Below are 121,896 nucleotides of genomic sequence, written 5' to 3' on the forward strand. Positions count from 1 at the left end.
GACGACGAGGGAGGAAGGAGCGTAGGTGTAGGAGCCAGGTCGACGGGTCGAGGGGGAATGAAGTGCTCTGAGGCTGGAGGCGGAATCCCAGGCTCCTCATGCCCAAGAGGAGGTGGCTCCCAGCAGTCCCGAGGTGGAACCCTACCACTGAGATGAGATGGGGAAACTGAGGGGCTGATGGGAGACTGTGACGACTGGATAGCAGGCTTGGCTGGGGACAGAGGAGGGGTTTGGAGGGTTTGGAGCGTGCTAAACAGTTCTTCAGAAAATGAAAGAGTCCCAAAAAAATCTTGAAGAGGTGGTGGGAGAGGGAGGCTGGGAGGGACCAGAGATTGTAGTTCAACAGGTTGCATATTCACCTCTTCTTTTTTTTTTTATTTTTTTATTTTTTTTATTTTGCTTTTTTGAACACAAAATAATCCAGTCTTGATTTAAACAATTGACAGTAACAGAACTGATCTAATATAACACTTAGTAATGACAGTCACAGATATAACAGTATGACAATTGGGGAAAAAAATAAATAACTAAATAATAATAATAATAATAATAAAAAAAAAAAAAAAAAAAAAAAAAAAATGACCCACCCGCCCCTCCCCAAAAATAAATTAAAATACACAAATAAAAACTGAATTAAATATATACATATTTAGGTTTTAGACATATGAGATATCCTAGACTTTACCTACACGTTTAAGGAGACAAAGCATGTTGACGTTTTACTTATCTCTTAATACCATTTTCTCACTCCATGCAAGAAAAGAACCCCATATTTTCATATACAGATCAAGGCGTCCTGAGACCCTAAATATCACACGTTCATAGCTAGCAATGTTGGACATAAGTTCCAGCCATTCATCAAACGAAGAGGGCGTGACAGATTTCCAATGTCTCAGAATGATTCTACATCCAGACACCATAGCTAGACGGCACCATTTCCTTTGTTGCCAGGAGAGGCCCGTATCTTCTGGTAAGATACCCAACATACAGAGACCAGGATTTTTGTGTAATGTTAGGCTGAAAATGTTATTAACAAAATGTACATGTTAAGGATGCTGGTGTAAAGAGGAGGCAGATCACGGATTTCCACAAACATACGATACTTTAATACAAATGAAGGCAGAGTACACCACACAAACTCTAACAAAACAGAGAACGGACGAGGAGTGAAGGGAGTGAGTGCAATATATGGGGAGTGCTGACAATAGAGTCCAGGTGCAGGTGATCTGTGATGATGAGGAGCTGACGAGGGAAGTGTGTGCAGGTGAGGAGAACAGGAGGATTCTGGGAAATGGAGTCCAGGGAAACAAGGGATCTGTAACAGTACCTCCCCCTCCCGGTAGGCGCGTCCTCGCGCCGTAGATGTAACAACCGGGAGGGGGGCGGGCGCCCTGGAGACCTCAAACCGGAGCAGGGGGATGAGTAGACTGGAGTGGAGGTCTCCAGGGCAGGCTCAAAAGCCATGGCGGGTCAGGAGCCGAAGGCAGCCATGGCGGGACAGGGGCTGAAGGCAGCCATGGCGGGTCAGGTGCAGCGGGCAGCCATGGCGGGTCAGGTGCAGCGGGCAGACATGCAGCGGGCATACATGGCGGGTCAGGTGCAGCGGGCAGCCATGGCGGGTCAGGAGCCGAAGCCTTCGAGGCGTTGAGCCCAGGCGTCGCTGAAGGACTGGCGGGTGATGGCGGAACCGAAGGCTCCGCCGACCGAAGCGCAGCCGGGACTCCAGAAGGCCGCAGTAGAAGCAGTAGAACAGCCAACAAAAAGAACACCGGGGGGAGTGAGGAGGCCAACTGAAACTGAGGGACGGAGTGACGGAGCGGAGACGGAGGAGTGTAGTCCAGAGGGAAGGGCAGGCTGACGAGTGCACAAGGTGTGAGTGGAGGCAGGATGGATACTGGTGACGCTGGTGGACTGATGGGTAACGGTGGAGCAGAGGAGGTTGGAGCCGGGGTGTAGGTAATCGCCCAGAGGTCCGAGGTGGAGATCTGGGCGAGGGGGCTTGAGGTGAAGGTTCAGTGCAAACATAACTGGATGGAGGTGGGAGAGGGAGGCAGGGAGGAAAACAGTCTTTGGGCTGGAGGGTTCAAAAACACAGTTCATAGGGGCAGTAGGTTCGGCGGCGGCGGCGGCTGGAGCGGCTGGCTCGGCGGCGGTGGCTGGAGTGGCTGGCTCGGCGGCGGCGGCTGGAGCGGCTGGCTCGGCGGCGGCGGCTGGAGCGGCTGGCTCGGCGGCGGCGGCTGGAGCGGCTGGCTCGGCGGCGGCGGCTGGAGCTGAGGGCTCGTAGGCGGCGGCTGGAGCTGAGGGCTCGTAGGCGGAGACTGGAGAACTTTGCTCGGCGGCGGAGACTGGAGAACTTTGCTCGGCGGCGGAGACTGGAGAACTTTGCTCGGCGGCGGAGACTGGAGAACTTTGCTCGGCGGCGGAGACTGGAGAACTTTGCTCGGCGGCGGAGACTGGAGAACTTTGCTCGGCGGCGGAGACTGGAGAACTTGGCTCGGAGGAGACTGGGGTTGAGGGCCATTTCATCCCCTCAAATACAATTAAAATCCCCACAGGCACTGGAGCTGGCTCTGTGGGGACTGGAGCTGGCTCTGGAGATACAGGAGCGGGCTCTGGAGATACTGGAGCGGGCTCTGGAGATACTGGAGCTGGCTCTGGAGATACTGGAGCGGGCTCTGGAGATACTGGAGCGGGCTCTGGAGATACTGGAGCGGGCTCTGGAGATACTGGAGCGGGCTCTGGAGATACTGGAGCGGGCTCTGGAGACACTGGAGCGGGCTCTGGAGATACTGGAGCGGGCTCTGGAGACACTGGAGCGGGCTCTGGAGACACTGGAGCGGGCTCTGGAGATACTGGAGCTGGCTCTGGAGACACTGGAGCGGGCTCTGGAGACATTGGGGCCGCTTTCTTCCTCCTCCTCCGCTTACTGGGCCCAGTAGCGGAATATGGGTCCAGCCTGGGGCAGGCAGGGAGTTCGCTGGAGCGGTGTGCGGAGGAAGCCGGAGGTTGACTAACTGGCCCGGCCAACCGTGTTTCTGGATGGACCGGACGACAACACTGATCCTGAACCTCTTTCACTAAGAATTTGGAGCCATTCAACCACAAAATTAAATTGATAGTTTCGCTTAAGGAGAAACAAAAAACAGGTTCATCAAAACGGATAGTGTCGTCATCCAATCCATCCAAAAACAGGGAGATCAACTGAGCGTCGGGCCAGTTAGACAAGTAAGCAAGCTCAACGAACTCCTCCACATACCTCTCCAGCGAACGTCCTACCTGCAGGAGCCCGATAATGCGTTCGCTGGCTGTTAGGGTGAGAGGCGATGGAGGAGCTGGATCCAGGGAGCTGGGGAAAGTCTCCATTTTTTTTTTTTTTTCTCTGTGGAAATCCGGTCGGTTTTGGTCCGTTCTTCTGTTAAGGATGCTGGTGTAAAGAGGAGGCAGATCACGGATTTCCACAAACATACGATACTTTAATACAAATGAAGGCAGAGTACACCACACAAACTCTAACAAAACAGAGAACGGACGAGGAGTGAAGGGAGTGAGTGCAATATATGGGGAGTGCTGACAATAGAGTCCAGGTGCAGGTGATCTGTGATGATGAGGAGCTGACGAGGGAAGTGTGTGCAGGTGAGGAGAACAGGAGGATTCTGGGAAATGGAGTCCAGGGAAACAAGGGATCTGTAACAGTACAATCTTTTCCCATAGTTCTTTAACCTTATCACATTCATACAACATATGAACCATAGTACCAATATCGGTATTACATCGCCAGCACAGATCATCATTTCTTAGTTTAAGTCTAGCCATCCTGGTTGGAGTCCAGTAACATCTGTTAAAAATTTTATAGTTTATCAGTTCAGACTGAATTTCACGGACACAAGTATGCCATTTAGATACAACCTGCTTCCACATTTCATCCTTAATTGTTTCCCCCAGATCTCTTTCCCATGCAATTTTAAGACCACTTAAATTAGGTGCATTGACATCTCTAATTAAGGCATAGAAAGTTGAACAACCTCGTTTTTTATGACTAATTGTATCAAAGACACGTTGTATATCTGTTGGTGGGTCAGGGGCATTTTTAATGGTTGCAAGAAGACAATGTCTTATTTGCAGGTATTTCCAAAAGTCATTGTTCGGCAGGTTATACTTTTGTTTCAAATGATTAAATGAGACCATATGTTCTCCTTCATAAAGATTGTCCAAGAACCATATCCCTTTATTGGCCCACTGTGTCCAGAAGAAAGGTTTCCTATCTATTCGTAGTTTAGTATTATACCAGATCGAGGCTTTAGATGTTAGCCATGGGGTTTGTTTGAAGTTTTGGTGATATAATTTCCAGCTTTCTCTAACAAATCTCAGAACAGGATTCTGGTCAGGTATTGGTCGGGCAAGTTGTGTCAAGAAAGCCTCTGTTGGAAAAGGGGCCAACATTTCCTTTTCAATATGTATCCACGTGGGAGCTACATTAGGCGCCATATTAATTTTAGTCCACTGCGAAAGTGAAAATGACCAATGATACCAATCAACTCTGGGCAGAGAGAGCCCACCCAAATTTTTAGCAGAATATAATTTAGTACGATTAAAAAGGGGTTTCTTCCCTTGCCAAATAAAGGATTCAACGTTTTTATTGTATTCCTTCAGAAGTGATAGTGGTAATGTAAGGGGGAGCATATATGACAAATAGTTAATTTTGGGAACAATTATCATTTTAACAAGATTAATTCGACCCAAAATAGAAATTGTAAGTTTGCTCCAATTCTGTAATAAATTTTGGATCTCTTGAATAACTGGTTGAAAATTAGCTTGCATAATTTTTTCTAATCCAGGTATAAGTTTGATTCCCAGGTAAACTAAACCAGATGAGACCCATTTAAATGGCCATTGTACTTCTAACATATTATTATGATTTTTAGACAGAGGCATTATTTCTGATTTACTCCAATTAATTTTATATCCTGATATTTGAGAAAAGTCATCAATTAAAGAGCACATTGTGGGTACTGTTATTTGTGGGTTACTAGAGATAAGTAAAATGTCATCAGCATACAGAAGTATTTTATGCTCCTGCTGACCAGCCACAACCCCCTTAATATTTGGGTTACTGCGTATAGCTATAGCCAATGGCTCTAAAACCAATGCAAAAATAAGGGGCGAGAGGGGGCACCCCTGTTTTGTGCCCCTATATAACTCGAATCGTGATGACGTTATGCCATTACACAGTACTGAGGCTTGGGGTCCAGTGTATAGTAATTTAATCCATTTAGTAAATACTGACCCAAAGCCAAATCTTCTAAGGGTCTCGAATAAGAAACCCCACTCAACTCTGTCAAAAGCCTTCTCCGCATCCAGGGAGAAGGCCATGACAGGGTCCGGGACATCTCTAGATTTCCACATAAGATGTAAAAGTCTTCTCATGTTATCCGCTGAAGACCTAGTCCTAATAAATCCAACTTGGTCTGGATGTATAATGGTTGGTAATATATTTTCTAATCTCTTTGTGAGTACTTTGGCCAAGATTTTCCCATCCACGTTGCCAAGTGAAATGGGCCTGTAGTTTGCACAATATTGCGGGTCTTTCCCTTTCTTGTGAATAAGAGTGATTATACTGGTTCTCATACTCTCCGGAAGTTTACCAGTTATCAAAGCATTCTGAAAGACTAAGAGTAATTTAGGTGCTAGAAATTCAGAAAAATTTTTATAAAAGTCAGAAGGGAAGCCATCTTCCCCTGGGGAACGTCCCGATTTGAGATCGCGTATGGCGTTCTTAATTTCCTCTAATGTGATGTCATTTTCAGTCCCTATCAAATGTAGATAGGCAAGGAATCTGCAGGGAAGAGAAAAATTGGTCATATTTTCCAGTGGGAACTTCCCCTTGTGATGTATATAGCTCTTGATAAAAATTTGTAAAAACCTTATTAATTTCCTTTCCATCAGTAATCAGTTTATCTTTGTCGTCAAAAATAGAAGGGATAAAGTTCTGTATGCTGAGCTGTTTGACTCTGTGTGCCAAGTATTTTCCTGCTCTCTCACCTTTTTCGTAATAGTTTTGTTTCGTACAAAAAAGGGCAAATTCAGCTTTTTTCTGTATAATATCATTTAGCTCCAATTTCAAACTGTTCAATTTATTAAAGGTTACAGGATCCGGATTACTATAATGTTGTTTTTTCAGAGACCTAATTGTTTCTTCCAATTTAATTAATTTTTCACTTTCCAAACGCTTACGTAGCGAACAGTGCTGAATAAGTCTGCCCCTCAAGAAAGCCTTAAAGGCATCCCAAGTTATACCAGGGTCAGAAACAGAGCCCTCATTATATAACCAGTATTCATCCATTGCTGTTTGTATAAAGGAACATGAGATCTCATTTTGCAATAATGAATTGTTAAAGCGCCACCTTGTGTTTTTCCTACTGTTCGCAGTCATAACGACTACATCTATTGGAGCGTGATCTGAGAGAACAATATTCCCAATTGAAGCAGACTGAACCTGACTCACCAGTTGTTTAGAGATTAAAATATAATCAATCCTTGAGTATGACTGATGAGGATGGGAGAAGAATGTGAAATCTTTCTCTAGGGGATGCAGTGTACGCCATATATCTATCAGGCCACATTCAACCATCATAGTGTCTATTGATGAGTGCAATATTGGTGTGGTCTGTTTGTTACTAGACTTATCAAGGTCTATATTTCGAACTTGATTAAAATCACCACCTAGTATTATGTTATAATTGCCAATATTTCTAATAATATTGCAGATTTCATTAAAGAAATCTGGAGACATTACATTAGGGGCGTAGATATTCATTATAGTATACTTCTGTCCTTCTATGCTAGAATCCAAAGCTATCCATCTGCCATCCTGGTCATTATATGTTTTGTGGACTTTAAAGTCTAAGCCTTTCTTGATCAAAATAGCCACACCTCTACTCCTCGTATTAAATGTGCTTGAGTATACTTGACCAATCCATCCCCGTTTAAATTTCTCAGATTCCTCAGAACTGAGGTGGGTTTCTTGCAGCATAGCTATATCAGATTTGTTTTGTTTGAGATATGTGAGAATTTTCTTACGTTTAATTACGTGGTTACAACCCGATATATTCCATGAGATGATTTTTAAGAATACCATATCTCTTAATTGGAGAGTACATAGAGATTAAACATTGTTTCCTCCCTCAGCATAATTAGGTTTGCTGTATGCAACTGTAAAGTCTAAGCCAATGCTCCCAAAATGTACCAAATGTGTAAGGCAAAATCTCACAACAAAAATGTCAAACCAACAACTAACAAAGGAAAAACTACAAAACCTAATGCCCTTCCCCCTCGAATCCTTCCCAATATAAGAAGGCTGCATCCCTTTAACACACTCCTTCCAGTATATTGATATACTCCTCAAGTTAACTCTGTTAACACTTCATTCTCCTGTGGATGTCTCCCGATTCTGATACTTCACTTGCATATCAATGAAGTTAGAAAGCATAACTAAGAAATGGTCTAAAAAAAATAAAAAAAAATAAAATTGTACAGTTCAGAAAATACTGTAATAACTTAACCATATAGCCTATAGCTATAGACAAGAGGAAAATAACAAATTCCTTGAAATACAAAAATTTGGCATATGAGTACTTCAGATATATTCTGTCCAAGTTGCCTGTAAACTGCAGGCAGGCCAAACTAAAACTGAAACGGCCTTAAAGACTCCCAGAATTCAGATATAATTGACATTAACATTCCTTCGGTTAGTAGCAATAGAGGCAATCCATATATGATCTTCATATAAAGGTTACACACATGAAAAGTTCTTGCCATTTAAATATTGCTGCTTGTATCACTTTTCTTTCTGAGTAAGCACCTGTTTCTCATAAAAGTCATTTGCGTCGTCCGGAGTCTCGAAGATGAAGCTCTCTTCCTTAAACGTGACTTTAAGCCGTGCGGGGTACAGCAGACGAAACCGAATGCCCTCCTTGTACAACGCTTGTTTTACCGGGTTAAACGCGGCACGCTTCTTAGCAAGGGCATTGCTGAGATCCGGATATATCCTTAACGAAATCCCCTTGAACTTAACCTCATGTTGCCTGGCCCATCGCAAGGTGAGCTCCCGGTCACGATAACGATGAAAACACAACACAAATGTGCGCGCGGGTTTACCTGCCGCAGGTTTAGGACCGAGAGAGCGGTGTGCCCTCTCTAAGGGTGGTGGACTTGTGAATACCTCAGGCATAACTTCAGCCAACATCTCCGAAACAAATACAGTGGGATCCTTGTCTTTTTCGCTCCCCTCCGGGACGTTCAAGATACGCAGGTTAGAACGGCGAGACCGGTTCTCCAGATCGTCCAAACGCTCCATTAACAAGCTGTTTTGAGCTTTAAGGGAGTTGATGGTAGATTCCGCCGCCACAAGACGTTCGAAGTTTTCACCAACAATAACTTCTGTTGATGTCAGTCGACTCTGGAATGAATTTACCGTGTCGCGCAAGGCATCCACCGACGTTTGCAGAGGTTTTACTGAATTCAGTATCAGGGCAGCCATGTCCTCCTTCAGTACTTCTCGTTGCTTGGCCAGTTCAGAAACAAGTTGTGTCATTGACAAGGAGTCGTCGACCAATCCCTCCTCAACTTGATTTTCTTCTTGAGACGATGCCGCCATCATGCTCGCTAATTTACTAGCTGCGCTAGCCTTTTTAGACTGCGATGCAACGTTTTTCTGTTTAGCGTTACTCATTGTGCACAGGTTAATTTGGAACCTCTTCTTTATTTGTTTAGTCGTACTTTCAATGTTTTATAACATAAAATCCACTGCAACAGGTGTATATAATGTGAAATGATCGGGAGACTATCCACTCTGCTGCCTATCCCTTACATCTTCACACCGGAAGTCCTGCATATTCACCTCTTCTAAATCAGAAAAAATATCTCCAGTGATGGCCAAAAACTCACTCTCAGTGGCAGGGGGTTGGGTGTGGCTCACTTCTCTACCCTCGTAATCCACTAAGATTCCCTCGGCGACGGATGGTACAGCCGGCTCGCACACCTGGTCAGTCCCGCGTTGCTCAGGCTCCGTGGCGATGTCCCGCTCGGTCGCTCTCGTGGGCGCTGGCTCAAACGTCGCGGCGAAGTCCTCTTCGCGGTCTGCGGTGGGCTCATGCTGCCGATCCTCGCAGTCAGGGTGTTGATGGCTGTGCACTGGAGAAGGAGTGGGACTGGCGTCGTCAGAGACATCCATGGTCATCGAAGATCCACATGACGCCAGCACTCACTCCACATAATCACGGAAGCTCCCTCGAGGTCCTTCCCCAGACAGCAGCGCTTTGGTGGCGGTGTTGAGGCCGGCATACAGGAAGTTGCAAAGGCTGCTGTCCGGGAAATGTGTAGATGGAGCTAGGAAAAATTTTTTTTCCTCGTGTGCCTCGAGGGAGCGGTCCTTCTGCTCAAGGCATACTAACAGAAATGCGGGTGTGTACATTGTGAGGGGAACGGAGAGTGAAACACGAAAAACACTGGGACGGAAAACAAAAAACACACGCCGCAAACTGTATAACTGTTTTTGTCCGGTATTCTGTTACGTTTGCTGGTAAACTAATCACACGACAAGGAGATAGAGTCACAATAATTCTTTACTAGGAGATAAACAGGAATCCGCAAGAGCATACACCAACATAGTACGAACAATACCGGACAACACAAGACTAGAAACACAGGGTATATATACACAGGATAACAAGGAGGGTGATTGGGAACAGCTGGGTGTGATGATGGTGGTGATCAGTTGCCATGGTGACTAACTGGTGGCGGGAAATGGAACAACAACAAGTCCAACAATGAGTCCAGAACAGAGTGCACATGTAACACACAGTTAATATACACAACCTTAGTGGAATACACAGATCAAGCGGTGCCTTCAGCCTCCATCCTGCTGCTGAGCAGATGTTTCTAGTGGACATCCCACAGGCCCATGATGATGAAGAAGCCATACCTTTTGTAGAGTGGGCTCGAACACCTACAGGGTATGTCACATTCAGTGAACTATAGAGCCTAAACCATCTAGTGTGGTTCACATAAACACAAACAGGGCAAAGTAGCTGCAAAAGGGAAGTGCTCCCCACAACTGATTTGCTCTGAGCAAAAGCTGAAATTATTATAACCTGGACTCTGAACGGAGTTGAGAGCACCTTAGGAACATAACCTTCTCTTGGTCTGAGGATGATCTTATAATTGTCCCGGCCATAATCCAAACACTATTTACTGACTGACAGAGAGTAAATTCACGGACGACTGCCACACACACATAAACAAAACATAATGTCAAGTTCAGGCCTGGTCCTCTCTCATCCTTCACTGTCATTGCTCCTCCTTTTATGCTAGTCGAGACTGGTGTGGCGCGCAGCTGACGCTCATTAACACTCGCGCCACCTGCCTTGCCCCGTTCTCACGGCCCACGGCACCTCCATCACCCCTCGCAGGCCAGGGTACCCACGAGACTGCGCTCAGGGGTGGGGTACTGTTCATGCCATGAGGGTGAGTAAGAGTTGGAAAAGGAGAACAGCTCTTTTTGTGAGGCTGTTTAAAAAGTGTTATAAAAACACACAAACACAACAATAATTCGTATTTCTGTTGCCCGCAACAGGCAGGGACACACAAAACAAGCACTCAGTAGGGCAACAGACTTAGGTACCGGTCCGTCCCTAACATCTAGCGGCAAACTCTTCTTCCTCTCTTGACTTTCCTGATAGGCAAGGCCCCCCTCCCATATTTTGGATATCCTTGTACGTTGACACCATTGACGGATATCAACAAGTTGGAGACATGGACACGAGCCAAATACGGGGCGTGCCACATCTTCGTCACCTCGGCATTAACCTCAGGTAAGAACAGAGCCAGCCTTTGCAGTTTTTAGAAGGAGGCCAGGATGAAGGGAACCACTCGTCCAACCTGCTGCACCCGGGTTCAACAGGGGGGACCACGCCATCAATCCAGCTCCTCAAACACCTTTGACAGCACACGTAGAAGCCTACTGTCTGTGAATTCAATGTTGCTGCTGTGGGTAGCCATCGACATGACTGGTGGACCAGCCAAATCAGAGACCACCATGGACATGGCTTTGTACTGTTCCTCACCTGGTGCTTTGAATGAAATGAGGTCGCATGAAGGGGGTGGGCACAAGCTTCAGCATATGCCACTGGTGGTGAGGAAGGGTCTGAGAAGTGGGAGGCATGCCTGCTATGAGCTGGCAAGAGCTCACCACTAAACCTGTTGTGCACCACATCAAGATGCCGTTTATTCTTCCTCGGCGGCTCGAAGGGAGCAGCTGAAGGGGGGTGCGGTGGGTTGCAGGTGAGTTGCTCATTGCACTAGAAGGCTATCCGAACCCCGAGAGTCCCGACCCTCTTGGCCTCACAGTGAGGGCAAATAAAGCTCTTCACAGCAGCTTCTGCATGGGCACAGGGAAGTTCAATAGGTACTGTGCAGACAGAACAAGGCATCAACAACATTCTTATTCACTGGAACACACAAGCGTGAACTTTGTATTCCTAAATCCATTTTTCTGTGATGACTCAACAATGAAAAGACGCCAGATGTCACAGTCTTGCATGAAGGAGAAAGATTCTGAGGAAATGGCACCCAGTGCCCCGCTATATACGGAGCGTTCCCGCCCCTGATTCACGTGCTTAAACACCATTGGATATTGTGATGCAACGTTGTTATGCCAATCAGGCTTTAGTATTGTAGGACAAAGGTGTTTCCCCATTTCCCAATCCATCATCAATGACGCAACGTTGAGAGACTGATATTGACAGGGAACTTCTTTCTCTGGGTCAGCGTCAGCGCCAGTGCAGATCTTAATGTTCCGTTGTGGTTTTGTCAAAGGTTTAATAGACACATGCAGATCATTATTATTTAGGAATAAGATTTACGTGGAATCGAGATGCAATATATATATAGAAATAAAGCAGAATATTTTAAAGAAATATAGAAGGAATTAAATTAAATACCTCTTCTCTGTTCTTCCGCTGTTTCTCCATCACTAGGAGAACATGCAGGACTCCTCTAGCCGAGCATAACAACCCTCCACTCTGACCTCTGACCTGAACACACGAAACTCTGATATTGCATTAAACATTTTTTATTTATTTATCTTTCTACTTCTATTTTCTGTCTCACTCTTCTCATTCATGAGTGTTGGTGTGATGAATGTTCACCTGTAAAATGGCTCTCTTTGTGTCCTCCAGGCTGGCGGTGATGAGAAAGACACTCTTATAGAGGGAACAGATGACGTCCACGCCGACCTCATCATCTTCATGTACACCGATGGTCTCACAAACCAAATGCAAACACTCTTCCATCCTAAAAGAGTCAAAGCATTTCATATAAGCTCAATATCATCACCACAAAGGTGTTTGAAAGAAATATACACACTACAAGCACAATCAACATAATGAAATGTGTTCTTGCTGTACATCATAATACAAATATAAAATACAAACATAACAGATAGTTCTACCTTATATAAATCCAACTTGAAAAGAGAAAGTGTCTCACCTGTTCGATGAGTTTATCTTCATGAATGATGCACGATTACAACAAAGCCACGTCTGTCGCTGAGGAAACCATTAGAGTCAGATTACAGAGGCAGCTCAGCGCTGACCGCACTCCTCTGACAAATCATGACACTCAATCAGCTACGAGATTATATATATTATATATATATATATATATATATATATATATATATATATATAAATCCTGGCTGAATCCTATGTCAGATGTTTAAACCTCATGTTAGATAGCTCTTTACATTTTTGGTTAAATTGAAACATTTAAGATTTACATTCAGTTAAAATGACATTTATGTTTTATATCAAAGTTGAAGAAATAGAACTTTGATGAAAATTATTACGACAACCAACCAAATATTGTAAGACCAAAATATATTTATGGTATCGGTTGAGCAAATATCCCATTTGTTAATTTTTATTAGAATTATATCTTTTGTTTTCTACAGTAAGTCTAAATGAAATCTTAGTAATCAAAATTGACTAGCTATTTATGTGCCATTTTTTCCTCAAAAAGTTCATATTCAAAATAGTGTAAAAAAAAGTGCAATAAGAACAAGCACAGACTGGGTGAAGGTGAGATTTGGTGTAATAACGGGACATACGGTAAATATGAGAATACATTAAATATGACATATACTGATAAATGTCAAAGCACCTGATGAATGTAACATACAAGCTCTTTTTGTGTTTCTATTTTTATATAGATTCACTGTCAGTATTGTAAATAAAATTATCAAGTGTAATAACATTGCTTATAAAGCTCTCTATTTAAAGAGAGTGAAAAAAAAATTAAATCACAACACCAGTGCAACAGCAAAAAAAGGCCAATCAAAAACAGTGCAAAAAACAAAAACTATGCAGATTTATCTTTGTCATTGTGGTTAACTCATTAACTGAAGAGGAAAAGTCCATGATCTTTTATGGCAAGCAATCATGCTAAAACAGAAACCTCATGATGATTCAAAAAAGCTTTTTCCTCGCATCTGTGGTGAAAGAAAGAGGACATTTTTCCTGAATTTGTCCAGTTGGCTCAAATATCTTCCTGTCAGTGGATGGTTAACTGATAATGTTTAGCTCCAGGTTAACACAGTGTCAGAAACACTTACAAACAGTAGCACCAATCAAACAAACAAACAAACAAACAAACTAACTAACTAACTAACTAACTAACTAACTAACTAACTAACTAACTAACTAACTAAATGCAGTATACAGTAGAGGATTGTATAAGTGGTTTGAGCTATAAAGTAAAAATTAAATGTGCGTTAAGCTCAAGCATTTTAAAGTCAATACAAAACTCCATTTGCAACTCATTGTGATCTGTTGAATTTCTGAGTGCAACAGGATATTCAATGAGAAAAATGTAGGATGGGACTTTTTATCCATCAGGAAATTATTGGATTGTGAAAAGTGGAGGCAGATGTTGGAAAGACAAGGGTTGATAAGTAAGAGGGATTTATGATGTCAGCTGAAAAGTAGCAAGTTTTGATAAAAATTACAAATATTTTTTATATGAAATAATGTGTACTAATGAATCTTAATGCAAATTTACTTGTTTTAGTTAATCAGATCTCAGGGATAATTAAAAACAAGATTCAGTGAGATTTAGACCTTGTAGACAAACAATTTGCGATTTGACTCCACAGTTTGAGGGTCTCCAAGACTGCCATGGATAATTTTAGGACATTTCTCAGGGATGATGCAGTGGGAGTTGTGTTCTACCAGTCCAGCAGGACACTGGCATCCTGGTACGCAGGGTTTAAAGCAGTGAGCCTCGATCACACCGAGTGGCACGTCTTTATTAAAACACGTCTTAGGACACGGCGGCCCACACTCATCAAACACATAACCACGGTCCAGCGGGCACCCCATGGCTGTAAGGATGGAAAAGAAAAAAGATGGTTTTGTACTAAAGCACGACAAATCAAATCACATTAATTTATATACTGTATCGCTTACAACACAAGCAAACCTCTTCACTCCTGTTAATATTTAAACAAAATCTCATAGAAACTTCAAATTTGGACCACAACTTGGTTAGACATATGGCTTTGATTTTATAGCAATTTTAAACGTAAAAATTATTTAGTAAAATGTATACAATAAAAAATGTTTAGTACAGTTCATTTGTTTTTACAGCAAACTTAAACTATAACTTTTTTACACTTTCATTTTTTGAAGTGCTTTCACTTCAACAGTAATCTGTAGTTTGCAGTTAATCTGTATAATCAGCAATAATCAATAGTCTGTATTCCTAAGCATTTATAAATTACAAACATTTAAGTTTGGATGTTTTATGCTCAAAAAGGCAGTTAACCGCATGAGTATATCTCACTCACCGCAGAGTGTCGGCGACCTCCATTGCAGGATAATCCCGGCCTCACGGCACTGGGACGAGTAAGCCTCCAACACGTCACACAAACACTCGTCTATATTGGACCCGCAGGCGCACAGATCATACACACATGAAGCAAAGAACATCTTGGGTGGCACCACCTTATGACACCGCTCAAACACGGGCGACTTCAGCACTGCGCAGCGAGTGTTTGCGGTCTTACGGGCGGAGTATCCAGCCTTCTTACATGGATTAATGTTTTTCACATCAGAACAATGAAAACTTGAATTTCCACTGCCCACCTGCAAGGAGAATATTATTTAACATTAATATTTAACATTTGAAATACATCAAGATTGTGTGGCTACTGGCTAGCATTGGTTCTTCAGACATGTTGAGCCTTGGTGTTCAAACAGAAAAAAAGATTTAAAAATGAACACATCCCAATTCCCATTCCCGCATTCTCAGCTGTCACATTTATACTTTTGCTCTCAACTACAAAAATAACATATTAATCAAAACACAAAGCATGAAGATGTTTTAGTGTTTTAACCTTCCAGTTGTTTCCGAAATCTGCTTCAGATTTGGCGATTTGTCCGTTGCGAAGTTTCATGTCGTCCAAAGGGTAGTTATTGAAGTTGCCACATAAACCGCACATGTGCTTCTTATAGGTTCCAGGAACACTAACTTCCACATGAGACCGGCCATTCCATAACACCTTAAATCACAATCATCAAATCAACAAATAAAAAGTGCTATCATAAAATGAATATAAAATATTACAAATTAATAAAAATAAATTCAGGCAATAAATCAAGATAATGTGGTGTGGGAAGAATTTCATGAGAAATGTTTGAATTCATACTGAAATCTCAGACTTTTGATATTTAGTATTTTAGCAAATCTGATCTCTAGAGGAGACACAGGTGAGATTACCAGAGTCTTTTTTTCTAAGGAGAAAAATCTAAGCAAGAAACTTTGCTCTATATTTAATCTCATTGCTATACAATAAAGAAGCACTTGATATTAAGGAGATTTTGTTTATGATGTTTCTTTCCTATAGAAAATTGAACCCAGAGTGAACACATACAGAGACTGTACCTTCAGCCCAACATTGGTGTTCAGGAGGATGGTGTTGGTCTTGCGTTCCAGGTAAACATACGGCTCTTTAAGAAATGGCAGGGAGACGGGTTGATAATCAACCTGACGGATCGAAGGAAAGGAGGAAGAAAACAAGCAAAGTTGTCAATATGTGTCTAAAGAAAAGCTGAAGATAAATTGATAATTTAGCTCAGGGTTTTCCATAATCTGGGGGGAGGGGGGTTCATGAGTTGAGGAAAAGCTGATAATTAATAAAATCATAAAAATATAAAATGAAAATAAATAATTCAAAAATAAAAACAAAATAAAACACTTGCTAAAAAACATTTGCATGTCATTTGATCATTAAACTAAATTAGAGAACTGTGAACAATGCAAATGTTTTTTTTTTTGTTTTTTTTTAAATGTTGAAATATTAAATTAAAATCTCTGGGGGTACTTCAAGTAAATATTTTAGGTCAAAGCGGGTTTAGCTGACATAAAAGTTTAAGAATCCCTGATTTAGCTTATTATATTAGCACATTAGAAATACAAACATACATGTAAGAAAGAAGATCATAAACTATTATGTAACTGTGACAACCGCATCATGACTGTCAGTTATATGTTGAATATTGAACATTCCATCATAAGTGAATTAAAAACTATAAAAAACTATAACAAAAAATACTATAAAAAAACTAAAATAAGCTGAACATTGAACACCTTGAACACCTTTCATTCATTTCCCTCAAAAACAGAGACGGCCGCCGGTGGCCAAAAATGTGTCGTGTTCAGTGAGGAGTACAGCCACAGGACTGCTCTGTTTGGTTTTTTTATTATCTAAATACTTATTTTATAGTTTGAAGATCATTTACATTATTAGTTCAGTTGAACTACTTATATTTCTCTCTCATTTTGTGTGTATTTTGTGAAAAAACATTTGCACTGTTTTTATTTTCGAAGACAATTTTCATAATTGTTTTCATTACTTACAACACTATTTTTTTTATTCATGTTCAGACTGAAAATATATTTCTCTAATAAATCACTTTTTCTTTAGTGTTCTGTTGTATAACATTTTTTTGAATTTATTTTACTCCCTGGTCTTTTTTGGATACACATTATCAATAAATAAAGTACATCTGTTTATCCCTAAAGATTAATATTGTAGTTTTATCTAGAGTAATATTGTAACACATGACTATAACTTGCTTAGAGATTGTTACATTTAGACAAAATTTCATCTGAAAGTTTAAAACATCCAAATATAACTTTTTAAAAGAAAAAATTCAAACTTCAGGAGGTTTTGTGTGAGTTTACAGTGAAAAACACCAGATTTTTGCTGCCGTTTTTTTGAAATTCTGGACATTTTATCCATTCTCAGACAAAATAAATGTAAAATTGGGACTTTAAAAGATCTAAACTGAAACTTCAAGTTGTCCTGTTTAAAATGATATATGGCACTTGATGCTGACTGCTAGAATGGGTTAGAAAACCAGAGAAAAGTGCAGGCGAGTCAGGAGCCTAAAAAGTGATCTATAGTTTATTCACTATAGTTTAAAAAAATGGTAATAAAATATGACAAGATCTCAGAGTTTAACTTTGTCAGAAAAGAATTAATTCTTTAAATCTAAATGATGTCAGATAACACTTAAGCAAAACATGGTCAGGTCAAAGTTGAATCATTTTTGGTAATAAATGTTTATCAATTTTACTGGTAGTCCACTGTATGAAGAATTTTTGGGTATAATATGTCACAGTTTACTTTATTTTGCTATCCTCACTTACATAAATGAACTATAGTGTCCTGCACCCACTAGTAAAAATATATCAAAAATGTCAGAATAATTTTTGGTTTGACTGTATTGCTCTGTATATATATAGCATTTGTTTGGTATATTATAAGTATTGTGAAAAAAGTAAGTAACACTGTAAAGGCCTGTTCAGTGTTCACACCTGTAAACAGAACATTACAGTGAATTGGTGTGGACGCTAATATATTTATCATTTTAGTATTTATTGTTTTAGTTACATTTATAGTTATCATTCTTTGTGTGAACAGGCCTAAAGGCATAATACCTTGACAATCCAGTCTTGAAACAGCTGCACAACAACATGTCCAATAAACACAGTCACTTCTTTGGTCCATGACACTCCCTTACGTCCCCGGTCCTCATTAGACACATGGACACTGGAACACACACACACACACACACACACACACACACACACACACACACACACACACACACACACACACACACACACACACACACACACACACACACACACACACACACACACACACACACACACACACACACACACACACACACACACACACACACATTAGGTTTCCATATTTTATGGGGACATTCCAAAGACATTTTACGGGGATATTCTATCCCTAACCCTAAACCTACCCCCTACTTATGTCAGATAGAGAGATTCTGGTGGTCAATAAAGAAGGAAATGGAATATTAACATTGTTGCTGTTTAATTGCAATGGCAAATCCATCATGGTGGTGAAAATTGATCGTAAATGGAGGTTAATCACAGATTAGACAACGTAACTGCAGCACAACTTGATTTAAAATAAAATCCAGATCAACAAATCCTTGATTGCTTAATTTAATTCTTATTGGTGCAACGCACAATAATTGAGATTTATCTGAGTTTAAAGTTATGGAGCAACAGGATTAAAGTTAATCTATTTTAAATACAAATTAAATCCAGGATCAAAATTATGGTTTAAATGTAAACCTGCTCATTTTTAAACAAGGTTTAAAGTTTGGTGCAACAGAATTATTAGATAAACCTTGATTTAATCTAGATTTAAGCTTAATTCTTTTTGGTGAAAGTAACCTCTTTTTTGTAATTAATGTTAAAAACAGTTGTGCTGTTTAATATTTCTGTGGACACTGTGATACAAAAAAAAAAATTTACATTATAAATATCTTTACAGTCACTTTTGAACAATTTAATCCATCCCTGCTGAGTAAAGTCAAGTTTTTACTGACTCTGGACTTTTGAAGTGTATTGTAGTGAGTGAGAGAATACTGTGAGCACCTGAAGTCTCCGCCCTCACAGTCCTGAGCCAGAACATATGTGCACGTCCCCTGGAAGTTCACCATCTTTCCATCAAATGTTCGATAGTGAGGGTCTCCAAACACAATGCAGGTGGCGGGGTGGGGAATGCAGTGAGGACAACACATTCCAGGAACCAGAGCCGGAGTTTCATCCTACAAACACACAAATACTACTATATATCCAGGTAGATTATACCTGAGAGGGGCCCAAAATGTCCTTGCCAGTCAAAAATTCTCACTAATATAGTACACTGACTTATAAGTTGGATCTTACTATTTACAGGGTATCTGCAGGGTTTTTAAAATAAAATTTGCCTTTAGAGGCTACTATAAAGAATTATATGATACAAAAAATGAGACTAATTCGCAAAACTCAAATAGGTTTTTAGATGAACTGCCTATACCTCATTTCCCAAATGAACATAAAGACCTTGAGATGAAAATTAACAAGGAAGAAATAGGGAACGCCACTGATAATATGAAGTCAGGAAAAAGGGCATGACCAGATGGTCTTCCAACAGACCTGTATAAAAAATATAAAATAAATTGTTAACTCCACTTTTGGAAATGTTTCTGGAGGTATTTCAGAAAGGAAGTTTTCCACCCTCTATGAATAGTGCTCTAATTATCTTACTGCCAAAACCAGGTAAAACCTCTAACAAATGTGAAAACAAGAGACCCATAATTTTGTTCAATTCTGACCTTAAAGTGCCCCTATTATGCCCTATTATTTAAGGTTCCTAATATTGTTTTGGGAGTCTCCTACAACAGGTTTACATGCATGCAAGGTCAAAAAACACTTTCGTTTTCTCATAATATACATTTAATTTCACATGAGTTTTCAATGTTTTGTAAACGATTCGTTAGAAGCAGTTCAAAGAATCAGTCTCTCTAAACCCCTCCTTTCCGTGAGCCTACTCTGCTCTGATTGGTCAGATGACCCAATCCTTTGTGATTGGTCTACTGCGCGCGGCCATTGCCATAACTGAATGACAGCTAATTCGCAAGACTTTGTATACAATGTATGGACAGAAAAGATATCATCGATTTTACCATATCAATTCGAGCCCGAGTCCGACGACGAAACATCTGAAGTAGTCGATCAATCAGAAACGGATTCACAATCACGACTGGAGTAGGAGGCTTCTATGTTTTGTTTTGTTTTTGTTTGTTTTTACATACGCTTTTGTAAATAAAGGTTCCAAAAGAAGGTTTTCACAGTAATGTCATTGAACAACCATGCGTGGTTCCCCAAAGAACCTTTCAGTGACCACTTCATAAAATAACTTTTTTTCTAAGGCCCGTTAACACTAATGCATTTTCGCTTTCAAATGCATAAGTTTTGCTACGGTTACGCCTGTCGTTTACACTACGCCAGCTTTTTCGAACCTCAAAAACGGAGACTTTCAAAAACGCTGCAGACCCTTGATTTAGTTTGAAAATGCCGGGTTGCATTTCAAGGGACCAAAACGGAGACTTTTGAATACGATGGCATGGCTGCCCACATTCGCTCTGTGTATCCTTGACGACCCTGTAAACCATAACATGGAAACTGAACTGCAATCTTTGCTGGCTTTGTTGTCATTTTTAGCAGCCATTGTGCAGTTAAACTCTGCATTTTTTAATACTGCAGCTGCCTACATGCGCAAGAGGCAACTGTTTACACTTTTACGCACTTGATAGCAGCGTCACTGTTATACTTTATGTAGGTGCACCTGTGGGAACTGTATCAGAATGCCAAGCGAAGCTGAAAACCTCTAACATAAGATAAACATTTAGGCCAGAAGGGTACACAGACTTTTTGTCATAACTATTAAAAAAGAAAAATAGCTATCATTGTTTGAAATTACAAAGCATCTTAACATCCTGTTACAATACAGATAGAGCTCCACTCTACTGTAATAATAAAAACGCAGAGGAAAAAAAAGAGTTTTGTATGTTGTAAACTCCCACGTTAGCAGAGCACAAACATGAATAGCTGATAATGCATTACACTTCTTAAACAAAAGTCGTGCTCCATCCTTGATCATTACTCCAAGTAATAAGACAGACAAGCTGCATTAATCGACACATTTTTAGACAATATTGGACCCACATCTGAATAGCAGAACTACAGAAATGTGAGTTAGCCGGTTAGCAGGAGACAGACTAGGGTGTACATTACATAACATAACAAACAAAACTACAAATTTTGAACAATCGCTACAAATTATAAACATCAATTATTACTCATACTTACAAGCTGAGATTCAGAGGAGCAAGCTGGTCCAAATAAACTGGGCATTGATCCATATTTTAAGACCAAGAATTTTGTGAATTCTGCGTTAAACTTCCTGAGGTTTGAGAAGCAGTCACCAGTAAAATGACGAGAACACAACAAAAGATTGTACTGCTGTGGTATTGTTGAAAAAAATTATTTTCCCTGGTGTGTGTGCGCACAACAACTGGGTGGGCAATATGCTAATGTTTCTTTGTGATGTCACAACGAAAAGGCTTGGGATTCGTTTTACAAATGACTCGTTTAATTGACTGAGAGTCGACTCTTACTTTTGAGAGACAATAACTTTATACAGTGCACTTTCAGATTTAAAACTTTGCCAGATGTTTTCATTCACTTAGAGCTATGTTACACACTACATGAAAGGTCATTTTCAATAATAGGGGTACTTTAAGACAATATGTGAACTTTTAGCAAAACGGTTACAAAAACTATTGCCAAATATTATTAATAAAGATCAAAATGGATTTATAATGGGAAGGCAGGGTTTCCACAATGTAAGGGTATTGAACATAATTCATACTAACAAAGAAATGTCCGATACAGCACTCCTATCATTAGATGCCGAAAAGGCCTTCGATAGGGTCGAATGGCCCTATCTTTTCAATGTTTTAGAAAGATTTGGAATTGGAAATAATTTCATAAAATTAGTTAAGATAATATACAAAAATTCAACTGCAGAAATCTTGACAAATAGAAATATTTCAAAACCAATAAAAATTAGTAAAGGATGCCCACTCTCTCCTTTGTTGTTCACACTATTGAACCTCTCGCAATTGGAGTACGTTTACATCAGCAATTCTGTGGAATAACAGTAGGGACGACAGAACACAGAATATCCTAGTACGCTGGTGATTTTATCTTATTCATGTCAAACTTAAGTAAAACAATTCCGGCTGAGTTACAGCTAATTAACACATTTGGTGCTATCTCGGGATATAAGGTAAATAACACAAAATCTTCTATATTACTGCTCAATTCAAATGAAAGAAAGAATCCAATTTCAGAGGTAATTCAATTCAATGTTGTAGAGAAGTTTAAATATTTGGGAGTTGCCAAGACTGGAAAACACTGTTGATGCAAACTATGAACCTTTAATGATGGAAATGAATGACTCAATTGATATATGGATGTCACTACCAGTATCTATATTTGGGAAAATTAATATTTTAAAAATGAATATATTACCCAAACTACTTTATTTCAAAATATTCTACTTCCAACACCACCATCCAAAATTATGTTTGTCAGATTCATATGGAACAATAGGAGGGCAAGACTTTGTTTGTCTTTGTTGTATTTACCATTTGACAGAGGGGGCTTAAAATGGCCAAACATATTGTGGTATTACTGGGCTGCACAGCTGAGATCTGTTATGTTTTACTTTTCAACAAATGAGTCTCCATACTGGACTGAAATGGAATCTCACAATCTAACCCTACCTCTTCCCTCATACATATATTTAGACACAGCAAAGAAACTACGGAAACAAACTAAAAACTCAATTGTAAAACATATGTTAAGAGCGGTATGATGTACAAAATATTTAAAAGAATCCCATTCATTATCTCACTATAGTCCAATATGGGGTAATCGGTTCTTTGTACCAGGAAGAGCGGATGCTACATTCAAATTGTGGCAATCGAAGGGACTTAAAATTATTCAAGATCTTTATTTGACAGATTTTGCTATTATGAGGTCTTTTGAGGAATTCAGCCTCAATAGGAAGCATTTTTTCAAATACTTCCAGATTAGAAGCTTTGTTAAAGCAAATCAAGACAATGTCCTCGCTAGACCCCCACATTCATCTTTGGGAAAAAAAAAATATGATAAAGGATCATTTGAGAAAGGGTATCATATCTGAATTTCATGGGTTGCTGACATCTTACTCATCTGAAAATTCACAGTATAAGTTGAATGCATGGAAGGAAAACTTGCAATTTGAAATTTTGGATGAGGATTGGAAAGCAGCTTGTATAAAGGCTCACGTTATGCCTATAAATACACGCCTTAAACGTATACAGTATAAATGGTTAATGCAGCACCGGTGGAATTAAATAGATATAATAAAAACATACCAGACATATGTAGAAATGTATGGAAGCTAGATGAACTTGGTAAGAGTCATAATTGAGGATCATTTCAAAACAAATTTTACTGGACTCTAAGCTTTTTCTGTTGGGCTTATACCCAGAGAAACAAAATTATAGTAGATGTGGACGAGTGTTTATAGACCTCAGCTTGCTTTATGCCAAAAAATGTGTCGCTCTGTTGTGGACAAAGATTCACAGACCAAGTACTACTCAATGGATAAAACAGATGTTGTCAAGCCTTCCATTAGAAAAGATAACTTACATATTAAAGGCTAAACAGCATGTATTTGAAAACATATGGAGCCCTTTCATTAATTATATTAAAGGTGCCCTAGAATTAAAAATTGACTTTATCTAGGCATACTTGAATAACAAGATTTCAGTACATGGAAATGACATACAGTGAGTCTCAAACAGCATTGTTTCCTCCTTCTTATATAAATCTCATTTGTTTAAAAGACCTCTGAAGAACAGGCGAATCTCAACATAACACCGACTGTTATGTAACAGTCGGGATCATTAATATGTACGCTCCCAACATTTGCATATGCCAGCCCATCTTCAAAGCATTACACAAGCTGGAGGTATTCATTCTTTATAAATCTCTCCAAGAGTGTAGCATTAGCCATTAGCCACGGAGCACAGCCTCAAACTCATTCAGAATCAAATGTAAACATCCAAATAAATACTATACTCACATGATCCGATCCATGCATGCAGTATGCATGATGAACACTTTGTAAAGATCCATTTTGAGGGTTATATTAGCTGTGTGAACTTTGTTTATGCAATGATAGAGTCGAGAGCTCGGGAGGGGGCGGAGAGCGCGAGGATTTAAAAGGGCCGCAGCATGAATCGACGCATTTCTAATTATGCCACAAAATAGGCAGTTAAAAAAATTTATTCAAAAAAATCTATGGGGTATTTTGAGCTGAAACTTCACAGACACATTCAGGGGACACCTTAGACTTATATTACATCTTGTAAAAAAACGTTTGATGGTTCCTTTAAGGATTTGAATTTAACAGATGAAGAAGTGGATGACTAATCTTTGTGGACAATGTGGTTCCGACCTTGTAGAATTGATAAATTCTTTAACATATATATTTTATTTTGCATTCATTATGACTGTAATAGTCAATTTTGAATAGATTACCATGGACTAAAACAGAGGGAGCATTCTTGTTCTGAGTGTTTTTGTTGTTTTTTTGTTGCAGCAATCTCATGGTTGTATAGAATTTGAAAGAATGTATATGAATGTAAAAGGCTGTTTTTCAAAGTGTTAAAAAGTGAAAATAAAATAAAAATATTGTGGGGAAAAAATAAATAAAATGTAAGGCTTTTTAAGTACTGCACAAATAAAATAAATACTATATAGGGGGGTTGTAGGTCATTGTTTAAGCTAAACATCTTAAAATGACTGTAAAAACAATGATTTAAACAACTTTGCAGTTCAAATAATACAAGAAAAGGGATTAGTAAGATATGATTATATATAAATATTCTAGAACCGTCTTATTCTACATTTTTGAACGCATATTCACTTTTTGTTTAGTTGTCACAATAAGCCACATCGCAATTCCAGGTTTTACATTTCACCAAATGTAAGATCTGTTGAAATGATAATTAAAAATTTTCTTATACTATTTAAGATATTCGTAACTTAAAACTAAATTTAAGACTTTTTAAGGACTCGCAGGGACCTACATTTAGAAGCCTGTCAACAGGTTTCAAACAATGTGAAGTCATCACTAATATAGGTGGACTATAGGTGCATATCGTCATCTTACCGAGGCACACGTAAGAGTTGGGCATCTCTGGGTTTGGCAGTGCACATCTCTGGACACACAGGTGCAGGACGTACACTCGTCCACCTCCCAGTGGTCATTGTGGCTGTACACCTGTCCCTCGTACACACACTGAGCACCGGTGTCTATGGATTGCACTACAGCTGTGATGCCTTTGCACTCTAAACAGCACTTCCCAGGGTTCTTCACTTTGACTGATCCATCCGGACAATCAAGCGGAGGACACTCCTGCAGATTACACTCGATGTGCCCTTGCTAAAACACACACACATGAATTACTTTAAAATGTGCTTAATACTGCATTAAACATTCAATACATGTGACTCTAGAGCTTTTGGTGCAGATGCGAGTCAACAAATAGACTTGAATTTTCAAATTTAAAAAAGCATCATAACAACAACTTCCTGATAAAAATGACATAACTTTTACAGTTTGCTTGATCAAAAATAACATAAAAGCATCAAAATAATTTTTTTGCTTAAAATTGTGTTGTTTTTTTGTTTCTCCTGAAATGGTTTCCTGATAGTTCCATTTTAGTTTCCTCACATTGCAGATGCAGGTGATACACTCGTTCTCCTTGTCTGTCCATCTCTGGCCATTTGGCACATGGGTTTGGTCGCCCTCTAATACACACTCTGAGACAAACACATATAAGTGAGCACACATACAATGTAAGAAGCGACATAGCATTATCTCTGATAGAGAAACTCTGTACTGTCACAGATGGGGCAGCAGGTATCAGGGGGTGTGTGCTGATCATCTGGAGGGCAGCTAAGAGGAGGGCAGCCCCGATGAATACACGTCCATGTCAAATCCTAAACACACACATAAACATCATCATTCCATATCAATGTACAAAACTTTACAAAAGAGTAGTGTATTTAGATACCTTGCACTGACAAGTGAAACAGGGATCATCAGTGGCCAACACTTCATTACCGATCAGGGTAGCTGTACAGTTACTGACGGGCTCTGAAATACAAACCACAACAATTAAACAATAATCCTACAAAAACATCTAGCATAGAATCAAATGAATCAACTATATGAAAAAGATTTGAAATAGTTCTTCAAAGAGACTCGTATGGTTACAGTTTGTTTAAATCGTTGCATTTGTGAAAACATTTGGAAAATAATATTCAATTAGAAATTTTACATTACTTGAACCCCTTAAAATGTATTTTTGTTAATCTCAAATCAAATTTGGCATATAATAGTCTATTTTCAATAGAATCTACAGCGCACCACTCATTATAGCAAAATAAACAGGGTTATTATCAAACGGCTCTAAAGAATACTTCATTCTGATATTAACCGACTGAATGTACAATATCCCACTCATTTAAAAAAAATAAAATAAATAAATATATATATATATATATATATATATATATATATATAAAATAAATAAATAGATAAATAGATAGATAGATAGATAGATAGATAGATAGATAGATAGATAGATAGATAGATAGATAGATAGATAGACAAATAGGCATGAAATACATACTATTATATACTTTTATAATATTCATTAATATTTTGAATTAGCTTTTTTCAGTTTTCACTTCAGTTTGTTTTAGTAATTTAGTCATGTGCTTTTGTCATTTTCATTAGTTTTTTATATTTCTATTTAGCTTTTTATTTCAGTTTTAGTTATTTTAGTACTTTAAATTACTTTTTTCAGTTAATTTCGGCTTTATTTCAATTACCAAAAACTTACAATAAGGTTCAATTCATTAACATTAGGTTCTGTATTTCGAACAATGAAATTATATAAACTAACATTAATATATTTTGAACAAACATAATTTATAAATATGCTTTTGCTCTGTTTGCTCTATGTTTTTGTAAAGCGCTACCAATTAATTTAAAGGGTTAGTTCACTCAAAAATGAAAATTCTGTCATTAATTACTCACAATCATGTCGTTCCACACCGTAAGACCTTCGTTCATCTTCTGAACACAAATTAAGATATTTTTGATAAAATCTGATGACTCAGTGAGGCCTCCATTGCCTAATTAACATTTTCAGATGCCCAGAAAGCTACTAAAGACATATTTAAAACAGTTCATAGACTACAGCGGTTCAACCTTAATGTTATGAAGCGACGAGAATACTTTTTGTGCGCCAAAAAAGCAAAAACTCCATGAAGCTTCGATGCCTTACGAATCTTTTGTTTTGAATCAGTGGTTCAGACCACGTATCAAACTGCCAAAGCCTCGCCCCCCAGTGGTGAACCATTGAAATTTCAAAACAATTATGATGTAACAAAGCCTCGTTTACTGAAATCACGTGACTTTGGCAGTTTGATACACGCTCCAAACCACTGATTCAGAAAAAAACATTCGCAAAGCTTCGAGGCTTCATGAAGCAATGTTTTGAAATCACCCATCACTAGATATTGTTGAATAAAATCGATTTGTTTTTTTTGGCACACAAAAAGTATTCTCGTCGCTTTATAACATTAAAGTTCAACCACTGTAGTCACATGAACTGTTTTAAATATGTCTTTAGTAGCTTTCTTACGGGTGTGGAACGACATGAGAGTGAGTAATTAATGACTGAATTTTCATTTTTGGGTGAACTAACCCTTTAATATGTGAGAGGAAGTAGACCATAGAGTTATACGAGAGACACGAAACTCGCACAGCAATGTAGAAAATACGTTCACAGCAGTGTTCATACTAACGTGCACAGACAGGGCAGCAGGAGTCAGAGCCGCTGTATAGGATATTGTGTTTAGGACAGTCCACCAGACTCGGGCACTGCTTCCTGTAGCAGCGCAAGTGCTGTTGCCCGTCTGGCATCACCTACAACACATACACACATCGTAAGGCAAGCAAACAAACATATGCGCACAAAATGTTGTGATGAGCCATACCTCACAAGTGCAGATCTGACAGGGGTCACCAGAAGGGTGGAAACTTTCTCCAGGGCCGTACACATGGCCTTCAAACACGCAGTCTGACAGAAGAAATACACAAATTTCAAACATTAGACTTCCAAAGAAAAACTATGCAGGCACAAAACTGTTTGAAGGGATTGTAGTTGTACCTGCACACACTGGGCAACATTCTCCCGGCACGCTGATCTGGTTTAGACAGGTGGAGAGACAGTGGACCTCTGAGCAGGTGGTCACTCCATTCACACACATACAGGACATGCAGGGACCACTGGACGGAAACCAGGTACTGCCTTCAAGGTGCTCGACGCCATCATAAAAACAGCCTGAGAGAGATACAGCTCTGCTTAGTAACACTTATTTTAAAGCCTATCAAAGTATAATCTTATTTAAAGGATAGTGAAAATTATTCCCAAAAAATCCAAATCCATCTTCAGGAACACAAATGAAGATACTTTTATCTTTCGATTTCTTTCCATTGAAAGTCTATTCACAAAAAAAAATCTGATTCATCAAAACTTTCATGAAGAGATTGTAAAATAAATACATATTAATCAAGTGCTTAAAGGTGCCCTCAAATGAAAAATTGAATTTACAGACACATTCTTAGACTTATATTACATCTTTTTAAAAAAAGTTCTAGGGCACCTTTAAATCCAAGTCTTCTGAAGAGACATGATTGCTTTATATGATGAACAGATTTAATTTAGGCTTTTATTCACATATAAACATTGATCAGTAAACACAGTTTACAGCATTTAAATTTGGTTCATTCTTGTGTGTTGCGCAATGTGTCTGAGCTTTTGCAAGAACCAATGAGGTTTGTTCTCATCAAGCAAGTACAGTTGAGCTTCTGTTATGTTTGCTTATCACTGTTTATATATATAAATAAAAGCCTAAATTAAATCTGTTTATCATATAAAGCGATCATGATTCTTCAGAAGACTTGGTTTAAACCCGTCAATTCATCTGGATTAATTTTACCATGTCTTTATGATCGTTTTGAATTTTGGGTGAATAGACTTTCAATGGAGGGACAGAAATTTCTCAGATTTCATTAAAAATATCTTCATTTGAATTAAAAAGATGAACGAAAATCTTATGGGTTTGGAACGATACAAGGGTGAGTAAGTGTTTTTGGTGAACTATCTCTTTAATTCTTATTTAATATCATAACAGATTTATGTTAATTTTTAAAGTAGTTTTTTTTTTTAATATGCTTAAACATTATATATATATATATATATATATATATATATATATATATATATATATATATATATATATATATATATATATATAAAATTTTATAATAAAATAAATAATAATAATCATAATAATATTATTTATTTTTAATAAAGTACTCATTCAAAACAAAATGGGTCATTCATTAATCTTTAAGGTATTGATGTCACAACCTCAAGCAAATTACATATGTCTGCCAAGAGTTTAGCATATCATAATAGATCATAACAGAGGTAATTTGTATATTGAAGTTTTAAAGGTACAGCAGCAAAAGCAGCATGTTTAAAGGTGCCCTAGAATTAAAAATTGAATTTACCTTGGCATAGTTAAATAACAAGAGTTTAATACATGGAAATGACATACAGTGAGTCTCAAACACCATTGTTTCCTCCTTCTTATATAAATCTCATTTGTTTAAAAGACCTCCGAAGAACAGGCGAATCTCAACATAACACCTGTTATGTCATTAATATGTACACCCCCAATATTTGCATATGCCAGCTCATGTTCAGGGCATTAGACAAGGGCAGCCAGTATTAACGTCTGGATCTGCACAGCTGAATCATCAGACTAGGTAAGCAAGGACAATAGCGAAAAATGGCAGAAGGAACAATAATAACTGACATGATCCATGATAACATGATATTTTTTGTGATATTTGTAAATTGTCTTTCTAAATGTTTCGTTAGCATGTTGCTAATGTACTGTTAAATGTGGTTAAAGTTAGCATCGTTTATTACTGTATTCACAGAGACAAGACTGCCGTTATTTTAATTTTTTAAACACTTGCAGACTGTATAATTCATAAACATAACTTCATTCTTTATAAATCTCTCCAACAGTGTGTAGTGTTAGCTTTAGCCACGGAGCACCATCAAACTCATTCAGAATCAAATGTAAACATCCAAATAAATACAATACTTACGCGATTAGACATGCTGCATGACAAACACTTCCAAAAAGATCCATTTTGAGGGTTATATTAGCTGCGTGAACTTTGTTTATGCTGTTTTACGCAAGCGCGAGCTCCGTGGGTGGGGAGCAGGAGAATTTAAAGGGGCCGCAGCCTGGATCAGCGCATATTTGATGCCCCAAAATAGGCAGTTAAAAAAATTAATAAAAAAACTCTATGGGGTATTTTGAGCTGAAACTTCACAGACACATTCAGGGGACACCTTAGAGTTATATTACATCTTTTAAAAAGACGTTCTACGGCACCTTTAACTCTAGAGGTCACAGAAAGGCTGGGAAATGTTCATAAAAAAATAAACTGATTTTATATAACTGACATTATAAGTCAATGTCAGGGAAAAAAATAAAATGCTGTATGTCCTAAAGGGATGTATCTATTCTGTACCTCTGCAACGGGGACAGCAGGAGCCGAGATCAGTGACCTGATGCATGCAGGTCAGTTTAGCGCACTGAGGACCTACACAGCTCACCTCACCACCCTGAAACACACATTTGTAAACACTGAACCATTCGATCAGTCAAATCTAATGCTTAAGTCAGCAGGATGTTGTGGATGAGATGCTAATGGCTGAATTTGTGTATTGTGTTTCTTACCACACAGGTGCAGTTTAAGCAGTGGTCAGTGGGGTGGAGGGTCAAGCTCTGTCCTTCTTCATACTCCTGACCTTGTTGAACACATACTATGAGGCCAAAGAGATCACAGGTCAAACTCAGATCAGATACCGACACAATCATCACAAAAACACAAACTCACAACTAAACAGACAAACAAGCTGAACTGATCTCTACAGAGCTTGAAGTTTGGTTTTCTTTTTATACAGTATACCGTAACAGTATGCTGTTTAAATACCATATTTATGTATTATGATATTTTCAGGGTACTCGAGAGAGAACACATGACCCTACCATGGTACCTGCCCAAAAAAAAAAACATGGTATTACAATGGCACTTTTTTGTTAATGTATTGTTGCTAGTGTAAAATCAAAATACATTAAACTGGTATCCTACTTCAAAACAATGTGTATTTTATTTTACATGTTGATGCATTTTTTATCCAAACGTGGTATCTTAGAGGCAGCACAATAATCATAGTGTTTTGTTTTGCTTCTGACCTCATGTGTGGAGTCTGTGGACACACACTGACCTCTGCACTGTGGGCAACACTGTCCCGGTGGGGTGACGGGGTTCTGGCAGGAAACCACAGGACAGGCAACCACGGTGCATGTAACAGAGCCACTATGACACGCGCAGCGCTTGCAGGGGTCCGAGGGGACGTAGAACGTCTGTGTGTTTCCGTACTTCTGCCCTTCAAACAGACAGTCACCACATACCGGACAACAGTTCCTATAGCGCACCGGATGTGTGCACTGCTGAGAACACAACTTCTTCTCACAGAACACGTCTCCACTCTGGAAAGCACAAATGCATTGCGCTAAAAATTGTTGGTAGTATGGTATGGTGATGGTATCAGATGGTAATAGCATGATATATTGATATACAGTATACAATGTAACTGTTTGATTACCATATTCATGTACAGTTAGTACTATGGTATATGCATTATACTCAAGACAGAACACATTATAGTACATAGTACATGCCAAAAAAAATTAAATACAATGGATTTTTTTACATTTTATTTTAAAATAATTTTTATTTGATATTTTGGTAACACTTTATTTTACAGTGCAGTAGTTACACATTACTACATGTACTTACTACTACAATTAATAACAGTAAATTATGCATAACTACAAGTAACTAACCCTAAACCAAACCCTAACCCTAACTGTAACTCTATAGTAAGTACATGTAGTTAGTAATATAGTAATGTAACTATGGCACTGTAAAATAAAGTGTAACCAATATTTTATTAATTTATTTGATATTCTATTTTATTGTTGAAAAAACATGGTATTTAAGGGCACTTTTTTGTTATTTCATTGTTGCTAAAAAAAAATTATCATTGTGACAATCAGAGAAGTAACTAGTGTATTTTTGTGATACTATGGTAAACGTTCACATATACATCAGTGGTCTCACCTGGCATATGCAGGTAGAGCAGCGGTCGTTGGGTGGGGTGAATGTGGCACCATTCTCATGCACCTGTCCCAGGTGTTCACATGTCCCTGTGCACACAGGACAGCACTCACCTGGAGGACGCACTGGCCGCTTGCAGGGTGCTTCCGGACAAGACACGGGTGTGCATGACACACTTCCATTCTACACACATACACAACACAGTATATGTTAAGTAAAACTACAACAGTTCAAAATGAAGATAAACTACAGGTTTGGTAACAGTGTGGTGTTTATTTGTGTACCAGGCAAATACAGCCCTGGCAGGGATCACTGGGATTAGGGAAGCGTTCTCCATTTCCACATTCGCGACCGCGGTATAGACAGCCTTCACACACATTGCATGTGCAGGGGTCCCGCCAAGGGTTAGGGCAGGAGACCTTGGAACAGCTTTTAGGACAGCACTGAACCTCACCTCTCTAAACAAAAAAAACATCCAGCCCCACCATTAATTCACATACAAACTCATATAAAACGTAATTACCTTTGATCAATTATGATCAATGACAGATAGAATGACAGAACGATGTACAGAATGATAGAGAGAATGACAGATAAAAACTGAGTTATTAAATGTTTTTACACATGTTCTAATTTGTCATACTGTTTGAAAATGAAAAAAAAAAATTAATTGTGTCATTAATTACTCACCCTCATGTCATTCCCCAATTGTAAGACCTTCATTCATCTTCGGAACACAAATTAAGATATTTTTGATAAAATCCGATGGCTCAGTGAGGCCTCTATTGCCAGCAAGACAATTAACACTTTCAGATGCCCAGAAAGCTACTAAAGACAATATCTAGTGATGGGAGATTTCAAAATACCACTTCATGAAGTTTCAAAGCTTTACGAATATTTTTTTTTTTTTTTTGGCGCACAAAAAGTATTCTCGTCACTTCATAACATTAAGGTTGAACCTCTGTAGTCACATGAACTGTTTTAAATATGTCTTTAGTAGCTTTCTGGACATTGAAAGTGTTAATTATCTTTCTGTCAATGGAGGCCTCACTGAGCCATCAGATTTTATCAAAAATATCTTAATTTGTTCCGAAGATGAACAAAGGTCTTATGGGACGACATGAGGGTGAGTAACTAATGACAGAATTTTCATTGTTGGCTGAACTAACCCTTTAAACTGTCAAATAAAGACAAGGTTATGCCAAAAACACAAAGTTCACATAAACACAGTCGGTTATATCTGTGAACATAAACAACAAGTAAAGAAATCACATGTGTAAAATAGATCTGTATATTTAAGTGAAAGCAGTGTAATATACAGGCTACTGCTACTGTTAATATGAATCAAACAGTAAAAGAAAAACACAAAATCACTCACTGCTCTTGACTGAATAAATTTAGTAGCTTTAATAAGAATACATTTCTTACTTGAATGCTGCTGTTAAATGCTGTGGACTGTGTACAGCTCACTCAGGGCAGGTCTATGCTAATAGGGCAGAGTCTGTCAGCACTTCTGGGCGGGGCCTAAGCAATGTGATGTCATATTGCATAGAAAATGCAAACGGCTTGTTCTGAGACACTATTTATGATTTATGGGGATTAAAGAAAGAGGGTGGATTTTTACCATTATAGGGTGGTTGCATACTCCCTGCTGACACAAATTTATGTTCAAACACCATGTAAAAATGAATTTTGCTTAAAAGGTCCCCTTTAAAATGTAACAAAACAAAACATGATTATCACTCTGTTTGCGTGTGTACTTACAGAGCACCTGCACTCCTCACATGATCCTGTGGGTGATTGGAATGTCTCACCATCTGCATAAACTCTTCCCTCAAACTGACAGCCTGTGCAATAAACACACACACACTCTTATCAATGTGAGGGTCATATGTTTTAGTTTATACCACAGCCATGAACCCTAATTTGCAACTTGCAAGTCACAGGTTTTATGAAGGGGAGGGGCATTCTCATTCTAAAGAGCATCTAATTGGACAAAAATCATTGTAGTGCAGGATGAGTCATCAATACTTAGTTCTCATTTTAATCAGAAGAGAATTGATTGTAAAATTTAATTTCTGCTAAAAGTGCACTTTGTCTGTAGACCAGTGGTCTCAAACTGCCGGCCCGCAGGCCATTTACGGCCCGCCCTCCCCCTCTACCCGGCCTGCAACTGATCTCAAAAATAAAACATAATCCGGCCCGCTAAATTATTATTATTATTATTATTATTATTATCTAGTTGCTACCTCTCTGATATGCAAATAAAAATTTGCCGTTCTAGGAGCATTTACATATCGCGTCACATTAAGCGGCCGCGCCGCATTCTTCTTTCCAATGCGCTTTCGCTCCAGTGGCGTCTGTCGTTGCTATGCAACCATGAGCCGCGCTCTCAACCACGTCGCTTCTATTATGAGCGCGCTTGCCTAAATTAAGTTACAGTAAAAGCACTCGACTTTAAGTCACGACTCACGAGCGTCGATTTAAATCACCGAAACGCGTCCGATGCAACCATTAAACGATACCGATGCTCAAACGGCATATTGAGTGCATATTGAAAATACTTCCACTAAATATTAAATCTAATAATGTGTAACAATGAGAGATTTTTATTTTTTGGCAAAATAAAGTTGATATATATATATATATATATATATATATATATATATATATATATATATATATATATATATATATATATATATATATATATATATAGCTCCAGTTTTTTTGTTTATTTCTGACCCCTCCACGCCACAAGTGTTGATGGTTTTATTCCTAAATTACTAATTTTTTTTATTCCATGTACCTTGTTGGATGTGAGAAATTTGCACCAGACTATTGCAATAAATAGTATTATATTAGTAGTATTATTAGTAGTATTATATTAGTAATAGTATTATATTATTATATTACACTGTAACAATGAGAGAGACACTGCTGTTTACATTTAGTATGGTAAATAAAATATTTATAGTATAATATGTTAGTAGGCCTAATGAAATTGGAAGTAAATGAGAAATATTGCAAAGGAAAGTACATTTTCTGAAATGTTGCGCTTTCTTGTGCTTGAATGTTAATATGGCCCTCCTATGAGGTGTCAATCACAGAAACGGCCCTCCGCCAATTTGAGACCCCTGCTGTAGACAGTGTAATACAGTACCATCACACACAGGACAGCACTGGCCCGGCCGAATGACGGGGTAACTACATCCCGGGTTGGGACATTGCCTCTTATTGCAGGTCACATGACCATTCCTGCACATGCAACGACCACAGTGATCAGCAGGGTCTGCAAACTCCTGACCATTCTGGTACTCCACGCCACCATATATGCAACCTGAAGAAAAAAAAAATACAACTCATAATAATAATAATAATATTGATTCAATTACATACTGTAATATATAAGACACTTAAACAGCCACTAATAATACTCAATTATTTTAATTTCCTGTACATCATGCAAATCTTCACATGAATGTGTATAAATATATGCAAACATGTACCATCGCAATGTGGGCAGCACTTGCCCTGTACAGGGAAAGGACAGGCGGTGCGCGGACATTGTTTACGGTTACATGTGACTGTCCCATCACGACAAACACATGTCCTACATTGGTCTGATGTATCCTCAAATGTATCGCCATTAGCGTGTTCCTTCCTATTATACAGACAGCCTGCATGGCCGAAATCAGACACAGACATAAATATATACTTTTCATATATATATATATATATATATATATATATATATATATATATATATATATATATATATATATATATATATATACACATACACACACATACATATATATGTGCTAACATTTTAAAGTGATATATTTTATGGTGCCGTTCAAAAGGGTCTGAACGTTTTTTTATGTTTTTGTAAGAAGTCACTTATGTACGGAAAAGGATTAGGGCCAAGCAATAATAAAAAAATAAAACCATCTCGAGATTAAAGTTGTTAAATTTCGAGAAAATAGTCGAGATAAAATGTTAAGAATAAAGTCATTAAATTATGAGAAAAAAGTCCCTCAAACTGACAGCCTGTGCAATAAACACACACACACACTCTTATCAATGTGAGGGTCATATGTTTTAGTTTATACCACAGCCATGAACCCTAATTTGCAACTTGCAAGTCACTTGCAGGTTTTATGAAGGGGAGGGGCATTCTCATTCTAAAGAGCATCTAATTGGGCAAAACTCAATGTAGTGCAGGATGAGTCATCAATACTTAGTTCTCATTTTAATCAGAAGAGAATTGATTGTAAAATTAAATTTCTGCTAAAAGTGCACTTTGTCTGTAGACAGTGTAATACAGTACCATCACACACAGGACAGCACTGGCCCGGCCGAATGACGGGGTGACTACATCCCGGGTTGGGACATTGCCTCTTACTGCAGGTCACATGACCATTCCTGCACATGCAACGACCACAGTGATCAGCAGGGTCTGCAAACTCCTGACCATTCTGGTACTCCACGTCACCATACATGCAACCTGAAGAAAAAAAAAATACAACTCATAATAATAATAATAATAATAATAATAATAATATTGATTCAATTACATACTGTAATATATAAGACACTTAAACAGCCACTAATAATACTCAATTTTTTTAATTTCCTGTACATCATGCAAATCTTCTCATAAATGTGTATAAATATATGCAAACATGTACCATCGCAATGTGGGCAGCACTTGCCCTGTACAGGGAAAGGACAGGCGGTGCGCGGACATTGTTTACGGTTACATGTGACTGTCCCATCACGACAAACACATGTCCTACATTGGTCTGATGTATCCTCAAATGTATCGCCATTAGCGTGTTCCTTCCTATTATACAGACAGCCTGCATGGCAAGAATCAGACACAGACATAAATATATACTTTTCATATATATATACATATATATATATATATATATATATATATACATACACACACATACATATATATGTGCTAACATTTTAAAGTGATATATTTTATGGTGCCGTTCAAAAGGGTCTGAACTTTTTTTATGTTTTTGTAAGAAGTCACTTATGTACGGAAAAGGATTAGGGCCAAGCAATAATAAAAAAATAAAACCATCTCGAGATTAAAGTTGTTAAATTTCGAGAAAATAGTCGAGATAAAATGTTAAGAATAAAGTCATTAAATTATGAGAAAAAAGTCCCTCAAACTGACAGCCTGTGCAATAAACACACACACACTCTTATCAATGTGAGGGTCATATGTTTTAGTTTATACCACAGCCATGAACCCTAATTTGCAACTTGCAAGTCACTTGCAGGTTTTATGAAGGGGAGGGGCATTCTCATTCTAAAGAGCATCTAATTGGGCAAAACTCAATGTAGTGCAGGATGAGTCATCAATACTTAGTTCTCATTTTAATCAGAAGAGAATTGATTGTAAAATTAAATTTCTGCTAAAAGTGCACTTTGTCTGTAGACAGTGTAATACAGTACCATCACACACAGGACAGCACTGGCCCGGCCGAATGACGGGGTGACTACATCCCGGGTTGGGACATTGCCTCTTACTGCAGGTCACATGACCATTCCTGCACATGCAACGACCACAGTGATCAGCAGGGTCTGCAAACTCCTGACCATTCTGGTACTCCATGCCACCATACATGCAACCTGAAGAAAAAAAAAATGCAACTCATAATAATAATAATAATATTGATTCAATTACATACTGTAATATATAAGACACTTAAACAGCCACTAATAATACTCAATTCTTTTAATTTCCTGTACATCATGCAAATCTTCACATAAATGTGTATAAATATATGCAAACATGTACCATCACAATGTGGGCAGCACTTGCCCTGTACAGGGAAAGGACAGGCGGTGCGCGGACATTGTTTACGATTACATGTGACTGTCCCATCACGACAAACACATGTCCTGCATGGGTCTGATGTATCCTCAAATGTAGCGCCATTAGCGTGTTCCTTCCTATTATACAGACAGCCTGCATGGCCGAAGTCAGACACAGACATAAATATATACTTTTCACACATATATATATATATATATATATATATATATATATATATATATATATATATATATATACATACACACACATACATATATATGTGCTAACATTCTAAAGTGATATATTTTATGGTGCCGTTCAAAAGGGTCTGAACGTTTTTTATGTTTTTGTAAGAAGTCACTTATGTACGGAAAAGGATTAGGGCCAAGCAATAATAAAAAAATAAAACCATCTAGAGATTAAAGTTGTTAAATTTCAAGAAAAAAGTCGAGATAAAATGTTAAGAATAAAGTAATTAAATTATGAGAAAAAAGTCCCTCAAACTGACAGCCTGTGCAATAAACACACACACACTCTTATCAATGTGAGGGTCATATGTTTTAGTTTATACCACAGCCATGAACCCTAATTTGCAACTTGCAAGTCACTTGCAGGTTTTATGAAGGGGAGGGGCATTCTCATTCTAAAGAGCATCTAATTGGGCAAAACTCAATGTAGTGCAGGATGAGTCATCAATACTTAGTTCTCATTTTAATCAGAAGAGAATTGATTGTAAAATTAAATTTCTGCTAAAAGTGCACTTTGTCTGTAGACAGTGTAATACAGTACCATCACACACAGGACAGCACTGGCCCGGCCGAATGACGGGGTGACTACATCCCGGGTTGGGACATTGCCTCTTACTGCAGGTCACATGACCATTCCTGCACATGCAACGACCACAGTGATCAGCAGGGTCTGCAAACTCCTGACCATTCTGGTACTCCACGTCACCATACATGCAACCTGAAGAAAAAAAAAATACAACTCATAATAATAATAATAATAATAATAATAATATTGATTCAATTACATACTGTAATATATAAGACACTTAAACAGCCACTAATAATACTCAATTCTTTTAATTTCCTGTACATCATGCAAATCTTCACATAAATGTGTATAAATATATGCAAACATGTACCATCGCAATGTGGGCAGCACTTGCCCTGTACAGGGAAAGGACAGGCGGTGCACGGACATTGTTTACGGTTACATGTGACTGTCCCATCACGACAAACACATGTCCTGCATGGGTCTGATGTATCCTCAAATGTAGCGCCATTAGCGTGTTCCTTCCTATTATACAGACAGCCTGCATGGCCGAAGTCAGACACAGACATAAATATATACTTTTCATACATATATATATATATATATATATATATATATATATATACATACACACACATACATATATATGTGCTAACATTCTAAAGTGATATATTTTATGGAGCCGTTCAAAAGGGTCTGAACGTTTTTTTATGTTTTTGAAAGAAGTCACTTATGTACGGAAAAGGATTAGGGCCAAGCAATAATAAAAAAATAAAACCATCTCGAGATTAAAGTTGTTAAATTTGTTGTTAAAAAAAATCTTTAAACTTTGAGAAAAAAGTTGTTAAGTTATGAGAACAAATTCGTAATTTAACGATTTTTCTCGAAATTTAACAACTTTAATCTCGAGATGGTTTTATTTTTTTATTATTGCTTGGCCCTAATCCTCTTCCGTACTTATGCTCACCAAGGCTGCATTAATTTGAACTAAATACAGTACATACAGTTTTTGGTAAATAGAAAGAACAACTTTTATTTGAAGTAGAAATCTTTTGATATAATAAATGTCTTTACTGTCACTTTTGATCAATTTAATGCACACTTGCTAAATAAAATTTCTTAAAAAGAAAAAAATCGTACTGACCCCAAACTTTTGAACGGTAGTGTACATATACATACATATATAAATAAATATAAATACTGCTCTCTACATATCAGTATTTGTTGATGAAACCTCATTAAAACTCTCACACGCTCTTTCATGGGGTTTTTATGAGGTGTCTCACCATCACATGTGCGACAGCACTCTTGAATTATGGGGTGAGAGCAGGTGGCAGAGGGGCAGGGCCTGTGCTGGCATCTCATCATCCCATTGGTGCAGGTGCATAATTGACATCTGTTAATAGGATGGTAGAACTGCTGCATGTGTCTGTAACGCTGTCCTTCAACATAGCAGTCAGCAAGGGGTGCTGTAAGGAATGAGATAAACACATTTACATCTACATACACTCAAACAAACACTTGCATACAGACTTACAGTATACAAGGGAGTGTAATGGTGTGTCCCTATGGGTGTGTCAGATCATGTTGGAATTATGGGAATTTTGAGATGCTGACTAGTAAATTGTACGTAAACAGCTTAGAGTACAATCTTTGAATTGTCAACTCGTAATTAAGGTGATTCAGACGTGACGTGATTGTGGTATAAGAGCAGCAGTGTGACCTGGACATTGGGCGCAGCACTCTCCTGGCTGAATGAACGAATCAGCACAATTCACCGCTGGACATCGCTTCATCAGACACTGGACGTTACCATTCTACAGACAAACACACACAGAGACACAACACAGATCTACAGTATGACTCTGATATGTGTGGATGTACACTACAGTTCAAAAGTTGGGGTCAATATGATTTTTTTCTTTATATTTTTATTCAGATTTTGAACTTTCTATTCATCAAAGATTCTGAAAATAAACAGTTTCCACACAAATATTAAGCAGCATAATGTTTTCAACATTGCAGCAAATCAGCATATTAGAATGATTTCTGATGGATCGTGTGAAACTTTTTACGTCCCGTGAGGTAGTTTGTACTGTTCTGGGCGCAGTCTTGTTTGTTTTTGTCTATGCGGTTTGTTGTTCCCTTTTTCTTTTCTGTGCGGGAGTTTGATTGACAAGCGATCTAACCAATCAGAACGCCGCATCCGCCATTTTGTCCGACAAAGCAGCCAGTAGTTAAAAGATTAACCTCGGTGGAGTTAAACTTGAAAAATGAGCTGTGTCCCAATTCAGGGTCCGCGCACTTCGAAGTGCATGAAAGGGGTGGGGTTTTGGAGTGGAGGGTTGCCAGGTCTGCGCAACAAAACGATCCCAAAAGTAGTGTAATCACAGCACAAGTGTAAAAGTATCCCAATCCCAGACATGGCAACAATGAGCCGAGCGTCGTTACATGGCTCGCGACTGTGTGACAGACAGCTGACAGTTGACGTTTATGTGTGCATTTTAAAGTTTTATGACTTTCTATTGGGTTTTGACATGCTTCACTTCCGGCGACGACGGGACACTGGACCAAAATATGTTTGGTTAAAATAGGTAATGTTAGGTTTATATCGTTCGCAATAGTTAACCTTGTTTGTTTTGTTTTTTTATATTAAATTATGTTAAATTTATGTTAACTGTGAAAATATATACATTCATATTTCTACATTTATTCTGTATTTAAGTCTGAATTTAAAGTACAGTACTTTAGGATTTTATTCAACTGCACTCCATCTCAGAGACAAATACTGTATTTATGAAAACCAGATATTACAGTTTGATTTAGATATTGGTCAACACGGGGCATTGCTTACATTTATGTGAATTCACACAGAACTCCTGTTGTCACTGGCGCGCAATGAATTGTGGGATAGTGTAGACCGCGAAGTGTCAAGAAATCGGCGCTTCATTCCACTGGGAAACGGAGAGGGTGCACTTGAAGTCGCTCTCGAATTACGTCATCCCTCCTCGCGTCGCCGTCGCGGTGAATCGCACTTCAAAGGATGCTTTCCCCCACTTTTCTCAAGAACAGAATACAGTGCATAAAATGGGCACATTAAAATGTGTCGATATCAATATTATTTAAATGTAACTTTGTCAATGAAACAGCCTAATTTCTGTACAGCTTATTTTTGTGATGTACAGTAAGTTAAAAATGAAATGCGTATACATTATATTTGTAAAGTAATTTATTTGTAAATTAGCCAGAGTAATTTGAAATTACTATAATTTCTGTTCGATAATTTATTTTTTTACGCATGTTCACGTCTGTAAATAAAAGAACTGTTCTGTTCATTGTTTATTTCTTTTATGCAACTTATAATTTTACATGAAACATTATACATATACAACATATACAATCATTTTTTCATCATGTAAATTAAATATTTTTACATTAAAATACATCGTTCTTTACATTACATAAAGTACCTTTGTTTACAAAGGTTAGCCTAACTGTTTACAACTGAACTTAGGTTGAACATCATAAACAACGACTGAGATGGAGTGCAGTTGAATAAAATCCTAAAGTACTTTAAATTCAGACTTAAATACAGAGTAAATGTATAAATATGAATGTATATATTTTCACAGTTAACATAAATGTAACATAATTTAACATAAAAAAAACAAACAAGGTTAACTTGCTAACGATATAAAACTAACATTACCTATTTTAACCATACATATTTTGGTCCAGTGTCCCGTCGTCGCCGGCAGTGAAGCATGTCAAAACCCAATAGAAAGTCATAAAACTTTAAAATGCACACATAAACGTCAACTGTCAGATGTCTGTCACACAGTCGCGAGCCATGTAACGACGCTCGGCTCATTGTTGCCATGTCTGGGATTGGGATACTTTTACATTTGTGCTGTGATTACACTACTTTTGGGATGGTTTTGTTGCGCAGACCTGGCAACCCTCCACTCCAAAACCCCACCCCTTTCATGCACTTTGAAGTGCGCGGACCCTGAATTGGGACACAGCTATGGTGTGTATTGACGTCTTTCCGCGTTTGAAACAACATTCATTCTCATGTTCATGGACTAATAGGAAGAGATGATCGGTTTTTATGAACAGTTGAGCTGAGGATCTACAGCAATCTGTCACGACCATGGTCACGACACATTAAAGAGCAACAAAACGGTTTTTATTGTTTGAATTTCTTTAATAACTACACGGTTTGAAAGCTGGGACTTTGTTTAATATCATAAGTTACCTGCTCTGTCTTGTCTGTCGATGTGTGGTCAGTATCCTCTTTGTTCCGCGATGTATTTTTCACTGCGTGTGGAGTGACAGCGCCACGGCTTGTCGGACAAAGCAACAGTAACTAAGGGGGGCGGGGCTCAGCGAAAGGCTAATTGCTACCCGTTTGCTGATAGCCAACTAGCATTTCACTCATTGGCTCCTCCAGGGAGGAAACCAGCTATAAAAGCCATTAAGAAGGCGAGGAGAAGAGGGAAGAAAGACAGAGACATTTCTCTCTCCACAACGACCTTTTCTGCAGCCCCAGACTATTGTTGCTAGTTTTGGTCTTAACTATCTGACACTTTACTGATGTTTTATTAAGCTTATTGTGTCCCTTTTCACTCCAAAAAAAAATCACCATAAGAGCTAAACAAGAAGTGCACATTAAAATCTCTCTCTCTGTTGCATTATCATCCACATACAGTGAATTACTCAAAACACTTATTACAACTAACAGTAAACAAATACATACAGATATTGTGCCTTTTCGGGGGATACTTAATAAACGGACAAACTTTAAATCTGCAAAATAACTCTGAAGAACTACTTCTTGTCATAACCCAAATAGCTCCGTAGACTAGAAAACCTGTCAAAATAAAAGTCCCGCCTTAGTAAAGCATAGCTCATTCATATTTAAAATACAAAAAACTATTTAAGTGTATACAAAAACAAATTAGAAGACTAATCATGATAAAGTCTGTTACAATAAAGGATTAATATGTATTTAATTTATGCAGTGAAGAATACGCAGTGCTATTTTACATTTGTTTACTTTATTTCTGTACCTGAAAACAATTAAACCTACCTAAAAAGCACTGTTTATTTTACGTATATCTTTGTTCAGTTGTATTTATGTAGGCCTGCTGAATGTTAAATGGATCCAATCCATGTTCATTAAAAATTATTTGATGATGCAGCATTAAACCTGCTAAAATAATTGAATGCAGGTGTTTTTCAACTTTGCTGATTTAAAACATGATCAAAATACTATCTATTTTGATGACAAATTTTCAAAACAGGAATTAACAAATATCGGTATCGGCCAATAATTGTTTGTTAAAATCGTAATCTGTCCCAAAAAATCCTATCGGTGGATCCCTAGTCATAATGGATAGTCACTGCATGTATCAGAATTACCTATTTGCAGTAATGACGAATGAAATTGGCTAATTATTTGACCAAACGTGGCAATACACAAATGTATTTAAACTGACTCGTGTCTTTATTCTGATGTAGATTCTGTTTAGTTTGTTATTCCTCCAGAAGCCTTTTTGTGTTCCAGTTACCATTCCTTTACATAATAAATTAAATTTGCAGTTGATTTTGGTGGTTGGCGGTGTTCTTTAGTGCTGGGGCTGTGAATGAGAAGCTCTTCTCTGAAACTGGGATCATAACACACTGAAGACTGGAGTAATGATGCTAAAATTCAGCTTTGAATAAATTACATTTGAAAATATATTAACATAGAAAGCAGTTGTTTAAAATGAATGTATAATATTTAAATAAATGAATAATGTAATAATATTTGATAAAATAAATGCAGACTTGATGATAAGAGATTTCTTTCTCACCAACCCCAAACATTTGAGCGGTAGCGTATGAGAAAGAGAAACTTACGGTGCAATGGCACATCCTGCATTTGTCTACTGGATGTGGAAATTCCATTCCATTTGGATACTCATTACCTGCATATCTACATCCTGAACGAAAGGGAGAGAAGCTTTAAGTGACTGGTTTGCATATACATACAGGAAAGGGTTTTCAAAAAAAAAAATAAAAAATCATATAGTATACAGTGGTCTGAATAAGTGTTTGCAAAATCCAAATCCACATGGCCCAGTGTGAAAAAGTGCTTGCCCCCTAAACCTAATAACTGGTTGGGCCACCCCTAGCAGCAACAACTGCAATCAAGCGTTTGCGATAACTTGCAATGAGTCTGTTACAGCACTGTGGAGGAATTTTGGCCATTCGGAGGTGGACTTGCTGGTGTGTTTTGGATCATTGTCCTGCTGCAGAACCCAAGTTCGCTTCAGCTTGGGGTCATGAACAGATGGCCGGATATTGTCCTTCAGGATTTTTTGGCAGACAGCAGAATTCATGGTTTCATTTATCACAGCAAGTCTTCCGGGTCCTGAAGCAGCAAAACAGCCCCAGATCATCACACTACTAGCACCATATTTTACAGTTGGAATGATGTTCTTTTTCTGAAATGCTGTGTTACTTTTACACCAGACCATAATGGGACACACAACTTTTGTCTCGTCAGCCACACAGAGTATTTTCCCAAAAGTCTTGGGGATCATCAAGATGTTTTCTGGCAAAAAAGAGCCTTTATGTTCTTTTTGCTCAGCAGCGATTTTCATCTTTGAACTCTGCCATGCAGGCCATTTTTGCCGAGTGTCTTTCTTATGGTGGAGTCATGAACACTGACTTTAACTGAGGCAAGTGAGGCCTGCAGTTCTTTGGATGTTGTTGTGTGGTCTTTTGTGACCTCTTGGATGAGTCGTCGCTGCGCTCTTGGGGTAATTTTGGTTGGCTGGCCACTCCTGGGAAGGTTCACCACTGTTCCATGTTTTCTTCATTTGTGGATAATGGCTCTCACTGTGGTTCGCTGGAGTCCCAAAGCTTTAGAAATGGCCTTATAACCTTTTCCAGACTGATAGATCTCAATTAATTTCTTTCTCGTTTGTTCCTGAATTTCTTTGGATCTCAACATGATGTGTAGCTTTTGAGGATCTTTTGGTCTACTTCACTTTGTCAGGCAGGTCCAATTTAAGTGATTTCTTGACTGCAAACAGGTGTGGCAGTAATTAGGCCTGGGTGTGGCTAGAGAAACTGAACTCAGGTGTGATAAACCACAGTTATGTTTTTTCACACTGGGCCATGTGGGTTTGGATTTTGTTTTCCCTTCATATTAAAAACCTTAATTTAAAAACTGTATGTTGTGTTTATTTGTGTTATCTTTGATTAATATTTAAATTTGTTTGATGATCTGAAACATTAAAGTGTGACAAACATGCAAAAAAAAAAAAAAAAAAAAATCAGGAAGGGGGCAAACACTTTTTCACACCACTGTATATATATATATATATATTATATTTCTCCTAAACAGAAATTACATTGAATGGAGAGCAATATAAGACTATTCAAATGCACACAAAAAAATCATAAATTTAGGGTCAGAAATTAAGAGGGCTTCAGGCCACCTGACATGACAAAAATGTCCTCAAAAATTAAAATATAGTGGGAAAATTTGCCCCTAATGAATTAATATTCTATTCTAGGCTTCGTTACATATTATAACATACATATTAGTTGATTTCATTTTATTGGTCGTGTATTATCAAATCTTTTTCTAAATTAACTGGTTCAATTAAAGGATGACAAACTTTAAATGGTCAGAGAAAAGGTGCCTTCATCAAAGTAAAAAAAGGAAGATAAATTAAATAAGTTAATTTGTGAAATTTGTTTTAAAGCTATTTTGATGCTTAAGGCTCTCACCATTGCAGTTGTTTTGGCAGCACGTCCCTGGCCGGGGATTGTTGCATTTCGGCTTTGGACACTCGCGATTCCCACATTCCACACGTCCATCAGTGCAAACACAATCCTCACATTGATTCTCACGATTCGGAAATGTATCTCCATTAGTAATGATTTGGTTTTCATATTCACAGTCTTGAAAGGGAAGAAATTGGAAAGAGGACACAATAACTGTTAGTGTGCACACTAAGATCAAGTTATCTGAGGTTAGTTAGTGAAGGTGTACCTGGACACCGGGGGCAGCACTCTCCAGGGGGAGTGTATGGATTAGAACATGTCACTCCAATACAGCTTGCTGCAGCACACAAAGCCTGACCGTCCTTTTATCAAAACGTTAAACATTTGATAATCACTGAAACATTTAAACAATGTTTAACAACCACAGTTGCTCATTTTGTACTTATGGTTAGCGATTGAACAAACCCTGAAGCCTATTAAAACCTTGTATTTAACATTCATAAAATGTAAAATCTAGTATTGTGTATACCTGACAGTGGCACGTCACACACGGATCCTCCAGGTCCTTGAACGTTTGGCCATTTTCATAAAAACGCTGCTTGTACTGGCACTGCCCACAGGAGCCACAGCACTCACCACCTGTCATATAATGATCAAAATCTTCTAGCTAGATGGATTGTTACTGATGTTAGCAAATGTTACACCCTCTTAGCCTGAATATTCTGTGGCTCTGTTCAAAACCCTGGTGAGCTGCCTACCAAGGCATCATTTGTAGGCACTATAGGAACACTCACAATTTGAAAATAAGACAGCTTACCTGTTTACCTGTTTTATTCAGTATTGAGAACTGTCCTGAGAGAAATTAGTCCAATCTAATTGAAATGCAGCTGTTTTCAGATATATTTTCAGATATAAATTATTTTATTTATTTATTTATTTTTAATTGTGGTATATTTTAACATTTGAAGCTAAATTTGAAAAATATATTTCATCAAGCCACCCTGTTTACAAAATATATTCAGCATACTGTATATTTGAACTCTTTTTTGGGGGGTCAAAGTTGTATTCAAATCAGTTACTATATTTTACTTTGTATGCTGCCTTAAAACGTAGCGGCCAGCCTATGTAGACAACTATGTAGGCCTTAATATCTTTCAATTTAATTGATTTCTTTGCCTTGTCTTTTCTTCTCTCTCTCTCTTACCTGGTGTTGGGCAGGGCACGGGGGTCGGTGCACAGGGGTTGTTGCACGGGGGTTTGGGACTACACGTCACCTGCCCCCCCCCACAAGAACAACTCTGGCCAGCGTCAGTCCAGGCGGCACCTTCCTCATATTGAACACCATTCCATATACATCCTACAAACACACAAAGAATGAACACAAATTAAAGTTTAGGGTTGGTAAGATTTTTTTATGTTTTTGAAAGAATTCTCTTATGCTCATCAAGGCTGCATTTATTTGATCAAAAATACAGTTAAAAAATAGTAATAATATTGTGAAATATTATTACAATTTAAAGCTGCAGTCTGCCATTTTTCCTCTTTGTCACCATCTCTTGTTTGAAACCTGCAATTGCAGTCATATGCAGAATAGTTATCTGTACGTGCGTTGTGTATCGGCACAGCTCGTCAGCGGTGGTGAATCACAGATTCTACGTCTTGAAAGTATGACCAATATAAGAATTTTCACTGGATGATATTATCTTAAAAAGTAAGTAACATTTCTGCCACTTTTGTTCTGACCAACTGAGGAAAAAAGCAATAAATTGCGCTGCCATTGATGATTAAATCTAACGATCGCTTAGTTCGGATCACGCCAAACCGTGCAAATTATTATTACTGTTATACTTTGTTCTCAAATTGTTAATGTTAACAACATCAGCATTGCATGACTATGTGTATTTAGTGTATATAAGCATTACCTGTAGATTTCAATTACATGTAGCCACTCCAAAGTCCAAAGTCTTTTGCTTTTTGACTACGTGTGAATCTCCAGTTGTCACTGATGATTGTCATTTGGATCTTTCTGGTTTACAATCCGCCATCAAAATGATAAGTTTAATTATTTCAGCTGCTGTGAGAACAGGCTATAAATGATCCACTACCAGCAGCATCCTCACATGATAAAACCAACTAGCCTGGACGGCACTCCTTCCTTTCTGTTTACGGACGTGGCGTAATGACGCAAAGACGAACTGCTGTATGCTCGAATTTCCCACGGAAATCCACCATGTCGTTCTTATTATAAAACATTAGTACAAGCTTACCATTGTGAATCGACCTAAGATAATGAGATAGTTTTGAACACTGGCTGGTAATGTACTTGCTCAAAAATTGATTTTGGATCATTTTTAACTAAAAAAAGTTACGGACTGCAGCTTTAAAATAACCGTTTTCTATTGTAATATATTTTTAAATGCAATGTTTTCCTGTGATGGCAAAGCTGAATTTTCAGGCACATTACCTCTGCACTCTGGGCAGCAGACGTTAGGAGTGGCGGTAGTGGGGACTGGACATTTTATAGGTGGGCAACTTTCCCTGCGGCATCTCACGTTACCCTCCTTTATCAAACACACACACACACACACACACACACACACACACACACACACACACACACACACACACACACACACACACACACACACACACACACACACACACACAGGAAACAATGGCTTCAATGCCATCAAACTTAACATGATTTTTTTTATGTGCTCTGTTTGAATATGCACATATGCAAATGACATTCAAAACAGATAACAACTTCAGTTTCAGTATCTTCATATGGCTTCAGGGCTACATAACATTTGTGCACTTTTGTGAGTCTTTTTTTGGACATTTTAAATACAACTTTTGTTTGTTTTTTTAAGTCATAGTTTTTGTCTTTTGACATAAATATTCTTTAAATTTACTCAATATTTTGTCATGCCTTATTCATCAATTTTAGCCAAATTTGGCATTTAATTTTTAACTCAGGTTTTACATTTGACACAAAAAGATTAAACCAAATACTTAAAGGGATATTTCAGTATCCATACGGTCGTCAGCCGCAAGCTAGTTTTTTATTATTTTTAAAGTTTTAAATATGGATATTTTTCTTACAAAACACCATCAAAGGTAGCTTTTTTGGGTGCATGCAACTCATAGGTGGACATGAAGATCTTGTATTTTCACTCAACACTTGCCTACTGTAACGAGGCTGGAGTCAGGCAGGGATCCAAGTGCAAAGCTTTTATTAACCCTCTGGAGTCTGAGGCTGATTTGGGGCTTGGAGAAGTTTTGACATGCCCTGACATTTGTGCTTTTTTCAGTTGTTCATAAACATATAAATGACAAAAGTGTCATTACACTGTATTCAGCACAAACTAGGCTACAATAATATGTGAGGAACATGTACATGTTTGTGTTTTTGAAGGAATAATGTTTATGCGTGGTTATTGAAAAAAAAAACTTAACGTCACTGAAATAAGGCCAAAATAAGTATATTAAATCTGTGTTCACAAGACTTCTGGTTATTGGAGGTTGTATACTACAGTTTTTGCTTCAGAATTATGTAAAAATTATGCTGCCTACTCCTTCATATAAAACAATAGAGAGATTTAAATTCTGTAAGACACTTTTTGTCAAGAAACACAGTATACGTGGAGGCGTGAATCTGCATGCATAATGGGCCATTTACACCTGAGAAGACAAAAGAATCACATAATAATGACCTGAAATGACTTGCATATTAATGAGGCCTTTCAGTCAGGTAGGCTGTGAAAAAAACCCTCTGTAATAATGTCTCAGCTTATCATAAACAGCAATACTGTGAAATATTATTACAATTTAAAATAATTGTATTCTATTATATTCTTTAAAATATAATTTATTTCTGTGATGCAAAGTGTCTGAACAATCATGTTACCTCTGTGGCATTTCATATAGGCTTTTAGCTTAAAAGCATGCACATTTGGAGAAATATTGATGGATTCTTATATATTTATGTCAATTTTCTATACTGAGAAGTAATATTTATTGTCATTACTATGAGTGCTGGATACTGTGTTTTTAATTCATACATGCAGCCGGAGGGCGCTCTGTACACCTTTAGGCCACAAATTCATATAAAGAAGAAAAGGAACTAGGAACTAACGGCATGTCTTCTAGAGATCGCTAACCATGGCTTTACCATCCAAATAAACACTTTTCAAGACAATAAATACACGATTGATTGATGTATACATGTATTGCCTCTGAATTTGCCTATGAATAGCGCTGGCTCTGTGGGCGTGGCCGCATTAGCGGATAATGAGCTGAATCACAGACTTCTGACATGGCTCTCTTTTCATACAGATTACATAAACACAGAATGTTTGTTTTTGATTTGACTTACACGATTTAAAACCTGACATTTCAATGTTTCTTTAGACGTAAGTGTAATTTTTTTTGTCATTAGTATTCACTAAGTTACAGTTCATTTTCTGAGAACTATCAGATTGGAGTTCGTTCAGAGGGAGAGGAGAGATCACGCATCATGTTAGTTTTCTTTATTTTACAAAAAGCACAATATTGTGTTTTTACTCTGAGTGTACACAAATAAAAGAAGACATTCTATAGTTTAAATTGATATATTACTTATGTCTCTATGACAAGAAATGACAGAGTATTTTAAGTCTGTTTTGCTGCAATGTGAAAAAAATCCTGCAAAACGCGCCGACGCGTTTTCAGACCTCAGAGAGTTAAAGGTGAGCATGGTCGTACAGGCAGGGTCAGACAGGAGGAAACAGGTACAGCAAGGGACAGGCAGAGACGTGGTCAGGATACAGGCGGTAGATCAAGACAGGCAGATATCATTTACAGATCGGTATACAAAGCACAGTTCAGGGGTAGGCAGCACAGGATCATAAACTAGTCACAGGCAGGAACGGTAACAGACTGACAGACAGGATATTAGTACGCTCAGAAATGTATCACAGGGAAAACAAGACTTTGCAATCAGGTGGTGTGTGTGTGTGTGAGTGATTTATAGTCCAGGTAGTGTGCTAAGCTGTATGTGGCAACAGGTGATTGGTGTGGATTGAACATGTGACTGGCAGGGAGGATTGTGGGAAATGTAGTCCAAGAACAGACGGTGATCATGACATAATACCCCCCTTCCGGGAGATAGGGATAGGGAGGGGGGTGGGTGCATTGGAGACGCAGACGGGAACGGGGTCTCCAATGCAGATCCAGGAACTCAGGCAGCCACGGTGGGTCAGGTGCCACGGGTAGCCATGGCGGGTCAGGTTCCATGGGCAGCCAGGGTGGGTCAGGAGTGTCAGAAAGCTACTGCGGGTCAGGTGGCTCGGGCAGCCACGGCAGGTCAGGTGGCTCAGGCAACCACGGCAGGTCAGGTGGTTCGGGCAACCACGGCAGGTCAGGTGGCTTGGGCAGCCATGATGAGTCCATAAACGGCCATAGGGGGTTATAATCCATGGGCGGCAATAACAGTTCGGAGGCCGTTGATGGCAGTGGCCGGGGAGGGTCCCCACCCACAAGCTCCCCACCCTCAGGTATGGCCATCTTGCCCATGGGCCTTGGCGAAGCTGCCATCTTGTCCATCGCATCCAGAGAGTCTGAGTGCGTAGCCACCGGCGAGCTTGAGTGCGTTGCAACTGACGAACTTGAGTGCATTGCAACCGGAGACCTTGCGTGCGGAGCGTCTGAGGAGCTTGAGTGCGAAGCGGCCGGCGGGCTGGTGTGCGGAGTGGCCGGCGGAGGCTTAGGAATGCCAGCCGCTTGTGCTGAAGTCAGCGGTGGATCAGCCACACTGGGATGCAACCCTCTCCACTCCCGGACAGATCCAGAGACGTGACGTGGTTCTAGAAGATCAGCGGAGACTTGGCGTGACTCTGGGCGATCAGTGGAGACATGACATCAATGGAGATGTGACGTGACTCTGGGCGATCAGCGGAGACGTGACGTGACTCTGGGACGACAGCGGGTTCGTGCTGGCAGACTGGTCCATGGCAAAAAGAGCTTGAATGCATTCTCCAGGCACGCAGGACAGCCAAAACATAGCATGAGAAGACAGCCCTCTTGGCTGACAGGAAGAGCATTCAGGGATGGAGCGGACTCACAGGTTGGAGTGGGCTCTGGAAGATCAACGGTGGCTTGACTTGGCTCATGAAGACCAACTGTGACTTGACTTGGCTCATGGAGATCAACTGTGACTTGACTTGGCTCATGGAGATCAACTGTGACTTGACTGGGCTCATGAAGATCATCTGTGACTTGACTTGGCTCGTGAAGATCAACTGTGACTTGACTTTGCTCATGAAGATCAGTGGAGACATGGACTGGTGTTGTTGTGATGGTAGCCACCATTTTGTGAGTGTCCATTGGAGCGGCGGCCATTACGTGATTCAGAGAAGTGTCGCATTTCTCTGCGACACCCACAGTAAACGGAGAGCCAACAGTCAATAACAGTCCTCCAGGGTACTATTACCTTGACGAAGGTGGATGAGACGTATAGCTGGGTCCATGCTGATGCTGGATGTGACAGAAACACTCACAAAAGCTGCTGGATCTTGGTGTGGTGAAGTCTTCTGTAACGAAGCTGGACTCAGGCAGGGATCCAAGTGCAAAGCTTTTATTAAAGGTGAGCGTGGTTGTACAGGCAGGGTCAGACAGGTACAGCAAGGGACAGGCAGAGACATGGTCAGGATACAGGCGGTAGATCAAGACAGGCAGATATCACTTACAGATCGGTATACAAAGCACAGGTCAGGAGTAGGCAGCACAGGATCATCAACAGGTCACAGGCAGGAACGGTAACAGACTGACAGACAGGATATTAGTACGCTCAGAATTGTATCACAGGGGAAGCAAGACTTCGCAATCAGGTGGTGTGTGTGAGTGATTTATAGTCCAGGTAGTGTGCTAAGCTGTATGTGGCAAAAGGTGATTGGTGTGAAGTGAACATGTGACTGGCAGGGCGGATTGTGGGAAATGTAGTCCGGGAACTGACAGGAACAGATGGTGATCATGACACTTACCCTGTATCACAAGATTTACACATTCACATATAAATACATTCAAATGTTCATACATGTAGTACACACTTTTATCCAAGAAAATACTCACCGAGCACTGACATTTCAAGCACGGATTCTGTCTGGATACGAAGGTTTGACCATCTGAGTATACATCACCCTCATATCTGCACTCCTCACATCTGAACACCAATTGATTAATAAAAAGTGTTTCCTGTAAGATCCTCATCTCGTTTAATATTTTAGCTAAAATTGTTATGAAAAACTGTTATTAATACCGTTTACAACATTCTCCTGGTCTCCTCACAGGATTCTGACAGGGAGTCGGTGGGCAGGGGTACCGAACACAATTAATATTCCCATTCTGAAAGAAAATAGTTAAGAATCTTCTGCTAGAATGCAATTATTTTCTTTATTTTTAGAATATCATATTAAATGCTGGATGGCTTCTGTTGATAAATGGCATGCAATTAATTTTAAATGTATTGTATGATGGAGAAAATGCTGTATTACTGTTACTAAAAATAAAGCTGCATCTGATTATGCTATGTTAGCTACTTCACAAAATAGTGTTTTTCTCTGAGGCATGGTAAAGCATGGTACTCGCAAAAAACAATAAGACTAAACGTGTTGAACTATATACAATAATTACAATAATAAACAATAATTCAATTTCTGTCTATAAAAATATCAAAACCATTGTTCCCTTGCCTATTAAAACATGTAAATATTAAAGCGTCTTTGGTGTTTCCATGGTTTAAAACCAGAAACCGAGGGTAACGCGGGTATGACGCAATTGACAGGCGACTCCTCACACATCCCGAACCTTGGTTAAAATTGCAATTTTCTCACGATTTACAAATAGTTGGAAACATTTGGGATGTTGTAAGTACTCAAGTGAACAAAATACATAATACTGGCCTTTGGATATTTTACTGCAAATTTCTTACATATATGCCTTTATCACACTTCCGCGTTTAAAAAGCGGAAGCTTTAAGTATTAGCGTAAAATAACTTCCGCTGCAGCCTTTAACATTGGCCATGCCCATAGCATGGGAATGTTGTGATTTATTTTTGTAAAATTCAGCACAGATACTTATTATAAAGACACAAACCTCTGTTTACAATCATTAATTGAGTATTGTGAAACAAATAAAAAAGGCGTCTGACGCATATTTCGTTATTTAAATGGGAGTGCGCAAGCCATTCTGTATGTGTATGCGCAATACTTCAGAGTCTTATCACCTTATTTTATCACAGAACTGCAAAAATAGAATACAAACAACATATCACTTTAAAGAGCTTTAATTAGACAAATATTAAATTATTAACTATGACTAAAGTCTATTTTGGGTGGATTAAATTAAAGATTTGGGGGAAATATGTTGTATTAAACAAAAATGTTAACATTAAAATGAAGGAACGTATGCATGGTAGGGTATCATGTACGTCTAAATAAACAGTTCTAAATATTGTCATTGTTCTAAATAATTTTCATACAATGAAATATTGTAAGTTTATTGTTATGTTAAACTAAACAACTATCATTTTCTTCTCAAAACTGGCGCCTGTCCATTGACAATAATGCAGGCGGAAATTCCTTTAAGCTTCTAATCAAAGCCGGATGTGACAACACGCGTACTGTGATAAAGGCCTATAGCAACTTTAAGAAGAAATTATAAATAAAATTTGCAAAGCAGGTTCTTAGGTAACTTACCTCACATATACATCTGCCCTCACACGGTGGTCCTGGTGGCAAACTCATCCCATTCGGGATGTCCCTTCCATTCACAATACAACCTGTGATAAATTTAATGTTTGTAAATATATCAAACTCATATATGTAGTATAAATAGCCATTTAATATAATTTAATATTTTTTTCTTGGGAAAACATCCACAAATTAAAGTTGCAAGCAGCATTGAAAATGCCCTCACAACGGTGGCCTTAGGAAAACAGTGAACATTGGGCAAGACATGCATTTAAGCAGGCAAATGTAGGAGAAATGTGGCATTTTCATTTTGATGTGCCACACTTCCTGTTGCAAGCAGGTGGCACTTTGACTAGAACTGAAGACTGCCATGTAGATGTCATCAGGCCAGGACTCTTATCAAACATGTGAAGTTTGGAGCAGATCGGGCATTGTTGCCAGAGTTACAACAGCTTCCTGTTTCATGGTGAAACATCAAACTTTGTCAGGCCGCCATGGACACGCCCTTCAGTGAAAACTCTAGATCTTCACAATTTAACATCACTAAGGCCTTAAGATTAGACTGACCAAATATGATGTTGTTCTGGTTAAATCTCTATGAGGACTTAAACACAATGTAAAACAACACATTTCCTGTTGCCCACAGGTGATGCTATGACTGTAACTGAATACTGCATTGTAGATGTCTTCAGGTCAGGACTCTAATAAAACATGTGAAGTTTGGGGCAGATTGGACATTGTATGCCAGAGTTACAACCACTTCCTGTTCCATGGCGAAACATCGAACTTTGTCAGGCCGACGCGGAGACGCCCTTCAGCGAAAACTCTAGATTTTCGCAATTTAACGTCGCAAAGGCCTTAAAGGAACACTCCACTGTTTTTTGAAAACATTTTCCAACTCCCCTAGAGTTAAACAGTTGAGTTTTACAGTTTTCTAATCCATTCATCCGATCTCCGGGTCTGGCAGTACCACTTTTAGCATAGTTTAACATAGTTTATTGAATCTGATTAGACCGTTAGCATCTGGCTCAAAAATGACCAAAGAGTTTCAATATTTTTCCTATTTAAAACTTGTCTCTTCTTTAGTTACATCGGCCGATGAAAGACCGACGGAAAATGAAAAGTTGCGATTTTCTAGGCCGATATGGCTAGGAACTATACTCTCATTCTGGCGTAATAATCAAGGAACTTTGCTGCCGTACCATGGGTGCAACAGGCGCAAAGATATTACGCAGCACCTGTGACCCCCTACTTGCACATGGAGCATGCCTTGCAACCATGGAGACATTTGTGAGAGATGGCGTGTAATACCATTGCGCCTGCTGCACCCATGGTATGGCAGCAAAGTTCCTTGATTATTAGAGTATAGTTCCTAGCCATATATTTTCAAAAAAAGTGGAGTGTTCGTTTAAAGTCCCTGTGAACCGGAAGTTGCAAAGGACTTTTCTCCAGTGTTGTGACGTATTTCCAAGTGAAACTGAATATTGAATAGAGGGCAGAGTTTTACTTTAGCTCTCCATCTCTTGCTCATAGCAGACTAACGGTTGGAGGGGAGTCGTTTAAGCATTTTCAACCCAAGCCGTCAAATTGAGGTCATCAGGAAAGGAACGGCATTTCGGACTAGAAGTAACTTTTCAGATTTTGATTAAAGATTACCACAACAAACTATTTTTTCTGTGTATTAACTTGCACGGATTAATTGTTCACCACAAGACTAGTAATATGCACTAACAAAGTAAATAGGGTCAATTTTGATTTCAAGCCGACTTTAAGATTACACTGACCAAATATGATGTTGATCTGATAAAAACTCTGGGAGGAGTTTGTTAAAGTACAGCATCTGGAAATGGCAAAAACTGCTAAAATTTTGCAAAGAAAAATCAGAATATCTAACTTCCTGTTGGGTTTTCAGATTTTGCTACCAAGGACTTTTTTTTATAGGTATTGGGCTCTTACAAGTGTCTACCAATTTTCATACTTGTACATGAAACGTAGAGCGAAGGGCGCTTAATTGAAATTTTGTAGGTGGTGCTACTGAGTCAATTTGCCACACCCAATTCTGAAACCCATATCAACCATAAATGTTCACCCCTTCTGACTTGTGTGCAAAGTTTCATGAGTTTTCAAGCATGTTTAGGCCCTCCAAAATTCAATTCATTTCAGAGAAGAAGAATAACAGACTGAACAATTACAATAGGGTCGTCACACCATCGGTGCTCGGGCCCTAATAAATCATTCACAATAAGACAAGCAGTATGTATCAATAAAGTAAATTGACAGAATTTTGATTGCATGCTCACAAATGTTCTGTTTTTGACAGATTTAAAAACATCAAGTCATATTTAAAAGGTTGGACACACCGTCACAGACAGGACAGCAGGATCCAGGGGGCGGAGAGGCTGGGTTCTTACAGGGAACATCACATCTTACACTCACACACTGAACCTTACCCTCCTACAAAGAGAGAGAGAGAGAGAGAGATTACATTTAAAAACTAAAACAATGATAGTCCATAAGACATGCAATACATTAAGAAAACAAGCTATGTATTCAATAACAGGTGGTGACCCACCGTGCATGTACAGGTCGTGCAGGGGTCATCAGGACGCTTCCACTGAGAGCCGTGCAGGTGCCACACATTGTCCTGGACACAACCTTCATATCAAACAAAAGACTCTTTTGATGAGTATGAGCATGTCTGAACAAGTTACATGTCATTACAATTGACAAAAATGTACAAAATGTAATGACTGAGGCAAATCAGACACAATTATTGGTTAGTTAACCAATAGTTTTAAGCTCATCTGGAGTCTGTCCCCATCCCCTGGGAAGTTTTCAGTTACAAGGAAGTTTATTACGCTGAGGAATGTGGTTGCTGCATGGAGAACAGAGTAGAGACACAGAAAATCTGCATCTTCCCTGCATTTTCCACACAGAACACAGACTCTATGGCATTAATGTATAGACAGACTGTGCTATAAATTAATCCTTCTCAGGAAATGGTATCCATTATTACTGATGTTGTATTGTACTCATTGTATTTACATGTTTGATGATTGTTAAATGTTATGACCTGCTCGGTAACTTCAATCATGCCATGTTTAGTGTCTATACGTTCGTAGCGGGAAAATTTAAATGCTTGTGTATGCGGTACATCCATAACTGTGCAACACATCAGTATTAAAAGAATATTTAATAGTTCTGATTCAAGAACTCAGCTTGTTAATCTTTCTGGGTTGTAAAAGCCCTGACAGGAGGGGTGTTGCCACCCAGAATTACAACATCTTCATTGGTCCGGTCAACATCTGAGAGGTGTGACTTTGACCAGAGGTTAAAAACCAGCGAACAGTGCCACTTTTTTTTTTCTTCCTTGCTTCTGGACGACCGAACTAGGTTCTCTAGGCCCGGCCGCAAGGCTGATAGGCCCCTGGCCTACAACACCCAGCCATGTGCTCATCACCCAACAGACTGGCAACAACTTCAGATGATAACTTCAAGAGTTATCCTCAACCTGCAAATCTGACGCTCTTCAGCCTAAAGGCATTGTGCAAGTATCGTACATTTTAATGCTAAACAGCGATTTAGTATTGATTTGTAAAGACTTACCTTTGCTATTGCTAAAAGAAACTGATGAGTCCTTTCCAGAGTGCTTTTGACATTTCATGTAGCTCGAGTAACAGCATCTCTTCCGGTTCAACTCTATCATTACTCACTCTGACTTGTGTATGTGTGTGTGACCCTTTGTTTATGTTATGTTACGTGTTTGTTAGTTTAGTTATGTGTTTGTGAGTTAGTTAATAAAGATTGTGCACAAAACATGTTTGGTTCTGATTCCGTCTGCTAATGAATTGCCTCTTAAGTGATAGATCCGGACTACGTGCTCTGAGTAGAACAGTACAATAAGAAATATTATTTTTCCATAACTTGGAAATTAACATTTCTTATAATTAATAAACAATCAACACTGAGCGTTCACTGGACGAACAGGTTAATTGATTGTAATATTAATTGTAATGTAGCTATGTCCAGTTAATCTGATTAACGGATTTGCATATTCATAATTAATCATGATTAATAATCATAATGAGTTATGAATAATTATTAATATTTCCCCTTTGAGTTAATTTTCGCTACAAAAAAGCTCACGTTATACTTACTTCGACACCTGGGACAGCACTGCCCACCTACAGTCTCCACCAAACGACAAGGAGATGTAGGACACGACTGAGTCTCACAGGCTATATTCCCTTCCTACAAGGAAAAAACACACACAACCTCCTTAATTAGTGCTGATTTCAAAGATACAACTTTAAATAACTAGTTAAAGGAACACTACATTTTTTTTGAAAATAGGCTCATTTTACAACTCCCCTAGAGTTAAACAGTTGAGTTTTACCGTTTTCAAATCCATTCAGCCGATCTCTGGGTCTGGCGGTACCACTTTTAGCATAGCTTAGCATAGTTCATTGAATCTGATTTCATTGCACCTGCTGCACCCATGGCACGGCAGCAAAGTTCCTTGATAATTAAGCCAGAATGAGAATATAGTTCCAAGCCATATCGGCCTAGAATATTTCAACTTTTCCTTTTCCGTTGGTCTTAGTACACAATGTAACTACGGAAGAGTCAATAGACAGTTTTGGATAGGAAAAATATCGAAACTCTTTGGTCATTTTTGAGCGAGATGCTAACGGTCTAATCAGATTCAATGAACTATGCTAAGCTATGCTAAAAGTGGTACCACCAGAACCGGAGATCGGATGAATGGATTCGAAAACGGTAAAACTCAACTGTTTAACTCTAGGGGAGTTGGAAAATGAGCCTATTTTCAAATAAAGTGGAGTGTTTCTTTATCTTTAAACTTTAACAGAAAATGACCAAAAGCACCATTGATGTGTTTCGAAGTAAATGCACCTTCTTTTTGGTTAACGTTAAGGATAATGCATTACAAGCAATGTGTGTTATGTACAGTGCTGTTGTTTACTAAAATGGAATATATTAAAAAATTATTATCCAACAAACGTGAAATAAAGTAAAATATAAATATTACATGATAAATTTAAAGTAAAAAAAAAACAAAACAAAAAATAAATTAGAAACAATTGAAAATTAGAAATGTAGTCTTGTTGTCTGGCTATCACCAGACCAAGCTCAATTTAAAGGTGCCATCGAATTGAAAATTGAATTTACATCGGCATAGTTGAATAACAAGTGTTCAGTACATGGAAATGACATACAGTGAGTCTCAAACTCCATTGTTTCCTCCTTCTTATATAAATCTCATTTGTTTGAGCGAATCTCAACATAACACCGACTGTGACGCAACAGTCGGGATCATTAATATGTACGCCCCCAATATTTGCATATGCCAGCCCATGTTCAAGGCATTAGACAAGGGCAGGCAGTATTAACGTCTGGATCTGTGCACAGCTGAATCATCAGACTAGGTAAGCAAGCAAGGACAATAGCGAAAAATGGCAGATGGAGCGATAATAACTGACATGATCCATGATATCATGATATTTTTAGTGATATTTGTAAATTGTCTTTCTAAATGTTTCGTTAGCATGTTGCTAATGTACTGTTAAATGTGGTTAAAGTTACCATTGTTTCTTACTGTATTCACGGAGACAAGAGTGCCATCGCTATTTTCATTTTTAAACACTTGCAGTTTGTATAATGCATAAACACAACTTCATTCTTTATAAATCTCTCCAACAGTGTGTAATGTTAGCTTTAGCCACGAAGCACAGCCTCAAACTCATTCAGAATCAAATGTAAACATCCAAATAAATACTATACTTAACGTCGACTAACCATGTTCCGTACACAACGATGTTCCGTACAGATGAGCTTTTACTGCTGATCGTTGAATACATACTTCCAGGTCATACATAAACTATATATCTATGTCATCTTCATTTCTTCCTCTTTCACCCCCGATCAAGACAGAGACGCCCCTGCCTTTTGTTCCCGTGGGATTTTACTAAGTTTGCACGGTGCGCCCACTTCGCTTTAAAATGGACGGTGGGCAAGCTACACGTCAGACTGCAGCTTGTGTGGGGAGACAACTAGAGCAGCGAAAATGTACATTTCGACTTAATTTGTGCTTATCACAGTATTACAGTCTTTATGAAATAAATATTGTATTATCACATATTGTTAAATATATTGCCTTTTGTTAAATAAATGCTTTGAACTGGGAAATTTTAAACGTCAGTCGCGGACGATGACAGCTTGGCGCCACTCTCAGCCTGAGACAGGCAAAGACGCGCATCCTGATCATTTATGTTTGGAAGTTTTCACATTGGTTAATCATTAAATTTTATTTAAATCAATGCAAATTGTTTGTTCTTCATTCTCTTCAGAAATACGTGGTAACGTTATATTCACTAATGTTTCACAAGTTTCATGCTTAACTCACATGCCGTTATTAATAGAAGACAGAATCAAAGCAACTCCTCTAGCTTATTAAAGTAATTAACTTACATTTTAACCAAATAAAATGGTATTCGCCTGTCTAATTCATTTAAATTATGTTTTCTTCAGTTAAAATAAATAAACAACACACAATTGATCAGTTAAATGTCTATTTTCGCCATTGAAATCAAGTTATACACTCTGTGCGGAACATCATTATAAGCCTGTACAGAACACCGTTAACCTTTAACATCTTCCGTACATAGGCGAAGGAGGTACTTTCCCCACTTTTCTCTAATACTATTTGTTGAAAAGACATCAATCAAAGTTTGAACTGTACAATAGGTATTCCCCCAGGCAATGAGCACACAAACTTGCTTGTCTGGCTCTCAACAACAGGGGAGTGGTCTCTGACGTGTGGTGAAGGGCGAAAAGTGTACGGAACATGGTTAGTCTACGTTAAGCGATTAGACATGCTGCATGATGAACACTTTGTAAAGATCAATTTTTGAGGGTATATTAGCTGTCGGAACTTTGTTTATGCTGTTCAAGGCAAGCGCGAGCTCCGTGGGCTGGGAGCATGAGAATTTAAAGGGGCCGCAGCCTGAATCGGCGCATTTATAATGATGCCCCAAAATAAATGCCCCAGTTAAAAAAATTAATTAAAAAAAATCTATGGGGTATTTTGAACTGAAACTTCACAGACACATTCAGGGGACACCTTAGACTTATATTACATCTTGTAAAAAAACGTTCGATGGCACATTTAAAATTGAACATTGGTCTGGAGAGTCTGTATGTATTTTCTAGCGCACAAGAGGTGTGATCAACGAGCATTATTCACGCAATTGGATAGTCCTTCAACCAATCAGATCAACAATCCGGGTGACTTTCTTTGCAGAGCGACGCGAAAACTCCAGACAGGTTTAGTGTGGCTGTTTCTCAATATGCATTCTTCAGCGATCTTACCAAAGTCCCTTTAAGACAAGTCATTTTACTCGGCGGACATCTTTGAAATGCCTCTCGGGCATCCTGGGCGTCATGCAGCTCCTATCTCTTTGCATGGGGAAACATCAAATTCTCCAAAACTGTTCGCCAACCTTATGATTAAATTTCATATATCAAATCTCCAATGAAATCTGACAACAACTGTCTCATAAATGTTTTTTCCAAACTCTCAAATCATGACAAAAAACTGTATTTTTCAGGCTGGATCAAGCTAATGCGCATGCGCAAACCTAAATGCGAGTCTCTTGTGCCTCATTTCGAAGGCGCGCGTCAGTGCTTCTAACAGCCGCTGCAGTGACGCGATGACTTTACCTGTCGGCGATTGGTTCTTATTTAGAAGGCTCCATTCAAAACAATAGAAGTGACACGTCTTGTGTTATTTGATCTTACGTCCTTGTGTTCTTGCTCTACGTCATCATCGACCGTCGAAGTACAGTCAAAGTCCCTTTAAGACAAGTCATTTCACTCGGTGGCCATCTTTGAAACGCCTCTCGGGAATCCTGGGCATCATGCAATCTCTTTGAATGGGGAAACATCAAATTCTCCAAAACTGTTTGCCAACCTTACGATTAAATTTCATATTTGAAATCACCAATGAAATCTAACAACAACCGGCTCATAAATTTAGTTTCTAAACGCTTGAATCATGACAAAAAAAAATAAAATTTTTAGGCTGGATCAAGCCAATCCGCATGCGCAGACCTAAATGCGCATCTGAGTGTTTCTATAGAAACCGGTGATTCTAACGGCTGCTGAAGTGACGCGATGACTTTACCAGTCAGCGATTGGCTCTTATTTAGAAGGCGGGACTTATTCCGCCATATTGCGCGTTACACTTTCTCCCATTCAAAAGAATACGAGTGACATGTCTTGTGTTATTCTATGGTCTTTGGCACAGTAGCTACAGTTCCAATCCGGTTGTTAAGTCTGACGTCACGCGGCAGCGCTTCCGGGTCCTAACGCTCTATCTCATACCACAAGAAAACAACAAATGGTGCTAATATACATACACGATGTGGTGGAATACTACAAAAAATATATAATTATAACCTTTATCTCCATACCAAAATTCCTGATCGCCAGACAATGATTCATCTTTTATGAATCGTTAAAATATTAATATCTGTGACGCTGTAAGCACGGAGACTGTTGTGTAGACTGTAAGTATTTAAAATGTTTAACTTTTTAAAATGATTGATGTTTAAAATTAATAAATAGCGCTCATAAACGGCCGTCGATGGCATTCTCAAGTAAAACGAGTCAAGGCTTGGACCCGGAAACGGCGTTCCTTACGTCATGACTTAACAAGCGGATAGAGGGTATGCATCGACGTCTCTTTCCCGCCGAAAGCGCGCTCCCTCAGCTGGACTGAGTGGCAAAAGAACCTGCTGCATGACTGGATTTAACAGGGGAAACTGCGAAAACACGAGTAAAACTAACGAATTACACTAAAGGTTGGAATTAAATGTGTTCCTTACAACTTGTCAAATAAACCTAACCCATGGATATTGACATGCAGCCAGGAATCGTGTTTCCTGACATTTATGTGTGCCTGATTTCGACGGCGGGGAGACACATAAAGCAAATCTGCCTGTAAATATTTTATATAACTACAATATAGGTAGGTTTAAATCCGCGTAATCACTTATATCAATGTTATATCGTCATATTGTCCAGCCCTAAAACTTGTATAGTTTTATAGTATAGCTTTTGTCAGTGTTGTCTAGTAGTCTTGGCAATTAAACTCAAATAAAACAAACTGAAGTTAAAGTATTATTAAAACTGAAATAAAAATTAATAATGCTAAAATAGTGTATAAATATTTATAAAATAACACTTGTTGTGTAATAAAATTACATTTTGTTGTAATGAGTGAAGAAACATGTTACTTTGTGGATTTGCAACATAACACTTGTTTCAATTTCTAAATTTTTTTTTTTTTTTTTTTACAATTTTTGCAAACCTACATTCAGGCGTACATTTTACAGACAACGATATAAGTAACACTAATTAAGTGGTGGTATGCAACTATAAAATTATTACTTTCAGTAATAAGTAATAACAATGTAAAACAACAAGCACATTACATTTACAGTAGTGTGTGAGGGGAAAAAAAGAGTAAAAGAGAGCAGGAAAATGTATCAGACAGTCCAAAAGTCACTAATACGAGCATTTTCATAATATAAAATATACATTTCTTTTAAATAATAATTACAATATTCTAATGTACAATGCCTATTTGTAACTTTGCAGTCGATGAATCCAAACAAGGACAAAACAGAAATGCAGATTATCATCTCACAGCCTTACATTGCACACACAGCGTCTGCAGGGGTCACGGGGGGGTTGAAAAGAGAGGCCATTTAGGACAACTTCCCCCTTAAAGATACAGCGGGAACAATCTCTGCAGCAGGAGCCAAACGGTGGCTTCACACCATCTTGACACGTCTGAGGACACTGTTGCACGTTTACACACGACTGTTTCCCACCCTGATGAGCAAAATACAAAACACAGCACAGTTAGATGCAAACTATAGGGTAATTTCATCCACTAACATGTAATACATTATGCGTGTAAGTGATAGAGAAGCACCTGACATGTACAGGTCTGGCAGCCATCAACGGTGCTGAAGGAGCCTTTGTACGGCCGACCGACCACATCACATACTGCAAAGGACACAATAAAGCACACAAATTACTGTGCAAGTAAGCAGTTCCAGAACCATTGGAGTCACATAGAAATGATAGAGCTATAATTAAAGAGTTCAAATGTGCTTGTGAGCATGTACCAGAGCAGGTAGGGCAGCACTCCCCACGTCTCCTGTAGGGGTTGGGACACGGGGTGTTTGGACACTGAATGGGATTACACGACACCTGACTGTTCTGCAAATAAACACATTCATTCCAGTTTAACATGTTAAAGGATTAGTTCACTTTCAAATAAAATTTTCCTGATAATTTACTCACCGCCATGTCATCCAAGATGTTCATGTCTTTCTTTCTTCAGTCGAAGAAAAATTAAGGTTTTTGATGAAAACATTCCAGGATTATTCTCCTTATAGTGGACTTCAATGGTCTCCAAAAGGTTAAAGGTCAAATTTACAGTTTCAGTGCAGCTTCAAAGGGCTTTAAACGATACCAGACGAGGAATAAGGGTCTTATCTAGAAAAATGATTGGTCATTTTAAAAAAAATAATTAAATGTATATGCTTCATATAAACAAATGATCACCTTCCAAGTGGTTCTGCCAAAACCGCACTTTCGCATTCTTCAAAAAATCCTACGCCTATGTCCTATGCCTTCTTTCCTATTCAACTTACGTAACGAACGCAGCGCCAGTTCCGTTTTTTCTGTAACTAGAATAGGGAAGGGTAGGACATACGTAAGCTTTTTGAATAATACGAAAGTGCGGTTTTGGCAGAACCACTTGGAAGGCAATCATTTGTTTATATAAAGCATATACATTTACATTTTTTTCGAAAATGACCAATCGTTTTGCTAGATAAGAGCCTTATTGCTCGTCTGGTATCATTTAAAGCCCTTTGAAGCTGCACTGAAACTGTAATTTTGACCTTCAACCGTTTGGGGTCCATTGAAATCCACTATATGGAGAAAAATCCTGGAATGTTTTCATCAAAAACCTTAATTTCTTTTAGACTGAAGAAATAAGGACATGAACATCTTGGATGACATGGGGGTGAGTACATTTTTTGGAAATTTTAATTTGAAAGTGAAATAATCCTTTAAAAGCTGTTTAGTTGGGCAAATTACATGACATGTTTAAAATTCAGCACTTAGTCATTTTTTGTACTTTAGTAAATTATTTGGTACTGTAAAACTAAACAGCACAAAGCTATGTACATGAATGTAAACGTAATAGTGTTAAAGGGGACCTATAATGCCCCTTTTACAAGATGTAAAAGATTAGATTTCAGATAAACATGAACTTTGTATTCATCAAATAATCCTGAAAAAAAATATTGTACACAAATATTTTGTACAATTGTACACATTAAATGTTTCTTGAGCAGCAGATCAGCATATTAGAATGATTTCTGAAGGATCATGTGACACTGAAGACTGGAGTAATGATACTGAAAATTCAGCTTTGCCATCACAGGAATAAATTACTTTGTGAAATATATTCAAATAGAAAACAGTTATTTTAAATTGTAATAATATTTCACAATATTACTGTTTTTACTGTATTTTTAATTAAATAAATGTAGCCTTAGTGAGCAGACGAAACTTAAAAAACATTAAAAATCTTAGTGGTTCCAAACTTTTGGACTGTACTGTAAGTCTCTGGTGTCCCCAGGAAGTGTATGTGAAGTTTCAGCTCATAATACCCCACAGATCATTTATTATATCTTGTCAAATTTCCCCCTATTTAGGTGTGAGCAAAAACACGACGTTTTTGTGTGTCCCTTTAAATGCAAATGAGCTGCTGCTTCCGGTCGCTTTCCAGAAGAGGGCGGAGCTTTAACTGCTTACACTTCGGTTGCTCAACAACAACAAAGCTGGAGAATCTCACACAGCCAAAATGACGATTGTTAGTAATGGTGTTCAGCCTTACATTGTTCAAACTGGAGTCAAACACTGAAGGAGAGACTCAAGATGAAGTTACAACTTTTAGAATGCAACCGTACATTTCTGGATACATTTATGGAGTTGATTCTACTTATCGACTAGCATGTGCCGTCATGTTAATATTTTGTGCAAATCCACCTCCATTTGTAAAGCAGTCCAGTGTAAAATGACGGCATGGCAACAACACTCTTCTACAATAATCTACCTCTTCTCTAAAGCAGCCCATTATGGCCTAACCCCCTTTGTTCTGTGTTCTCTAGGGCAGGGTTTATGTAAATTTTAGGGTTAGTGATGTCACTAACCAGAGAAGAAGCTCGTTGTAGTCCCTACCAGCCATTGTTGTAGTCCTTACATAGAGAATTTTTTAAAAGAACATGTCTCCCTTTGCAATGAACTTGCAAACATTGTAATTTTGCAGACGTTTTTTATACTCAAACAGCAACATTAAACACTAACTAAAGTGAAAAAAGTGAACCACCCCTTTAAGTATATCATTGATATACTATTACAGTTTTTAAGATTTTGAATTAGATTTTATTTTTATATTTATGTATCTATGTTTTTACTTTATATTTAGAAAAGTATAGTTAAAGTAATTTTGTTGTATTTTTGTCATTTTATCTTCTTTCTTTTTTTTAAATTATGCCTATATATAGTATAACATGTATATGTTCTATTTCAGTTTAATTTTTGTTTGGTCTGAGTATTATTAAAGACTGTTTATTTTGGATATTCCTTCGTCATGCGCATTCTCTACAACACCCACCTGACATAGTTTTTATTCACTTTTATTCATTAGTTTTAGTTTATTTCAGTTGTTTTATTACAAAACTGTTTTTATCGTTTCAGTTTTAGTTAAGTATAATAACCCAGAAACATGCATAACACAATTCATGTAACATTTGCGATATAAAATAGCATTTGGTCACCTTTTTATTATAGAAACTTTTTATAAACAGAAATTTTTGAAGTCTCTTGTTTGACCCCTGTAAGAAAATTTACACTGTGTCCGCATATGCATGATTTACCATTACATTCAAATATTTCGCTGAAAAACTTAACATACATTCACCATTTTTATCTGCAAAACTTAATCTTTGAAATGTCTTTTGCTATTTCAGTTTGACCACTGAAACTTATTTAACATTTACACTCAACTATTAAAAGTCTGTATGCGTTAGTTTATACTTGAACCTATTTTTGTGAGCATGTTTTTTTACAGGGTTTGTGGTACAGTTTTTTTTTTAAATTCAATTTCAATTTCAATTTAAAAATATAGCTGCAAGCAGCAATTCGGGGCCAAGCCCCAGAAGGGGCAGTAGCGCAATACGGAGCAGGAAGAGCAAAAACAGCAGAAATTGAATGTACATGCTAAACAGCTCGTTCAGAAGGACAGGTGGAAATGAAATGAAAATTAATAGAAGTTCAGAGAATGAACACGGAATGAACTAAAAACACTTGTATCTCATTCAAGAGGAATAAAGATTAGTACAATGCTTATTTGGATAAAAAAGGTATCAAAATGACTCATTACACACAATTGTATAAAGGCACCCCACACGGGATTCGAACCCACAACCTCCGGGTCCAATGTCCATTTCTCAACTCATTGCGCCACTGTGCAGGTGAATGTTTGCACACCTGCAGAAGTTCATTAGTTCATGTGAAAATGAACTCAAAATGAAGAATTTTTATAAAACTGCACTGAATGTTATATTTAATAACTACTTTAGATCATTCTGCAGCTCATCATGCTGTAGCGCAATACAGAGCAGGAAGAGGAAAAACAGCAGAAAATGAACAAACATGAAACAGCTGGTTCAGAATTACGGCCGAAAATGAACTCAGAACTTATGTACATAAGCTTAGATGAAAATGAACACAGCATGAAACAAAAAGCATTTATTTCTAATCCAAGAGGCAGTAAAGGAATCAAAACACACTATTTCATAAAACCGCTCCACCTGGGATTCGAACCCACTATCTTGGGGTGCAGAGCTCATCAGGTAACTGGCTTTACACATTGAGCTACTTGAGGATGCACATTCAACAATCTGTGGAAGAGAACTTTTAGTGTAAGAAAGAATTTACAAAAAAGCATTACTTAGAATGCTAACCATATTAGCATGCTAAGCTAACTTAATGCTAATGAAGCTCATGGTTAACTTGATAGCTGAAGAGCCACATTAAAGAGAATGACAACTGGTTAGCATGCTAAGCAATTAGCATGCTAAGCTAACTAGCATAAGACAACAAACACAAGCAAGGTCACATTCAGAGATGAATATCTTGGGAATGGTAGCGAATATCAAAAATCCATTCAGTCATTTCTGTGCGGCTCGGTCCAAAGATCACCTGAGCTGATTTTGGACAAAATTGGACAAAAATTGTAGGAGGAGTAGTGAAAAAATGGAATACTGTACTTTTCAAAATGGCCACTACTGTACTGGGTGGAGTCTTAATGTAAGATATTGAATGTGATCAGTATGAAGAGAGGAATCAGTTGTATTGACATTCATTTTTCTGGAACAAAGGGTTCAAAAGTTATAACCTTTACAAAAGTGAATATTTGAACTGGTGGTGGCGCTATAGACTTAGTCCTAGATACTCCAAAGTTGGTCAAATTACTTTTAATTACTATCACTACAAGCATGCCAAATTTGAATTACGAATTTGGACATAAAGGAATTGCATGTGATAGCTTCAGATTAGACCAGTTTTAGGCAGAATGCCTAGAACAGACACAAGTTCTGCATCTTTTCCTGCCACAGTACCTCATGCGGTCTGGGCATGTGTCACACTGAGTTTCGAACCCACGATGCAGAGCATTCGGGATCCGTGGCGTAACACATTGAGCTAATCAGCCATGCAAGTTCATCAGTATGCTAAGCAGAGGTTTCAGTGTGAGAAAGAGTTCACAAAAAAAAAAGCTTCATAGCATGTTAACCATATTAGTATGCAAAGTTATTTAATGCCAACTAAGTTTTGGTTAACCTGTTGACTGAAGACCACATTAGAAAGAATAGCAATAGTTTAGCATGCTAAGCAATTACTGTGCTAAGCTAACTAGTATAAGACAACAAACACAAGCAAGGTCACATTCAGAGATGAATATCTTGGGAATGGTAGCGAATATCAAAAATCCGTTCAGTCATTTCTGTGCGGCTCGGTCCAAAGATCATCTGAGCTGATTTTGGACAAAATTGACCAAAATTTGTGGGAGGAGTAGCGAAAAAACTGTTTTTGATTTAATTCAATATGGCAGACAGGTACATTTAAGGAAAATGACAAATGACACATTGTCGGAATCGGCATAAGCCAGGGAATAAAATGACATAAAGCAGACAAATTTTGGATAATGTTTTCAAAAGTTATAAGCAATTTTGCAAAAATCATTATATCTGTGGAACACTAGGTGGCGCTGTGCTGAAACTTCTCATGTACCTTCAGGACACTCTGATGGTCATATGTACCAAATTTTGTGATGATATGTCAAATTGTTTAAAAGTTATTGCAATTTATGACAAAATTCAAAATGGCGGACACGTGGTTCATCCGATGTTGACGAATTCGATATCCTCGGATTCGGCATGGCACAGGGAATCCATAGACACCAAGATCTTGATTTTCTAATAAAGTGTTCAAAAGTTATTGGCCAAAATAGCCATTTTTCAGATCTCATGACCTGTAGGTGGCGCTGTTCCCAAATTTGGCATGGAACCTCAGATCATGGTCTTGATCAAGTGTACCAATTTTAGTTTTGATTGCTCAAAGTTTGGCCGAGATACAGCCTCTATAGCAATTTTGGGTCAACCTTGTTAACTTCGTGACATCATAACTTTTGAACAAAGATGAATAAAAAAAATCTGTTCAGTCATTTCTGTGCGGCTCAGACCAAAGATCACTTGATCAAAGTTTGGACAAAATTGGACAAATTTTGAAGGAGGAGTAGCGAAAAAACGGAATACTGTACTTTTCAAAATGGCCACTACTGTACTGGGTGGAGACTTAATGTAAGATATTGAATGTGATCAGTATGAAGAGAGGAATCAGTTGTATTGACATTCATTTTTCTGGAACAAAGGGTTCAAAAGTTATAACCTTTACAAAAGTGAATATTTGAACTGGTGGTGGCGCTATAGACTTAGTCCTAGATACTCCAAAGTTGGTCAAATTACTTTTAATTACTATCACTACAAGCATGCCAAATTTGATAATTTTCCTTCTTATGGTTCATTGATTACCATACAGGGGGAAGAAGAATAACTACGAATTTGGACATAAAGGAATTGCATGTGATAGCTTCAGATTAGACCAGTTTTAGGCAGAATGCCTAGAACAGACACAAGTTCTGCATCTTTTCCTGCCACAGTACCTCATGCGGTCTGGGCATGTGTCACACTGAGTTTCGAACCCACGATGCAGAGCATTCGGGATCCATGGCGTAACACATTGAGCTAATCAGCCATGCAAGTTCATCAGTATGCTAAGCAGAGGTTTCAGTGTGAGAAAGAGTTCACAAAAAAAAAGCTTCATAGCATGTTAACCATATTAGTATGCAAAGTTATTTAATGCCAACTAAGTTTTGGTTAACCTGTTGACTGAAGACCACATTAGAAAGAATAGCAATAGTTTAGCATGCTAAGCAATTACTGTGCTAAGCTAACTAGTATAAGACAACAAACACAAGCAAGGTCACATTCAGAGATGAATATCTTGGGAATGGTAGCGAATATCAAAAATCCGTTCAGTCATTTCTGTGCGGCTCGGTCCAAAGATCATCTGAGCTGATTTTGGACAAAATTGACCAAAATTTGTGGGAGGAGTAGCGAAAAAACTGTTTTTGATTTAATTCAATATGGCAGACAGGTACATTTAAGGAAAATGACAAATGACACATTGTCGGAATCGGCATAAGCCAGGGAATAAAATGACATAAAGCAGACAAATTTTGGATAATGTTTTCAAAAGTTATAAGCAATTTTGCAAAAATCATTATATCTGTGGAACACTAGGTGGCGCTGTGCTGAAACTTCTCATGTACCTTCAGGACACTCTGATGGTCATATGTACCAAATTTTGTGATGATATGTCAAATTGTTTAAAAGTTATTGCAATTTATGACAAAATTCAAAATGGCGGACACGTGGTTCATCCGATGTTGACGAATTCGATATCCTCGGATTCCGGCATGGCACAGGGAATCCATAGACACCAAGATCTTGATTTTCTAATAAAGTGTTCAAAAGTTATTGGCCAAAATAGCCATTTTTCAGATCTCATGACCTGTAGGTGGCGCTGTTCCCAAATTTGGCATGGAACCTCAGATCATGGTCTTGATCAAGTGTACCAATTTTAGTTTTGATTGCTCAAAGTTTGGCCGAGATACAGCCTCTATAGCAATTTTGGGTAAACCTTGTTAACTTCGTGACATCATAACTTTTGAACAAAGATGAATAAAAAAATCTGTTCAGTCATTTCTGTGCGGCTCAGACCAAAGATCACTTGATCAAAGTTTGGACAAAATTGGACAAATTTTGAAGGAGGAGTAGCGAAAAAACGGAATACTGTACTTTTCAAAATGGCCACTACTGTACTGGGTGGAGACTTAATGTAAAGATATTGAATGTGATCAGTATGAAGAGAGGAATCAGTTGTATTGACATTCATTTTTCTGGAACAAAGGGTTCAAAAGTTATAACCTTTACAAAAGTGAATATTTGAACTGGTGGTGGCGCTATAGACTTAGTCCTAGATACTCCAAAGTTGGTCAAATTACTTTTAATTACTATCACTACAAGCATGCCAAATTTGATAATTTTCCTTCTTATGGTTCATTGATTACCATACAGGGGGAAGAAGAATAACTACGAATTTGGACATAAAGGAATTGCATGTGATAGCTTCAGATTAGACCAGTTTTAGGCAGAATGCCTAGAACAGACACAAGTTCTGCATCTTTTCCTGCCACAGTACCTCATGCCGGTCTGGGCATGTGTCACACTGAGTTTCGAACCCACGATGCAGAGCATTCGGGATCCATGGCGTAACACATTGAGCTAATCAGCCATGCAAGTTCATCAGTATGCTAAGCAGAGGTTTCAGTGTGAGAAAGAGTTCACAAAAAAAAAAAAGCTTCATAGCATGTTAACCATATTAGTATGCAAAGTTATTTAATGCCAACTAAGTTTTGGTTAAACTGTTGACTGAAGACCACATTAGAAAGAATAGCAATAGTTTAGCATGCTAAGCAATTACTGTGCTAAGCTAACTAGCATAAGACAACAAACACAAGCAAGGTCACATTCAGAGATGAATATCTCGGAAATGGTAGTGAATATCAAAAATCTGTTCAGTCATTTCTGTGCGGCTCGGTCCAAAGATCATCTGAGCTGATTTTGGACAAAATTGACCAAAATTTGTAAGAGGAGTAGCGAAAAAACTGTTTTTCATTTACTTCAATATGGCAGACAGGTACATTTAAGGAAAATGGCAAATGATACATTGTCGGAATCGGCATAAGCCAGGGAATAAAATGACATGAAGCATACACATTTTGGAAAGTGTTTTCAAAAGTTATAAGCGTTTTTGAAATAATCATTACATCTGTGGAACAGTAGGTGGCGCTGTGCTGAAACTTCTCAGGTACCTTCACGACCTTCTAAAGGTCATACATACCAATTTTTGTGAAGATATGTCAAATTGTTTAAAAGATATCGCAATTTATGACAAAATTCAAAATGGCGGACACGTGATACATCCAATATTGAATCGGTATCGTCGGATTCGGCATGATCCAAGGAATCCATAGACACCAAGATCTTGATTTTCTGACAAACTGTTCAAAAGTTATTGGCCAAAATAGCCATTTTTCATATCTCATGACCTGTAGGTGGCGCTGTTCCCAAGTTTGGCATAGACCCTCAGACCATGGTTCTGATGAAGCGTACCAATTTTTGTTTCGATTGCTCAAAGTTTGGCCGAGATACAGCCTCTATACTAATTTCGGGTCGACCTCGTTAACTTCGTGACATCATAACCTTTGAACAAAGATGAATAAAAAAAATCTGTTCAGTCATTTCTGTGCGGCTCAGTCCAAAGATAATCTGATCAAAGATTGGACAAAATTGGACAAATTTTGAAGGAGGAGAAGCGAAAAAACAAATACTGTACTTTTCAAAATGGCCGCTACTGTAATGGGTGGAGACTTAATGTAAGAAGTTGAATAGCATCAGCATGAAGAGACGAATCAGATGAACTAAATTTAATTTTTCTATGACAAACAGTTCAAATGTTAAAACCGTTAGAATGTTGAAATTTTGAACTGGTGGTGGCGCTATAGAGTTGGTTCTAGAGACTCCAAATTTGGTCCAATCACTATTCATGAGCATCTCTACAACTGTGCCAAATTTCATCATTTTCTCATGTTCCGTTGATAGGGCTGCCATAGACTCCCATTCGGGAGGAAGAATAATAATAATAAAAGGGAAAACGTACAATTACAATAGGGGCTACAGCCCATTCGGGGCTTGGCCCCTAATTATATTTCATTCCCACAAGGTGGGCAAACACACACACATACACACAAGTAGACTCACAGAGCATTTGCAGTTGAGGCAAGGGTTTGATCTTGACACAAATACATCACCGTTCTCATAAATTTGACCATGGTGTTCACATTCTAAAGATAAACACAAAGAAAAAACAATACACCATGTGAGGCAAATGCAAGATGTATTTTAGGAGAACTTTGTTAATACAATATTTTATTAATATGGCACTCATTCATTGGTATATATGAAAGTAGAGTGTGGGTATTTATGTGCATGTATAGAGATGCATTGTGGGTACTTGTTTGGCAGTCACGGCAGCATGATCTCTTAGGAACAGACGGTTCCTCGCAAGACTGTGATGGGCATGGATTCACATCACATTCTACTCTTTCTCGCTATAGAAGAAACACACACACCAAAAACAATGTCAAAATGGCACAATAGATGCCAGTGCATGAGAAGCACATGAGTGAAGATCAAAGACTAAATCTTTTAGATTTCCTACCTTACATGTACACCGGTTGCAGTCGTCTGGGCTGAAGACATCACCGTTTTTGTAGATATTGCCATGAAAGCTGCATTCTGCAATCAGAGACATACACAAAAATGATACCCCTATGAGACTTCCTGAGATAATCATGTGAGATGAACTACTGCAGGTAAGTGTGTGCCTGCAGCATAATTCCTGCCCACATCAGATCGAATCTTATCAACATGTCTATAGGTATTCATGAGAGACTGCACCAGACATCTGATGTCTGAAAATGAGTTTTAACAACAGTTCAAAGAGTTCTCGTGTAATGTGGGGTTTAAAAGTTTGAGACCAAACTCAAATTCCCGTCATTCAAAATCTAATTTTAAGATGTATATAAACAGGACTAAGGATTCTGATCAATGAAAAACAAAGACACTATATTGACGTAAAGTGAAGAAGAAAAATGCAACATTCTATTAATCAAATAAACAAATTAGTGACATTATGTGACAATTTTGTACAGATGGTGAGATGTTCTTGTTTTGATTAAAGCAAAAGATGCTTTAATATTATTTTCACAATAATGTTCTGTTTGAGTTTGTTCTCGGTCTTTGCTTTTCCTGCCAGCCTGAGTTGTTTATTAGTTTCTACGGATTCGTCATTCTGTTCAGCAGAGTGTCATTTTCTTTGTTTGTCTCTTGTATTGAAGTTCCTGTGTTTCTGATAGTTGTCTGGTCTCGTCAATATTTAACGGTTGTTGCTTTGCCTACATCTTCGTTACTCTATGTGGATTTGTAATTAAAGACTTTTGACTTTCATCATCCTCGTCATATGTGCTAGACTATTGTTTCTGACTATTATCATTAATGCATCATCAATACATATTTCAATATATATGCCAATATATATATATACAGTTCATGCATAATCATTAGGCATGTTGTGATCATTTTTTTTTTTTTTTCATTAAAGGGTCATGAAACCCCCCTGTTTTACCCTGGTCGTTCACACCTCTGAGTTTCAAAAAGTCTGTGAAAATGGGCATGTAAAGCTCTGGAAAAGTGGAAGTGTAGAGGGGGGGAAGAGGGGAGAGAACAACCAATGAAGCACAGACATAGAACATACTCATTATACAGAATAATGAATAGGATATATGAGCACGGAGAAAATGACAACAAACTCCCAAGCACAAGGGAGAAATGTGAAAGAATATTTAATAGGGCTAATAATAGGCTAGGCTACTTTGATTACATTTACATTGTCTTTTGTTAGAATAATCGTGTCGTCACGTTCAGATAGGCTACACCACTGTATCAGTGTCCAGTTTGCACATATAATTTATTTGAAGAAGACTTGATGAAATATGTGTGCATAACTGTCACGGTTCATGGGTTCACTACTCGCCCTCGTGTGGACACATAACTATGCATACATATGCATAACTGTGCATAACTAATGTTTGGTGCAGGAGAATGTGTGAAATAAAAGCTTTAAACACGGATACTTTATTCTGTATCAGCTATGAGCCATGTGGCTAGTGTTATTAAACTCATCGCGGAGCTCCGCGCTGAAACCGAGCATATGCGCGCTCCGCGTCTATATCATAATAACAGTCGTATTTTTCATGTGTTCGTATTCAAACTCCAGTTCTGACTGCATCGCGAGCAAAATACAAACAACACACATGCTGTGCTGAGGGAAACAGCCTACAGCTTAGGTATGAACGCAGCTAGAGCAGAATGAACAGCACTTTTGTGACATTTTTTAATTCTCCGCTGTAATACGATCTCACGCGAACATATTTTCCATTTGTGCTGGTAGAATACAGCAAAACAATCCACATGCACACAAACCTCTGAGCTCTGGTCGCGTCGCAGGAAAACATTGCGTTGTAGCACTGAGGAAACGAACACCAACGATATGTCTCTGAATGACAAGAGACAGAGGCGAGAGAAGTGATACTTCCTCGTGCCTAATAGCGCAATTATAATCTTTTGTATACTACAGCGCAGTGATAGGATTGAATGAGCTTTATGTCATGAATATATATGCAGAGAATCTACGTCAGCATGTTTGAAAGTACACGATGACGTCATATTTTGTGACGTTGCTCCGACTCAGCTTTTCAAACAGGAAGACAGAAATCGCTCTGAAAAATGCAAAAATAATTATTTTTCACTTAAGAATAACATTAAAGAGTACCTTTAGTGTTTCCAATGATGTGCATCTTATACTTATACATATCTGTTTACATCTCAAAAAAAGTGTTTTGGGGTTTCATGACCCTTTAATAAGCGATAAATTGCCAGCAGGCTGTGAAGCCACCGGAAGTGTTTGAGTGGTCATCTTAAAATTCCCTACTAACAGAAGGCCTCGTTGACTTAGACTTACCACCAAAAAATTGACCTAAAATCACCCGACTTTCAGTGAATCAGTCATAAATGAATAGTTTTTAAGATATATGAAGAGTTTGGTTCCAAAACGCGATAAACGCCATTTAAAAAAAAAAAATTAGTTTCTGCCAAAATCAGTATTGTATCTGGTCGGTATTGAAAAGTAATTTATTAATTTTGCGCAAAATGCGATATCCATCGTGTTATTCTGTCATGTTTTCTCCCTTTCTTTCCAAAACGCGACAAACACCAGTCTCCTTTTTCTGCAGAACGCGATATATCCGCTCAACCAATCACAGAGCACCATTCCACGCACAGTAAACATTAACAAAACGACCCTTTGAATTAATTTTTGGAGCGACGGCTGAATGTATTTTTAGTAAAATGCCTGTATATAAGATAAATATTGGCAAAGTTTAGACTCTTTCATATATGTGAATCAACTTACTTTGTTGTGTATTTTCAATTTGAAAAATAACTTTTATATTGATGGATTTATTTTTGAAAATGATGGATTTTTAAATTGATGGATTTATTTTTGAAAAAAAAAGTGTCATGGATGTATTGGATTTTGGGGAAAAAATAATACGTTTTTATAAAAAACTTTTTAAAATCAAAATGTAGATTTGAATTTTTAATGTTTTTATAACCAAAAGAAGCCATGTGATAGTTTGAAACACAAAATAGTGGTTTTCAACTTACCACTTTCTTGGTAAAGAAAACACCTTTTTACTTAATTAATCGTATTGGAGTTATTGTGTTTTGGAACCAAACTCTTCATATGTATGTACATTAATTGATATTTAGAATGTTATCTGTAATGTTTATGGTCTTTTTGGGCAGGATAAGTGATATATATAAATCATTAAGATGGGTGTGTCTACTGCACACTGCCGACACAGGTAACTGAACAGTGAATGTGATTTCACCAAGTACAGCATGTTCCTGGATCAACATCTTTGTAACCTTGCAACCAGGGTTAGGTGCTTCAACATCAATGTTATTCACCTATCTTTCCCCTCTGATTTTAGTGATAAGTTATGGGTAGGATTCGGTTTAGGGGTAGGAATAGGGTTAAGACTACATTTTTGGACAGGAATGTTGTTCCAGGATCAACAAAATATGTTTTACTTGCATGTCTTACTTGGCAAAATCACAGTGACTGTAACAGAACTAACACAAAATAGATTTCTTTATGTACGTAATTATGCAGGACATATTAAGCATGAACATATCGTCACCTTGGAAGCTTGTGTTGTTGTAAGAATGTACAGGGAGTCTTTAGATATAAAAAAGCTGACTCATTAGGTAATGTTTTCTCATTAAAATTATATGATTTCCTATTGATTCAATAGAATGTAAGGGAAATACTAGGGAATACCAATATAGCGGCATGGTGGGTTCACTTTTTTATGAGGTCATGAGCAATCCAGTCATATCAGTGGATTTAACTCACACTGATAAGTCAGCTTATTAAATGCCCATGAGAAAGATGCAATGCTATAGAAATTTTAAAATTAAAGTGTGTCCATTGGACAGTTAAATGCTCATTGGGGCAGCAGAAGCACCAAGAGGAGAAGAAGAAGAAGAAGAAGAAGAAGAAGAAAACACGCATGTTAATGGCAAAAGTCTTTAAAGAGTTTCTGGTGGTTTCAAACTTAATTCTTCACCTTAATTCTTAGTCTCGAGTACCACTATTTTCCAGAACTGCAAACTACCTGGAGTCTCCAGAAGTACAAGATGTCAGGTTCTCAGAGGCATTGCTAAGGCAAGGAATCCTGAAACATGATCCCCCACTTAATAGGAATCACACAATGAAGTATCATGAAATACATGAAGACTGTTTTTTTTTTTTTTTTTTTAAGGTTTTATAGACAGATAGGTTAAGAGGGACTCTTGATGATGAAGTCATGGTGTGAGGTGCTATTAACAATGAGCAAGACAGACCTTTCAGGGTGGGAGATGGACTTAAAATGAACACCCAAAACTTACTGCCAGACTCTGGAAGATACATTTTTTCAAACTGTGGTACAAGAGGATGTGATGCTGGTCTTTCAAGAGTCACTCTCAACCTATCTGTCTATGAAGCCTTCAAAAAAAATCAGCCTTCATGTATTTCAGAATGCTTCAGCTTGTAATTCTAATTAAGTGGGGTTTTTTTTCAGGATTCCTTGCCTTAGCAAAGTCTTTGAGAACCTGACACCTTGTACTTCTGGAGACTCCAAGTAGGTTGCAGTTCTGGAAAATGGTGGCACTGGAGACTAAATGGTTCCTGATGGTTTCACACCTAATTCTTCACCTTAATTCACCTAATTCTTCATCTTAATTCTTAAAGGGATAGTTCACCCTAAAATGAAAATTCTTTCATCATTTACTCACCCTTATGTTGTTCCAAATCTCTATGAGTTTCATCTTCTGCTGAACACAAAAGAAGATATTTTAAAGAATGTTGGTAACCAGACATTTGACAGTAGCCATTGGCTTCCATAGTATTTTTTTCCTACTATGGAAGTCAATGGTCACCAACATTCTTCAAAATATCTTCTTTTGTGTTCAGCAGAAGATGAAACTCATAGAGATTTGGAACAACATAAGGGTGAGTAAATGATGAAAGAATTTTCATTTTAATCCCTTTTCTTCTCAGCCTTATTTTTGTGACCCTGCTGAGCATTTCTTGTCTAATGGCCACACCTCAATTTTGCAATTTCTATAGTACTGAGAAGGATCTCATGGGCATTTAATAGTTTTTGACTTTTCACTGTAAGTTAAATCTCTTTTTTGGCTCATTAAGAAAATCTGCTTTATAATTACACACATCTGAATATAAGGCGTTTTTTACTTCCAGCCCTCATTAACAATTATATATAATTTACAAATGATTATATACAAAATTAATGGTAGTTATTGAGATTGATGTGGTTTGGAATTGGTAAAATGTGCTTGGAAAAAAATATGATCAGAAAATCATATTACATATAATTATGCACGCACTGAATATTAGTTTTACAGGGGTGCACCAGTGCAAATCATTTTTGAACCTGTCATAACAAATAGATGCAGAGAGATTAAAGATCTGCAGATTATTTTTATACTGCTACAAACCTACATACCCACAAATATACAAAAAACACTCACACCCCACTTTCCAAGTGATTACAGGACTTTAGGTAAAACCACTCTCCTTGAAGAATAAACAAACTGAGAAGGAAGTTATTGTGTGTGGTTAATTATGTTAAATATTTGGTATGCATGAACATTTCTCTGATCTATGGTTTGATGATTGGCTTGCTGATTAAAGTAGATTAGATGGTTAATGAGTATGATGTAATTAATTATCTTGTATTTTGATTCGTAATGATGATCTAATGGATGTTACACAACTCACCACTTAAGCGGTTACACTGAACTTGTCCATTAGTGCAGGAACAGCTGGTACGGCTGTCAGAAGACCAGCGATACCCCTCATCCAACTGACGTCCTTCATAAACACACTTTTGTTTCGTATGATCACATGTTTGCAAGTGATCAATCCTCGCCTGCAGGTCAGGGTTCTACATACACAGAGAATTGATTAAAAAAAGAGTGTATAATATGACTTGGTTGTATACTTATTCTGCTTGTCACCCTTACAAAAAGTACCATGGTAAAATGATGGTGTCAGTCACACTTTGGTTCAGTGCTATTTTAGTATTATTTATATATTATTATAGTTTTTTTTTTATTATTTTTATATTTCCTAGTGCTAGGGCATGGGGGTAGAAATCTCGCCTAGGGTGCCAAAAAGGCTAGAAACGGCCCTGCTTCACAGTTGGACTATTGTAATGCTTTGTACATGTGTTTGAACAAATCTTATGATCGATTACAAATTGTACAGAATGCAGCTGCTAGGCTTTTGACTAGGTCCGACAGGAGGTCGCACATTACTCCTGTGCTTAAAGGGATAGTTCACCCAAAAATGAAAATTCTGTCATCATTTACTCACCCTCTGGTTGTTCCAAACCTGTTTACATTTCGTTGTTCTGTTGAACACAAAGGAAGATATTTTGAAGAATGTGGGAAAGTGAACAGTTATGGGGCACTGTGGCGAGGGGGGCGTGGTTTAGCGGGGTCTGCGGCAGGAGGGAGTGTCTGGGGATGTGCGGTGATTGAACGGGTTGAATGTAAATCACGAACACCTGTTTCTCGTTCCAGTAACTGGCGTGGAGACAGGATAAAACGCCAGGAGAAGCAGGAGCGTGGGAGAGAGAGAGGGACTGCTGACAGTCGGACTAAGTGAGCTGTGCTCGTGTCGTGGAGTGAAGCCCGTCCTTGGATGTGGAATTATTGAGTGTGCGTTGCACCGTCTTTTTGTTTATGTGTTGGATATTTTTTCTCTGGTGAGAATAAAGACTGTCAGCAGCCCTAAAGCCGATTCCTGTCCTCTTCCTTCCCATTACACAAAGAACCTTCGTTACACTGGTGCCGAAACCCGGGAAGGAAGACGGAAGCCGCCGCCATGCAGGCATCCCCCGCCGCTGGAAAGCCGTTTGCGGACATCATTGCATCCCTCGCGGTCCTGCATCAAGAACAACATCGGGCCCTGATGGATCTTCGGAGTGACCAGGAACGCCGCTTCGAGCGATCATCCAGGGCCAGCACGAGGACCGCGAGAGGTTCCGGAGCTGGATAGAGCCGGGAGGTTCCCACGGCGACCAGCGCGGCAGCTGCTGGCCCCTTCCAGCTGCCACTGCAGAAGATGGGCCCGCAAGATGACCCGGAGGCCTTCCTGGACCTGTTCGAAAAGGCTGCTGAGGTCTCAGGTTGGCCCCGGGACCAGTGGCCCATGCGGCTCGTCCCGCTGCTCTCGGGCGAGTCGCAGGTGGCAGCACAGCAGCTGCCCGTCCAGAACCTCCTGGTCTTCAACGACCTCAAGAGGGCCATCCTGCAGCGGGTCGGCCGCTCCCCCGAGCAGCACCGTCAGCGCTTCCGGTCTCTGGAGCTGGGGGAGGCGGGCCGACCCTTCGTGTTGGCCCAACAGCTCCGGGACTCGTGCCGCAAATGGCTGATGGCCGACGGAGGCGACGCGGAGCAAATGATCGATCGCGTGGTGCTGGAACAGTTCACCACTCGGCTCCCAAAGAAGACCGCCGAGTGGGTCCAGTGCCACCGGCCCACGTCGCTGGATTCGGCCATCCATTTGGCGGAGGACCACTTGGTGGCGTGCCCAGGGGTCGGCGAATCCCTGCCATCTGTCTCTCTCTCTCCCTCTCTTCTTCCCCTCTCTCTCTCTAAACCTGTCCCTCTACCTAGGTCCCGTCCGCCCGGCCCGCCTCGTGTTCCGCCCCGGGGGCGGGGTGGAACGGATTCTCGGCAGTTCGTGGCGCCAAGAGCCCCGCCCAGGGGGGCGGGACTGGCCACCGCCGGGCTGGACCCCGCGCCTGCTTCTCCCCTCTCTCCACGCCAATCATTCGGCCCGTTCTCCGCCACTGGAGCGGCGGGCAGGTCTGGGCCGGCCTGTTGGCGTTGCGGGGACCCGGATCACTTCATAGACCGGTGTCCAGTGATGGAGGTGGGGACATTGATCCGGGTCCCGGACGACCTGCAGGTCGCCCCGGTCAGGCTGGTCAGTACCAGATACCAGTGAGTATCAAGGGGGTACATATCAGGCTTTGGTGGACTCGGGTTGTAACCAAACCTCCGTGCATCAAAGCCTGATTTCATCCGGGGCATTGGATACAGGCCGCGTGGTTAAGGTACGGTGTGTGCACGGGGATATCGCGAGTTATCCGTTGGTGTCAGTCGGGATTCTATTTAGGGGTCAAAAGCATAGTGTGGAGGTGGCAGTTAATCCGCACCTCCGGCACCCGTTAATTTTGGGGACGAATTGGCCCGCATTTAATAAATTATTGGGGCATTTATGCTCGGGTGCCTCTTGGAGTAAGTGTACGCGGGGAAGGGAAGTGCGAGTGCAGGCGGGGGAGACTGACCGGGGACCAGTGGTGACTGCCTCAGGGGAACCGAGCGGGATCGGGAGACTGATTCTCTCGGACCGTGATGATTTTCCCCTGGAGCAGTCTCACGATGAGACGCTGAAAAATGCGTTTGAGAGGGTCAGTACGATTGACGGTCAGCCTCTCCAGCCTGGACGACCACTAACTTATCCCTATTTTGCGATTATTAAAGATAGGTTGTATCGAGTGACCCAAGACACTCAATCAAAGGAAGATACAACCCAGTTGTTAGTACCAAAGAGCCGCAGGGAAATGCTTTTCCATGCGGCTCACTCCAACCCAATGGCTGGACACTTAGGACAAACAGCGACACTAAATCGCCTCATGACCCGATTCTTTTGGCCGGGCAGCTGGTAAATCCTCCGGCCACTCCAAAAGCGCCTTTGCGCCCCCTTCCATTAATGCAGGTCCCCTTCGAACGAATTGGCATGGACCTCATCGGGCCATTAGAGCGATCAGCGAGAGGGCATCGTTTTGCATTGGTCATTGTGGATTATGCAACACGATATCCAGAAGCAGTGGCTCTCCGCAACATTTCCGCTAAGAGTGTTGCGGACGCCCTCTTCAGTTTAATCTCCCGAGTGGGGATTCCGAAAGAAATCCTCACTGATCAAGGCACGGCGTTTATGTCACGTACGCTACGCGAACTGTACGAATTGTTGGGCATTAACTCGATTCGAACCAGCGTCTTTCACCCACAAACGGACGGGCTGGTCGAACGTTTTAATCGCACGCTTAAATCCATGATTCGTAAGTTCGTTCAAGAAGACGCCAAAAATTGGGATAAATGGTTGGAACCCCTGTTGTTCGCTGTGCGAGAGGTCCCGCAAGCCTCCACGGGGTTTTCCCCTTCGAGCTTCTCTTTGGGCGCCACCCCCGCGGGGTGTTGGATGTCCTAAGAGAATCTTGGGAGGACGGACCGTCTCAATCAAAAAATGAAATTCAGTATGTGCTGGACTTGAGAACAAAACTCCACACTTTGGGGCGGCTATCTATGGAGAATTTGTTACAAGCCCAGGACAGACAGTGCCGGTTGTATAACAGGGGAACTAATCTGCGTAAATTTGCACCGGGAGAGAAAGTGCTCGTATTACTCCCCACATCAAGCTCAAAATTACTGGCGAAGTGGCAAGGACCATTTGAGGTCACACGGCGAGTTGGTGATCTCGATTATGAAGTAATACGGTCCGATAGGAGAGGGGCACGTCAAATTTATCACCTCAACCTCCTGAAAAAGTGGAGTGAGGCGGAATCAGTGATGCTGGCGACGGTGATTAGCGGGGAGGATGATTTCGGGCCAGAGGCGAATGTAAAAAAACAATCCCTCGCTCTGGCCCCGGGGGAGATCACCTTTCGCCCTCACAGCTCACTGATGTTTCCAAATTACAGGCTGAATTTGCCGACGTGTTCTCTCCCCTACCGGGCCGTACTGACCTCATTCAGCACCACATCGAGACAGAGCCGGGCGTGGTGATTCGCAGCCGGCCGTATAGGTTACCTGAACACAAAAAAAAAGTGGTTCAGGCAGAATTAGAGGCAATGCTTGAAATGGGGGTAATAGAGGAATCCAGCAGTAACTGGGCGAGCCCGATAGTTTTGGTCCCCAAAACAGACGGCTCAGTACGGTTCTGTGTGGATTATCGCAAGGTGAATGCAGTGTCGAAATTCGACGCGTATCCAATGCCGAGAGTGGACGAATATCTTGACCGGCTCGGTACAGCTCGCTTTTATTCGACACTGGACTTAACAAAAGGGTATTGGCAGATCCCCTTGTCTCCATTATCCAAAGAAAAGACCGCTTTCACGACGCCGTTTGGATTACACCAATTCGTGACCCTTCCGTTCGGGCTGTTCGGGGCACCGGCTACCTTTCAGCGACTCATGGACAAGATCTTACGGCCCCATGCTGCGTATGCGGCTGCCTATCTGGATGACATTATTATTTTTAGTAATGATTGGCAGCGGCATATGCAGCATTTGAGGGCTGTCCTGAGATCGCTGAGAGGGGCTGGGCTCACGGCCAACCCGAAGAAGTGCGCAATTGGGCGCGTGGAAGTAAGGTATCTGGGCTTCCACTTGGGATATGGACAGGTGCGTCCCCAAATTGATAAGACAGCAGCGGTTGCAACCTGTCCGCGTCCCAAGACCAAAAAGGAGGTAAGACAGTTCCTCGGGCTGGCGGGATATTACAGAAGGTTTGTTCCTAATTATTCGGACCTCAGACTGATCTGACTAAAAAGGATGCACCAGATACGGTCCAGTGGACGGAGCTGTGCCAGCAGGCCTTCACCCAGGTGAAGGCTGCTTTATGTGGCGGGCCGTTACTTCATTCCCCTGATTTCTCTCTCCCCTTTTTGTTGCAGACAGACGCGTCGGACAGAGGGCTGGGTGCGGTCCTGTCCCAGGAGATAGAGGGTGAGGAGCGGCCGGTGCTGTACATTAGCCGCAAGCTCTCTAAGAGAGAGGCTAAGTACAGCACCGTGGAGAAAGAGTGTTTAGCCATCAGGTGGGCCGTCCTCACCCTCCGCTATTATCTCCTGGGGCGGGAATTCACCCTCTGTTCGGACCATGCCCCTCTGCAGTGGCTCCACCGCATGAAGGACACCAACGCGCGGATCACTCGTTGGTATCTTGCTTTACAGCCTTTTAAATTCAAAGTGATCCACAGGCCGGGTGTTCAGATGGCTGTGGCCGACTTCCTCTCCAGAAATGGGGGGGGGGGGGGGGGCTGCAGGCCGGACGGCTCCCCGGCCTGAGTCGGGCGGGGGGGGTATGTGGCGAGGGGGGCGTGGTTGAGCGGGGTCTGCGGCAGGAGGGAGTGTCTGGGGATGTGCGGTGATTGAACGGGTTGAATGTAAATCACGAACACCTGTTTCTCGTTCCAGTAACTGGCGTGGAGACAGGATAAAACGCCAGGAGAAGCAGGAGCGTGGGAGAGAGAGAGGGACTGCTGACAGTCGGACTAAGTGAGCTGTGCTCGTGTCGTGGAGTGAAGCCCGTCCTTGGATGTGGAATTATTGAGTGTGCGTTGCACCGTCTTTTTGTTTATGTGTTGGATATTTTTTCTCTGGTGAGAATAAAGACTGTCAGCAGCCCTAAAGCCGATTCCTGTCCTCTTCCTTCCCATTACACAAAGAACCTTCGTTACAGGCACTATTTACGTCCATAGTATTTTTTTCCTACTATGGAAGTCAATGGTGCCCCAAAGTGGCCTGGTTACAAACTGGTTACAAAATATCTTTCTTTTGTGTCCAGCAGAACAAAGAAATGTATACAGGTTTGGAACAACTTTAGGGTGAGTAAATGATGACAGAATTTTCATTTTTGGGTGAACTATTCCTTTAAGGCCCTTCGGCTTCCTAGTAATTTTAGAGTGCATTTCAAAATTTTAGTTATTACTTACAGGGCCTTGCATGGTCAAGCACCCTCTTATATACAGGATCTAATTAACAATATGGTTTGCCTGTTATTAAATTTGTTATTGATGGTATTTGTAGAGTATATTAATGCATATTTATTTATTCGTTTGATGTTATTTTATTGTAAAGCACTTTGTGACCCCTCCTTGTCTGTGAAAGGTGCTATATAAAAAAGACTTTACTTACTTTCTAATCCGTTTTATTTTTAATATTTACCATGTTTGTGTGCTGCTTTGCATCCCTGTGTGTAATAAGCAGAGTGTACGTGTGTTGTGCACCTGCATATAGGCGCATATTACTAACGCACTCTTTAAAATATTGCGTCATTGACTTTAGACCAGGTTTCAGTTGATCAGTGGTGCAGTCTATTTCAGTTGCCTCAAAATAGTAATGCGCCAACAATGTGCCTGAACACACCTTGTTTTCAGAGCAGCACGTCCATGGGCGCACAAATGGGCGCAAATGCTTTTGCTAAAACACTTGCGTTGCGCCTGGCACCGCATTGCGCTAGGTGTATGATAGGGCTCTTTGTGTTCATTAAAGACTTTAATTCATTTAGGACCTTACGAGGATAATGCATTAACGCATTAATTTTGACAGCACTAATATTTTCAGTTTTCATAATTTTAACTTTTAGTCATTTTGTTATGTGCTTTTGTCATTTTTATTAGCTTTAGTTTTTTCAGCCAAATTTTTATTTATTTAATTTCAGTTTGTAATTTTAGTAGTTAAACTTAGTTGCCAAGGCAAGGCAACTGTAATGAAGTGTCAACAGCGTGTGGATCCATTTGCAGCTTTTATTGTTCACAATAACAGTACAGACAAGGAACAGAGCAATACCGTAAACAGGCAAGGGTTGGGGCTGGCAGCGGAGAATCAGTATCTAGTCACAGGCAGAGATCAGGACAGGCGGCAAACCTCAGAAATGACCACCGTTAAATAGTGTGTGTGTGATGCAGTGCAGGTGGATGTGCAATCAGTCCCAGGAATGAGGGCCTATGGGAAATGGAGTCCGGATGGTAGTGTATCAATATTCTGGTGATGGCTCCCTCCGGCAGTCTGGAGGATGAACCGGGGGAGCTTCATTTGTGACAGAGCCCCCACCCTGCGAGCGGCTCCAGACGCGAGGAGGCGGACGCCAGGGTCTACCACGTGGTCAAAGGGCCGGTCTCTCCGGGTGCGTCCTATGGAATTCCTCCATGAGAGCAGGGTCCAGGATATCATCCGTGTCGACCCAGGATCGCTCCTCCGGTCCGTACCCCTCCCAGTCGACCAGATACTGTAGTTTCCGGACAGAGCATCCGCCTTGGTATTCTTGGAACCCGGTCTATAACTTTAAACTGAAACCGTGTGAAAAACCATCGAGCCTGATGGAGATTCAGGCGCTTGGCGGAGCGGAGATATAGTGAGTGAACGGGTGTTGGGCTCCCTCCAACCAATGGCGCCATTCCTCTAGCGCTGCTTTCATGGCCAGTAGCTCTCTATCACCCACGTTGTAATTCTGTTCTGCAGCAGATAGCTTTTGGGAATAGAAGGCACAGGGAAACATTTTTTCAGGATTACCTTGGCGCTGAGAGAGAATGGCTCCGATGCCAGTGCTGGAAGCGTCTACCTCCACAATGAATGGACGATTGGGACCTGGGTGACGAAGAACGGGTGCCGTGGTGAATCGTTCCTTTAACCCCTTAAATGCCTCCTCTGCTTCTGGTGACCAGTGTAGATAAGATGTCTGACGTTTATTCATGGAGGTTAGTGGTGCTGCTACAGTGCTGAAATTGCGCATGAACCGCCTGTAAAAGTTCACAAAGCCCAGGAACCTCTGCAATTCTTTAAGGGTGCGTGGTTTTGGCCAGTCAAGAACGGCTTTTACTTTGGTGTCATCCATGGCTACCCCCTTCTCGACTAATCACATACCCCAGGAAGGAGGTGGAGGTCTGATGAAACTCGCACTTCTCTGCTTTTGCGTACAATTGGTGTTGAATGAGTCTTTGTAATACAGCTCGAACGTGTTGAATATGTTCTTCTAGAGTCCTGGAGTATATGAGGATGTCATCAATGTACACTATAACCCAGCGGTTAAGCATGTCTCTGAACACATCGTTGATGTATGATTGGAATACTGAGGGACTGTTGGACAGGCCGAAAGGCATCACAAGGGTCTCGTACTGGCCGGTGGTCGTGGAGAAAGCTGTCTTCCACTCGTCCCCCTCTCCTATGCAAATGAGGTTATAAGCACAGCGGAGATCAAGCTTGGTAAAGTATTCGGCCTGACGGAGCTGTTCGAGGGGGGCAGGTACTAGTGGCAGGGGATAGCAAAATTTGACAGTAATGTCATTTAGACCTCGGTAGTCAATACAGGGCCGTAGACCTCCGTCTTTCTTCTTAACAAAAAAGAAGCCAGATGAGGCGGGTGATGTGGATGGCCGGATGAATCCCTTAGCTAACTCCTCCTCAATGTAGGCTTTCATAGCGGCGGACTCGGGCTGTGACAGGGGAAAGATTCTGCCCTTGGGAGGTGTGGTACCTGGGAGTAATTCAATAGCGCAGTCCCCGGGACGGTGAGGGGGTAGTTCGGTTGATTTCTGTTTACTGAATGCCACAGCCAGATCAGCGTATTCCGCAGGAATGTCGAGTTTACCAGCCTTGGGTTCGTCCAGTTTGATGGTTTGAATAGGCAAAGGGGTTATTTGTTGCAAGCAGTTCTGGTGGCATGTGACATCCCATTGCCTGATCTGTCCGTCCTTCCAGGAAATGTGTGGGTTATGGGTGCGGAGCCACGGTAGACCAAGGATAATGGGGTTATTGGGTGAGTAAATGATGTAAAACTGGATGCGTTCATGGTGAAGAACTCCTACTTGTAATCCGAGTTCACTGGTGATATGAGCCACTTTTCCTCCTCTGATCGGCTTTCCGTCTAGCGCCTCCACTGTTAAAGGGAAATGACAGTCAGTTTAGGGAGATATTATGTTCGTTGATGAATGTGTCAGACATGAAATTCCCGGCTGTGCCTGAGTCCAGCAGGGCTTGAGCAGTAATAACTTGCTGGTTGGCAGTTAGTTGCACAGGGATCTTGAGACAGGAGGATGAGTAATCGGATGGAGTTGTTGAACTCACCGCTTTGGAGCTGGTAGGCGTGGGTCGAACTGGGCAGTTAACTTTGAAGTGACCAGCCTGGCCGCAGTACAGGCAGAGATGCATCTGCCGTCTTCTCTCTCTTTCCTCGGGCTGAAGCGGTGTGTAGCCCAGTTGCATGGGTTCGGGGTTTGGGCTTGGTGAGGGGTTTATGGCCGAAGGGCTCATCGAGGCTGGTGTGGCAGGCGCCGCGGGAGGCGGTGTGGCAGCCTTGGCTGGGCTGAGGTGTAGGCCGTGTATTGCTTTCACCAGTTCCTCCATTAACATAGTCAAGCGTTTCAGCTGATGATGGTGCATCGCTAACTGGCTGGCCTGAGCGGACATTTGTAGCAGAGCTGCTGGATCACTGGATGGTGAAGTCTTCTGTAATGAAGTGTCAACAGCGTGTGGATCCATTTGCAGCTTTTATTGTTCACAATAACAGTACAGACAAGGAACAGAGCAATACTGTAAACAGGGACAGGCAAGGGTCGGGGCTGGCAGCGGAGAATCAGTATTGAGTCACAGGCAGAGATCAGGAAAGGTGGCAAACAATCACAGATCAGGAGACAGGTAAGGATCAGGGCAAGCGGCAGAGGTTCAAGAGAGATAAACAGTCCGGGTAACAACAAGAGATCAGTCCACAGAAAAATGCCAGTCCAAAGAAGAAATGACCACCGTAGCAAATCAAGACTTCGCGACATGTGTGTGTGTGAGCATGTTAAATAGTGTGTGTGTGATGCAGTGCAGGTGGATGTGCAATCAGTCCCAGGAATGAGGGCCTATGGGAAATGGAGTCCGGATGGTAGTGTATCAATATTCTGGATATTCGAATATTCTTATTTTTGTAAAATAGTTTTAGTGTTAGTAAACAATAACAACACTACTTTGATTATATATATATATATATATATATATATATATATATACACACACTATGACATAATTAATTTAATTAATTAATTAATTACAAATTCATTTACCATGACATTTGCATGGTACTCCAAAGTATTTCAAAATATACCATGGTATTATCATGCTACTTATCCCTTATACAAATCATGGTATGGTTATGGTACAAGCACAAAATAACAATGACAGTACCATGGTACTACTTAGTCCTATTTTTTTTGGAAGTGCAGACACACAATACATTCTTAGTGTACCTGTTTCTTTAGCATGTCAAGTATAGACATCATGTTATGCAGGTTGCTCTCCATTTGACCAAAACGCAAATATGAATCACTGGGGTATCTTTGACTTAATGCTACTTCATCTCCACGGTCTCCCTGGTCTTGCATCATATCCAAGTCTGAGACTGCTGATCCGGTGGGACTGGTCGTTTGGGCTGTGTCAGAAAGGGAGTCTGTAATAATCACACACACACAACCGCAAATGCAAACACACATTATAAAAGAAGAATACATTGTGCTGGGCTTTAATCAAAAATAAAAAAGAGCCCAATTTTTTTTCCCCTGGATAGTTTATACATGTTATAATATGTGTGCATCAGTATTTTTTCTATAATGCAGAAGCATGAATTTATTAAAAAAAAAAAAAAAAAAGCTGAAAAAAACAAAAAGCTGAAAATCCAACTAAACCTTAATCTAATCCTAAGATTTATGGAGCTGTATGACCTTTATTTTCAGCTCTGAAAGTTTCCTGTTGTGAGTGTTTTTTGCATGTGAATATGCATATTCAGATGATTAAACGTAGGGGTTCAAGCACGTCGTTTTTAGGGGTTCCTCACTGTCACACACCTAGCTAGCTGTCACACGTCTCATGTCTTGTACAGTATGATTACAGTAATTTAATTTTAGGATAGAAAGGGTCAACAACCAACAAAACCAGGTAAATTCATAAGTTCATAGGGTATGTCTGGTTTTTATGATTAGCAAACTTAGTTGGACAATTTCATTAGAGACCAGATCACTAACATTATAACTTAGCCTACTGGTCAGCTAACGATTTACATGGTCTGTGTACGTTTTGATAGTTTGTTTTTCAATTTGAAATGAAATGCGCAGAAACAAGAAAACGGTCGTTTCGCGTTTTTTCGTTTGTTAAAAAAAATGGAAAAACTAGATTTTGGCTTGATTTTCGTTTTTTTCGGGTCAGGAATAAAAACCGGAAACACGACTTCAAAACTCGTTTTCCACATGTGGGCGGTCATTACATGCCCCTTTCAGCCGATTGGTCAATGAAATCTGACCCAATGACATCATCTTCAGTTCGTTCATTAATAATTATCAAAAAAGTTGAACTTTACCCTTTGGGTCACTATAACAGGGACATTTAGAAAATGGGCGTGGCAAAATATACTCAAAAACCTAAAAATCCTAAAAGAAAACTCAGAACTTCACGAAATTAAGTGAGCACATGCAGGATATGACTCTAAAGAAGCATGACAACTTTTATGGAGATCGGACCATAGGTGGCGCTATAACTGTTAAAAAGCTTTAAAAAACATATATTTTCAATGGTAAATTGCCTGTTTATATAACTTTGGGTGTGGTCGACTTATATTCAGGGAAGTCATGTCCTTAGACTCCTGGATCCTTGCCGAGTCCAACAATACCAAACATGCTAGATTTCACCTTATGGTTTGTGCTACATTGTGATTTAGCGCTTAAAAAACTTTTGCGAATATCTTCAAAACCATTAGTCTGATCAAGATGAAACCAGTGTAGGAAACATGCAAACTAAGTTGGTTTACTGCATGTTCTAGCCCAAATGTCAAAATTTTGATAAGAAGTGGAGAAAAATTAAATCAAAGTCTCTTAAGGGTCATTTTTTGTTCTCTCATAGATATATATATATATATATATATATATATATATATATATATATATAGATATATATATAGATATATATATATATATATATATATGTAACTTCAAAACAAAATGAGATATTTTCACCAAATTTGACACACATATGTATGGATACACTCCAAGAACACCCAAAAAAAGGGGTGGAGATCGGGCAATATATGGTGCTATGACTGTCAAAAAACCTTTAAAAAACATATTTTTCCTTAGTAAATTGCCTGAAACTGTCATTTGGTGCCAACAGATGGCAGTAGAAGGCAACTAATATAGTTAAAGTTTTTTTTTGTCATGTAAAATCCCTTTTAAACTATATAAATCCTTATAATAACATTAAAATTCACATTTTGTCAAGATTTACCACTTAGATCATTTGACGCATGTTTTTGCAATAACATTACAATTACATTGAGACCTGAAAATGATGATTTTTAAAGGGGAAACCTGGAATAAGCATTTTCTTACCTATCATTGATTACAAATATCCATATCTGCAACATGTGTGTGTAAGCAAATGTGTATGTAAGCACGTTTAATTAATGAAGTTAACATGGAAAATAAACTTAAGACAAAACAGACATTTTAAAATGAAAGTGAGCCAATAAGAGGTCCTTGGCTGCCACCTGCTGTTTAAAATAGTAATTTTGTCATACTAATATTGTTCTATAATTCATATTTAGACTTAATAAAAGCATTATTTTGACATTTACAATCACTTTTTTTCAAAGTGTATCACTACATTTCCATTAGAGTATTGGTTTTAACAGTTGTGTCACGCTGAGTAAAATGAAACCTGAAAATTATGTTTAACTGAGATTTGCAGTATTTCAAACACTGAATCTACTAGAAAATATGTGTGTGTGTCTGTGTTTATGTGTGTGTGTGTGTGTAAGCATGCTTAGTATGTATCACGTATTATTGTTTAAGCCTTTTCTTTCTATGTGTTTGTTTCAGCATACATCATAGCTGTTTCTCTATGATTTCAGTGGCTACATGCTTACAAAAAAAAAAAAAAAATCCTTTTTACGCGAATGTGCTTAAAGGCCTTAAATGCTTGAACCCCAGTAAATGCTGCTTGCATTAATTATTAACTGTTTTCATGCCTGTTAAATTGTCACAGATCCACGGACGCCTCTCATATGCCCTTGTGGAGAGTTCAGCAGTCTGCCAAATACCCTGAAACAATAAGAAAACACATACAGTCAGTTCTATAACCACAAACACAACAGCAATCCATTGCAAAGTCACACTGTCACATGACAGTAACATTGTAAAACAGATAAGCAATGACAACACACTGAAACAGGCATCACTATAATGCTTTAACTGTAACACAGCTGTAAAATCATTTAATATTAACATCAGCACAGTTACTGTAGCATTAACCATAATCAAAATGTAACAGATTATAATATTCCTGTATTCTATTGTGCAAGCCAAAATGTCAGTGTTTGGCTGGTTAAACGCATTTTACTCCAGCCACTAAAAGGTAGCCGTATATTCTGATTGAATCAAATTTGTTGCAAGCAACACATATGAATATTATATTATAGCAGATGTTCTGCCAGTGAACAATTTGAGGGCTCCTTAAGTCAATATTCCTGCATCAATCATGTGCTAATGGATTGCTTTCTCCAGATCATATAGATCACCTTGGAGTCGTCTGATACTTGTTGCCTGTAAAAGATTCAGAAAATTGAGGAAAAACTGCAGAAATATTTGTTACTGTGGAAAAAACAGCACTCACAGACAACCCTGATTTGGGTTTGATGTGGTATTTGCATGCAAGTTTTGATTTTGTTCCCCTCCCTGAAATTTGCTGCACTAAATCAGGGCTGACCCCAGTCTCCGTCCTCCTCTTTTCCTGGTGGTGCGGCTAAATTTGGTTAGATACGTGGCAGCAGTGGCGCCTGCTGTACGGCTATACGTACAATGCACCCTCCTCCGAGTGACCTGAGAAACATTTTCCGTGCAAATATTTCAGCAGTTATTTGTCACATGTCTGGTGTTTCTGTTTCCCCTGTGCATTCCAGCGGGCGGTCCAACGGAGGAGTTCGCCGCATACGTGGAGTGGGTGCTGGAGAACAACAACTCTCCGTTCACTATCTGCCCTGCTGAGGATGACACCAGCACCACTCCACATCCAGAGACCAGCCACCCGCCACCGACTACGTGCACGATGGAGAGACGAGAGCCCACCGCAGACCGCGGAGTTCTACCTGCCGTGACGAACGAGACCGAACCTGAGAGGTCGGAAGGAGTCTTCGCCCCGGGGTGTGAACAGCAAGGTGTGTCTGACCAGGTGCGTGAGCCATTTACATCGTGTGCTGCCGAGGGAGTGTTAGTGGAATTCGAGGGCTGGGAGGAAGGCCCTGCCCACAACCTCACCGCGGTGGATGGGATCGCTATGGCCACTGGAACTTTTTTTGTATTTATTTGAGGTGTTTGAGGAGGTTAATTCCCTTTGTCTCCTTTCCCCGCTGGTTCCGTCCAGCCCTGAACTGCCCGTTTCCCCGCTGGTTCCGTCCAGCCCTGAACTGCCCGTTTCCCCGCTGGTTCCGTCCAGCCATGAACTGCCCGTTTCCCCGCTGGTTCCGTCCAGCCCTGAACTGCCTGTTTCCCCGCTGGTTCCTCCAGCCCTGAACTGCCCATTTCCCCACTGGTCCCATCCAGCCCTGTGTCTTCTTTGTTGCCTCCCAGCCTCCCTCTCCTGCCTCCTCATATTGCCTGCTCATCATTTTGGCCTCCTCTGGTACCCTTCAGCCCCTCTTCAGCTGCATCACTCAAGTGTATGGACCCGATTCGAAGCTTCAGGCCACCAGTGCCACCTAGGCCAGAGGATCTCCTGGCTCTGCCTCCAGCCTTCGACCTCAACTCTCCACCGTGGCCTGTCGAGGCGTCGCCTCCGCTGTGGCTCCTCCCTCCCTCGGCTCCACCGGAAACCCTCAGCCTCAAGACTCCACCGGGCTCCCTCATCCCACAGGCTCTGACTTGGTAAGTCATCGTCCAGCTGGCACCTTCGGTTTCACCTGGCTCCTCCTTCCCCCTGTCTCCTCCTTCGTCCTCTGTCGCACTGCCTCCGTCTCAGTCTTCAGGTTCCCCGACTCCACCTCGGATGCTCGTCGTCCCCGCTCCATCTCGGTCTCCAGATTCAGCAGTGTCGGTTGGGCTCTCCGGCTTGCCAGTTCCACCTGGATCTCCATCATCGGTGGCGTCTCCATCGGCCGTCCCCAGGGTGGCGCCTCTCAACTCTCCACTATGGCATTTCCCGTTCTCGACTCCACCCTGGGGCCTCATCATGGTTGGTCTTTGGACCAACATCTGGCCCCTCCTACTCTAGGCTTCCCCTTGGCTCCTCCCACCCTCCACTCCCCCTTGGACTATTTTTGTTGTTTTGTGTGGACTTTTGTTTTGCTCCTCCACCCTCCTCCAGAGCGCCCGCCACATGTCACATGCCCGCGATATGTCACATGTCTGGTGTTTCTGTTTCCCTTGTGACCTAGTTTTCTCCAGTCTGATTAGTTCATTTGATCCACCTGTGTCTAGTTAATTATCTTATCACCTTGTTTAGTTCTCTTTGTTGTTCTCTTGTATATATACCCAGTGTTCTCCTTCACTCCTTGTCCGTTCTCATTTATGTGTACATGCTGTCATACCTTTTGGAATCTCCTGTGTTTTATTAAAGTATTGCTCATATCGTTATCCTCATCTCTGTCATGCTTTGATATACTAGCTACCGTAACATTATTATGTGTGTTCTGTATTTCTGTCAACTGAACCAGTGATACCTATCATTTGTGAATTAATTATTCTTTTGTCTCGATTATTTCTTTTCTGTGAATTGGCCAAACGCACTTTACTATAGATCTGAGACAATTTGGATTCGTTCGGACCACTCTGTCACTGAATCATCTGTATTTGCTTCTCAGTCAATAACAACAAATACAGAACAAATAAGGCTGTTTTCAGGTGTTTCACTAGTTTACTTTGAACTATGCAGCACGGCCTAGTGGATAACGGAGCGAAAGCTTAAAGGGTTAGTTCATTTATTATTTACCCTCATGCCGTTCCACACCTGTAAGACCTTCGTTAATCTTCGGAACACAAATTAAGATATTTTAGTTGCAATCCGATGGCTTCGTGAGGCCTACATAGGGAGCAATAACATTTCCTCTCTCAAGATCCATAAAGGTACTAAAAACACATCTAAATCAGTTCATGTAAGTACAGTGGTTCAATATTATTATTATAAAGCGACAAGAATATTTTTGGTGCACCAAAAAAACAAAATAACGACTTATTTAGTGATGGCCGATTTCAAAACACTGCTTCAGGAAGCTTCAGAGCACAATGAATCAGTGTGTCGAATCATGATTCGGATCGCGTGTCAAACTGCCAACGGCTGAAATCATGTGTCTTTGGTGCTCCGAACAGCAGATTCGATACGCTGATTCATTGTGCTCCAATGCTTCCTGAAGTCGGCCATCAGTTTTTAAGTCGTTATTTTTTTTTTTTTTTGGCGCACCAAAAATATTCTCGTCGCTTTATAATATTAATATTGAGCCACTGTACTCCCATGAACTGATTTAAATATGTTTTTTGTACCTTTATGGATCTTGAGAGAGGAAATGTCATTGCTCCCTATGTAGGCCTCATGGAGCCATCAGATTTCAACTAAAATATCTTAATTTGTGTTCCGAAGATTAACGAAGGTCTTACGGGTGTGGAACGGCATGAGGGTAAGTAATAAATGACAGAATGTTAATTTTTGGGTGAACTAACCCTTTAAATGAGCTGCGTTTATTCTGGTCCCGGATACCATTATTAAACAGTGTTGCGACATCTAGTGAGATGCGTTTCAATACGACACACACCTCTCGGTTACAAACTATAAATCACTCAATGATTAAACTACTTTTAAATCGGAGGAAACAGCCTCAACATTCCCAACAAGACTGATGAGAAAAACAGGAGAAACGTGCCATGATTGAAGATAGAAGACTTTCACAATCACAAAATCAACACCCTTACAATGAATTGTAGTAATTTACAATGGTTTGTGGAAATGTGGAATATTTATATTGAAAACTATGTTATAGCCATTTATATTCCAATATAGGCTATTTATTAGGTGGGTAGGGGAATATATAATTCATGTATTTGTTAAGGTGTAGTTTTTACCTGTGTTTAGGCGTTTTTTTATAGGCCTATATAACATATCATAATATAATATCATTTGACAGTGGTAGAGAGTAGCCATGTCACTGTGAGAATATTTTCATTTAAGCCTAATAATAAAATGAGGCCTCTGGACAATTAATTTATTGGAGCTTTTGTGACTTCATTCTCGTTTGCGGATCTTTCATTATTTTAGCCTAATAATTATCAAAATCATTTTTACCAATAAGACCCCCCACCAACCTCAACCTTTTGATTTGATAATCTGGCACTCGAATGAAACTACTTGAAGAGCCCTGCGACTAAATGCTTTCTATGTTTCATCAACATGTTTTTAGCAAAAGTTTGGAATAATTACAATTGTTTAATGTTTTTGAAAGAAGTCTCTTATGTTTAAAAAGGCATTTATTTGACACAAAAATACAGCAAAAAACAGAAATACTGTGAAATATTATTTCAATTTAAAATGACTGTTTTCTACATAAATATGTTTTAATTAAAATGTAATTTATTCCTGTGATGCAAAGCTGAATTTTTAGCATGGTACTCCAGTCTTCAGGGTCACATTTTGTGCAAAAAGTAGTTTGTTATATGTGAAATGATAAAAAATACATATTGATACAATTAAGACAAAAAGTTTATGCACATTGTGGTTGTGACATGTCACTGTAACATGACCATTAATGTGCTGAACTACACCTGTGTGAATTTGATGAGAATTGATTTCATACATTCGCTAAAATTCACCTTGGGACCAGTTACTGTCACAGACACGCCAGGCTCCAGCATCCACCAATCACAGCGCACACCTTCCCCTAAGTATTAATCACCACCACCTGCATCTCATCAGCGCACTCATCACCAGCACTACTTAAGACACTCACACACACAGTCACATCCGGTCCGGTCTCGTTCGCATCAAGGAACTTACCTCCATGCTTACCTCAAGGACTCCCATCGCTACTTACCTGTCTCCTGTGTCTCCGTACTACCTCCTGTGCTCCAAGTCTGTGTGTGAGTGTCTTCCGCCAGCATTGTCTCCAGTCTGCTACCGCTACCAACCTGCAAATCACAAAGTACAGTATTATCATCCATTCATTCCTCATTCACTTCTACAACCACTATCTACTCACCTGTTGTCACTGTAACCTCTGCTTGTGTCCAATAAACAACCACTCCTGTTATCTTCTGTCTCCGACTGGTACATATTGTAACAGAAGACCGGACCATAACAGCGGGACACAAGCATGAGTCACTCTGATCCATTCCAGGATTTAGTGGATGCATTTCGGCGTACTTTCACCATTCAACCACCACCGCCAATGCCAGAACCAGCACCAGCCATCATTTGCACACCCACCGCCACTTCCTCCTCACCGCCAGTTTATGCCAGTCCCATGGCCAAACCGGCGCCCTACTCTGGCTCGGCGGAGGATTGCAATGGATTCCTCCTGCAATGCTCCCTGATCCTGGAGATGCACCCGCACTTGTTCCCCACAGAATACTCAAAGGGCGTTTCTAATTTCAAAATTATCAGGAAAAGCTCTCCAGTGGGCCGATTCCATTTGGTCCCAAAATAATCCTGTAACCCAGACTTACTCCGGCTTCATAGATCACTTCAAGGAAGTATTTGGCAAACCTTCATGGGCTTCTTCTATTGGTGAGAAGCTCTATAATTTAAAACAAGGGAAAATGTCTGTTAATGAATATGCTCTTCAATTCAGAACCCTCACTGCTAGAAGCGGATGGAATGAACAAGCGCTACTAACCTCCTATCGCCAGGGATTGGATCCTCGAGTGCGGTTGCATCTCACTGCATACGAGGATACCATCAGCCTAGAACGATTCATCCAGCTGTCAATCCGTTTCGCCACTCGTATGCAGTCGTGTCTCGAAGAACACCGGGGTCAGGCACAGCTCAACACCTTCCTCTGCCGGCAGGATTCCGTCAGCACCCCAGAACCAGCCACCGAGCCCATGCAAGTGGAATCCACATGGCTAACCTCCGCTGAACGGCAGAGAAGGCTGACCCAGAACCTGTGTTTCTGTCAGGACCACTATCGTCAAATATGATAGATAATGCATAGAGTTTGTATTGGGGTATGGTTCTGTTCTGGGCAAGAACTCCCTGTGCATCCATGCAGCCTAGCATGGATAAGAGCAGGGAGAGCAGCAATAAACCCCCCAGGGTAAACAGAACAGGACCAACATGCAGATATCATTAAATGTCATGATTTAACATACACATTTTTCAAGAATTAGTCTGATTCAGGGGAAATAACAAGCCAATCCTGACTGAAGAGAGGAGGAGCTGGGGATGGAGGAGGGTAATTTGCTCCTGAGAAATGCAATAGCTGCTGATAATACTGAGGAGCTTATATATAGATGCCGTAAATAGGTGTCGTATTCCTATAGGTAGAAGCAAGTCACCTGGGAGTCAGCTGATGCAAGCTTGACTGACGTGACCTGCCAGAACTGACGCTAATGCTTGATTTCTGTCAGGACCACTATCATCAAATATGATAGATAATGCATAGAGTTTGTATTGGCGGTATGGTTCTGTTCTGGGCAAGAACTCCCTGTGCATCCATGCAGCTTAGCATGGATAAGAGCAGGGAGAGCAGCAATAAACCCCCAAAACAAACCATATGCTGATATCCCCCAACACAAACTGAGTGCGAAAATCTGAATGCAATTTTTCCTCAAAATGCAGTTACCTGAAAGACCTAAATTTTTTATATATATATATATATATATATATATATATATAAATAAATGGGGGAAGCTTACACCCGTAGCGGCAGCAAATCTGATACAACAAGCATGTTGTAGCGCATTTAGTTAGCGATTTTTATATATCATATATGCTTACACCGTTAGCAGCAATCTAGTCGGGGAAGCATACACCCATTGCCTAATATAAAGTTATTATTATTTTATTTATTTATTTTTTTTTTTCTCTCTTCTCTCTCCTCTCTCCCCTAGTGGCAGCAATCTGTTACAACAAGCATGTTGTAAATCACAGACTAGTATTAAACTAGTGGTAGTCAGGTTGGGGAAGCATACACCCGCAGCAATAGCTCTGAGTTAGATGCAGCATGCAGCTAAGAAATGAAATGCAGTGCTTCCTCATCATGAGCACGATTTCTGCTCCAGTCGGGCCGATTCCTTTGGCTATGAAAGAGAAGAGTCCCATGATATCACACTCCTTACAGGACCATCAAGTTCGACATTGTTAGGGTTGAATAAGAAACCTCTGTATTTAAAGAAAAGCATGTTACAATACTCTGATAAGTTTTCAAGCCACAGACATTTGTTCACTTATCACAGAATGTTGCGATATGATCGGATATCATAAAGAGCATAAGTCTAAGACAACAGCTTAAGATAACATGTACTTGAATAAACTTACCACAGTAGTGCTTATAGTATGCAGCAATGACATTCGGTAACAAGCAATTGTTTAGATAGCCTTAAGATCAGCTTGTTCTAAATAGCAACTAGACCTTTAAGAACGAGCGTTTCCAGTGGCACTATAGCTTTAAGAAAAACGATGTTTACTATGTGCTGCAACACAACAGAAATTTGCACCATGAATCTTTGTTTTCTGTCTCTACTGCAAAGCTGCTTGAATCTGCGATGTATAGCGCTAAACACGGCGATCCGACAAGCGTGTATGTTGCTATACAAACGAAAGCGCCCCGACCAGCGTGTGCGGCGATCAAGCCGGTTGCCAATGACAACAGATAGTAACGCACATCGCCACATTGCTCCTGAGAAATGCAATAGCTGCTGATAATACTGAGGAGCTTATATATAAATGCCGTAATAGGCGTCGTATGCAAGTCACCTGGGAGTCAGCTGATGCTGACTGACGTGACCTGCCAGAACTGACGCTAACGCTAGATTTATATTGTGGTTCTCCTGGGCATGTAATCTCCGCATGCCCAACACGTCCTCCACGCCCTATGGTGAGTGCCATCATCTCTACCCTCCAGACTATGAAACCACTCACCACTACTGTAACACTTACTGCTGCTGATGTTTGCATTCCAGTATCCACACTCCTCGATTCTTGGTCAGCAGGAAACTTCATCTCCAGCACCCTCTGCCGTCAGCTCGGCCTCAAGACCAAGAACACGCTGTCCAACCTACCAGATCCACTCAATAAACGGCAAACCTGTGAGTAGAAGACATGTTAGTCATAGCATTGGACCACTGCAACTTCAAGTCGGACTACTTCATGTTGAGGACATTCATCTGCCGGTTCTGGAGGGTACCACCGCTGACGTGATACTAGGGCGGCCGTGGTTGGAGCAGCACAACCCCATCCTCTCTTGGAAGACGGGAGAAGTCCTGAAGTGGGGCGACACCTGTTTTCCCAACTGTTTCTCTGCACTGCCAGTTCCACGAGCTCCAAGTTCCAAGTCTCTCCTTGTCTGCGCCACTTCCATTGAAAGTCCCCTCGATAAAACACTCCATGGACATTCCATCATGTTACACCCCCTTCAGCGACGTTTCTGCCCCAAGAGAGCCTCCAAGCTGCCTCCACACCAGCCATGGGATTGTGCCATTGACCTGCTTCCGGGTGCGTCAGTGCCAAGGGGTAAGATCTACCCCTTATCCATCCTGGAGGAGAAGGCCATGGTGGATTACATCTAGGAGGCTCTGGCTCAAGGATATATCCGACCATCCACTTCCCCTGCTGCTTCAAGCTTCTTCTTTGTGGCTAAAAAGGACGGAGGCTTGCGGCCATGCATAGATTATCAAGCACTCAACGCTGTCACCGTCAAGTTCAGGTACCCCCTTCCTCTCCGTGGTGCCACTGTGTTCACCAAGTTGGACCTCCGCAGCGCGTACAACCTCATCCGAATACGTGAGGGGGACGAGTGGAAGACCGCCTTCGTCATGCCCACCGGCCACTACGAAAACCTTGTGATGCCCTACGGCCTGGTCAACGCCCCCTCCGTATTCCAGGACTTCATCCATGAGGTGCTCTGGGAGTTCCTCCACAAGTTTGTACGGGTCTACATCGACAACATCTTGATATACTCCCGGAGCATGACCGACCATCGCCGATACGTTGCGGAGGTCCTGTAACGCCTGAGAGAATTCCAGCTCTTCCTTAAAGCCGTGAAATGTTCCTTCCACCAGTCCTCAGTGCAGTTCCTTGGATATAACATCGACCACAGTGGCATCCGGATGGACAAGGGGAAGGTGGCAGCCATCAAGAACTGGCCCACACCCACAACAATGAAGGAACTCCAACGTTTCCTCGGCTTCGCCAACTTCTACAGACGGTTCATCCAAAATTACAGCTCCATCACCAATCCCCTCACAAGCCTCCTCCGCAATAAACCCAGTCTCTGTCCTGGACTCCAGCTGCCACAGAAGCATTTGACACCCTCAAGACGGCCTTCACCACCGCTCCTCTCCTGGTCCACCCTGACCCGGACAAACCCTTCATAGTGGAAGTGGACACCTCCATCACAGGAGTAGGAGCGGTACTTTCACAGCAGCAGGGGAATCCGAGCCACCTCCATCCATGCGCCTTCTTCTCCCGCAACCTCAACCTGGCGGAAGTCAACTACGATATCGGCAACTGTGTACTTTTGGCCGTCAAGTTGGCCCTTGAGGAATGGAGGCATTGGTTGGAGGAAGCTAGACACCAGTTCCTGGTACTAACTGATCATAACAATCTGGAGTACCTCCGAGCTGCTTAAAGATCAAACCCCAGACAGGCCCGTTGGGCGCTGTTCTTCACACGCTTCAACTTCACCATCTCCTACCGACCTGGCTCCAGAAATATCAAAGAAGATGCCTTATCTAGACTTCATGCTCCAAAAGAAAACACAGAAGAACCTGAATCTATTCTGCCTAAACAGATGATCGTCAGCCCCATCACCTGGTCTAACGAGACTCTTCCCTCCTCCAATGTCTCCACCAACACTCCACCGGGTTGCCCACCAGGCTTGCAGTATGTCACAAGGACACGGCGCACTCCACTTGTTCACTCTGCCCACTCTTCACTCGGCACTGGCCACCCAGGGGTCAATGAAACCCTCTCGCTGCTGAAGGAGTGCTTCTGGTGGCCCAACATGGCAGCCATTGTCAGAAGGTACATGCAGGGATGCAAGGAATGCGCCATCTCGAAGAGTCCACGCCATCTACCATCCGGCAAGCTTCTTCCTCTGCCTGTTCCTAATCGACCCTGGTCACACCTAGGAGTCGATTTCATCACAGATCACCCAGCCTCCAATGGATGTACCTGCATACTAGCTGTGGTGGACAGGTTCTCTAAATCCTGTCAACTCATCCCTCTGAAAGGACTCCCCACTGTTATGGAAACTGCTGAAATCATGTTTAACCATGTGTTCCGATACTACAGTATCCCTGAAGACGTCGTGTCAGATAGAGGACCACAGTTCATCTCCCGAGGTGGAAGACATTCTTCTCGCTCCTAGGTGTGACCATCAGCCTCTCGTCAGGATACCATCCACAGTCGAATGGGCAGACGGAACGGAAGATTCAAAAGATTGGTCGCTTCCTCCATACCTTCTGTCATGGCCACCAGGACTCTTGGAACCAGTACCTGGGTTGGGCCGAGTAAGTGCAGAACTCCCTTTGCCAGCCGACTACCGGACTTACACCCTTCCAGCGCGTACTCGGTGGTCCGTCCCCTGGACTGGGGAACCATCAGACATACCATCTGTGGATTACTGGTTCTGAGAGAGCGAGAGGGTCTGGGACTCAGCCCATCACCAGATGCAACATGCTCTCCGCTCCGAAGCTCCTGCATACCAACCTGGACAGAAGGTCTGGCTGTCCACCAGGGACATCCGTCTGCGCCTACCATGCCGTAAGCTGAGTCCCAGGTTCATTGGCCCATTTACCATCCTAGAGCAGGTCAACCCAGTCACCTACAAGCTCCAGTTACCACCTGAATATCGCATTCACCCCACATTCCATGTGTCACATCTGAAACCTCACCACCCTTCTGTTCCTCTCTCCACAGAGCCTGGTGTGACCGAAGCCGAGCCCTCCCTTCCACTCATACTGGACGACGGAACTGCATACAAGGTGCGAGAGATCTTGGACTCCCGGCGCCGTGGTGGTCAGCTTGAGTATTTCGTGGACTGGGAGGGTTACGGCCCTGAGGAACGTTCCTGGATTCCACGTAACGACATTCTCGATCCCAACCTGCTAGACACTTTCCACACTGCTCATCCCCACAGACCTGCCCCTCGTGGAAAAGGAAGACCACCACATCGTCGAGGGTCCTCGGCCCTCAGGAGCGGGCCGTGGAGGGGGGGTACTGTTACAGACACGCCAGGCTCCAGCATCCACCAATCAAAGCGCACACCTTCCCCTAAGTATACTCTTAAGACATTCACACACACAGTCACATTGTCCGGTCTCGTTCGCATAAAGGAACTTACCTCCATGCTTACCTCAAGGACTCCCATCGCTACTTACCTGTCTCCTGTGTCTCCGCACTACCTCCTGTGCTCCAAGTCTGTGTGTGAGTGTCTTCCGCCAGCATTGTCTCCAGTCTGCTACCGCTACCAACCTGAAAACCACAAAGGACAGTATTATCATCCATTCATTCCTCATTCACTTCTACAACCACTATCTACTCACCTGTTGTCACTGTAACCTCTGCTTGTGTCCAATAAACAACCATTCCTGTTATCTTCTGTCTCCGACTGGTACATATTGTAACAGTTAGATGTCTAGCGAATTAAAAAATATATTTTTTTTCATATTTTTAGCTTTACATAAGTGTCAAAACAAGTGCTGTCAGATCGATTAATCACGATTAATCGCATCTAACATAAATGTCTGTGAATGTATAATATGTGTATATATTAGACATACATACATACATACATACATAGTACATACACACATATATATATGATGTGTATATATATATATATATATATATATATATATATGTACATTAAAATTATGTGATTAAAATATATTAAAATGTAACAAATGTATATATATTTTTTTTATTCTGGCATGATTTAATAACATCATATATCAACATAGTGTAAAATGGTATTAAAATTATGTGTAGAAGTCATTGCTTTGTTATGAGAAAGAATGTCCGGAAAAATTAATTTCATTGATGCCATTCAGGGACCATATAAAGGGACCATTTTGGATCAAGTCATGTGGTCAGTGTCATGTGACAGGATGTGCCATCATTCTGACACCTTCAGAGGACCACATGGTCGTGAAGAAAAGTAACTAAATCTCTTGTTAACTATTTAAAAAAGTCATGTTTTCACTTGCTCATACACATGTCCCGAAACATCAGATCATTCGGTACAACAGCTATAAAACATGGAAAATGTTGTAATATTCTAAAAACTTGTACTAAATATAAAATGTTTGATTGTCCTTTTGCTAGCTAGCTAGATATCAGCCTGTTAGCATTTTTTTTAAAATATCGTCATTCGGTATAACCAAAAGTGTCATTCGGTAAATCCGGAATTTTGGTTAAACCAACTTTTTTTGGTGACAAATTTTGTCCAGCTTGTAAAAAATGACAAAAGCAGTATTAATTGATTATAAAAACCACATAATCTAATTGTTAATTATATATCCATTATGTTTTTTACACATTTAAAAACCTTATTCATCAATGGCCCATATAGGGTAAATTCAGGTTATTGGGGTTAATTCAGGTTGATTGATTAAATCAACCTGAATTAACCCCAATATATATATATATATATATATTACAGTACAGTCCAAAAGTTTGGAACCACTAAGATTTTTAATGTTTTTAAAAGAAGTTTCATCTGCTCACCAAGGCTACATTTATTTAATTAAAATACAGTAAAAAACAGTTATATTGTGAAATATTATTACAATTTAAATTAACTGTGTACTATTTAAATATATTTGACAAAGTTATTTATTCCTGTGATGCAAAGCTGAATCTTCAGCATCGTTACTCCAGTCTTCAGTGCCACATGATCCTTCAGAAATCATTCTAATATGCTGATTTGCTGCTCAATAAACATTTATGATTATTTTCAATGTTGACAATGTTCAATGTACAACAGTTGTGTACCTTTTTTTCAGGATTCCTTGATGAATAGAAAGTTCAAAAGAACAGCATTCATCTGAAATACAAAGCTTCTGTAGCATTATACACTACCGTTCAAAAGTTTGGGGTCAGTAAGAATTTTTTTTTTTTTTTTTAGAAATTAAAGAAATGAATACTTTTATTCAGCAAGGATGCATTAAATCAATCAAAAGTGGCAGTAAAGACATTTATAATGTTACAAAAGATTAGATTTCAGATAAACACTGTTCTTTCGAACTTTCTATTCATCAAATAATGCTGAAAAAAAATATTGTACACAAATATTTTGTACAATTGTAAACATTAAATGTTTCTTGAGCAGCAGATCAGCATATTAGAATGATTTCCGAAGGATCATGTGACACTGAAGACTGGAGTAATGATGCTGAAAATTCAGCTTTGCCATCACAGGAATAAATTACTTTGTGAAATATATTCAAATAGAAAACGGTTATTTTAAATTGTAATAATATTTCACAATATTACTGTTTTTACTGTATTTTTAATTAAATAAATGTAGCCTTGGTGAGCAGATGAAACTTCTTTTAAAAACATTAAAAATCTTCCAAACTTTTGGACTGTACTGTATATATTCAAACTTTTATGTTAGATACGATTAATCAATTTAACAGCTCTAGTCAAAACACGTTTTAGGGACACTACCATGTAGCTTACATATGTGTTTTTGTCAATAAACTTACATTGAACTTGCTAGCCTTATTTCCTGCAGTGCTGGAGAACGTAACCTGCAGATCATGTGGGAAGTCTAGAGCCAGGATTCGTCCACCTTCTTTCAGTTTGAGCACCACAGCCTCGTCGCATTCCAAAAACATCACCACCTGTCTGGGCTCCACACTCAGCGCCATCCTCACCCAACCACCGGCTATGAACGGATTCCCACCCGGCAGCTTAATCACTTCCGGCTGGCCATTCGCTGACCTGAACTCCAACTGCAGCCAGTTTTCTTTGGTGTTGGAGACAAGCTCCAGCAGGGGGCGTCCGTCATGCTGCAGGTGGGCAGGGGAGATGAAGGAGATGAGAGTGGCCTCCGAGCCTTTGGTTTGCCGTCCCACTAGGTGCAAACCCAAGACACCCTGTGAGGTGCTAAAGAGGTAGTCAGATAAGTCCTGGGGTAGCGTGAGATGAGGCATGCGGGAACGGAAACGCCAGGCCGGCATCTCTGGGTCACGACCTTTGGCCTTAGATACCAACCGTTGAGAGTGAGTGACATTTTGAGCCTTCAAGAGGTTGATTACTAATAGAGGAAATTAATGACATGAAGAATGACATTAGCAATGACATTTTTACATTTCTTTTCGACTGACAAAAGAAAGACATGAACATCTTGGATGACATGGGGGTCAGTAAATCATCAGGAAAATTTTATTTAAAAGTGGACTAATCCTTTAAAAAGCCACATGCTTTATGCCTGGCAATTATTCAGAACCATGACATACATATCAACGTACACTCTGGTAATACTACAGTATATAATAGAGTACCATCTGATATGTTAAAGGTCCCGTTTTTCGTGGTTTTTTGAAGCTTTGATTGTGTTTATAGTGTGCAATATAACATGTGTTCATGTTTCGCATGTAAAAAAACAGTATTTTTCACATAATTTACTTATCTGTATACCGCGGTTTCCACTGTCATAAAAACGGGCTGATGACTTCCTTGTTCTATGAAGTCCCTCCTTCAGAAATACGTAACGAGTTCTGATTGTGCCAGCGGTTCCTGTGTTGTGATTGTGATTCGACAGCAGCTTAGCGCTCCTTGCCCGGAAAGGTCACGCCTCTTATCATAACATGGAGATGCATGCGCTCAGTGTTATTATAAACATGTCTTTAATTGTACCCTATCAATTTGAGCCGGAATCAGACCCGGTGATTGGACTGCGGGATGAAAATAACAGCGTTTCGACGACATGGCGACAAACACACTCTACAGACGCAACTCTTGTGTATTCCTGTGGGCGGAGGTTAGTCAAAAAACTGTTTTAGTGACGTCATTAAAGAAGGAAGTAGAGGGATGTTGTCCAAACTGGCCGTTAGATGTAGGCGATTTCTGTTAAATAAAATATCTCGCTTGGCATTGAACTTTGAGCTTTAAAATTTTACAGATTTTATTTATACTCTAACAACAACATTACACACTAACTAAAGTTTGAAACATGGGATCACGAAGAACGGGACCTTTAAATTCTTCACCAGTCAAAAATTTTGAATAATTAAGATTTATTTTGGTTTTTTTTTTTAAAGTCTTTTATGCTCAGCAAGGCTGCATTAATTTGATTAAAAAATACAGTAAAAACAGTGATACTGTGAAATATTATTTAAATTAAAAATAACTTTTCTATTTGAATATATTTTAAAATGTAATTTATTTCTGTGAAGACAGCTGAATTTTCAGCAGTGTTCAGTCACATGATCCTTCAGAAATCATACTGTTTGCTAATAAATATCATAAGTATTAATATTGTAATATTCTAATAAATTACATTTAGGAAACTGTTATTTTAAATTGTGTTAATATTTCACAAAATCACAGTTTTTTAAAAGTAAAATAAATGCAGTCTTGATGACCATAAGAGAGAAAAATCTAAATTATTAAAAAAAAAAAACAACAACTTTTAACCAGTAGTGTATCTATATCATACAGATGAAACAGTACACATTGAAATGATTTTTGACAGTTTATATGTTCTCATTTAGATGTTTCTGACTAGCTATAGTATTAGGGAAAAATTGTTGAAAAATGTACATCTGGGAAAACCGATGATTTGGAGATGTTCCCAAACAAGGGAACACAATTTCAAAAAGACATATTTTAAAAATTTTTCACTTATTCAGAATAGATGTTTTAGGTATGAATTTATGCATATCTTTTATCTTTTTATCTTTAAGAGTCATTTTTATAAATGTTTGTATTAGGTTCTGGAACACCTGTACATCTTCCTGTATAGTCATCTTTCATTTTTCCTCTAATATATATATATATATATATATACACACACACATATATACATATATGATAACACTTAAGCAAAACATGGTCAGGTCAAAGTGTCTGAATAATTTTTGTTTCCATATTTTTTATCAATTTTACTGGTAATTCTTGTTATGAAGTAATTATAAATATAATTATAGTAATTGTAATTGTAGTTATGAAGAATTTTTGGGTATAATATGTCACAGTTTACTTTATTTTGCTATCCTCACTTACATAAATGAACTATAGTGTCCTGCACTCACTAGTAAAAATATATCAAAAATGTCTGAATAATTTTTGATTTGACTTATATTGTGTCTTTATCTTGGCATGTCCTGCACTGGATTATAGCGTGGACATGTCAATAGAAAGACACACTCACTCACTCATCCATCACTGGTTCCTCTAATCCATCAGTGATGCAATATAGCGGCAGAACAGATCAATGAAACAATGTATTGTGTTTGACTGACAGCTGCTCTCACCGGTCTCAGCGCCTCGCGGGGGATTCGCGTCCTGATGAGTTTGAACACAGTCACAAACATTCCAAAGGATAATCAAATTCCAGACAAGATATCCAACTACAGACTTCAGCCACATTCTCACCAGCCAGAGTTGTCACAAAGTCCTCAGGAGGAAAAAATACCAATTTACTTAAAACTGAAGGCAAAAATGATTATAAATATCAAAATACATTAAAAGCTAAAAAAAAAAAAAAAAAAAAAAAAAAAATATATATATATATATATATATATATATATATATATATATATATATATATATATATATATATATATGAGGCAAGATCTTGGATGAAGAGTCTTCTGGTATGGTCTCGTATGACAGCGACCCTCAGACTGGAAACATCTGGACTTGTTTTCGGCTGTTTAGCTGGGGGGTTCAGTTGCTTTCCTGTCGCCTCCAAACAAAACAAGGCAAAGCTTCGTTCTTTTCCCTCCTCCGCGATTGAAATATTGGCTGTAAATGTGACAACCCCTGGAGACTCCAGCTCTCTCCTCTGATCTGATCGGAGTTCCTCTGCTCCTATAACTCTGATCCTCCTCCTCTGCAGCCAATGGAGAAAAACTGCAGACTTTGAACATTTCCGGATTTCCGGACTCCTCGAGCGCAGTCCTCAAGAACACAAAGCAGTTTCATTAACACATAATGCACATTAATATTGTATGCAAAGATTATGCTAAACAGATTACTTGCATTCAAAAAAGAATAAATATGAATGATCAAAATATGTGATATCATATAGGCAATAAAAAAGAAATATATGAGGTGTTATGAATTTTAACTAATAAGGATCTATACCCTTACACTGGCTGTATCATGGCAGTGATGGCCCGTTTCAGTATACCATGGTATAGTACCATAGTATGTACAAAAAAATATGGTACTGCCACTGAATGAGTCAAAAACAAAAAGACAAAAAAGTACTATTATGATACATTGTTAGAGTAAGAATGTATATAAAACTAACAATTCTTTTCTTGTGAAATCTTGAATATGAGTTGAGCCTATTTTCAAAAAAAAAAAAAAAAAAAAAAAATGGAGACTTTAGTGAGATAATATGTGTTTGTAAGTCTGAATTAGTTTCTTCATGTGTAAAAGTCTCAGATGACCTTTGTTTCTGATTTCTTATTGGTTAAAGAGAGTACACTATTTCAGCCTCCTAATCCTGTCTCAATAACAGTGTGCTTCCAAGTCAACTCTATTAGTGTGTATGTGTGTGTGTGCTCCTCTGTCAGGGTGTGTTAAAGCATATAAGGTACACTAGGACGAGACAGAAATAGCCCAGATTACCACAAAAGACACATGCTGTTACACTTTACCATCAGCATCCTGAAAACATCTCATGTTTTGAATGTGACATACAGAAACATTAACTAAACTTATTTCTACATATATATGTGTGTATATGTAAAACACAAATCTATCTATCTATCTATCTATCTATCTATCTATCTATCTATCTATCTATTTATCTATCTATCTATCTATCTATCTATCTATCTATCTATCTATCTATCTATCTATCTATCTATCTATCTATCTATCTATCTATCTATCTATCTATCTATCTATCCTAATTGATAATTAAAAATCTGCCCACAGAAATTTTTTGTTTTCCAAATTCAATTAATATTTTATCATTACAAATTATAAGCATAACAAAGTTGAACTGAAAAATTAAGATGAACTTCAAAATGAGTGATATGTTCACATGCTATATGCTAGATCTAAATATAGTGCAATATTTAATTTTTTTTTATTTTTAAAATAATTTTGGTTTCTGTTAATTTCCAGATTTCGTATCCCAGATTTTCAGTGTGGTCTCAGACTTTTGTAGCCCACTGTATTGGTTTGATTATATACACTATCTCCATATTGGTTATGACGTGGTTTTGTTTAAAGGGTACTACTGGCCATCTTAGAATACTGTTATTTCATTGGCCAGGAGGGAAGCGATGCTATTGGTTACACTTAGGATGATGGTTAAACCTAGCTGTAGTATTTGACTTGACCTCTTAACTTGGCTCTGATCCAGTCAATTTAAACACTAAACCTCAGACTTATCCACTCTTCTCCAACTGCTTCAAACAGACATGAGGTGGACTCTTATATGCATTTCACACACAAACTCTACTCTAACTCTATTTTATACAATCACATACAAATAAAGGATGGTAATAATGTAACTTTGGAGAGAATATCTGGACATCTGGACCTGAAGAACATTTAGATGGGACAGGTAGGTTAACATCTTTTCTTATTCTCCAATACACTACAATCAAAATAACGGCAGAATAAAACATGATGACCAAGTTTTGTGACCTCAAACAGTCCTGAAGTCTATTTTTAGCTTGTCTTTTTGTCTGTATAAAAGAGAGAGATGCTCCATCTGACTTGTGTAATAGTCTTGTATAACTATAGGCAAGCCAAAAACAACATTAGATGATCTATCTTGGGTTTCTCTGTCTCATTCTAACTGTGTGCGTGTTCATCTTAGCATGATTGTTTGTCTTCACATTAACACAATGGCTGAGATAGTCAAACTCTAATGATAATGATATAACATTTTTGTCAGACAAAGTCTGAAATTTTTCTTGCTTGACCGGAAGTTCATTCACAATTATTACCCATAAATCCTCAATCTCAAACAATCCACAATACAATCTACAATACTACACTGTCACATAACACAAAATACAAAAATGGACATTACAGAATTACTAAATGTTAATAATAAAGATGTATAGTGAACATACAATGGAAATGTCACTGTTAATCCTCTTCTGTTGCTTAAGACAAGTCACAAGTGGTCTAAAAAAAAAAAAAAAAAAAAAAAAAAAAAAAAAACCAGCTACAAAATAGGTCAAATACTGGAATACTGTATAAGTTTGCAGAGTTAATGTATTACATTCATATTTATTTCAGTTGAGCTTAATGAATACAGAATTAATATAGTTGTTAAATGTTAGCAAATGTTTTGTTTTAGAAATATAATTACATTTTCAAATAGACTTCAAATAATATAAACATAAAATCTACCAAAAGGATATCACATAAAACAATGTTTTGTTAAAAAAAAAAATACTGCACATAATGCCTAACAACACCATCTCATACCTTATTGCTTAATTATATTATATTGCACTACATTAAAAATATTTAAGCATTAAACTTTACTTGTTTGGAATGTTGTATTGAGCAGGTATTGCAAAATTAAATGCATTCTTGATGGCATGAATGGAATTTGTTAAACAGCTTGGATTCATGTGTCTTGGTGTGTAAGCAAGAGTGTGTTTGGGTGTTTTCACATAAGAAGGCTTAACTGTCTGCTGAGAACCTTCTTAGGAGATTTATAAGTCTTAAACAAGAGCAGGACTGTTTGCTGAAAGTCTTTTTTGGTTCATACATTTACAGGTCAGGTTACTCCATCCATGCTGGATTTCCTAAAAATGAATGCTATAATACATTTACAGCCTGTTTAGCTACATTTAACCATGTTTCAGCATCTGTTTCTCTGGAGCTAAATTAGCCAATTTATAATAAGCTGTATTAAGATAGTGGGGTATAGTAATGCACTATACAAACAATAGCATGAGAATGAACTGTTAAGCTTTCAGTAATGTTTTACACTTTAACAAACAGTAAATATAACAACGAAATGTAGTTTTTAACATAATTTTTGTTAATCTTTGTTTTTTTATCCATGCAGTGAGAAATGTTTTTGAGGTTTATCTTCAATCAACAGTGTAGTGAATTAACTCAAAGGGGAAATTTTAATAATTATTAATAACTCAATATGATTTATTAATTATGATTAATTATGAATATGTAAATCAGATTTACTGGATATAGCTACATTAATATTAATATTATAATCAATTAACCTGTTGTCCAGGCAACACTTAGTGTTGATTGTTTAACAATTCTAAGAAATGTTCATTTCCAGGTTATGGAAAAATAACATTCTTATCGCACTGTGCTACTTAGAGCATAGGTTCAGGGTCTATATCACTTGAGAGGCAATTCATTAGCAGATGGAGTCAGAACCAAACATGTATTGTGCACAATCTTTATTAACTAACTCACAAACACATAACTAAACTATCTGTCACGATCACCATCTGTTCCTGTTACAATCCTGTCAGTTCCCGGACTACATTTCCCATCATCCCCCCTGTCAATCACATGCACTGACTCCACCAATCACCTGTTGCCACATACAGCCATGCACACTGCACACTAATCACCACACCCAGCTGATACGCATTACCTGTACTATAAAGGACTCATACACACACCACCTCACCGTGAAGTCTTGATTACCCAGTATGTCATTTCTGAGCGTTTCCTTGTTTCCTGTCTGCCTGTGTTTGATCTTGCCTGTTCCTGTTCATTGACCCGTTGCTGCCTGTCCTAACTCTTGCCTTGTATACTGTTCTGTGAATGATATCCGCCTGCCTCGATCTACTGCCTGTACCCTGACTACGATTCTGCCTAGCCCTTGCTGTTCCTGTTTGCCCCTGATCGACCCAGCCTGTACGACTATGCTCACTGTAAATAAAAGCTTGCACATGGATCCCTGCCTCAGTCCCGTTTCGTTACACTAACAAACACATAACATAACATACATGTAAGGACTTTGCCTTTTTATTAGCTCAATTTAATTGTTACAGGGAATAAGAATTGAATCAACTGTAAATGATTCACTGTAAATTATTCAGAATTAATATCTAACACGTCATCAATTATTCGTCCAGCAAAAATTGATGTTAGAGTATTTTACCAATTCTGGATAAAATATTATTCTGCGGCCAACAGTAACAATATTTTATTATGATTATTATTATTATAATTATTATATTATTATAAGCAAGAGGTAACTTGATCTTTTAAGTTTAAGGCAGTAATTTGACACACAGCACAAGAAACTCGTATATGTGAAAATCAAAACAAGGTTTATTGACTACTTCTAATGATTACAAGAAACTAAGGCTAAACACACACACATACTGTACATACATGCACACACATTCGCAGAGTTGATATGAGTTATGAAAAGTCACAAGTTCAGTGCTAACTTAACTCATAACCTGAGGAAAATCACAAAAGCAGAGCTTTGGCTTGATTCTTTCAGTTTAAAGGTGTTTCACCAGTTTCCAGCAAGAGAAAGAGAGACGTTTGCTTGTACCTGCGTTTGCTCTGACAGCTGAGGTAATCGGGTTGTTCCGTGACTCTTGTTGAGCGGGATCCCGGCTCGGATTGGCTGTCTTTGAGGTGACGTCTCTCGGGGAAGCCCTTCGTTGGGTTGCGCGGAAGCTTTGAAGGACGTTGCTGGCTGGTGCAACGCGCTGTTCTGAGCGTCTGGCTTGAGTGGCTCTCTTCTTGGGAGACTTTGGTCAGATATTTCACAGAGTGTTTTGGAGTCTGGATGTGACGGCTATTGAATAGTCAGCGGCGCGGCTCGTGGATGAAGTCGGCGACTGTTAGATGGAAAATCAGCCCCGTAAAGGATCAGTTCTCAACTTCTTTTCAGCATGACCCAAGCAACTTTTCAGCCGTGGTCAAAGTTGCGGTGCTTCGGCTACTGTGCTTCAACTTCAACCACTTCGACTTCGACCTCGAGTTTGTTCGGACAGCATAGTTTTTAAAGGAGCAATTTGGCTCCATCCTTCAGATGCGATCCTCCAATGAGACGTTGCTACGGAGATTAGACACGCCTCGTCTATTGTCTATTGATCACATCGCGTGATATCTGTGGAACATTCTCTTGTTTTATTAACTTTATAACGTTTCTTAATATTTTCCTGATACTGAATTTCAATGTTTCATTCACACAGAATTACAGAGAATTATAAATTCTGCATTTAGAACTCAAACATGACACACTTCTTACACACATATTACTAGACTGACCTAATTAAAACAATGATTACAAGAGAAAGAAAATGCATACAGGAATACAAACATATAATGCATTGACTCCAACATGTTAGTAATCACATCATAGCAAGTGCTATTCTGGATATAGTTAATACTTTAAATGATTGTCCCTTTTGAGATTCAAGATTGAGTCTGTAAGCATAGAGTCATTGAACAGCGACCAGAGTCACAAGTGACCGAGTCAAAATGGACTCCTAATCAGGAGGATGTCTGTGTGGATCCGTTGTTCTTTTCAGGTCCGTTTAGTGTTTCCTGTTCTTTTTGTTTGATACAAAAGGGTTTTGTGAGCATCTATAAATTTAATGTGACCAGGAAGGCCTCAGAACAGATATTCTCTGTTCTTAAGTCACGTTACCACTTCTCTTAATGCTGACTAGCTGGAATTAGGAGCTATCCAGTGCCCCTGGGGATTCTGGGGGTCAGCGAATGAATCCTTTGTCAAATGAAGCTTTGTTCGATCACGTTGTTCATTGATAAAGTCATTGGTAAGTTCTGTCGAGCGAGGCCCTACATACACAAAGGGTCACACACATATGTAGGTCAGAATGAGTAATGATAGAGTTGAATCGGAAGAGGTACTGTTACTAGAGCTATAGGAAAAAGTCAAAGACCATCTGGAAAGGACTCAGTTTCTTTTAGCAATAGCAAAGGTAAGTCTTACAAATCAATGTGTTGTTGGAGCTTTTATAACTGAGCAAGATTAAACTGGCTGAGCTTTGAAGAAGAACTATTAAAGATTCTTGTAATACTTATGTGTTGCGCAGGTATGGACATACCACACACGCGACCATTGAAATCTTCCCGCTGGGAACTCATAGACACTAAACATGGCACAATTGAAGTTACTTTAAATGTATCATAAAACTACATACATACTTGAATACAATGATTATAATACAGCAATGGTAATAATGGATAATATTTAATCTACTGGGATTGTTGTCTCTGTACATTGATGCAAGAGAGTCTGCGTTATGTGTGGATAATGCAGGAGAGATGCACGTTTTGTGTGTCTCTTCTCTACTCTCCATTCGGCAGCACATTCCTTGGTGCAATAAACTTTTAACTGATAACTTCTCGGGGGGATGGGGACAGTCAAATCCCAGAGTGAGCTTAAAACTATTGGTGAACTAACAAATAATTGTGTCTGATTTGTCACAGTAATTACATAATTCCCCCCCTTTCGCTCGTTGTTGTCTCTCTTATGGCAACAGTGAGCGAAGTTGAAGGTGCAGAAAGATCAGACACATCACTGATACATAAGGCTGGAAGGCTGTAATGGGCCCTGGTTGTATGTGTCTCCTGGAGTGGTGGTCGTTCCCTGGCGGTTGATGCAGACAGTGGGCAAGCTAAGTTCTCTGAGCTGGTGCTGCAGGAATCAAGGCATCCAGTGCCTTGACGCTGTGTCTCCTGTCACCCTAAAGTCAGTTAGTGGGCAAGAGGTTTGCTGGTGGGAAGGTTCAGCTTTTGAAGCTTGCTTAGTAGGTGTTGAGGTCGCAGGTGCCATGACAATGTCACCTGTCATTTGGACACCCATGAAGCAGGTGATTGCAGGAAGAGGTTATGGGAGTTGTAGTGTGAAGAGTGTTTCAGACTGACTCTTGTGGCGTGGCTGGCTTGAGCAGGGTTGCGTTAGAAGCTCCTGTGGGTCTGATGCAGGCGTGTCCAGTTGTCCTTGTGCAGGATCTGGATGGCTGCTGTGTGAAGGGCGTGGAGGAGGAGGTGGTAGCTGCTTGCTGTTGGAGGTCCTGCAGGGTCTGCAGGATGGGGATGCTCCCATCCATGGCTTCTTCCTGTGGTAGGTCTGGTACCTGGGTCTGTTGCCATGGGGACAGTTCTGTCGTAAAATGTTTCTCCTGCTGTTGTTCTTTCTGCTGCAGGTAAGAGAGTCTCAGTTCTCTTTGGGCAATGTCAAGTTCATTTTTGGTGTTGTCCAGGTGACGTTCACAGGCCCTGATTCTGACGTCTTTGTCCATGAGTTCAGAATTTGCTGTTTTTAACAGTGACTCTGTGAAAGAGTCCCTTTTCTAGGTCCTCTCTGGCTGCCTTCTCCAGCTGCTCTCATTGCTGAGCAGCTATCAAAGCCTTTTGAAGTTTGTGGATTTTCTTCTGTGACTCTAATCTGTCAGGGTCCTTGTGTCTGTCTTGAGCTTCCATCTCTAGCTGGTCTATGCGGCTTTTAGCATGTGTCAGCTCCTTGTGATTCTCTGTGATCTAGAGTTTGAGGTTGTTCACCGCCCGTTTCAAACATGTGAGGTCGTGGGCCAGGAAGAAGTTGGCTTCAGCCAGATTTTTGTGATCATACCTCGGGTTGGAGTAATCTGCCTTTACTTCACTCCCATCGTTGTCCAGTTTCTTTTGGCTCTAGTGCTGCAAGTGATCAGCAGCCCTGGTTAGGAGGGTGTTCCTCACAACACTTAGCCAGTCCTTTCGGTCTGCCATCTGGGCAGTTAGGCTGAGCATTCTGCAACATTTTGGCACACTCGTGGTGAGAGTAAGGGCAAGGGACTAATGCAAGATCAAACAGAATTTGAAGCTGAAGGCACAGTGTGCAGCTAGGTGTATAAAATAGAGCTAGGTTAATAAATGACCTAAGTTGGTTCTAAATGTTAAATTATTTATCAGAACTTACTAATGGCCCACAACAGGCTTGACCTCTGAACAAATGGAAAAGAGAAAGGGAGAGGAAGAGGAGAGCTTTCCTATTAGATTGTGTTCACTAGTGGTGCTCAAAATTATACCATAGCAATCGTTCAGATTACTTTTGTAACTGGCTCATAAAATTGAAGCAACTGTTATAAATTAACAAAATCAAGACGGAAAGTATGTCTAGATACTTGTGGTCCTATTGGGGAAATTAAACCACACAAGGAGAAAGGAAAATGTAAATAAATCACATAGATGAAAGAAATAATACTAATAAAAATTAATAGCTGATGGCCATTATGATTACAAATCAATACAAAGATTTAAAGAAGTGATTAATACAGAAGAATGACCACCAATTGGGAATAGTCAATAGCACTAGTGATTAACAGCCGCAGCATGTTCAGAACCAAACCATTTGTGTTTTGAAGTTTAGTTTAGCGTGCTATTGACAAGTCTCAATAACTCCTAGAATTCTTCTTTAACTAAACAGTTTACACGTAATTAAATTTAGATTTAATTACCCTAGTAACTGCAGATTTAGCTGAACAGTGTTCAGGGAGAAATGCACCTAAGTGCAGATGAAATTAGCTGAGAAGAATTCAAGGTAAGGGAGGTGAAAGGTCAGAAAACCAGGAATGTGGTTAAAGGAATTTGGTTTAGATCACTTCCCACTGCATACATACAAGCTGTGGTTAAAGGCTTCAAGTAAATAATGCTAACTGTTACTATAGTAGTTTAGTTAGCCACCATAGCTGGAGGGCCGCTAGGTTGCATTAGCTTAGCTCCCTAGCCTGGGTTGTTACAATATGATGTCACAAGGTGTCGAGTTAGTACTTCCTTTGACAAGTTGTAATCATGAGAAGCACTGCATGTCCGAGCGATTCTACAATTCATGAAGAATGTCTGCGCATTTGAAATGAGTTACGCATCAAGTTAAAATAGAGTGCTTATACTTCAATAATTCAACCTTAAATTCAGTCAGATGCAAGTATGGTTTGACATTTGTAAATTTTACTCATGTAAAATTCTTCTCTCTACTTGAAACATCTTTTGACTAATTTAAAGAGTAGTTACCCAGATTTGATGCAAATCAAACTGGTCTAGGTGCACAGAAGGCTCGTCTTGTGAATAGATACTGATGTTTCTATTGGCCAATGAAACATAGTATTGATCACCCGATGGTTATGCTTGTAGATGCAGCTAAAGTTTAGATGAATGAGTCTCTCTGACTATAATTTCTAAAGCCTTTGCTCTGTAGAAAGGATGCCAACATCTAAATCTACATTCATATAACACTGTACTGAGATTTTTCATCAGAAACAGGTTTAGCAATTCTGCAATTGGTATTTCCTCAACCAAAGTAGAAAAATTACTGGTACAGTTTACATGCTGCTGAGCTGAGATTCCTTCGTCAAAACAGACTTCCGCTCTAATACTGAGATTAGGTTTTCTTCGCTAAAATCAGATTAACTTTACTGATACTAGGGCTGGGCGATACATTGAATGCTTTTGTCACGCGCATTTCGTCAGTAAAGCCGGTTCCCTGATTACCACTAAATCGCCATCACCTGCTTTCAAATGGAGCGGCATTTAATAGACAGAGCCGTAGTTAACTGACAACCAATCAGAGCCAGGAGGAGTGTCTTAGCAGTGTAAATCAAGCTCGCGTGCGCGCTGATCACACTCCTCTCATGCAAAGCCCCAGCGCGTACAGGCGTCAAATTCAAGATTACCGGTGTGCTGCAGCTTTGCTTATGGTGGAAAAACAATCCAAACTGCCAATTCCTCGAGTGGCACCTGCTCACAAAATAAAGATGGGTAAACGGAAAAAGACAGATGACGATGATAAAAAGCCAAAAGACGATGATAAAAAGCCAAAAAGAAAGAATTAGATAGAGCCTGAAATAAAACGAGGGTAAATATAGGAGCGGCTTTTCCGAGGTGGAGGGAGCTACGTGTCCTGAAAGGATTAAAAACCGACGCAGAGTCAGCCACATTTGTGCTTGACAAGAAAGTATCCCTGCTTGATTTGTTTCATTTTTTAAGAACTACACAACTAAGACATAGACTGTAAAAAAAGAACTAAGATCATTTCAAAACAGGCCTGCCCGTCCCCTGCATGATGCTCCGCACACACCACGGCTTCCTCTTCTCCCCGCCCGGTGACTCCTCGAAG

General features: G+C 39.6%; 1 protein-coding gene across 1 annotated transcript; it reads right to left on the minus strand.

Moving 5' to 3' along the window:
• Positions 1-11,422: 11,422 nt before the first annotated feature.
• On the minus strand, positions 11,423-111,262 carry LOC137022913 (kielin/chordin-like protein). Its single transcript, XM_067389382.1, has 57 exons — positions 111,095-111,262; positions 108,320-108,873; positions 94,438-94,510; positions 91,673-91,872; positions 81,372-81,537; positions 75,624-75,700; positions 75,417-75,513; positions 75,164-75,246; positions 65,765-65,858; positions 65,569-65,642; positions 65,286-65,465; positions 59,705-59,798; positions 58,120-58,202; positions 57,908-58,001; positions 55,554-55,636; positions 54,115-54,200; positions 53,928-54,018; positions 53,772-53,840; positions 53,546-53,622; positions 53,290-53,333; positions 52,922-53,227; positions 52,349-52,585; positions 48,022-48,174; positions 47,347-47,456; positions 47,086-47,179; positions 46,821-46,994; positions 45,263-45,450; positions 40,756-40,849; positions 40,319-40,501; positions 39,403-39,573; positions 37,892-38,068; positions 37,105-37,275; positions 36,744-36,920; positions 35,920-36,090; positions 35,574-35,750; positions 34,175-34,257; positions 32,695-32,868; positions 32,414-32,593; positions 31,515-31,779; positions 30,964-31,049; positions 30,755-30,848; positions 28,305-28,478; positions 28,132-28,214; positions 27,940-28,060; positions 26,136-26,218; positions 25,962-26,061; positions 25,793-25,881; positions 25,229-25,501; positions 19,048-19,220; positions 18,058-18,169; positions 15,997-16,098; positions 15,449-15,613; positions 14,900-15,197; positions 14,185-14,434; positions 12,204-12,348; positions 11,997-12,089; positions 11,423-11,464 (listed from the first exon to the last, which is right to left on the minus strand). The coding sequence occupies exons 1-57, from the start codon at positions 111,207-111,209 to the stop codon at positions 11,423-11,425; spliced, it is 8,202 nt and encodes a 2,733-aa protein (XP_067245483.1). The 5' UTR covers positions 111,210-111,262.
• Between the last annotated feature and the right edge of the window lie 10,634 nt (positions 111,263-121,896).

Source organism: Chanodichthys erythropterus, chromosome 7 (genome assembly GCF_024489055.1).
Source record: "Chanodichthys erythropterus isolate Z2021 chromosome 7, ASM2448905v1, whole genome shotgun sequence".
Taxonomy (NCBI): domain Eukaryota; kingdom Metazoa; phylum Chordata; class Actinopteri; order Cypriniformes; family Xenocyprididae; genus Chanodichthys; species Chanodichthys erythropterus.

Coding starts and splice junctions, on each gene's coding strand:
- LOC137022913 (XM_067389382.1), bottom strand. CDS start 111,209: ATGTGGCTGAAGTCTGTAGTTGGATATCTTGTCTGGAATTTGATTATC. Junction 38,069..39,402: donor GTGCTGCCCACATTGCGATG/GTACATGTTTGC, acceptor TTTTTTCTTCAG/GTTGCATGTATGGTGGCATG. Junction 28,061..28,131: donor GTCAGATCTGCACTTGTGAG/GTATGGCTCATC, acceptor TATGTGTTGTAG/GTGATGCCAGACGGGCAACA.